The sequence below is a fragment of the Uloborus diversus genome, chromosome 4 (assembly GCF_026930045.1).
Source record: "Uloborus diversus isolate 005 chromosome 4, Udiv.v.3.1, whole genome shotgun sequence".
Taxonomy (NCBI): domain Eukaryota; kingdom Metazoa; phylum Arthropoda; class Arachnida; order Araneae; family Uloboridae; genus Uloborus; species Uloborus diversus.
Window position 1 is genome coordinate 65,856,557 of NC_072734.1, and position 144,179 is coordinate 66,000,735.

Sequence of the window (144,179 nt, forward strand, 5' to 3'; positions counted from 1 at the left end):
TTCTAGGGGGGAAGGGAAGAGATTTTTTATTTTGTTCCAAAATATTAATATATACAGTGAAGCACCGTTTCTACGTTTTTGAAGGGACCGTATAAAAAAGCGTATAAATGAAAAAATGTATAATAGGTGTACGTTAATGTGTATTAGACTCTGCAGGGACCAATTTAAAAAACGTGTAATTGATAAAAACGTATAAAAGAGAAACATATAAACGGTGCTTCACTGTATCTTAATCTGATTTTTCTTAACAGGCACTTTAAATCTTAGAACTGAAAAAAATTGCAAAGCAATTTTTCTGGGTTGGTGTCCTGCAGAAGCAGAGCCCCATAGTAACTAAAAATAAGATCAGTTGCAATTTTTACAAGTTTATTTTCTTTTTTGTTGCTTGTGATCTTTGAGGGCTTGTAGTTTTTTTACAATTTTAACTTAATTAGTTTCGAAAAGCCGAAGAATATCATACCTAAACTGGAAAAGTTTAAAATGCAGAAAGCAGTCGAGTAGGGGCATTCAGGGCTCAGTGGACCATTTGATACTTTTAATACTGTTATCAATAAATAGCAACTGTAGTCCTATTAAGTCTATAATGAAATGGCATTGTACAGATATATAGCACTTTCATAAGTATTCAACTTATTTTTTTAAAATGGTTTTCATGAATGTAGCAGTATTTGAATTTCTTTTCCTGAAGTAAGCTTTTTTTTAGTTCTTTAATTTTTTGAAGTCAAGAGAAAAAATATAGCATTTTTTCAGACCAAGAAACTGGGTACGTTAGTCCACTTTTAGAAAACCCACAAAAAAAAAAAAAAAAAACTTATTAGGTAACAACAATATTCTAGAGTTAGCAACAGTGAAGTTGAAAGTTGTATTGATTCTTGAGAAAATGCAGATGGTTCAGTTGGTTGATTTAATATTTGGTTTAATTTAATGCTACATTAATCTTTTAATTTGGTTTAATTGTAAGCACAAAACAATGTTAGTAACAATTTTGGATAATATTTTTCGTTAAAATTGTAATTTTTGTAATGAAGACCAACATACCCAGGGCTTGTTGGTTCGCTTTACAAAGTTGTATAAATGAATTGAACTTGTTACTGGAATGATGAGAAATATTTAATGAAATTCATGGTGGGAAGCCAAATTGCTCATTTAATTGTTTGATAATATGAAAAGTGAACAATTGTGTTTCAACTCCCCAAAACAACGTTGGAGGTATAATTTGTAATTTTACATAATACCCTCCGCCTCTTTCCATTTTGAGCCGGATATTCCCTTATGCAGAGTTGTCACCACCTGCGTGAAGAATGTAGTATTTAGTACTATATGAATGCCTCACTAAATCGACTTAAAATCCATTGAACAAAAAGAGAATAGTTATGAAGATGGTAGAAATGTATTGAACCAAAACTTTATTATAAATTCACATGTTAAGCATTGATAAAGCACTATTAAAGCAGAAATGTGGATTTTTTCAAAAAGTGGAATTAATCAGTTTGGCAATTGAGGCATTCATATATACTGCTCAAAGCAATTAAAGGATATTGAGGTTTTGGGTTGATCTTGCACCTGGAGAACTTTTTGGATGATTGATACGTTATCAACAGCAGTGTTGCCAGATTGGGGGAAATTTCCCCATTTTGGGGAAATCTGGTGCTCTCTGGGGAAATGGGTTTTGAGGGGAATTCTTTGGGGAAAATTTTTTTTCTTGGGGGGGGGGGGGGGGGGGGGGAGGGAAACCTGGGGTTTTTTTTTCGTATTTAAATTTGCGTCTTGACATCTAGTAGTTACATTGTTTGTATCAAACAGCGTTGGTTGAGCTTTGCTCAACTTTATGGAATTCGCATTTCGCATTATGTGGAATATTACGCTACGGAATTCTCATTAATAGTTCTGCGTGTGAAACTAATTGACACGTGAAACAGGCAAAAATAGGTGTGATAAAGAATGTTCTTGGATAAATATACATACAAAAATCATAGTTTAAATGTACATACAGAAGCAGAGTAGTAAATGCGAGCAGAAAAAAAAAATATTTGGTTATTTCTTATCTCTCGGTCAGGCACTTGTATTTATGACTAGTGGCACCCGCACGGCTTTGCCCGTAGTAGAAAATTAAGAGGTATTTTGGTTCACCTGCATATTTAAATAATGCATGATGAATTTCTCGCCAATTGGCTTGCCCACGTTACGGTTCCACATTATGATAACCTGGTAATTTAGTTGTCCATCTTATTAATTTTGCTCGGGAAAATGTTCTTAAAATTGGAATAGCAAAAGAACAAAATCGAATTTTCAAAAAATCGCTTAAAGGTGCACATCCCCATGTTACAAGCTAATTCTTTGCCAAATTTCATGAAAATCGGTCGAATGGTCTAGGTGCTATGCACGTCACAGAGATCCTGACAGATAGATTCTGACAGAGGAAGAGTCCTGGACAGAGACTTTCAGCTTTATTAATAGTAAAGGTAAAAAAAAAAAAGATGGGAAGAAAAAAAAGTGGGGAATTTTATAAGAAAATTTGGCTATTTGGGGAAAAAAACATTTTTTTTAAGAGACAAAAATATCGGAGGAAGTCTATTCATTTTATGAAAGTATTAGTGGGGAAATAATTTTTGAATTTGTTGAATTTTGATAGAAAACATCGTTTTTTGGGGAAAAGTTGGAAGGGAATTGGGGAAATCTGGATTTGACCATCTGGCAACAATGATCAACAGATGTAGTAAACTTGATACGTTATCAACAGATGTAGTAAACTATGTGAGACAAAAATTACATTTGTTTGGCAGAAAAAATTACAAAAAAAAAAACTTTTGGGAACAAAAGGAAAAAAAAAAAAACTTACTTTGTCATATGAGAAAAACAAATAAAAACTGGGGTTTCCTTAAATGAAAATCGCTTCTAGTAGGGGTTATGGTAACCCTGGACAGTCAGCAGTGTAAAACACCTCTGAGGCATGGAATCAATGAGGCTATTAATGAGAGGCTGGGGTATTCTGCTCCACTCCTCCTGAAGAGCTCTTTCCAGTTTTCCGAGAGTTTGTATAGGTGGTAGACGTCCAGTACTCGTCGCCTAGAATGTCCCAAACATGCTCTATTGGGTTCATATCTGGAGAACACGTTGGCCATTCCATTCATAGATTCCATCCTCCAAAAGAAAATCGCTCATCGTTAGAATGATATGGTCTGCAGTTGTTGTCCATTAACATGAAGTAGCTTCCAATTGCTGCAGGGTAAGGGAGTACAATAGGTCTGAGGATCTCACCTCTACTTTGATGACCGGGGGGGGGGGGGGGGGGTCATTCGGAGAATGACGAGCAGAGCGGTGCGCCTATCATTGGAGATGCCAGCATGTACCATCTCACCACCACCACCAAATCAGACACTTTCGTGCAAGAACGCTGGATTGTTTCTAGTGCCACGTTCCCTCTAGATGAAATACGCCACTATCAGGATGAAGAGAAGAACGGGAAATCGTCAGAAAAAAGAATATTGCTCCATTCATTTCTTCTCCAATTTACACGCTCTGTTACCCACTCCCTGCAGCGCTACAGTGCCTAGCAGGGGTGCCCATGGGTTGGGAACCGCTGTTCTAGATATTTTATATACAAGACAAATCTCAGATTTTCAAGAAAAGCAAGACATTATGAAATGAAGAATTTATTTAATATCTTTTTACATAAATGCTATATGGATTTAACTTTTTCAATAATTTCAATACTTTCTTGAGGGAAAGAGCTTTTTAAAGAGTCCATTTGTTGAGGAAATTCAGAGCATAAGTTTTTCAGTAAAGATGTTGCTGTATGAACTGTACCTACACAATAAAAATATGTTATACAAAATTATTTGAAATAAACTCATTTTTCCTTTTTTGAATTAAAAAATAATTTCTCATTTAAGTCAATGTACTTGACCAACAACATACAATTATAATCTTTAACCATATTGAACGATTAAAGCAATGTTTTCGAGTGCAATAGTTTTTTTTTTTTTTTGGTTTTAACAGCAACCTTGAAATTGTTAATTTTTTTTTTGACTTACTAAAATTGTTTTGAAGCTGAATTTAGTTTAAATGAAGAAAAAAGGTTTTTTGCAGTTAAAATTTAACATGGCTTCAAGTGACATTTCAGTTACTGAATTTAACAGATGCTTTTATATTTCATCTTTCAAGAAAAGTAATTATTTTTTTAGTGTTTTTAGGGTTATTTGACGAATACACCATAAAAGCTTTTTGCATCTGGAAACATATAGGACTTTATTTGCATTTTTATGATTTTGACATTGGTTCAACTCTTTTGCATTTCCATTGGCAAGTACAAACCAATTCTACTAAAAACTGTTAAAATGGAAACATGTACAATTTTTTTTGCTAGTTACTATTAACATCAATGAGTTAATTTATCCTCAAGCAGATCATGCACAATTTGTGAATATCGATATTAAAAAATAAATAAAACAAATTAATAAAACTAAAAAATAATAATATTTAACTTTTAATACATCTTTAACATGAAATAATATTGAGCTAGTAGACTTAATTCATCAGTTACTTCCTCTCCGTTTTGCTGTGGTTTGACTATCTTACACAAAGAAGGCATTTATGACAGCAGCATTTCATGTTGTTTGAAATTAAAATATAGCTGTTTAGTGTGGGACATACATCCCTCTTTTTCCAGAGAATGGCCCCTTTTCATTCCATCATATAGTCAAACGTTCAGCAATCAAATCTATTATGTAATGATATGAAAATATTTTTTCTTTTTCTTAGAGAAACAATTTATATCTTCAAGAATATAATACATAATGTTACAACTGAATGTCAATGCAATGATTAATTTTAAGCAGGTAAATTATTTCTTGCAGTCAAGTAAATCCTCGTTTTACGTGGGGGTTACGTTCCACGGAAAATTCTAGTCATGACTAAATTTATAATAAGTTTAATGTGTACTTATTTTGATATATCATCGTCTCAGAGCAACCCTAAGACATCTGCTTTCAAACAATAGAAAGATATCCTACTGTTGTTCTGAGGCGACAATATATGCACAACATGTATAAAGAAAACATAAATTAATTTAGTGTTAATAATCTGGGAGCTGGCTATGACAGTCTTTCCCATGATCCCTTGCATCATTTCCATTCCTTCCCTAACAAATCAGAAAGATCATTTGCTATTGTCAAGGAATGGCTCAAATTTTCAATGTGAACATTTTGGTAGTGTGTCATCAATGTTAGTATCCTTGTTGGTTTTTTTTTCCTTTGTCACTCCTAAAAGCTCTTCTTCCAGTGAGTTCTGATGTGTGTAAGTTTAATAACTTAACTTCTGAAAATACCATATGGGTACTGCATAAACTTGTAGCACCCATAGACTTGCATGTACATGGTTTGACTTTTAACTGGCCATGACTATTTGTCAAAGCATCTTCACGATTGTCGAGAGTCCCAATTGTCCTCTTTGTAAATCAAATCAAGAAATGGACATTCACCACCTGCACACAGCGTTCCAGACAGAGACTATTCGAACATCATCGGGAGGCAAGAGAGCGTATTGGCAACTGATATTTCACTGTATTGTTCCTTGTTCTGTGCATTGTGTTTGTTATTGCTATTTCGTTCTTTGTCGCTTTTTCTTGCTGCCAGCCATTGGGAAAAAAACTTCTGGAAAGAGCTCTGGAACCAATTACAATAAATATCTCCAGTATCCCCAGCTCGATTATTAGCATGCCAAAATGCAGTTTATTCCGAGTAATCTGCAATCTATGGAGTTTGGAATTTGAGAGAGGGGAAAATGTTTATCTATTTGCATTGCCGCATCAAGCAAAAACAAAACTCATCCGCGTAAAATAAAATAAGGGGTGTTAAATCTTAAACTGTGTACAATCAAAACAGCATAAAACGAGGGTCTACAAAAAATATGAATAAAAAAAATTGCACAGAAGAGAGGGAAAATAATGCAACTTTTTCTATGTATTTATATGTAAGATGTTTCCTTAATTTTCTAAAACTACCAATAATAATTCGACAGATTGCCTTGAAACACCCACAAATGCAAACATTTTCCTTCAATGGATACTTTTCAATTTCCAGCTGCAAATATTAGTTTTGAACAAATTAGTTTCAATTTAAATGGATGACAATTTTAGCTTAACATTTTTAGTTTCCAGTCAGCATGTTAAATACAGTAACTCTGATAACATTAACGAAGAAGATATAGAACATGGCTCTTTTTTTTTCGTGACAATAAAATAGATATAAACAAAAGCTAACAATTAAAATATAACCAAAATACCAATTTTCAACAAAAACTTACTTTCATTAAGTTTACTGCTACTTAAAGCTTCACATAAAACTTTCACAACATGAGGTAAATTTTGAAAGAACTAGAATAAAAATAAATTAAGAAATAAACGTACAGAATTTGTAACTTAGCAATTATCAAAAGAAATTAAAATATAAATAATTCTAATGCATTTGATCCAAAATATTCAAGTTTGAAATCTATAGAGCAGTTGAAGAAGAGGAATGAAATATGAATCTCAACTATTTGATAAAAACATACATTATAAATGAGTCTACCTGTTATGCTTCAGTAACAATCATTTCATTGATAATCATCAAAACCAAGCAACAGATAAATAACAAGCAACAATAAAATTAAAAAACCCCCGACTGAGTTGCAACTGTAGAATCAAGATGGAAAATTGAAAATCCGTTTAAAAGCCTTATATTATTAAAAATCAATATCAGGTATTTTATTTGCTATTAAATAGAAACTGGCAACAGATAAAAATTGTAAATCATTGCGTTTTATTTTCTTGTCGGCCAACAATTAATTTGGTTATCAATCGTGTGAATAAAGGCTTAGCCGTTATTGAAATCGGCTTTGAAAAAACGTTATACTTCGAATTCTATGAAACATGGAAGTTACAAACACATTCTATCTGACGCAGAAATTTTTTTATTAAATTTAAAAATTTTTAACTAGGTTTTCACTGCAAAAATCTGAAAAAACTTTTTAGAGGTTTTTAATTAATATATTCATTAATTAATGTCATCCAAAGATGCAACCTAGCCAGGGTTCATACACTTGTGGTTAAAAAAAATTCCCTGACTTTTCCAGGTTGTTTATTAAAATATTCCAGGTTACTCGCTCCATTCAAAATTAAGTTTAAATAGCAATATTTTCAAAATAATTAAAATTGTTAAAAGTAGCAATGCGGAAGAACTGAAATTTTTCTCCTTAGATTTAAAAAAAAAAAAAATCTTTTTTTTTCTTTCCCAAATTAATTTTTTTTAAACACTTTGTTCAAAATTGTTTTAATTTTCTTATTAGCATGTAACACAAAACATATTGAGCAAAATACAAAGCTATTTTCCAGTATAAATATGATTAACTTGTTGCATCGATCGCCATACCAGAAAATGCATAATAACAAAAATCAACATCCGCCGATTATAGGCCAAGGCCAATAATCTTTTTTTTCTCTTTTGCTAATTAAAGAATGCTTCCATTAAAATTTTTCTTTTCTAGAAAATAATTCATTTTTAAAAATTCATAATTTGCTGCACATTTTATGTTACTTTCAATAGTTTACCTAGAGATGAACATCCAATTCTGTTTTTGGAAGTTTATGTCTACTTCCATCATGCAAACGACCAAATATGGCGAGTAAGTGAAAAACTTAAGATAATGAGTAGATTTTTGAATTTGTAGCATAAAAGTAATTATAAATCCTTAAAAAACTACAGTTAAGTCAAAATAGTTAGTTTTTAGCCCATAAGGGTCTCAATTAGAATAAAAAAAATTGTTCTGAAGATAAATTTTCACATTTTTCAAGAAAATAATTATAAATTATCCGAAAAAGGGGCACATTTTGCGTTGTTTTCAATAGTTTGCATAGCAATAAACATCCAATGCCTTTTTCGGGAACTTCAGCACTTAAAAAGTCTTGTGTGCTTCCATCTTGGGAATGACCAAATATGGCGACTGCGCCCAAAAATAAGAAGTAATTTTTTGAATTTATAGCATGAAAACAAATTAAAAATAATAAATCTTCATGAAACTACAATTCAGTTGAAAGGTTTTTACCACAAATTGCATCCAATGAAATGAAGATAAAATTAAGTTTTAAAATTTTTTTTTAACAAAATTTTTCATTTCTCAAGAAAATTATATTTAAAATAATAATAAAAAAACAATTTTCAGCACATTTTGTGATACTTTCATTAATTTTCAGTTAAAGAAAACATCCAATTATGCTTTGCTTTTGGAAACTTTGGCACTTAAGGATCGTGCCTTACGTTTCATACGTAACTTAGAAGACCCCGATTTAAAAAAATGATTTTCCCAGATCATCCACCCCCATTTTCAGGCTTGTGCTTCCGAAGCAGTAAATTATCCACTTCCCTGTTGAGTTTGTGCATAATTCTTATTCACCCGAGGAATTATTTTCTTGAGGGTCAAAAATGGCAGCTGCGAAAGTTTATTTTGGGTCGCACTTTTTTAATTGCCAGTTTCATTTTACCTCAAAATTTTTACAATTTAGGAAAAATAGATAAAAAGGAAGTATAGATCTCATGAAACAAAATTCCCTGGGAAAAAATTGGAAAAAAAAAAAAAAAAAATTGGGGGGCAAATTTGGAAAATTCCCTGACATTTTTAACTTTCATTTTCCCTGACAATTCCAGGTTTTCCCGGAGCGTACGAACCCTGCTAGCTAAGAACACTCTCAACTCTACTTTTGAATAAATTTTATTTTTTCAAAATCGGTCCATCTGTTTAGGCGCTAGAGTGCCACAGACAGACACACAGATACACACACGTCAAACTTATCCCCTTTTCCTTTGGGTGTCGGGGGTTAAAAAAAAGCAATGAAATTGTTTTCTAGTAGAAAACGATGAAGTGTGTAACATCAATCAAAGAATGAAAATTTCAGCATTGGTTCAAGTGAATAAAATATTGGACAAGCTTTTTAACACATAACATGATTTCGATGAAATTCATTAAAATTTAATATGCAGTCGTGATATAAGACACTCACTGCTTTTAATGAACAAAATCAAGGAAAAACAGTATTTGTTTGAAAATCATTACAATCAGAAAAATCCAAAACATGTCTTTAAAATTTATTAATATAGCAACACTTTTCATCAATTCCTTTACATATCGATACTGACTGAATATATGTAAAATTAACTTTTCAAATTCCACAAAATTTTCTTATTTTAGGGATTTCTAAAGCATAGAATTTGGGCGAAGGGGGCCATAGAAGAGCTTTTAAGAATTATTTTAAAAATTAAATTAAAAAAAAAAATAATTTGAATTCTGAAATTTTTAATTTAAATTTTGTTTTTCGCAATCACAAACTGAGGCAGGACCCTACTCATTGGAGTTATTGTTTCTAGAAACGGCTCCTGTCCCCCCCCCCCCAAGCTTGCCTCTCCTCCTGGGCGGTTACGTGTGCATTAGTTGTGTGTGAGCGTAGACCTGCGTGTATGCACGTTGGCTTATGTGTGTGAAGTCGTGTGTGTGTGTATGTGTGTGAACGTGCGTGTGTGTAGGACATGGACGCCTCCGACCAGGAGAAGCGGATAGCTCAAAACCGGAGCAGCCGCGCCGCCCGCCAGCAGAGGACGGTGGGCGGTGGTGCTTCATAGGCTTCTGGTCCAAGTTGAAAAAGGCACGGACACCAAAAACGGTCAAATGAGAACAATAAGCAATCGTGATTGCTCAAAAAACTAGGCTCATTTTTTTATTGAAGATATTTGTTAGAATCCCTTCTTTGGATATATGAAAGGATGGTGATTATTTTGTACAATTATTTTAAGAGTTTCTTCTTCAGATAACCTTAGTAAGATGGTCTTTTTTTTTTTTGAATAAATTGATAAATAAAATAAAAAATAAATAAAGCATGAAAAAAGTTAATGATTTAAAATGCTAGAAAAAATACTAAGTTTTCAAATAAAGACAAACCGGGACAAATTCCAAAACTCATGAAAATAGTAACGAACTTTGAGGCCTATAATCAATCATTTAGTTGGCAGTAACCGAGCTACGAAAAAAAAAAAGAGTATGGTTGGGGCGGAAAGCTTAGAGCTTGTGGGAGAGTAAGGGAAGATGTAAATGCATGGTTAAGGAATGGGAGAATGATTAAAACATATTTTCGAACACCTCTTTTTCTTATTTCGTTCACTTCTCCAAAGCAAAAACTGATGGAAGATCATCAAATTTCCTTATAGTTCTGTTCTTAATCTCGGCAATTTTGTCAAGAGGGAAATCCGTCCTAAACAATATCAAGACCCCCCCCCCCTCCAAACAGCTTTCTTTGTTTTGTCACCATTTAAAAAATAATGCAATTGTATTAGCATCATAATTCCAAATCTTGACAAGTTTTTGGTTATTTTCATATAATCCTCATCATTGTATGGGCAATACTTTATCTTCCCCTCAAAGCAACAATAGGATACCTTACTGTTATTCCTGTGATTGAAATGTCTTACTATTGCTCTGAGGTGACAATATATATTGGTTAACCCTGTGTTATCCCAATTTATTTATTCTTCTTAAATTTGAGAAGAATGCTACTTTTTAAGGTAAATTAAACCTTCAGCTGTCATTTAAGCAGGAAAATGAGATACAAAATGTGATACACTAACTGCTTTTTGAAAAAATAGAAAACACTGCAAACTTTAATATTCTTCTTCAGAGCTTATGGGTTCCCAAAGGGATAAGCTGTCATTTTTAACACATGCAGTATTAAATCAAATTTTCAATGTAAAATTTTCTTAAGGTTGCTTAAAATAACAGCATCAAATCATTAAAAGAGTGCATTCAAAAGATTCACACAAAATTATAAACTTACTTCTTCTGCTCTTATGCTATGCAAAAATGACAAACATTCAAAAACTGTAGAATTTTCTTCTAAATCTTCCTGCAGGGGAAGAGAGTGGATCAACGCTGGAAACACCTATAGATTGCACAAAAAAGGGAAAATGAGAAATAAATCCATTTTGGCCTGTGAATGTTTCTTATGAACAGAAAAAAATGATTTTAAGAAATTCAAATATTGCTTTTATAATGCACTTAATTCTAAGACATTACACAGTTTATGCACAAGTAGCAATAAAAATTGAAAACATGCGAGTCAGGAACACATGGAAAACTTTTTCTCAATGCAACGATTTTGTAGGTGAAAAGATTTAACAGAAGCAATTTTTTCATCCATAAGTAGGGCCAAATTAAGAGGATTTTTTGAGTTTCTGCATGTAATCCCTCCGATTCGGATTGACGTCATAACTCTTCCATCAACCGTTGAAACGAAATTTTGCAAACTGGGGACACATGACTGCTAAGACATGGGCACATGAGGCAGGGACCCAGAGCACCAACATTTTGTCAGCACTACATCTCCTAAGTTAAAAATTAAGTAGTTTTATATTGTACCATAGCAAGATGTAAACATTAAATCTAGAAAAAATTTCACTTCAAAAATGTATTCTTTTACAGATTTCAAAGCCACTTTGGGCTTACCATATATTTGCAACTTATTAGGCCAGCTCCACATTCTCCCTCAAGAGCACGAGAGGTTTTTCTTACGGCCGAGAGATTGGAGAGGGGAGCACAGAATAAGAGAGGCGTACATACTCTCGGGCGAGTGTTTTGGGCGCAAAGGCGTCACGAGCATTCCTGCACTTTTCAACTGTCAATGCCAAATCCACTTTGTTTGTTTACAAAACGGACCACAAAGTAGCTGCAGCTTTTGCCCAATGTGTGTGCATATTTACCACACCAAGAAGGAAAGAAAGAAATGGAAGAAATTTTTTGGACTTTGGTAAATTTGTAAACGTAATAATGCAATTAAACAGAAAATGAAAATATGAGAGTAGAACAGTGGCACACTCAGGAGTTTTTCTTGGGAGGGGTTAAAACAAAGGGGCAAATCAGCATTTTTTCAATTTCTCCCAGATTCATGTAGATTTTTTTTAAAAGTTTCAAATTATTAAGGTTTTATAGTTTTTATTTGAATTTTAAACTGACTTAATAAATTTTCAGGGAAGATTAAATTTTCTTGCTTTTGTTCTCAATGCTATCTTTCTCTCTATCTATCGAAACACAAAATTAGTTAGAATTCTCAAATCATGAAAGATACACACCAATCTAATGGGGTTGTTTCCATCAGTCAAAAGTACAATATTTAGTCACTGAAGCAGGGCTCATAGCAAGTGGGAAAAAATAAATAGGAGTTTGAAAGGAAAAATATAGGAGTTTGATAGCAAAATATATGAGTTTAAAATGAAAAATATAGGAGTTTAAAAGGAAAAATATAGGAGTTTTGAAGAAAAATATATAGGAATTTCGAAAAAGTGTAGCATCAAATATGTTTGGAGCACTGTATAAAAACACAGAGCGCCAGTATCAATATTTTGCATGAGTCACAGATGTGAGAGCAAATGAATTTTTGTACGCACCGTCGCTAAAATGAATCATGTTTGTTTAAGACAATTTTAATTCAATTAAGCAAAATTGTGCATGTTTTTTTTTTTTTTTAAACATGGAATTCTACATACAATTTCAGAGAACTTACGAGGTGTCATCAGAAGTATACCTCACACCCAAAATATCCATTCTCTGATTATTTTAAGAATTTAATCACAAAACAGTATGAAAAAGCAAATACAAAGTTTAGATTTTAACTTATGTGCTTCGAAAAATGCATCTCTTTTTGGTTGCTAAAACTAGGTAATAATTAATTTAAACATTCTTTTTTCAATGTCATCAATCTACCCGTAGTCTTTGGTATTGGTACCTCATCGTTTCAATGCTAACACTAACGATGAAAAGTCCCGTCGACTCCATGTCTCGAGACAATCGTTACAAAAAGTGTGCAACACTCTGCCTCCCCTTTGTTTCACTATTTACAGAAAAACAAAAAAAAAAAAAATTATTTTACCAAACAAAGTCAAAGAAAAAAGACTGCTCTAATGCATCACTTTTCTCGGAGAGAAAGAGAAATGGTCAGTCTCATACGCTTGTTTCATTTAAGCGGTGTGTTTGATTCAAATATTCTGCAATTTTCAAAAGTTAAAACTGGATTTCATTTCTTTTTTGAGAAATTGATTCATTAAAGTGGTCGATGCAATTACCTGTCGCTCACTCTAATGACATTATCCATAACTTGCAGTTAATGTGTGTGTATATATATATGTATACACATGTATCAAGTTTGAATTTGACCTAATCTGCCAAAACGAAAGGGATGTTCGAAAAGCCAGAGTGGAGCATAGAACCATCCATTATCCTCTCCATTTTGTAACCGTAACCGAGTAGATAGAAAAAAATGAGCCGAAAAAAATTTTCTGAGATAAGGACGGTTTTTTGAAATTTTTGGAAAATCTACACACAAAATGGAAAAATATTGAAATGTTTTTCTATGGATATATATTTTAAAACAACAGACAAAATCCTATAAAATCACACTTATTTCATAAAGATAGTTGCATTTTATCAGCAAGCTACAAGCTTTGAAACATTTGAAGTACTCAAAGTTGAATTGGTACCAAAATCTGTACAGGGCATTTTCAAAAACAAACGTTTGAACTACAATCGGTCATTTGAACTACATGTAAGATTCTATGTGACAAAATGAAAAGCTTTAAAAATCTTTACAGCAGTACACTTAAAGCTAACATGTTATACTATTAAAATTTCAAAGTAAACTCATTAAAAGAAAAAGAATTTATTGAAAACAAGTTAAAAGTTACAAGTAAAGCCATCTATATTTTGTATGTTTCATAAAAATAATAAAACAGAAGGGTAAAACATGTGGCAACATGAAAGATGTAAGAGCGCAAAGTGCAGAGGAGAAATTAGAAAAAAAAAATGGATGAATGATTTTTGCATTTTTGGGTAGCATTTAGCATCTGACAAAAAAAAAAAAGGAGTTAGTGAGAAAATATAGGAAATATAGGAGAATATCCTACAAATTGTGAAAATATAGGAAGTATAGGAGGACTATGAGCCCTGCTCAAGTTGATAGAATGAGCAAAAAACAAAAACAATGGTTTACTTCAATTTTGAAATGTCTTAGTCATTTAATAATATTTTCACCCCTTCATCACCTTTATACCTTTGCCCTTGTGACTTCATTCGAATGGCGCGCCCGCCGCAGGCGGGCGTCATTAGGTGTGAGCATTAAGTGTAGTGAAATTTAGACTTACTACACCGCTAGTAGAAGTGAACTTGCAAAAAAAATGTCCACAGCCTGAAGTTGGAGAAAAAGAAAAACACGTGAAGCATTTTTCCTCATGGAAAATCTGTATTTATTATCCTCAAAGGATTTCTAAAGTTGAGGAACAACATCTTCATTGATATTTAAAAACATTTAGAAAAATAAACAAATATTAGCAGCTAATATACAACGAAACATTAAGTTTACGAACATGCTGATTCCAAGGAATATAAGGCATTACCGTAATACACAAAAATAGGCCTAAAGGCGTTTTATAACTTTAAAATTGACATCAAGTTGTATAACGCCCTGCCAGGAGTAAAGAGCACTGGCAGACATCACGAAATCACGTACAACACATTGCGGCTATGTGAGGTGAGAGAGAGAGCGAAAAAGATCGCTCGAAGTATTTAAAGTCTTCACATGGCTTTCAAATTAAGAATATGCAAAACACAAGATGTGTTGCCAATGCAAGAAAGTTAAAGATATGTTGCCAATCAAAAAGTAACTTAATCAAAAAAAAAAACTCTCACGGTTATAAGATACAATGAACTGGTGACTCGGTTCACCCAAAAGTTCATTCACTTGACTGAGTTATTGCAACCGATCGCACACATGACGTCACAACGTGATGCAATATTTACATCGAAAAAGGATTGATTCTGCATGATGCAAAAACGTATTTTTAATGATTTTTTTTTTCAAATTAAGTGATTCTTTCACTTTTTGTGAAAGTTTAAATTAAAAATCTAACATTAGGAGTAGAGGGGATACCTCTTTTACCTGGTCTCAGATAGGAACTTCAAGGATTTAATTTATAATATTAAACTGAGTAGTCCAATATTTAAGAATCATCAAAGCACGGGTTAGGCCCATGTTAAAGAAACAAACCGTCAAGAGAAGGCAAAAGCCAGGAGGAAAGTGCAGAGACATTCGACAAAGTGCCCAGCACATCAGTATCAATAATCATAATAAACAAATTAAGATCGTAAAAGGGGGAGAATGCTCATTGGAGCAATCAGCAGTGGGAAAATGCTCTCATTGGTCAAGGCGGGAGGAAGGAGAAAGCCGCTCCCGATCGTTGCGCCGCTGTGCGGTGATTGAAGTCAATGGTTGCATAGTTAAGTATCATTGTGTTACTTGGATTTGACCTTTGAATATTGTTGGAGATATAGTCAATTTGATTTGCAATTTCTGGATTTTGATGAGGGTATAATTTCGTAAAGAAATTAGTAGCAGATGTGACAATAAACGTGGAAATTGGTTCAATTGCAAGGTCTTTATGGAATGTGCTGTTTCTGATAAAATTGGGAGATCAGTCATTGCTCTTAGTACTCTATTTTGAAACAATTGAAGCTTAAGAATATGCGTCTTAGCGGCACATCCCCAAACTTCAATAGCGTAGAGAAGCTTGGGTCGGATTAGGGATAGGTAGATAAGTCGTTTATTGTTCAGTGACAAAGAAGGATTTTTGAGAAGTGGGTAATTCGTGATAAATGAGGTCTGCGAATCCTTCAAAATATTTGATGCGTGCGTATGAAAGCGCAGGGAGATGTCGAGGGTAATACCCAGGTACTTGACAGAGTCTGAGTAAAGAATGGTATCCCCATAAAGCTTAAGGGGGGGAGGAATTCCAGAAGTGCATTTTCCTTTGGCAAAGAAAATGGCTTTAGTCTTATTGGTGTTAACATCAAACCTCCAATATGTAAACCAACGCTCGAGTGAGTCAATGTGCTCGTTAATCCGGTTGTAAGCGTCAATGGAGTTAGAATTTGTGGCCAAAATAGCAGTATCGTCGGTGAACATAGAGATGAACGTGCATGGATGGGTGGGTACATCATACGTATAGATATTATACAGAGTCGGTGAAATGGAACTGCCTTGTGGGGCACCTGCAAGAACAGGTTTTTTCGAGGAGAGGGACTTCCCCACTCTAACTTGGAAGGTCCTTTTTGTAAGATAAGACTTAATTATCTTAATCATGTGTGCAGGGAAATTCAATTTGATTAGTTTAAAGTACAAGCCTTCGTGCCAAATTTTGTCGAAGGCTTTACTAATGTCGAGAAACAATCCGATCGTGCGCTCCCCATCACGAAAGCCTTTGGAAATATAATTGACAACTCTGAGTAATTGGTGTTGGGTTGAGTGTTTCGACCGAAAGCCGAACTGAAAATCTGGCATGAGATTATTATTTTCAAGGTGTGCAATGATCCTTTTGTTAAGGATCTTTTCAAAAAATTTTGAGAGTGAGCAGCGTAAGCTGATTGGTCGATAGTTCTGAGGAAAATTAGGGGCGGAGCCAGACTTGTGAATGGGAGCCACAATCGCATTTTCCATACATCTGGGAAGTAGCTAAATAAGATGCACAAGTTAAAAATTTGTACAATATACAGAATGAGATTCTCAGGGAAGTTTTTGATCACCAGGTTGGAAACGTTGTCCTCCCCTGGGGATTTTTTGTTCTTAAGATTTTTGATAACTTCCTTTACTTCTGAGGGAGTTATCCTGGGAGGAGGAATGGAAAAAGCATTATCAAAATGTGCAGAATTTTGCTCCTCCACAAAGTCAATGAAGTTGTCATTATAATTGTTTATGCTGTGCGTGAATTGGGTTTCAAGGGAGCAAGCAATTGCTTCCGCTTTTTCAGCATCAGTGTAGGTGAGTCCACTCTGACCGTGGAGGGGAGGGATGATAGACTTCTTTTTGTTGAAGTGCCTGGTGACCTTAAAAATAGAGTTGTCCTCCTGAGAGACCGAATGCAAATAACTGTTCCATTTCCTATCATTAAAGTTGGCTATGAGTTTCTTAACTTTATTATTCAAGTAATTCAAGGTAGTTTTGTAGGGGGGATAAAAAGTGGAGTTCCATAGTGCGTGATAGCACCTTTTGAGTTTGATGGTCTGAACAATATAGTCAGGCAAAATACGAGCTTTTTTATGAATACGCTTGACAAATGTAGCCTTTTCTTTAGCTTCGTTAATTTATCATTTATGAACGAGATAGCAGTGTTAATGTCGTGCACATTCCTCATGTGAGGTGGATTAATGGTAAGTTCTTCTAGCGAACACTGGAACTCAAGCCAGTTAATTGATTTAACCACTTTGGGCTGTAAGGAAAGGTCATGTTGTATATTAAATTCTAGCATCACTGGGTTGTGATCCGATCTAAGTTCACTAAGGGAGGTAACAACAAAGTCCCAACTGATCCCAGACCCAATTCAAAAGTCTATGGTTGAGCAGATTCTGTTAGCGTGAAATTTAGTAGCTCGATTTGGGACATAATGAGTGTAATTGTAGCTTGACTCAATAAGTTTCTTAATTAATCTGCCCAACCTGTTATTGCTACCTGCACTCCAAGTGCTATGCCTGGCATTGAAGTCCCCCATCATAATGCATTTATCAGAAAAGTCCAGAATTTTCTTGATCTCATCAATAACAAGCGCATTTGCAGGTGGAATATAAATTGAGGATATGAGAATTTTCAGTTCACGCAAACAAATGTTGACATTCGTAGCTTCGAAGGAACTGGTAGGAATCGACGAAACATTGAAATCAATACCCTTGTGGATGAGGATGGAGGTACCACCCCCATTATTGGTCAGTCTGTCATTCCTAACTATTTGATAATTTGGGATGAAAAGAAAATCTGAATTTTTTAATTTAGTTTCTTGTAAACATGGAATGTCAGGATTGTAAGTGCTTAAGAAAAAATTGAGTTCCGAAATTTTAGTTTTCTTTCTATCCATGATGCCATTGCAGTTCCATGAACAGATTTTGAAGTTAGACAGACTGCCCATAATGGGGCTGGTTTCTCATGTTAGCCAGTTCTCCAATTAAAGCTTGGAGAGTTAGAGTAAGAGTATCCAATGTTTTATTCTGCAAGTTATTTGAGTTAATAGTAGTGGGTTGATTATTACCAGTCCACTGGATATTGGTACCATCATTCCCTAGGCCCCTTCTCAGGTCCAAAGTTCTTCGTAAGTCACCCCATTGAGAGGGGGGAGGTTGATCTACATGGGAGACACGAGCTCCCTGATTTCTGGAGTTCCGTGGTACATTTGGATCTCTATTTCTGGGGATTTGGTCAGCAAACCCATTGTTCGTGTCATTTGCTTTGAATTTTGAATGGCCGTCTGGGGCACTTAGAATAATTCGCGGTATGATTTCCCCCACATAAGCAACAAGTGGGGAGGGGGGGGGGGGAGATTTTTATCCCTGGTACATAGGGCCACACGATGTGGGCCTGCACATTTCACGCATACAGTGCCCTTGTGACAAAGTTAAGTTGTCGATCAAAGTTATTTTAAGTTACTGTCACAGAGGAAGACTATGTAGTCTTGAACTAAAAAAGAAGGAGTTTTGAAGGAGTTCGATCCAAAATGAAGGAGTTTGAAGGGCCCTTCAAAAATTTTTCCCAAATGAAGGAGTATTGGAGGAGTTTTGAAGGAGCGTACCAACCCTGATTAAGTATCCTTAATATTTTTTGAGTTTTGCAACCTTGAGTATTTCATATAAATGTACTAAAATAAAACTTATAACACTAGCATTTCATAGTTAATTATAAAATTAAATAAAAAGCAGAAAATAATATGCAACTCGCCCATGCATTATTAAATATTACCAGCCATAACGAGCAGCGAAAAACGAAGCATTGAGCTATGCTTGCTAAAAATGAAAACAAAGCAAATTCCACGGGCGAACGGATGGCGGCACTATCATGGCGGGAGAGATTCCTTTGATTTGTGTTGAGTTTACCACCAGAAAACGGAGACGCCATGATGCGAGAACATGATGATGTTGTTGTCTTAGCCGATGCTATAGACATCTAAAATGCTTTAGTCAATATTTTGCAGTGTTCAGTGGTTGGAAGTTCATTGATGAACGAAACACTTTTTAAAACAATAACATTTCAAACTAGAACATTAAAAACAACTAAAAAACAAAAATATGTATAAAGACCACTGGATTATTTAAACATGGCTGCTCACCAGATAACTAACAAGACCGAGCTTAAATCTAATATGGCTAACTAGCACATGCTCAAGGTTTATTTAAAAAATGGCTAAGCAGCCCAACTGGTAGTGAGTAGCATCTTGCTACCTCGCGCGAGAAAAGTGAGTCAGAGAGTGAGTGCTCAGTAAGGAAACATCCGCTTATATCTCAAAACCAAATTAACATATCGATGCATGATGGGAGATGAAAGTTGTCAGATGCTTCCCATATGCATGCAAAACACAGCAACCAATCATGGCTAAGCACGTGTGCTAATCTGAATAATAGTCTAATACAGGTGTCGCCCTCTAACGAGCGAAAAGAGTGGGATTGCCGACAATGTCATGTGATGCAACAGTGCGGCGTTTTAACTGAATGTAAACGAAGTTAAATAAATGGTAAGTAAAGAGGAGTGACAGTAGCGCTAATTCTATCAGAGGTGAGGCAAGAAAGAGCTCCCTCCACATTCTTAATCTCGCACTGTCTCGTGCAAGAATGTGGATGAGGCGTTACAATCAGGGGTTTGCCCAGGGGGAGGGGGGGGGAGGAGACACCTGTTGGCCCAGCTTGAATTATATGTAGAGACATAGGGGTAAACAGTATGTAGGTGGCCCAAAAATTTCTGTGCACACCCCGGATACAATCGGACAAAATCCTAATTTATGTATGTTTATCACATATGTAGGGGAATGTGGGATAAAGTGGTGAAACATTTACTCTGCTTTGGGAATATTTTAACTATGTAGTAACACATGTAGTCTTATTCAGTCGAGAACAAGTTACTACTGGAGATCAAAGCATATGATAATACAAGCAGTTTTAAAAAATTGAAATATTTTGCTTTAAGTCAAAAATTATTTTCAGTGTTATGAAATAAAGTTCTTTTCATTTTAAATATTGATTATGACTTACTAATATTTGGTGCAGAGTTTATTAATTTAATATTAAGTTAATTTTTATTATAAAATAAATTTGTTGTATCATAAGTTAAGTGCATGCGGGGCAAAGTTTAATGGTTCATTTTTTTTACTTATTCAATCATTTATAAAGCTACTAATGTATTTATTTACTAATTATGTCATTTATATTCTTTCACTTAATAATTCATTTCTTTCATGCTTTCAAACAAAATATAAATAAATGTTCCCCTAAGCAATTACGCCCTTTAGATTTCACTTTAGAGTACTCTACAACATACAGCATGTGCAAGGCTTAGAAAACATAATAGCAAATACTTTCTCGAGAATTGAAGTTGAGTCTTAAAGTTGAATACCTAAAAATTGAAGTTGAGTGTAAATCTGCAAATTTAAATTTTAAAGAAATTGCACCGAAAAATGATCCAGAAACTCAAAAATAGAAAGTATAACAAAAATCTTACTTCTTTCAATGGTACACCAGAAGGATTGCTTTTTATCAATCTTGCAACAGCACCACAAATGTTGTCTTTTGTGCGGGCATCTTGCTCACTAGCAATAATGTTGGACAATGCTTGCAAATATAGTGAATATTGACTAGTAGTTAAAGATTATATGCAATGACTACTTCAAAGTGAAAAGAAATTGATTAACAAAAACCACATAAAACGCAACTGAAGACATTAATGGAAGAACATGGTACATGATGACTAAATGCATCTGAGAAAATTGGATTTGAAGTTTTTTACTTTCTCTCCCTATCTCCATCCCCACACACTATTTACATTTTTGTATGGAGCTGTTCTGGGAATATAAGATGGTTAAGTCAGAACAAACAACGTAAGTAGAAGCACAAATTTGTAAATTACAGCATAATTGTAATTTACAAATTTGTGCTTCTACTTACGTTGTGTGTTCTGACTTTACTATTCAGCACAAAGGTATTTATTTATCTTATAAGATGGTTGCTATGGCAAATTTTGAATTTTTCAGTAATTCATTTTTTTTCCCGATATTACGCGTTTCTTTTGATGTTTATTTAAAACTTTGACATCTTACCTCATCATTAAAAAATAGCTTTGTTCAAAAAAGGGAGAGGGAAAAACATACATGAAAAAGAGATTTCTAATGTTGATCAGGACTAAAATTTTCAGGACATTTATAATGAAACAAACTTTGAATTACTTAGATCAAGTTCAGCTTTCCAAATAAAACTCAATACATTATGTAGCGTGTATATGTAATATTGAGGGGGGGGGGGATTTGCACAAATGTTCTAACTGTCTAAACCTAGCTACAACTATATTATCTTGAGGTCCCATATCATTATAGACAGGTTTCACTGTATTAAAAGTAATGAGTAAGTAAAAGTTTGCTTGCAAGTTTTATAAAATGAGAAAGGATACTCGAAAACTAAAGATCCAGCATTTTGGATCAGCACACCAAGACCATAGACTGCATTACTTCTCACTTCTTCATTTTCATCTTTCATACCACTGAGAAAAACAGGTTGCAAGTGAACTAAGAAAGGTTGAACAGATCCAGGCTCCATAGAGCTGACGATGTCAGCAAGCGTGCCCACAGCAAAAGATTTTTCAGATGTTGTGCAGGCTTTTTTCTGATAGAAAAAGAGAAATAAAGGTGTATCAGCTTCAAAACTGTTCATTATCTTTGAAAAGCAAGCAATAAGGAGGTTTTTTTTTTTAAAAAAACCTAAATGCTATGTCAAGGATATTACAACTGTAGTTCAGAATAAATATATTCTCTACAGTAAAATACACATAAATATTCAGTTAGAGTTACTATGTAGCAAAAATGTCACTCATAATTTTTGATGGCACAAATTTATTTGTTATACTAATAGTCTAAAACTAATGCAATACTTTAATGCACAACTCCTTGTTTCAAGAAAAGAAATGCACAGTAAACTCCCAATTATCCATAGCTTATCAAACTTACAAATTTTTTTTTTTTTTTTGCCAATGATAAACTGAATGTAGATAAATGCACACATTTTGACTTAAGTGCAAAATCAATTTTTAGACATTCCTATTTTTTTCTTCCCTTTCCTTTCCTAGACCTTTCCAAGTCTCCTGAAACGTGACTAGTTCGTAAATAAGTGACCTGCTCAGTATTGAAAAATACATCTCCCCTCCCCTATGCATTTTTGTTGTAAACTAGTTTGATCTGTTGCAGTTAATCTGCTATCAGGGTTCATAATCCATTTCAGAAATAAAATGAAGGAGTACTAATGGGCTGTCCTTATATATAAATAAATAAATAAATATATATATATATATATATATATATATATATATATGTGTGTGTGTGTGTTTTAATGTAGTTGTGTTCAATTTGCTGTTATTTCGTTGTTTTGCACTTACTGTGTACACCTGGAGGTGGATTACAAGCATAACACCAAATATTTAAAATACATTTAATGCTCTAGCCGCAATTATGCCTGGTTGAATGTAGAATATATTATTTTTCACATTCCACCTATATATATATATATATATATATATATATATATATATATATATATATATATATATATATATAAAATGATTTTGCAATTTTTTTCAACACATCTGACCCCTTTCCCCTTTATCACAAAGTGTCACACTTCACCTTACTCCTCCTCTTGCCACATGTCATATTTTTCATAAACATATTGTCATTTACTGTGCTGTCGCTTTTCGTCCCCGTCTCTCTTTCCCTTGTCACAATTTCATGAGACTGTCTCCTTCTCAAGGCATGACATCATTTCTGGATGACCCTTCTTACAATATCATAACTGCAACTTACAAAACAATCATTTTTTTAACACAATCACTTATTATGGTATATCTATTTATGTATTTTTTAATATTTAAATAAAAACTAGACAAACTGATTTTTGCTGCTAAGAGTGTGGTGGAGGGAAAAGCAATAATAATAAAACTTGAAAAAACAGCAAAGCACCATTTGAACATGTTTCACTTCACTTATGTAATGTCTTAATCATCTAATAATATTTTCACCTTTAACTTTTATGACTTCTGAGATCGATTTGAAATCACATCTTAATGAAAAAATAAATATATGAAACTACTGCAATAAAAACACCCTTATACCTTCGCCCTTGTGACGAAGTTAAGTTGTCGATTGAAGGATTTTAAGTTACTGTCATAGCGGAAGATTATGTAGTTTTGAACCAAAAAAGAAGGAGTTTTGAAGGAAATAAAACCAAAATGAAAGAATTTGAAGGGCCCTTCAAAAAAAATCCTGAATGAAGGAGTATTAGAGGAGTTTTGAAGGAGCATACGAACCCTGTGCTTGCATGATTTGCTCAAATATGTGTGTAATCCATTTGCAATAATAAGCAATGATCCTTTTTAAAAAAATTTCTCAAACATTTTTATGTACTGTGCCCTGTTATAGTTTTAGCTATAGTTTACATGTCAACATAGTTTACTGATCTATTTAAGCTATTGGATACACTAGCATGACTTTTACTTGATTTTCGGATTTGTTTATCTGCGGTTAGCGTGCCACCCTATTCCGTGGATAATCAGGAGTCTGTATTAGGAGACATTGAAATTGTTTTTGGGACAAACACAAATTGAAACAAGAGCTAATTATGGAACAAATTTAAAAATTGAGAATACTGATAACAAGTGTCACTCAATATTCAAATTTTTAAACTAAAAATTTTTCCTTCTGTGAATGTATACTTTTAATTACACAGAATATTTAACAGTAAATAATCATGATTTCACACCAAAAGCATCAGTAAAATTTAACATACCGTTCTTGCCAAAAGGAGAGGCATCAAACCCGCCAAGTACGGAGCGAACTGTTGCCAGGGTACAACTTTAATAAGGGAAGCAATTAACTCCCCTGCATATTCCATAACCATGCTATCATACTCGGCTTCCTGATCATCTTCATCACCGTCTTCGTCTTGACAAGCCAACTGAAAAAATAAATAAATAAATAAAATTAGGATCTTTTAGAAACTTTTATTTGGAGCAGCAGAAATGTCTACAAATGAAAGTTTAGCATTTAATGCCAGCTATTCTTTTCTTTCTCAATTACTTTCTGTGAAACTATTATATACTTTAAATTTTTTAAGGAAAAAAACGACAAAAATTGATATAAATAAAAATAGAAAATACAATTGAGCTTGATTATTAGGATCTTATTTACACGTAGACAATTTTGTTACACTTAGAGATACATTTCAAAGTTATTAGGCAGAAAAAAAAAGAGCTTATGGCAAGCATTTTATATTTTATTTCAAATTGCATAACTGCCACTATGCAGAAACCCTTTGGACAATTTGTTTCAAGAAGATAGGAAACAGGTGTGAAAGATTTACCTTATTCTTAAACACGTCTTTGATTAATGAACTAATTGCATCTATATTTCCACCGTACAGAGTAATTTGCTTTACTTTATCAACAAGAAGTTGCAAGTTTTCAAGACAAGAAATGACAACTGTATGCTCAGTGTCTTCTCGGGCAAGTGTAAACATCTTTGGCATCAGAGTTGCAAGTTTTTCTTCTAGAGCTAAATACAATGTAAAGAACAAAGCCTTTGTAAGAACACACAATAATTACAAAGAACACACGTGCATAAAAAAATAATCCATTTTATTAATAGTAGACCTTGTTACATGAAAAAACAAATAAACTATCAATTTTTGTCCATTATGGCACGTTACCAACTTAGTAAATACATAAATCAAATCTTATAAATTCCACTAACAGCATATAACATACTCTCATGCTAAATTTTAGAAAACTCCCCCACACCCCGAAAGTTTTATTGCACTATTTGCTTATTTATTAATTCCATGACTATTTTTCCCAATTATTGATAAAACAATGGTTATAAAAGAATTTTGGACGTAACATTTTTAGAGCTACTACTATTAATTTAAAGTGACAATATTTCATAGTTACAATAGCTAATGTGATTGTTAACACTTTGAAAATAATCCTTGTATTTGGGTAATTCAAATTTTACAGAATTTTGCTTAGATTTTTCCCAAAAGAAAGTCCTTTGACTGCAGAAATGTATCGCAACCTAAACATGTATGAATAATAAGAAAAATTAATTTTATTAAAATCTTTATGAACTAAATGTTAGGTAAGTTTGGTAAGCATTAAATGTTGTGAATATGTTGGCTTAAATCAACTTGGATGCAACTGGATAGAAATTTTCGTATGGGTGTGACAAAAAGATGAGTGTGCTTGTTATCAGCTAATATACACATAGGAAGAGTTGAAAATAATTGCCAGCACAAACTAAATAATATCTAAGCAAAAGAATCGCATAGTCAACAAAAATGAGTCGGTGTTACCGAAGCGGACACAATAGGATTTCAAAATATGCAAAAATGCGGGACTGGCGAGTAAAAGTGTAAAAATGACCAAGATGTATAAATTTTACACCTATGCATAGAAGTTTACATTTGAGATTTCCAGCCCCAATGTATTTGATTTCACATAGATTGCCTAAATTCTTCAAGAACTAAGGGGCTCAACCGCCTGCTCGCCCACCCCTGTTCAGCTCCAGGGGTGGCTCAATCAAGGTTCCCACTCCAAAATGAAAATCGAAATAAAGCACTTTTAAGAACCCTATTTTTTCTCCAACTGAGGTGATTTTCTCGAGTTCTTAGTAAATCATAATATTTTAATACTTTATGTATTATTGGACTTAATACCTGGTTCCTAGAGATCCCAGTAACAAATTGACAACTACAAAAAAATAATAATTTTAATAAAATGAAATTTAAAAAATGGGACAACAGCAAAAATGAATACCCAGGTAGCATCAACTCATCGGATTTTGCTCGGTCGATCATCGACTCCTCCTAAACTCATCGCGTAATGCAAGCTGATATCGTTGCGATCAGAATCCGAGAACGGTTTTCGATGAGCTGTTTTTTATCGGAAAACTATATCCTTACGATCAAATTCTCCGATGAAAATTTGCCGAGCTACATTTCATCGTAAAAAGAGATCGTAACGATCAAATTTTCCGACGAAAATTTGCCGAGCTGCATTTCATCGGAAAAAAAGATCGTAACGATCAAATTTTCCGATGAAAATTTTCCGAGCGAAATTTCATCGAAAAACGAAATCGTAACGATCAAATTTTCCGATGAAAATTTGCCGAGCTGCATTTTATCGGAAAAAGAGATCGTAACGATCAAATTTTCCGATGAAAATTTGCTGAGCTACATTTCATCAGAAAAAAAGATCGTAACGATCAAATTTTCCGATGAAAATTGGCCGAGTTACATTTCATCTTAAAAAAGTAGGTTGATTAAATTTTCCGATAAAAATTTTCCCAATCTAAACTTTTTGGAAATCTCCCAACTGTTAAAATAGGATAAATTTTATTATTCGAATGTCCGACAATTGATAGTGTCATTGGTCAAACGTAAGGCTATACGGATCAACATTCAGGGTTGAAAATCGGAGAAAAAATGACTGAGACTTTGACTCCGAATCCGACTCCTGGATTTTGAAAGGGTTTACTCCGATTTGCTTCAAAATCAATTCAACTTTAACTCCACGATTCCAACCCCGATTACCTCACTGGAATTGCGAACAAAATGAGACTCCGACTCTTGAATGATTTCTCTCTATCTCCAAAACAATTCCACTCCGTTCAATTTGACTCCCAAAATTACCAACTTCGGCTCGGTTTGCGGGCAAAATGATCGACTCTGACTCTTCACTAGCTAGCGCCACAAGTATATTCACTGAATCAAGTTCTCACTTTTTCGTTCAGAAATCTGTCATGGCCTTGCCACCCGATAGATGGCGCCACAAATGATTTTCCATTTAATACATTATTTTCCGTCTAGGAAAGAGCATTACTTGTCTAGTGGTTAGCATATGATTCTCGTATTCCAGAGATCGAGGGTTCGATTCCCGGCTAAAGCGACCTTGTTTGAGCTCATGAATAACGTTCATCAAAAGTTGTTAAATTAGAAATTAAATAAACAAGTTATTAAAATATATATATATATAAGATAATTGTTCCAAATGACATCATCCAAAAATACCCCTCCTGAAAGTTTTCAAGATGGCGGAAGGGTCACGTTATCATCGAAGATGACGGAGCCCCCTTCCCACTGTTAATTTTTTTTCCTCCTGCTTCTCCCTATATCGCAGTTGTTACTACTTCTCATCGTATTTTCATCCTAAATTCATCACCTCGGAACAGCACTGCTCGTATATTGCTCCAAATCTCATCATATTTTCATCCAAAATTCATCGCCTCGGAACAGCACTGCTCGTATATTGCTCCAAATCGCATCGTATTTTCATCCAAAATTCATCGCCTCGGAACAGCACTGCTCGTATATTGCTCCAAATCTCATCGGTATAGGGAGCAAAATTCATCGAATTCCGATGATCGGATTCTACTATTGCCGATGAGACATATTGGAGCAATTTCCGATGAAAACTCATCGGAATCTGATCATCGACCGATCAAAGTTTGATCGGATTTCGATGATCGGCCGATGAGTTGATGCTACTCGGGTATGAAGAGCAAAAAGGAAAATTTTAAGCTTAATGATTTAAAAACAACCTAAAGTGGTTTTGTGATTTTGAAGAGCAGTTCAATATTGTGTTTAAAAATCATTTAAGAAAAAACATACTTAAGGTTTGTGTTTGTATTTTGATAATCATTTAAAAAAATAGCACAAAAATAATTATTAGAGTTTCAGTAATAAAACATTTATAGAACTAAATCTAACTCTAAGCATGAAGAACTTTGATTTTCCACAATGTGATGATAACATTAAAATAACAAAATATAATAAGAATAGAAAAGACAGAAAAAAAATATTAAAAGTTTTGAAGATAGAAAAAATGTTTCAAAACTTCAAATTATTATTTAAAAATGTAATGCAAGGGAAGGAATCAAAACGAGAAAAATACATGGGTCTGCATAAATCCAAACAGAAAAGACAGGTATTTCCGCAATTGCTTGAAAATGCTTGCTTATTAATGAATTTTGGCAAAAAATGATAAACAAACTTTGTTGCGGAGTTTAAGTTTTTGCAAAAGAAAACATAAGGAATGCGTAAATGGAGGTTTGGCTTTTTAAACATATTTGATATTTTTTTAGAAAGGAAAAAAAAAAATGCAAATATTAACAAAGTACTCTTAGTAATTCGCTGAAGTTCCAAACTTTAGTTAAGGAAATCAACAATAGGCTTTGAAATAAGAGAGTAAGAGATGATTGAGGAAAATGTTAATTTTTTAAAGACTTGCTTGATCAATCAAAAATAAAGTACCTTGCCAAAATATTTAAGAATTTTTGTTCAAATTTAAGTACTTTAAAGGGCTTTTGTAACAGGTCACTGCAATAAAGCACTTTAAAGGATTTTCAACGACCCGTGGGAACCCTGTCAAAGTCGCCGGAGATGGATGACAATTGAGGTTTTCTATGCTTATACCCTTGAATGTCCTGAGGAAATTCAACCCCTTAAGAATAAGAGGATTGAGACATGGCAATATGGCGTTCCCTGGATGTCCTGTATCTATTAGCAGCTTCCTGGGGGTCCCTTATATGGGCAAGTCACAACTGTGATAGGAACAGGGGACCCTAAGGTGTGATGTGATGTAACTATCAGCATCACCTATTGACCTGGTAGTCATTTACAGTCTGGAGGAGATAGCGTTTTAGACACACACAGGTTTTAACAGCATATATAAACATTTAATTGCATTTTACACATCTAAAATTTCTTTTGAGTCTTGATTGATTGAGTCTGAGATTGTTTGAATAACTATACATTATGAAAAAGGGAAAATAATCCTTACCAACTCTGCACTCGAGATTTCCAGTCTCAATATGTATTTGATTCAGAGAAATACAAAACTGAGTTAAGCAACTAATGGCTGCCCTCCTGATGTCATCGGATGGGCTTTCAGTCAGTTTTTTTACCTCATTGAAAGAATTGCCAATGTATGGCACAAAATGCAAGCTGAAATTAAAGAACAAAAATTTTTTCAAAAAACTTCAATACAATTAGAAAGTCTTAATTTCAAAATATTTCAAGCACAGAGAGTGCTCTTTTGTACAGCTCTGGATGGGAGATGATTTAAAAAAATAAATAAATCTCTTTCTTTTAAATGTTTTTTACACTACATTGACACACACAAAATAAGGTCAAATATAAAATGCTTATGAATTAGTTCTAATACAATAATAAGATTCAATACTTTCAAATGGCAACCCAATTCAAAAATGTTCACAACTAGCCACACCTTTAAACCACACTTTTAGCCAACACATACTATAATTCAACATACCCAACTTCTTCACACATTTCTTTGAGAGCTAAACAAGCTCCTTCTTTTTCTTCCATATAAGAATTCTCAACACTGTACCTGTAGAGGGAAATTAATTTAATGTAAGCAAAGTATTCAAAATTTATTAAAACAGACAGAGGAATATATATATATATATATATATATATATATATATATATATATATATATATATATATATATATATATATATATATATATATATATATATATATATATATATACACAGTAGCCCTTTGCTATATCATTGTTTGGGGGGGGGGGGAATGCAATACATCTGAAAATGCAATTTTTTATAGGTTATTATAAAAATAAAAACAGATTATCTTCAAGTCAATTATTTGTTCACCTACAAAATTTAGTTTTCTACTGTATTTACCCAGTAACATCATCATCATCATCATCTTCTTCTTCTTTCTCATCTAAATTTAGAATATTGCCATCATTCATCTGACCATTTTCTTCATCATCATCGTCATCATCTTCAAACAAGGTGAAAGCAGTATTGCTGTCTCCATAACTTGTCTAATAAGGAAAGCAAAATATATGCAAAGCTGATTTTATACTTTATATTACTTAAAAATGTAAAAATAAATAAAAACCATTCTAAATAATTAAGAGGGATTCATTTTTTTACTAATATGTATAAACAAATTGATTAATATAGTAATATAAGAAAACATTTTATTTCACAATAAAATTTTCAAATCAAAACCAGTTTCTGTTAGCTTAAATCAATATTGATAAATTACCAAGCCAATTACATGATTATAAGTTATTGAAAACAGTAGATGATGTTTTGGAATTTCAATCCTAATAAAATTTAAGAGCCATTGCTAGTAAAAATTACCTAAGCAATGCTAACATCAGATCAAAGAATTTCATAAAATTTAACCTTTAAGCATACTTGCTAACTTTTAAAAATTAATATCCCTAAATATTTTACATGAATATCACTTAAGATAGTACAAAAATATGAATAATGAATAAATACAAGTGCAAAGAGTTAATAAAGCTGAAATATTTAAAACTATGATATAATCAACAAGGTGAGTTAAAAAATGCTACCTAAATCCTACTGAACTCTGCGCCATTGCCTTGCTAACAATTAACACTCGTTTTCCTCCTGACAAATGACTTTATATCTATAATGATAGGTCCAATTGGATTTTTCCCAGTATATTTTGTGAATATTTTTCTTTTTATCAACATGTTGGATCTTTCACAACCCATTTCGATGGAGAACTAGAAGCCATTATTGTGGCCTTACAACAACTTGCTTCTCATCTGTATCCCTTCCAAAAAGCAGTAATACTTTCGTACTCGACCTCTGCTTTACAGGTTTTGTCTAATAATTACCATGAGAAATTAAGGGGTATCGTATTCAGAGTTAAAATAAACTCCTGAGGGGTATTGAGAAAACTGGCTTTTCAGAGGGTACCATCCCACTGTGGTCTGCCTGGAAATGAGAAAGCCAACTTCATGGCCAAGAAAGGATCTTGTATCTCCACACACAAAGGGCTTGTGGAGCCTTGCCACTCTACTTTGGATTGGAGATCAAGAGGGTGCGTTTCGTCGTGTTGCTTTCCCAGCTGCTGAAGGTAAACCCTGGAGAAAACTGTGCGATATGTCTCAGTGTATCCCAAATTCACTTCGAGCTGCTGCTGCGGTGGTTTTTAGACTTTTAACAGGACACGATTGCCTCAATGCCTATTTGTTACATTTTCACTTGATGGATTCTCCTACCTGCACCTCTCCTACCTTTATGTAAGGTTGGACAAATCGTGGACACTGCTCATCAGGAAGATTGCTTTCGCACTAACGAATTTAAATTGTGTTGTTGAGAAATATTGGAAAGCCCATGGTTTAATGACCTAATGGCCAATTGACCCAACATTTGTGAAATAAATAGATGAGTCCAAAAAAAAAAAAAAAGCAAAGAAAGGCCAAAAAACAAAGAATAATTTCCGGAATTTGAACAATGCGAAACAAGCCTTGATTTTTGCAGTTTTATCCTTCAAATTTCCTGTTTTTGATTTTCTCTAGCAGCTAAAATGATTTCTAAACGATATTTTTAGGTGAAACCTTTTTTATTCACTAAAACTTTCATAAACCTAAGAAAAACACCAGTAATATTTATCTTAGACAGATTTATTAACATTTTTATGATTACTATTGAACTAACTCGGATGTAATGGGATTGAAAGTTAAGGAATGGGGATGGCAAAATGACAAGTGTGCAAGTTCTTTACCACAGAATACAAAAGTTAACACATAAAAAATAGCAAATACTAAACAACAACCAGGAAGTTGAGCAGAGGCAGATGCAATTGAGTTTTGAAATGCCTGAAAATGGAGACAAAGCATAAAAGACAGCTGACATGAGTAATTGTTAAGTTTAATCCGTAAAAGTTGGTAAGTATGCTTTAATCAGGTTTGAAGGGAGTTCTGGGCAAGTGTTCTTAAATGTCTAATTTTCCAGGCAATTAGTGGTCAATGCACTACAAAGAGCAGTATTTGCTTTGTGTTTCAAAATATATTTCTACCAATTTAAAAAAAAAAGAAACCTATCATTTTAAGCTATTTTCTAGGAAGTCATGTGTTTGTTTTACATAAACGCAAACATTATCCCAGGAAAGTATCACCAAAATGAACCATGTTTTAAAAACAATAAAAAATCAGCAGTCACACATTAAGTAATTTAATGAAAAAAAAAAAGAGAGAGAGAGAAAATTAAAAAGCATGGGAGAGCTGAAAGAAAAAAGGCTTAAATGTTTTATTAGCTTTGAGTTTTTGCTTAGAACATACATTTTTACATTGTAAAGATCAGTACAAAAGAGTTTTAACAACTTATGATGAATATGCAAAAAGGAAGCATCAGCAAAATAAAAAGGACGGAAATACTTTTACAAGATTTTAACATACTCACATTTATACTAATTCCTTCAGCAGACTTAAGGGTTATGTGCATGAGATCTACAATGGTAGACAAATAAGGAGCCATATCAGCTTTCAGAACAACTGACACTGAAGCAAATAAACCATAACTAAAAGGATAAAAAAAAAGAGAAGATTAATAAAAAAAAAGAAGCAGCATAATAATTGCAAAAAAAAGATGCTAGGAATCGTTGTTTCTCAAATTATGTAAGTAAAGAAACGTTCTACTTTGAGAGTGGATCATTCGAGCAGAAAAATGGTTAAAATCAGGTTTTTTGGTTTAAATCAGATTTTTTTGTTTTAAACACTTTTTGTAAGAAGAACAATTCTATTTTTGGAAAGTAATGAAGATTTTATGAATTAATTTTTAAATGAGTGTTTAATATTCACATTCGTACTTAATTTCTTCGTGATTAATTAAATAATTAAGAATAAAATCTTGTAATTTCATTTCTTCATAAGTAGAGCTTTCTATAACGGAAATATTGTTTGAAAATTGATAACCACTAAAGGAATCCTATAAGCAAATGGACCTAGAAGTCAAAGAAATAATTTACTGTGAGAGTTAAAACAAGATACATAACCTAAAATAAAATCATGAAAATTCATTTCCTCATAATTATAGCTTTTTAGGACAAAAAATTAATAAATAAATAAAAGTAAAACCATGCATTCTTAAGCATAGAAAATAATTTGCAGTACCTACAAATGAATCTCAAGTCTGATGTACACTACCCAACTTTAAAAATCGAAAGATTAACACATTCATCCAATGTATCAATGAGAATACTTATACAAATAGGGTAAATTAGGTTTAAAGAAAATCATTGTTTTTCATTGGAGACATTACTTCTCCTGGTATAATGCAGTTAGGAATGCATTTTTTTTCATACTGTCGGCTCCGTTTAATCAGGTAATGGATAAACAAATATTTATTCAAATAAAACCGCTTAGAACCGAATATTTCCCCATAGACACAATGTTTAAGATCCCTGCTTAATTGACTATTTTTCTCGGATAATCGAATTATACTGATCAGCGTTTGCGATTTTTTTAGCTAAGAAAAAGTAGAATTTATTAGAAATAAATTAAGAACAATTACTGACGTAAAAATACAAAGTAATTTTTGCTGATAACAAGCGAGAACAACATTCTTATTCCATCAAAATATTTCCACTATTCTATCAAATTTCTTTTGTCTGCACAAAAATAAAAACAATACAATAGCACAGTCAACAACTAATCTAAGCAATCCCAAGAAATATACAGGCTTTAGACAGTAATAAATTAATGAATATTAAATGTAAAATACGGTAGACAAGGAGGGGGAAAAATGGATTCTCTCAGAAAATGTGCTCCCAAAAGACTGAGCAAGCAATCCTCTATTATGGAATTTTTCAGAAAAATAATGCACTGAAAAAAAAAAGGATAAAACAAAGGTTTCATTACTCAAATTGAAAGTTACTTTTTATGATTTTCATATGCTATATTTGAGCTATATTTTGATGTTTATTTAGCTCAATTAAAGAACTTTTTATCAATAACATTAATTGTTTTCCTAGTAGCAGTAGCTATTGATTAAATATTACTACGTTTTAAGACAAATTTTGTCAATTTAAAAAGGTAAAGAAAATTTCCCCACTTCATCGAATAATTATTCCTAGAACCGACAATATTTGATTAAGCGGGGCCGACAGTATTTAAAAAAAATCATTTTAATTAAAAGTCTTTAATAAAAAGACAAGTTCTTAAGACTTTTCCAAACCTAATGTATTCCTTATTTTTGACAGTACAAGAGCAAACAATGAAAATATTTTAACATACATCAATAATAAAGGCTTTGTCATAAAAATTAATGTTTACTGATTCTTCAACCATTAATACAGCGGGCTTGTAAATTAAGTCGTAAAATGAAGTTTTTGCTTAAATATGCTATTTTGAAATGTAAAAGAAAAATAAATAAATAAAAAAGGAAAGACAAGCTACTAAGATTTTTTTCTCCATATAATTTTAGAAAAACTTAGTTGGTCTGCCTTCTATATTTATTTACATAATAGGAAAAGTTGCATTGATTAACCCATTAATAAAACAATAAATTTTGATAATTATATTAGTACTTATTTATTTTATATCTAGTAAATGCATCATATACAAATTTAATTTTTCCCTTTGAATTTGCTATTTTTATTTTGATGGTAATTTTTCTATCAACCGGCGTTTGTATAGTCTGAGCACATTTTTCATGCAAATTTTACATTTATTGTTTAATTGCATTGATTATCGATTATAAATATCTATAATTGTCAAATATTACTTTCTCTTAAGAGTTTTCCTACTAAAATTTCATTTATTCAAAAAAAAAAAAAAAAGTGTTCAGTCTGTAAAATAAAATTTTATTGAATATGGACTTAGAAAAATCCATAACTAAAAACTAAAAAATGTAAATGCATTAAAAAAATAATTGAACTGAATATTTATGCATTAGAATTATATCAAGATGAATAGTGAATCATAGTTTCAGATTCTGGAACATTCGTCATTTTATTCCATCACTTTGCAGAAATTGCCCAAGAAAAAAAGTCACCACCACCAGTTTTTTTTTTTTTTTTTTTAACAACTTCCAATACTGTATTCATCCATGGATCAAAAAGGTCTACCCCACAGATGCACTTGCTATGTGTTTCAATAACTATGACATAGGAACAACTATTTTATTTTTCTCAGAAGCGCCTCATTTATGTACTGCCCGATTCACATCATGTCCTAAATATTATAACATGCTATTCTTGGCTGATTGTGTGTTTGTGTTTCTTCATTTTATTTCTTGAACTCAATGGAGCATCCAATTTTATACTCTCTTTCAATGCATAACTTGAAAGAATACCCCTTTTAGAAAGTTCTTTTAGCAACAAGTAAAATTTTGCCCATAACGGCATGAGTTTCATCTGGTACTTAGGTACTCAATTTATTTCCAAAAGTCCAAGTGAAACGGCAACCTAAACCAACTCGTCTAGGTGCCACAATTTGGTTCGGAAAAAAATAAAGTTTGTATGATGAGACTAACACCCAGCTAATATCCAAATCAAATCGGAATTCCTCTTATCAGCTTTTTGATTCTGTGATAAAGGACTATCGACTCATCTACATGGACGTATTCTGAGTTTTCTAAATTCTTGTAGCTCTGTTGAATGGTTCAAAAAGGAAGCGGTCTTCAAAGAAGCAGAAAAAGGTATCATTATCTTGAATTTTTTACTTAAAATATAATTAACAACACTATTAAAATACATAAAATCTTTAAAAAATATCACTTATTTGTACAAATTTTTGGTCAAACACTTCATTTGCCCAAAGCAAGACAGAGACTGGTTGGTACGATTTTCTACCATTGAAAGTAAAAGTGAATTTACAACACGAAACAAAGATAAAAGCAACTTGTTAAAAGTATATTTAAATCAAATACACTGTTACAATTATGATACAATTTTAAAACCTTTTTGAAATCATTAAAATACATGCAAAACTTGCATTTTACTTTTTGATGGAAGAGAAAGGAGAGATCTGTTGGAGTTATCACTTATTCAAGTTTTAAGCCTACTAATGCGTTCATTTTTAACCCCCTTGCGGTTGGACAGTCCCAGAATTACATGTTAAATGGATGAGATATCTCGTCAAGAACTGCAAGGTGGTTAACAAAGATGCAGTAATTATATTTTTTTCCGTTTCTGTGATTATTTACTATGTAAAATGCATAACTGTTTGGTAAATAGCACCATGTAATGGCGAATTATAAATTGTTTCCGGGTAGGTACATTTTTGTTCCAACCGGCATTAATGGGTTAAAAAAAAAAAAATAGAAAACTTGAACAATGTTAAAAAATATATAAATTTGCAAATTTATTTCTAAAGCTTTGCTGGTTAGTCAGCATTTAATGAATTTTACATTTCCTAAGCATAAAGAGAGTACAGAAAAAATAATTACCTTTACTAAACTAAAAATCATGAATAGTACTTTTGAAAAACAACTTTAAATGCAGAAATTTTTAAAACTTTGAAATAGCTTATTAACCTACTATTATACAATTAAATCTTATTACAGCTACCTTCAAGGGATAGTAAACTTGGTTTGTTTTAAAAGAAATTTTGGTAATGTATTAACGATTAAAATAGGACTAAACAATTATTTTGCTACAACAGATGTATTAGTATTTGCTGTAATGAGATTTTACTGTATTTAAAACAGCTTGTAATAAGATATTTTGATGCATTCCATTTTAATAGTTTTATTATCCATAAAAAATTTATTTACAAAACCTCAAAATTTGTATAACATACCAAGAACGACGAATATCAGGATCATCATTTTCTTGCATTAAGTGCAGACCACATTTAACACATTCATGTGCAATAGGTAAAAATACTTCAGTACCTACACTTCTGGCAATAATTGCTAGTGTATCTGAAATGTACACATTGAATTTTTAAAAACTTAAATAAATTTTTACTTTTTAAACAAAGCACAGAACAAAAAACAATAAATTGGTTCATTATTGAACTTTTTCAATACACTATAAAAACTTGGTACTCTCCTTTCTAAAAAATTCAATGCATTTTTAAATATTAGTAACCTCAAATACACAATATGAAAGAGAATTTCAATGTTTTCTTCAGATATGTAATTAAAATGAATGAATATATAAGTATACTGAGTAATAATTTTATGTGATACAAGATATCAGAATCAATTTACAGGTATAAAATATAATTTTAGAGATTAGGGAGAAAATATATCAAAACATATATACATACTATACAGTACAACCTTGATATCTCGAATCTCTCGGGAAGGAAAAAAATTTGAAATATAGAGGTTTTGAGTTATCAAGGTTTTGAAGAAAAAATAAGTATAAAAAAAAAGAAAAAGAAGATAAATGAAAGATAAATAAGAAGAAAAAATAAGTCATTGTAACTCTCACAATGACATGTAGACATATCACATTGTATTAACAACAAAAACTAATAATTCCTTTTAGAAATTCACTAATTTTTGTATTTTCTTTTCTTTTTTTTTTTAACAATTTCTTTGATAGTTTTCTTTGATAGCTTGACAGTTTTTTATTATTGTTGAAAGTGTACAGGTAGGGATTTTAAAACTAGCAGCAATTTCAATTTTCTTCATCATCATGTTTTCATCAATAAACTTCAAAATTTTAATTTTATCCAAAATTGATAACACACGCTTTTCACCAGTCATTTTGCAGCAGTTAAAAATCAGACTGAAGAAGAGCGTGTTTTCGCTGGATAACTGGTCAACTACAAAAACTCGACCCCCTGTTGCCAAAGTGAGCGCGTGTTCCAAAGCAGAAGAAAAGAGAAAGAATCTAATCTTTAGAGAAAATAGAGATGAAGGACTTCAGCACCCCCTCATACCAACTCTTCCCCTATTCTCTTACCCCTATCCTCTATTCTCATACTTACCAGGAAAAAAGGGTGAAGGGCTACATGCAGCCATAACTGGTTCTGCTACAAAATTTTCCAATGGAAAAGCATCAATTAAACCTTGCTTCTGAGACAAAAATTCCCACACAGCGAGGGTTCCGAAAAATAAATTTCGAGATAACAATAGAAAACACTTGAGAGTTTTATGCAAAATGCAGGGGAAACACTTTTTTCGAGATATCAAGGGTTTCGAGATAAGAAGTTCGTGATATCAAGATTTGACTGTATCACCAGGAAATGATTCTGAAATAAATGTTAATTAAACGCCAGACTTGCCAACCTTATGAAAAGAAAAAACGGTAGATCCAGTCAAAGCTTTAAGGGAGAAAAAGGGAGATTTTAAACGATGCTATAATAAGTAAAAAACACTGTTATAACAAGTATTTATTTAATTTTTTCATGAAAGAGAATTCACTCGTATAATCGCTCTTTTTGTTTGTAGATATTTCTTTTTTTCAGACATCGGTAAAGATGAATGTTAAACTACAACGCACGCTGTAGATCCAAGATGAAAACACGCGGCGCAGTTAGCATGCGTTTGAAAACTGAACGATACCGCGAAAACGGCAACGGCGCATGCGTGAGATAGAAGTGGAAGTGCGAACGTAGAGTTAAACCAAAATACCATCTCCGGAAGCATTTCGGTCGACACTCCGAACGCACCCATCGGATGTTTGCCGCTCACCTTGCGTTCGACGAACCTCACCGGTCGATAGGTAAGTAACCGGTTGCTAACCGCAGCGATCTATGATCAACCGGTTAACGCATCCCTTACCATTCTAAGCAGTTGATTGGTTGATTGGAGCACGTGATCATTAGCTGTCACGTTAACCGGTTGTGCTCGTCGAACGTGAGCTCACTGAGCAGTGCGGGTTTGCTCTGCTAGCCACGCCATCTATTAGGGCTGTGAGTAACTATTTTAAGGAAGAAAATTAAGTTAAATTTAAAAAAAAGAAAAAAACCCCGAAAAAATAAAAAAAACGGGAGAAATGGATACTCAAACGTACAACCGGGAGAATGGAGTAAAAAACGGGAGTCTCCCGTGAAAAACGGGAGAGTTGGCAGGTCTGAAACGCTCAAAGGTTAAAAGATAACTGAAAAAAGTACTTCAGCCATTTTTATAGATATTTGCGTGAAAGACCAAAATTGGAGAATGTTCACCTTCACCGGTGACTCAGTTGAAATATTCAGTCTTTTGCTCATGTCCTTGTCACATGAATGTGGACATTATGTATCAGCTGTGATATTATGTTTTAGTTTCAGGTTTTCACAGCAAGACATAAATACAAAGGCACGCATATCTACATGTTATAATGCATACATTTGTGTGGAAGTCACATTAAATAAATGAATCCCAATAAGAAAGAATTTGCATTTTTCAAAATAACCATTGTGTTTCTTAGTTCTTATTCTATCCTTTTAGCACAAAAACTTCTTTTTCGATTAAAAACAGCACAATGCAAGCAAAGGTAGCCAACAATTTTACTATACAACTTTAATAATCTGGCATTTTATCTGACTCAAATTTGTAGATTAAAAAAAGAAAATATTCACATTCATAAATTAAAATCATGAGAGAAAAAGAATGTTGCTACACAGTTAAAACTTATTTTTGATCTAACTTAATAAGCATTAATAATTTTTATTAGATTTCGATGCACTCAAGTTTGAATTTTTTAGGAAGCTTTCAAACTATGGAAAGCATATATTTGGATAAACTTCACAAACACAATTTTACAGGTTTTTTTTTTTTTTTTTTTACAAAATTCCCTAAATAAAAGATTTCCCAAAGGTTTATAAAATCCAGTAGATTTTTAATAAAAATCAAAAGACAGGGAAAATGTTCAGAATCCAGGAAACTACTGAAAAAAACAGTTGAGTTGGCAAGTATTTAAGTAAGGAATTGTAAGGAATTGAATGCAGATTATGTTATCTTGAAAGAAATGATTTAAAAACCAGTAAAAATTAACACACAGGCAACCAGGAAAATCAGAGAATACAGACAAAATGTTTAAATTATGTAGTAATTCATTTTTACCGATTGACTGTATCTGCAAGGGTCTTGTAACATCTGTCTGAGTTTCAGAAATGAATTTTTTCAGTACTTCCACCACAGCAGGAAAATAAGGAACAAAATGCTCTTTAGCAGCTGCAGCTGAAAGAAGAAAAAAAAATGGCATCAGTACTTTGAATATGGAAAAATGTGGTTCGATAAGGATGATAACATACATACCAACTGATCCTATTGCTTCAACGGCTAATTCTTTGACAGTTACAGAGTTTTCGTTTTCTATCCCAAGAAAGGTTGTCAAGCAACACATCAATGTAGGCAAATATGGTACTATATCCTCTAAACCATAGGAGGGAAAAATTTATTAGCAGCTTCAGATAATGAATATATGAAGTGTAACAAACCAATATCAGACAGTACAAAATAGTAAAAGTGCAATGCACGTAAGCAATAAATGCAGTTTAACCTTTTTTTACAACTTTTTACTGCTCAAGGGTAAATATAGAACATTAAATTTAGCATGTTTCTGAAACATTTTAGCAATCACCTTTCAAAAACAGACATTAGTTATTAATAAATATCATTCCTGCCAACCTGGGTAAAATTAAATGTGTAAAATCAGATTTTACCCACAGGCCGCACCTCATATTAAGATAAATCTTGCGGGTCAGAACAAATAAGGCAGAGAAGCAAAGGGATATAAAGGGCAAAATTAAAAATTTGGAGATAACCAGTACAAATAGTAGGGGAACCTCCCTCTGTCTTAGGGTAAAAGACAGTACTAGTGGCCCTGGTAGGTGCTGCTGTATAGCATGATTTAGAAAAAAAAATCAATAAAAGCCTACCTAGGATGTAATCTTTAAACGTGTTTTACTCAAAACTTGAAAATGTCCACTTACATCCCTTTGCCTTCTCACTGTCTCAAATATAAAATTTACTACATTATTTAAAATTTTCCTAGATAGCATAGGAAAACAAATGAAAGACAATTACTAACCAAAAATTGCTGTCATCATTACTACGTGCTTATTTTATTGATACTAACTTTGCATCTCCTTTTTAAAAAAAAATTTACAATTATTTGAGTAGAAACTTGCAACAATCATTTATAATACTGAATGATCAGTAGTTTTAGAAAGTTTCGGTATAAATTTTTGGTTTCGTAACATTGAACACAATGACGAACCACATGGATTCGCATTGCAGGCCATGCATAACTGACATAACAAAATGGGTAAAATAGCGTGCAAGTAACATAATATGCTTTTTTAAAAAATCAGTTAGTTTCTCTTAAATGAATCATAAAAAGCTTAACATGAATTAGGTTGAAGGTCTTTTTCAAGTCATTGAAAGCTTTCATTAATAAATGAGAGAGAAAATAAATTGAAAACATACCTAAATTTTCACAGAATCTTTCAACAGCATAAAATGTTTTCAGTAAGCTCGGAGAGTCTTTATTGCCTTCCTTTAAAGATACACATGCCCGATCCAAGTGTTCAAAAAGTACAGGAAGAAGCTCAGATGCATATTTACTTATATCTGGCTACAGAAAAAATAAATAAAAAAAGAACTATATAAATATTATTGTTCCTTGGACCACCTAGGCTGTGGAGCCATCTAGCAACATTTTATGAATTTTGAAGAAATTAGTACTTAGTTCCTTCACTAGAAAGCTTGTGCAATATACTGTGGGTTATTCTAATCAAAGAGGATTCTTAATACTTATCTATTTATATCATAAAACTGTAAATAGTTTTTTGATAATGTTTTGCTTAATAACATTTTTTGTGTTATGCCCATGTTGATAGAAATCATTTGACGCAGTAGCTATTACACTGTAAAAAATATGGTGGAGTTTGTAAAAATGATTAGTCTTAACCAGGGAGGGAGAAGCGGGAGATAAATCTTTCCTATTTAGAAGTGGCAATATTTGTAATTTTTTCACGAGGGCGCTGCCAATCAAACGGCTCGATACGATCGCAGCAGATCAATGTAAATGGTGCTAAGTTTCTCTTTTTTTAGAGGCAGATATTAAAGCAAAAAAAGAAAAAAAACTACTGGAATTTGGTTGTAATAAGGGGCTAATATAGTGGACGATGTATAGGCTCTCATCTACAGGAAGTTAGCAAAGATATTTGATGGAAAAATTTATTTCATTTTTCATTACCAACTTGCTGAATTCATCTGCTATCAATATTGCGCTATGCAATGTTTTATTTATTACAAGTAGGAATTTTTCTATTCCTCTAAGTAATTGACAGATTGAGAATGTAGTAGAATTTATTACAAAAATATTTTTTTTAAAAATTAATTGCGAATTCGTGACATATATCGAGAACTAATTAAAGCAAATTTTTTTGCTTTCACGACTTTTAACAGATAAAAATAAATATTAATGTTTTATTTACTTAACTTTAAGCTGATAATCAACTTCAAGCTGGTAAGTCTGCAACTGCCTGTGCATTTATAGAGATTAACTGCAGAGATAAATAAGTAAAGAGAAAAGAAAAGTAAACCAATTGTAATACACCAAAACTCAAACAAATATCTCTCAGTCAAAGACTGGTCAAAGTAGATCGTATAACAATGCTTTCTAGAATTGTTGCTCAATAAGACATTAGCAGTTTTCTGGAATCAAGAATCACAGTGATGGAAAGATATTCCTTCTGAAGTTCACAGCTGCATTATAGAGTTTGTTTCTGTACTTTGATCTCATTTATCACAGAACACATTACAGTCAGATCCCACTGCAACGCAATCTGACTAACACGATATGGCTATAACATAACGCGAGTTTTTCATGAGTAATGAATTTTTTTTATTGCTGACGCAAATTGCTCTCCTGCAACATGAATTTTTTTGGAAAGGAGCGGCGAAGGGTTAGAATGGGCTTTGTTGGCACTAAATATTGGTTTCGTAAATGGACTTATATCCCTTTAGCATCCAGGGTTCGTACTCAAATTCAGAAAGAAAATGAAAGAGTTTTAGAGGAGTTTTGAAGGAGTAAAATGAGATATTGGAGGAGTACTAAGGGGCTGTCATCAATTGATGTCACACTTTTTTCCAACAAATTTGACCCCTTCCCCTTTATCAAAGTTCAGCTAACTTTTCCTCTTGTCACATGTCAAATTTTTTACAAACATTGTTACAATAACTGTGTGAAGTCGGTTTTTGTCACCCTCTTTCTTCCCCTTGTCACAATTTCATGAGCCCGTCTCCTCCTCAAGGCATGACATCACTTGTGGATGACCCTTTTTATTTTACAATATCATAACTTTGATTTACTAAACAATAGTTTTTTTAACACAATAACTTGATATAGTACATCCACTTATATTTTTAAATATTTAAAAAATAATTAGACAACCTCACTTTTGCTGCTGAGAGTGTGGAGGAGGGAAAAACAGTAATCATAAAATTTGAAAAAAAAAAACAAAAAAGAAAAAAACCAATCACCAACATGTTTTATTTCGTTTATGAAACGTCTTAGTCTTCTAATAAAATTTTCACCTTCAAATTTTATGATTTAACTAAGATCAATTTGTAAACCACATCTTTCAGAAAAAAATAAATGCACGAAATTATTACATTAAAATCGCCCTTGCCATGACGTTAGTTGTGGATCAAAGTATTTTAAGTTACTGTCATAGAGGAAGATTATTTGGTCTTGTGTGAACTAAAAAAAAGGAGTTTTGAAGGAGTTAAAACCAAAATGAAGGAGATAAATAAATACCTTTGTGCTGAATAGTAAAGTCAGACCAAACAACGTAAGTAGAAGCACAAATTATTTATAAATTTGTGCTTCTACTTACGTTGTTTGGTCTGACTTTACAAAATGAAGGAGTTTGAAGGGTCCTTCAAAAAAAATTTCCTAAATGAAGGAGTATTGGATAGAGCTTTGAAGGAGTGTACGAATCATGAGCATCACTGAAAGCAGAAGTTCACACACTTAATTAGTCTAAACAGCGCTTTAGTTTATACAAATAATCGCTTCGATTCTTAACGTTTTTTTTTTCATTCTACATACAAACGTACATAAAATAGAATGGCTTCCAAACGAGCTCTTTCATCTAAAGTTAGCGAAATTGGAAAGAAAATGAGAAAGTTTATGACAATGCAAGAAAAGTTAAAGATTCTCGATATGCTTGAACAATTATAAAGTGCTTCGAAGGTAGCACAACAATTAGGTATGAGTTAATCTTAGATACAAACAATTAAACTTCCAAGAAAAGGAAATCCATAGAAGTTCAGAAGTTAGTTTCAATATTGAAGCTCGCAGAGTAGCGTCTCAGCAAAATACAGTTAAACCTTGATGTCTCGAACCTCCTTATCTCGAAACCCTTGATATCTCGAAACAAAAATTTTCCAGAGCATTTTCTATAAAAACCCCTAGGTATTTTCCATAGTTATCTCAAAATTTATTTTTAGAAACCTTTGATATGTCGAAATTTTTGCACAGAAGCAAGTTTTAATTGTCCTTTTGCTTCGGCAATTTTTGTAGTAAAACCAGTTCCAGAGACAATTCTTAACATTTTTCATCCCTTTTCTTGTAAATTTTGTGAATACAGGATTGGGGCAAGATAATAGGAAAGTGTTGGCATGAAGGGGGGTGCAGTGTTTTCCCCAGAGTTAAGAATCTTTGTGCATCTCTCTCAAACATGTTGTCCACTTTGAAGAAAGGGGTTTGATTTTTCGTCCGTCAGTTTTCAAGCGAAAACGGAAAATGCGTTCCTCATTTTCATCATTCAGCATTTTAACTCCTAAAAAATGGCTGCTGAGAACTTTTTTAATGTGAGGTTACTAGTTAAAGATAAAATTAGAATTTTTTGAATTTTTAGGTGAAAAAAACAAGTTGAAATTGCTGTTCATTTCAAAATCTCATCCTGTGCACTTTCGAGAATTAGAAAATTTCAAATCTAGTGAAATATTGAAGACTACTTCATTGATTGTAATTCGAAGTGGTCCCATAGAACATATATAAATGCATATAGTGTATGTGTGTGTGTTTTTTTAAAACCTTAATAACTCGAAAACTCGATATCTCGAAATTTTTCCCCGTCCTGAGAGATTTGAGATATCGGGGTTGTACTGTACAAACATCACGAAAATGGAAGCTGCTCTTTCATTGTGGCTTTAAACAGGCCAGAAATAGGGATGTTCCCACACTGCATAAACCATCGTTTTCATCATTTTAAAAAATTGTAATTAAGTTTACGATATCTACTGTTCAGTGCTATTATAATGCAGTAATGTACTTAATGTAAGTACAATTTCATGTATCTCATTGGTCATTGATTTTGAGCTTCATAACAGTAATTTATGTTTAATAGTAACTCTTTTTCTAAAATACAGTAGAAAAGGTCCGTTCTTTATAAAAGGTACGGTAATATATAGTTGAGAAACGGTCTGAAACATGAGGAGTTTTCACACATGTCTGAAATAATTGGGTATGCTTGTAAAAAAAATTCTAAAACATTACGTTGTTCTACAACACGAAATTTTTGACTTGCAAGAGGAGTCTTGGAAACGCATTTTTTGCGGAAGTCGAGATTTGACTGTACAATTATATTGAATTTTCGATATGAGGATATATCCCTTTATGTGCATCATAAGTGTATCAAGTATTGTTGTACTAGGTGTTACTTTACATATATGCATATTTATACCTGTTTATTAAAGGCACAAGTAAAAATTAGAACTCAATCAATTTCTGCAATAGCCAATTAGATAAAATGCAAAGAAATTTCAAAGTGGATACTTTTTTTTTTAGTTGACATTAATGAATATTAGATAACATTATATTACAACAAAAAAATTTCTGTTAACATTCTACACAGTGTTTTTAACATTAAATAAAAATTGTAATTTATGTTGAGACTGAGGTTTGTGGGAACAAAAATACTCAAGTGTTTTGAATATTGTACTATGGGAAACTATGCAATGCAAAAAATCCCAACTCAGTCATATTTAAATAAATTGGAAATATTTTACCTGTAAATATTCAGCATACTGTCCAACCGCATAGAGTGCTGCATTGCGAACAATAGCATCTTGATCTTTTATACCTCGACATATTATTTGAACAAAAATTTTGCAGATATCTGAAAGAATGAATTCACTCAATAAAAACCTTTTAAATTATTTTTTAATGGATACACATTTGAATTATTTAAGTATGCCTTTTTTTTAAATCCAGTATTTCTTACCCATTATAAATATATTCATTTTCAAGAATTTTAACTTTTAAAATTTCTGCACACACTGCTTATATATATGTAAGAAATATACGTTTTGAGGGTTTTTTAATGATGCAAACACATATTATTATGCCGCATTATGGTGACGACTCAAGAAAAAAAAGAACCACAGGGAAGGGAATACTTTGAAAATTAACACTTTTCTGCAAAAAGAAAAGAAAAAAAAAAGTGGGAGGCGGAGTATATTTTATCAACAAAATCAGGGTTCATACCTTTCAGGGAGGAAAAAAAATTCAAGCACTTTTCAAGGCAAAAAAAAAAAAAAAAAAATTCACAAGGTGGGCAACAGGAACTGGGGAAAAAAAGTTCCCTGACTTTCCCTGATTAAGTTCACCAAATGTCCCTGATTTACGATATCAATGATAATGGTTTCCTTTTTCTTTGCCCTAACCTGAAAAAGGCATTGCATATCAAATAAAAATGCAGTGTTTAGAATGGTTTAAGTTGTTAATTAAAAATATATTTTGAAAAGATACTCCCTTTTTTTTTTTTTTTTGTAAAAATAATGTAGTAAATTATCGACAGAGAAATATTGTAGGAAATCTAAAACAAATACTTTACTTCCGGGAACCAGTTAACATAAGAAATCTAAGAAATTATTAAAACCCACCCTTAAAGACATATCTTATCATGATAAACTAAAACATTTAAATGGAAATAATCTTGAGCTGAATTTTCAAGCAGTATAACTGTTGCTGCAAGAACAACAAGTGATAGTTAAAGTATAGAAGCAATGGTTTTACTTACGTTAATAATACTGTCGTGTGCAGGTAAAACGGCAATATCTGCAGAAATTAGTTTTGAGATATTTGAAGAAATGTGTGGTGGATTCAATACTAACAATATTAAAAATGTTGGAATTAGACGGTTTTTTTTTTGCGCCTCTTTTTCAGCGTAAAAAAATAAGCGAGTATGTACAATAAAGATAACAAACAATAGATGACAAGAATGCACATAAATAAATAAATAAATAAATGAATAAAATTGTGCAGTAACTGCCCCTTTACTTACACACGGCAGAATATACATACTTATGTAAAAACAAATTGCAAATCTTTCAACAACCAGTCATATTGAGCTATTCTCTAATCAAGAATTTTAGGGTTTTAATGAATGAATACAGCATTTTTAACTATTAAAAAATAATAAAAATATTTACTTACGTACACAACAATTTCAAGTGATTTCATTAGTTGTCAAAAAAAAAAAAAAGAAAAAAACCCCTTAGATTACTTTTTAGTAACTAACAACATTGAAATTCAAAAACAATTATTAATTTCAAAACTGTATATGGTTTTAAAATAAAAGAGTTTTTAAAGTCTGAAAAAAAAAAAAACCCTTTGTGTAATCTGAAGTGACAGCAAATAATACCATGGCAAAAAAAAAAAAAAAAAAAAAAAAATTGATTTTCAGTCAAAATTTAATTTAAGCAACTAAATTAAAAATGCCAAGTGATAACTTTTGAGATTTTTTCATCAATAATTTAAAAAACAAAGATTTTTTTCTTGAAATCATGATAACAGTATGCTAATTACTTTCAAGACAATGAGTAAAGGCAAGGGAGCAAAGTCATTAATGACAGCCTCCTCTTTGCCTGTAGGGATGTTTATTTTATAGCTTGGAATGCTTGGAAGGAAAATTCAAGCAAGGTAAAATAAACAACTTTACAGACACAGATGCAATCTTAGGAAGCTCATCCTAAGATTGAATACTTTGACCTTGAGGAAAAAAGATGCACATATATGCAGCACTGTATAATCGCTCCTCATTAATTTTACTTTTTTAAAACAAATTATTGGCGAAAAAATCGTAGGGAATCAAAGTACTTCATTTTGCAAGGAAAAAAAATTTTTTTTTCTTCATTTGATCAATTTTTCCTGAATTTTTGTTATTTTTTTCAAAATTCCCTGATACTTCCCTAATTTTTCTCTGAGTGATAAAGTTCCCTGACTTTTCCCTGATCTGTCGCCACCCTGTTTCAAGGCAATATTATAAATTAGTACAAAAAATTTTGTAAGCAGATTTCATTTAATGCAAACATTTCAATCATAGGCAATAGTATGAAAAGTAAAGGAAAACAAAATTGCCCTTTTTACATCAAGAGACTCTTTGATAAAAGATCTACTGTGTCAAAAGTTTCTTTGCAAATGTCTGAAAAGCTCAGTCATAAAGAGGAGCAGGTCCTTTGAGGTTTAATTTTGCAATCTCCACATTCAAAGAAGTATATTTTATAGAATCTGCAAGCTAATATTTAAAAAGAAAAAAAAATATAGTGGTTTATACACACATAAGGGCAGTTGGGTAGCACTATTAAGTTCAAAAATATTAGTGGTTTGCAAAGTATTTATACGTATTCAAAGTATAAATCAATTATTTGTTTGTATGAATTAATTGTTCAGGCAATAAGGCATGTCAACTGTCTTCAAGTAAATTTAAAAATTAGTAAAGAAAGAAAACATTTTATGAAAGTCCCCAGTCCAGTCTTGACACCTCAAAATGTGCAAAAGCTGCATAAGCGATAAATATTCTGAATGTAAACGTCAGTCTGCTTTTACTGAATAACTTGTAACAGCCAATAAATGTGCAATATCAGATTCATAGAGCCATATTTCCTAATTGAAAAGTTTCACAAGAAGTTGACTTACATTTTAGAATTTAAATTCAACGAAGCGATAATATTCAGGTGTGTTTGCAATTTCATAAAAAATCACCTGTAGGTTTCAAAGAGCTAATTGGGGGGAGGGGGGCGAGTAATTTTTTAAACTAAGAGCCCTATTACTTAAATATACATACGTATAGTGATGTAAAATACCCGAGTATTTATTTTTAGGGGTAAATACCCAGGGTATATACCCGGGTAAATACCCAAAATGGGTAAATACCCAGGTATTTATTTCAAAAATTTATATTCATCTAAAATACTTTTCTGTATGTATTCCATTATGTATATATACAACCAACCATATACAAAACAATAAATTTTTGCCCAAAAATTGTATTTTGATCACATATTTAAAGAATTATTATGTGAAACAGCTTAGCAATCTAATATGATATTCACATTAAATGTGTTGGATATGCCTAATCAATGTTGATAGCCAAATTTCAGATATAAAAAGCCATTCTACAAAAAGAAAAAAGCTTAACTGGTTACAAAAAAAAAGCAAACATCAATTTTTTAAGGTCCTAGTCTTATAACCCAGTAATATGTCCCTGCATGACATCAAAATGTAACGAAATGTCGCTCAATTTATTATTACAATTTATTTACCTACATCTTATGCAGAAATTTCCTCCAAACTTAGTTCAATTGTTCAGGTGTATTCTGTATCACACACACATATATATACACACACACATAATAAACATAAACATTTAAAATTTTTAATCTTTTATTTTAGGGTTTATGTTTAAAAAAGATAATAGTCACCTTTTAATACTACCTAAAAATTTTTTGCAAAAATGCGCAATTACTAGGGGATTTACCCTGCCTTCGGATAAATACCCAAAAAATATTTACCTTCCCACCCTACAGGGGAGCAAATGCAAATAAGCAAGGCAACAGAAAAGAAAATTTTGCTTTTTTTTTGTTTATTAATGTGAAAACTGTTTCTATATTTTCCATGATATCACTTAAATATCAATTAAATAAATAACACAATAACAAGTTTCTTAATAACTTCTCAGTTTATTCTTCCAAACATCCCTCATGCTTCCTTTTTTTTTCATTTTGGATATAACTAACCTAGATTGTGATTTTGAAATCCTGAAGTTCATAATGAATTGCTTATACTTCTCCAATTATGACATTGAAAAGAAAGGTTCTTTGGTTCACGATATGTTTCTTTCATGATTTCATCAAGTCTTCCAATAAAAAATATTATAAACTGTGTAATACATATGTATATATCAGTTTTACCAATTATTTCATATTTAGATTAAAAAAAAAATTATCATTCGCTTTTTTGCTTTTTTTTTATTAAATACCCAGTTTTTGGGTATTTACCCAGGCCTTGGGTAAATACCCCGGGTAAATACCCAAAAAATATTTACCTACCCGCTGGGTATTTACTCGATCCACATCACTACATATGTACAATAATAACTTTTGAAATACATACAATTCATTTCTTATGTTAAAATAATTTATTAAGTCAAAATATTGTGCATATAAATACCAGACCCAGTGCCTGTTGATAAGCAGCAACAGGCACTGGGCCTAGCTAGGCTGGTCCTAGTCAATTTATTCGACCCCAATGAAGATCAATGATGATCTTTAAGATATCTATTCCTTTGCTGATTACAGCTTCTTCTGGTAAGCTGTTCCAAGTGCTCACAACCAAAAAAAAAGTAGTAATTTTGAACATTTGAGGTAAAGAGGGAAAATTCCGAGGGAGGGAGGTAAAAGCATAACGAACACTATTGAATTTCCAGTAGTAACCAAAACAGAATCACCCCTCTAACATACCTTAATTATTTTAGCAGTCATAAAGAAAATGATGCACTTATAAATTCAACTTGATAAAATTACATAATTCAACTTTTAAAATACAAACTTTAAGTTAAAATGTTAAGCTCAATTGCTTCAATTTATTTTTATTTTTTTTCCAAAAATTATGTAATAACCAAAAATTAGCTAATGATAATTAAAATCAAAATTGCAAAATTAAATAAGAATAAATGTAATTAAAGAAAACAAAAATAATTTTTTAGTTATTAAAATACTATAAAACAAGCTAATCTGATGTTGCATGTGTCAAAATAATTTCTAATTGCCAAAAATATAAAAATATTTACAAGATGCAAAACGGTTGAAACCTCAAACACGGGAAGCAAATTTTCAAATTAAGTTCAATGTTGCCATGTTTCCCATAAAATAATTTTTTTTTAAACTAAAATTGAACATAAAATATGCTAGTCTAAGGCAGCATATATGAAATAACATCTGATTAGTCAAAATATTTAAATATTTGCAAAATGCAAAAATATTGAAATTTCAAACAGGAGAAGGAATTTTCTGCGAAGTCTGAGTAAGTTCAATCTTGGTATGTTTTACATAAAATGAATTTTAATTTTTTACTAAAATTAAGCATAAAATCTGCTAATCTGAGGTAGCATATGGGAAAATAATATTCAATTAGCCAAAATATTTAAACATTTGGAGAATGCAAAAGATTGAAATTTCAAAAACAAGAGCAATTTTCCGCGAAATTCGGGAAGTTCAATGTTGTCATGGTTTCCAAAATAATTCCTTTTTTAAATATGGAAATTAAAAAAAAAAAAAAAAAAAACTAATCTGAGGTACCATATCTTAAAATAGCTTCCAATTGTAAAAAACTTCAAAATATTTACAAGATGCAAAAGAATTGAAATCCCAAACACGGAAGCGATTTTTCAAGATGTTGCAAATAAAACACATGTTCAGAAAATTGCATTAGTTAAATACTTTTTCAAACGTTTTAAGACCAATCTGATGATTTTTGAAAGAATTTATCCACTAAGAAATTTTTTCAAGGTTTTCAAGCACTTGAAAATGAACTTTTTTTTCAAGCACTTTTCAAGGTTTTTCAAGGGCATACAAACCCTGAAAATGGAAGAGATTAAAAAAAAAAGTTTTTTAGCCCTTTTTCACCTAGGAGACAGGAACTGAAAAAAAAAAAAAAAAAAAAAAAAAAAAAAATCCAATTAAGTTCACAAAATTTTCCTGTATTACATTACCAATGATAGTGGTTTCCTCTCTTTGCCCTACTTGAAAACCATTGGATGTTTTTATAAAATACAGTATTTAAAATGATTAAAGCTGTAAAAATATATTAAAAAAGGATGCTTTAAAAAAAATTAAGTAGTAATTAAAAAAAACACCCTATGAAATAGTATAATAAATTACCTACATGGAAATATTATAGGAAATTTAAAACAAATACTCTTTAGTTTCAGTAACTTGCATTTACTTCTAAAAAACTATACATGTATCAAAGACTCTGACCAAAAAGAATCTTATCTTTCTGGAGGATGAGCTTTGAAACAACTCTTTTGGAGATTCAATATCCCTGCAAATATTTGATCTGAGGGGGGTAAGCATCTCCGTACTAACACCAAGTAGGGCAGACCGGCCTGCGAAAGAGCACCCCTTAAGGAATGAACCGACACATATTTGACACAGTAAGAAGCAAAAGGATGTAAGTGCCAACAGTAAAAATTTGGAGATACATAACCAGTACAATAGGTGCAGGGCCGTCAAAAAAGAGCTGACGTCATGCAGGGCGAAAGTTTCCCCGGCGCTCCCCCCCCCCTATACACACAGAAAACGCAAGTTAGTTATAACATCAGCGCATCATACACGTTAACGCGTACTTGCGTCTTCTACATATTCATGAACAGAACAATCAGAGGGATATGCATAATACAAATTAAAACACAAGCAATGAACGGGTTTCTAATGTTTGCGATTTAATACACCAAAAACTTCTCAAAAAATGGAAATGTTAAAAATCCAAATATTTATCTAGTAAAATGTTATCCCACAAGATAAAAAACAAACAATTAAAACTGAATTAGTTAGCACACGTCCATTTTCGACCAGCAAATCACTGGAAATTATTGCATTCCAGCCGTTTTTTTCACTTGTATTAATTTCTGAATTAAAATTTTAACAAAGAATTTCCTAATTTCTAATTAATTGCATAATTTAAATTGACTCAACTTAATAAAAACATCATAACTTCATCAAGGGATATAGTTTTGAAAACATTATATTTCAGAATGTTTTTTGATAAAAGTTTATGAACTGGTTATAAGGTCACTCCGCTTATAAGGTCACATTCTCAAAGTCCCGAGGGGTGACCTTACATCGAGATCTGACTGCATATGTGATTATTTTTACAGAGCACATGAATATGAAAGTCAATATTCAATATAATAGTCAGTATCAATATTTGTAATGTTATATTTTATTTCTAATGCCTTAAAGTATCACATTTCACTAATGATTATAAAATTCATGTATATTTAAATGCCATTCAAAGTATGTAAATTTTTACATAAAATGCATTTCATGAATATTAATAATAATTGAAACATTAATTTTAAAGTTGATGCATTATAATTATAATATAAGAAAATAAAAAACAGTAATTTGAGGAAGCAGTTACTCGAAGGGAACCCATATGGGGGGGGGGGCAAGTGGGGGCTTGAGCTCCCACTTGCCCCCCTTAGAAATTAGAACTTTCTTGCTTTTGGAACTTTTTCTTTGCAAAAATGTAAAAAACATTTCTTCTCCAGACATTAATGAATGAACTATTAAAAAGGTCAAATTTTAATGACTCTAATCTGTCTTGAAATTGGTTTCCGTAAGGAAAATATCCTGCTGAACCATGGGGAAAATATCTTGCTAAACCATAGGGAAAATATCTGAGCCCCTCCCTCCCCCTTACAATTTTGCATAAGCGCGCTCTTGAGTTACTATTTAAACATTTAAGTTTGCAGTGCACTGATTGAAAATATCGGATATATATATATATATATATATATATATATATATATATATATATATATATATATATATATATATATATATATATATATATATATATATATATATAAATGACAAATATACATCAAATTATCAGATATTTGGGATATTTTTGAAAATATAATATTTTAAAAATATAATATAATATCTGCATGTAAGCAACTTTTTGAGAGATGAATGGCTTATTTTGGCAGCTCCAGGTGTATTACTTTTCTTGCATGTTTTATCAACATTTTTATTTTCAATAATTATATCATTATCTTCTTTTTTAACAAATGGAAAGTAATAATAAGAACAAAAACACCAAAGATGATACAAAATTGACTTTAGGGGGAAAACCAGTTTAGACGGGTCAAAAGAATCCACCTTTTTTAAATGTCATAAAATGTTTGTAAAACTATTCAAAAGTATGCTGCCAGATTTTCAGTAAAAAATTCCGATTAGTTCCGATACTAATGAGTGTGACTGTGGAGATTTAAAAACATTCACAGCATTTTTTTTCAAAAAAAGTTTTTTTTTCAACTGGTGGACAGTCTAGCGCAAAGAGTTATTGACAAATCGTTCTGAAAATTTGAGTGAATATACTTTACGGAATTAACTCTATATAAACCTAACTCTAGAATGATAAATTTTTTTTTTTTTTTTTAATGGAAGAAATGTGGAAAAAAAAAGTAGAAAATCATGACATTGTAATCCCCCCCCCCCCCCAAAACACCTCAAAAACATGCAATTTTCAACCGTTTTGATCACAATTAGATTCATATTCTAAGGAAAAATGTTGTTACGAAAGAAAAATTTCAATGATAACAGATAAAAAAAAAATTGCTGCCTCAGTAAGCGGCAGCAATAAGCTCTGATAGCACAATCACCTATGCACAGCAGTTTTATACTTCTTTATTTCTGGTGGAAAACTTGAATAAAATACCAAGGTGTACTATAAAAGATGGATAAAATACCATCTAATTTTAAATAAAATCTGATTTTTTTCTTTCCTGTTAATAAAATTCACGAAAAACACTAAAAATTTGACCTCCTAAACTGGTTTCCAGTCTTAAATTAACTTGCGAAATTTCAGAGATAAATATAAATATACGAGAAAAAAACATCATTAATTATTAGGATAAAAAAGAAGTTTGCCTAAAATAATACATTAAAACAGCTTCAAAAGGTCAACAACATTAAAAGAATCAACAGATGCATGAACATTGAAATCTGAAAAACAGGAAACAAATTTGCGATACGAAGCAGGGTTCCCACTCTAAAATGGAAAACAAAATAAAGCCCCTTTTTTTTCTTCAACTATGGTGATTCCTTCATCTTCTTAGCAAATTATAAAATTTTCATAGTTTATGTATTATCAGACTTTATACCTGGTTCCTGGAGATTCCAGTAATAAATGATAAATACAAAAAATATTAATTTTAATAAAATGAAATGAAAACATTAGGACAGAGTCAAAAATGAAAATTTTAAGCTTTATGTAGGACTGAAGTCCTGAAACAAATGATGAGCAGTTCAATATTGGGTTTAAAAATCATATTTAGATTTGCATTTGTATTTTGATAATCATTTAAAAAATATCATAAAAATAATTATTAGAATTTAAGTAATAAAACATTTATAGAACTAAATAAAACTTTGAGCATAACGAACTTTGATTTCGTATATTCACACATGTCATCATAATGTTAAAATAACAAAATATGTTAGGAATAGAAAAGGACTGGAAAATACTGAAAGTTCTTTTAATAGATCTTGTAGTAGGTATATTAATTAAAATTTAAAAACTTCAAATTAGTATTTTAAAATATTAAACAAGGGAAGGGATCGGAAAGAGAGTAATACATGGGTCTGTTAAAATCCCATTAGAAAAGATTGGTGTTTATATGATTGCTTGAAAATGTTTGTTTGATGAATATTGGCAAGAAATGAGAAGCAAACAAACTTCTTTGCGGAGTTTCAGTTTTTGCAAAAGAAAACATAAGGAAGCAGAAACTGGCCGCTAGGTAAGGTCTTTAAACATACTTGATATTAATTTTTAAAAGAAAAAATCAATTAAAACATTAACAAATAATTATTAGTAATTTGTTGCAATTTCAAATTCCAGTAAAAGAAATCAACGGGTTTTGAAATAACAGATGAAGAAATGATTGAGAAAAAAGTTCATTTTTAAAGACTTTTCTAATAAATAAAATATAAACCACCTTGTAAAAATAATTAAGAATTTTTGTTCAAAATTAAGTACTTTAAAGGGCCCTTTGTAAAGGGTCACTGAAATAAAGCACTTTAAAGAATTTTCAAAGATCCAAGGGAACCCTGACAGAGCACATGCGCACATCAAGTACAGGAAAGTTTAGTGATGCTGTGTTTGAAAACCAAGTTTAGTAAACTTGAGGCGAGCAGCAGAGTTTAAACTGAAAAAACGAAGAAACTTTGCTCAAAGCAGAGCTTTTGGCACGTCAGCTAATAACAGGGTTTAGTCTCTATTAGTTTGAATTTCTGAAACTCTATTGAGTGTTAATATTCAATTTAGCAATTTATCTTTAAAAAAAGGAAAAAAGGGGGAGGGGGAGGAAAAAATTTGAAGGCACTTAAAGGAATGTGAAAAGAAAAAGTGAAACTTTTTAAAAGCAAAAAAAAAAAAAAAAAAAAAAAAATCCAGTACTTGTATCTGATGAATTCAGAACATCCTTCTGCAATGACTGATATTGCAAGGTAAGCTGCTTTCTTATGATGGGGGTTTTGATGCTGTAATGCAGGCTCTAGATGATGCATCTGGAAAACATGTCAACACATCAAAATATCAATTTGTAAAAATTTATTTGACATGATTATGTAACAATAAAATAACAGAAGACATTAATCCTAGCTATTTAAAAGAACATCAGTTTACCAATCTCTGCAGATAAATAAAAAAATATGCCACCTCAATTAATACTACTAAACCTAAATACATTTAGGTTTCTTAAAATTACACATATTTTGCTTTTTTTTTTTTTTTTTTTGTAGTTCTGACATCTTTTGTTGCTGTTGTTATCAATGCCACTTGGGATATACAAGCTTCATTCTGGTAGTAAGAATTTAAGGCAGAAGAGAATGGTTTCTTAGAAAGTGAAGCCCCCTAAATGGTGAGGGGCTTGACTTAAGCTTTATCAGATTGCAGCACCGTCACCACATTTACATTTGTGAAGCGAAGGAAAAGTTTCCAGTACCTCTGCACTCATAGTCACTACTAGCAACCGACTACAGGACTTTCAGATTTAACGAGCTCATACTTAATAGGTATTTGGGGACATCTGGTTTGAAATATAAAACCAAGTGATTCTGATCCCAATATCTTATCGACTAAGCTACCCACATCCCCTGAATCTTTTAAAATTGGGACATTAGAATTTTACAAAATTTCAATTTTGTGCAGAATTATATGAAGTGATATTAAGTTAGAATTCAGGTCACCATTACCCAAAACAATGTATTCCCGGATAACCAAAATCTATCAGAACTTTTTGTCAGAAACTATCTGAAATCTGGAAATTAAGGTTATGTCTTCACACTAATGCAGCGGTTCCCAACCGGTGGTTTGCAAACCCCTGAAGGTTCGTGAGAGGTTTTTCCGGGGGTTCGCTAAAAAAAAAAAATCTTGTGATGGCAGAGCTTTAATATGCCTGTTTCTGATGAAGTTTGATGTTCAAGTGGTTTGAAACAAATTCTGCTCCTTTTTTATTCATTTCATGGGTGCAAGTTTGGCGATGTGTTCAAGACGGAAAATATTTTTAGTCCCAGCCCCCTCCCCCCCCCCCATACGTGCTTAAGGAAAAAATTATGTGTATAAATGTTGTAGATTTTAACAATGTCAGTTTTGGAATCTATGTTTGATTCTAGTTTTAAGCCTTTAAATTGTAATATTTAAGCGTTTTGATATCGTAATTCCAAAAAAACGGCCAATAATGGGGGGTTTGGGGGCTCTTCCCCAGATATTTTTAAAAATTTAAGTCTAAAAAAACGCAATGATAGGCCATTTTGGTAAAGTTCAGGGAAAGGAGGGGTTCAGGGACTCTTACATCAATTATTTCAAACTAATAGTCCCAAAATCACAATATTGGGTGACCTTCAAAAATATTACAGAAGGGGCGATCTGGGCTCTCCTCGAAATTGAGGCTTTAAAAATGAAATTGTACTCCATCTTTCATAATGTTTATACGCTTTTTGAATGCATTATCGAAAGGATGGAGTTTAGGAACCCTTTTCAACAATGTTTCGTAATTGAAGTTCTAAAAACGCAATTTTAGACGATGTTGAATAATGTTAGGGGTAAAAACGTTCGCAGCTCCCCACCATTAGTTTTTTTCCGATCGTAAACAATTTTATTGCAGCAATAAAATCGCTTGGGACATAAGATTTTCACTTTTGCAACATAAATCAGTTCTGATCGGAAAGTCTACCCAAGGTAGCGCCAGCAAATCAGAAAAGAAGGAAAGGTGGGGGAAGGGTATGGGCGACTAATGATAATGAACTGGCACCATTCCTTCCGACAGTCTTCATTTGAAAAAGAATTATTTTTATAAGATAGCAGGTGGTGAAATTAGCTATAAAAAGCCCGCTTCAGTGAAGAAGAAATATATTTTTTAAACAAGGTACACTTTCCAATATTCATCAATTAAGAAAAAGAAATAGGGGAACTGAATCCTTACCCCAGGCAAGGCCCCTGAATCACATCCCTTTTAAAGCACTCAAATATAGCCTAAAGTGACGTTTTAAATATTTCAGCATCAAAAAAATTTCGGAAGAGAACTCCCGAACCCCTTCCTCTGAGTTCACCATAAATGTCCTAAATTTGAATTTTTAAGGCTTCAGTTTCTAAATTTTTTTTCTAGGAATAGTACCACCTTTACCTATAAACATGACTTATGACTACCTAAAAGTAATCCTTTGATTTTGGAAACTTTTTGAAAGAAGCTTCCTACACCCTTCCACCTTAAGTCATCCAAAGATAGTCCAAAACAGAGCTTTTAAAATTTCAGAAACGGAAATAATTCGGGCTGGGCGGCGGAATATCCCCTCCCCCTGTCACTGTGTTTACTAAAGGTAGTGTAAGTTTGTGTTTAAGATTAATTTTTCTAAAAGATCAACTCCCCTCCCCCACATCTCCAAAGACAACCAAAAGTTTTAAGACTTCAATTTCGAAAAATTTCGAGAAAGACCCCTGATTAACTACCTCTAAACTCACTCAAAAATAGCCAAAATAGCATTTCAATACTTCAGCATGGAGAAACTTTCTGGTTTCTGGACGCCCTTTTTTGCTGTGACGTAAACATATCATCTCATCAGCAATCGCTCTCAATCGGTGATTCAGATTCAACTCTAATACATTTTAAGAGCGCACATAATTTTCATTTACGCGTGTAAAATTTAAAAAATAAATAAATAAAAACCCTGCAAATAAAAAAAAATGAAAGGATGATCAAAAATAGCAGGAAAAAGGGCTAAATTTTCAATTAGAGACTATTATTTCGAAAATTCAGGGAGAATAGCGAGCAACTCTGCGGTCTGCAATACAGGGTGTTGGAAATAGCAGAGCTATACCTAGAAAAAGTGAAACGGCGCGAGTCTAAAAGCCACTCCTCCAAAAGCACGTTGCAAACAAAACAAGCCCATGGCGGAAAATCGAGAGAATGTCGATGCAAATTCGTGGTAATGGAATGGTACAGTAATATTAAAGCGTATTTTTCAAACACTCAATTTTTCTTATTTAAGTGAAAACTGAAAGAAATTCATCGAATTTCTTTCCGTCCTGTCCTTTGTCTCAGAGATTTTGTCCAAGACGGAAATCCGTCCTGAGACGGAAGGTCTTGCACCCATGAGTGTGAGTCACGCAAAACATAGAAATTTTACTTAATTAAATAATGCCAATAGTTTCAGCTCTAATATTTTTTATTTTCTTTCTATAACTTAATGTCAATACTTTTTTACAATTCATTTAATACAATTTTGAATATTGTTCGAAACATAAATATAAATATGCGTGTAGTGTAAGTCACGGTTTTGGTTTTCTTTTGCAAGTTTTTACACTTTGGTGACAAAATTCGTCATTAGGATTACAAAATTCATATAAACTAATAATTTAAATGTATTTGCGATAGATACTATGGCTAAAACTCCATCTCAGCGTAAAGCAGAGCAAAACAAAAAGGCTTAAGGAATCTGGAAAATATTTAGATTTTCGCAAAGCTGAGACAGAACGTCAATGAATAAATTGCAAGAAATGCAAGACAGGGGAAGTGCTGATTGAAAAGAGAAGAGCCATGCTAAAAAAAAAAAGAGGAAATAAAACACTATTGAGCAAAAAAGGTAAAGAAAACATTAGCAAACCAGCATAGTGACTTTACTACTCTGACTAAAGCTTTCTAATCAAAGAGTTCCTATGGAAAAGCAATGGCAAAAATTAGGAGGGGACTTTCTAACACTCTTACTAACGTAGATATAAATTTTTCTGATAGTACTACAAAAAACTTCCAGAGCCATTTAATCAGCACATGCATTACATATTTCAAAATTTTTGCTTTAATAATTGTGTCATGGATTAATTTAAAACTTGTAATTCTGCTTTAAAACATGCTCTTTGAGATTTATGTTGCATAAAATATGTCAATGTTGCAAAATAAATGTGTACGATTTGTTTTGTGTTTCGAACTTGGAAGCTGTAGTGTGACTCACAATCTATAAGTAGTGAGAGTCACATATGGGAAAGCCCCCTAATATTTTGAAATAGATTATATTAATAAATATTTCATATTTTTCTTAATTTTGAACCTTCTAGTTCCATAAATAGAGCAAGCTTTATTTTTAATTTTGCTAAAGAGGAAGATATCCAAGGATATAAATATCACCAAAATATCATTTCCTTTTGCATGTAGTGTGAGTAACATTTGTATTTTAACACTTCCAACTGTCATGTAAAGCTTTTAGTGAAAATTAGTAGGTTGAATAGTTTGTTTGTTTCAATGCTAATTAGTAAAGCTTTGAAAAAAAAAAAAAAAAAAAAAAGGAGAATACTTCAGTAAGTTTGATATAAAGAGATGTTTGTATCTGAAAATTCTCAATTTGTAGTGTGAGTTATGCATAGATATGCATAGAATTAACCACATGCAAATTTGCAAGGAGTTCCACTCAATCCAATTTTCTAAAATGTTTTTATTATGTAAGGCACTCATATTATTTATACACAGCTCTGCAGTTTAGGCTAGAAAACTGAAATCAAGTCAAAATTTTACTTGAATCAAAAACATGAAAAGACTATATTTTCACAAAACTTGAATGCATTTATTTAAAGATTGGTACTTACCAGTAGTGGAATAAACTTTGCAGGGGGTAAATGCAAAGCCATTACATCAAGAGCCTATATATAAAACAAACTATTAATAAAACTGAATATGAAACACAAGCTGACAATTTTGTGAGCAACAGAGAAATTGCCTTTTCAGGATGAAAAAAAAAGCAACACATTTTTTATTTTTATTTCACAGTAAAAAGTGAGTATCAAGTGAGCAACAAAATCTGCCTTTGAATATATCTTGTTCTTTGAAAGCACGTCTACAATAGAAATAGTGAAATGTAAAGCTGAAAATTAGCGGTCGCCACTCGCCACGTGGCGATTCAAGTTGCAAAAGTGGCAATTAAATAATGTGTCATCGATCGCCACTCTTGCACAGTCACTCTACTTGCATTCCCGATTGAACCACATTCCCCTCCCCCTGTTTCGAGCTACCCCAATGTATTTCTTTTCCCCACCGCTAGAGGAAGAAATTCAGCTGCAGCAGTGTACCGTCATTTGCACTTTGAACCCAGCACGTGCCACCTGCCTTGTGATAGAAGCTCAGTAGGACTGAGGGACATTAGAATTTTAATTCTACGATATATCGCTCTCCAAATATCGATATTTTCGATGTATCTATACATTCAGGGAAGAATTCAAAGTTTTCCCGGGGGGGGGGGGGGGGAGGGATAATTTATAGTTCAGTGCCCATTATATTGGAAAACAACAAAAAATATTACCAAATATAATAAATGCAATTGTTTCTCTAATTCAAAACTTTCCTGGAGGAGGTTGTGCATATTGTTCCCGCTAGGCTGTTTTTGAAGGGCGCAGAGCCCTGTTTTTTTCCATATCGGCAGAATGCGCCCTGCCCTTCTTTTAGATCGCAAAATGCGTTTTGCACTTTTCAAAAATGACAATATGCACCCTGTGTTTTTAAAAAGATGCCTCAAGCATCGTTTGGACCTGCAGCGATATCGGGGCAATTTTATTTGTCCAGGGATCGTATGTAAAAACGCTCATGTTTTGCCATTGTTTCCAGAATTTCATCCTGAAAACGGCCCCATGAATAAAAGGAGATGCAAGCACCTAAGCAAAGAGGGGATGAGATTCTCAGAATTCTAACAGACTTATCAGTTGGAAACAAAGGATAGATTTCTTTCTTCTACTACGGATGGGTTTGAAAGGGTGAGGGAAGGTGTTCGATCGTCCGCGATGGTGGTGGGGGGGAGATTATTGTTTAATTCCTCCCCATCCTTGAGTTTCTGAGAATCAACAATGAGAGAGAGGGAGGGTGGTAGGTAGTCTTCCTATATTAATTTCATCTATAGGACCAGGGGGCGCCAGTTCCAGGAAAAGTAGAAGGGGTACTACTTGTCAGACAAGAACAGATGCAGATGAACTGCTCCATTTCTTGTCCGAAGTCCGAGTGCAAATGCTAACGGTTCTTGATTTGAAAATACACAGTTCTTGACGACGATGCCGGCCAAAAAAATATGAAGTTTACTGAAATATTTCAAGCTGTTCTTTTTCTTTTTTTTTTTGCAAAACAGAACAGATGCAGGGTTCGTATGCTCTTGATAATCCTTGTAAAAGGCTTGGAAAAAAGAGTTTATTTTGAAGTGATTCATGAAGTTTTGAAAGCTAACATAGTGCTTGAATTCCTTCGAGTCTAAGGAATGCACAACCTTTGGCCCGCAGGCCAAACGTGGCCAGCGAAGCTTGTTGAATTAAACCACGAAAAATTCTAATAATAAAATATAATTTATGGAATTAATTAACATTAATAAATAAAAAAAATGGAAAAAAAAATTGAAAAGTTTGAGAAATTATCGTTTAAAAATTCATTTACTGTTCTAGTTAACAATTTCAAGGTTCAATACAGGTCGATTTTACCCCATTTATAACTATCACTTCCCCCAAATCGCACTTGCAAAATCGGAAGATTAATGGAAATAATGTAACAAATACGACACCTTCACGAAAATGAAAATTATTTTTGAAATAGAATGTTGAATTGAGCAATAAACAAAGTATGAATAGCCCATTTTCGTAGCATTTCAGCCCTTTGTGTCTGTTTTTCGTTTGCACGTGGAAATTAGGATTAGCTAATTTTGGCGCATTGCCAGTGATTGTGAAGCAATCTTTTTGCATCTGTTTTTGATTGGTGAACTTTCTAATTGTTTTTTAAGTAGTATGCAGTACAAAGTCCACTGAACCAAAATACAAGGGTATTTTTTTGTTATCTCGAAATTTTAGCCCCCCCCCCAAAAAAAAAGAATGTTTGAAATGGAAACGTATTGTTCTGTGTGAAATTTGCCAGGGAAATTTTCTGCTGTCAAATATTCATTCATTCATTCCTTTTTGCTGAGTATTTGTATTATCTTTGAATACTATTTGTATACTAACAGATTATTCAGTAAGTTACCGCCCTACAGCCAGGGCTAAGGCAGAAATACATGAAAAACAGCGCCAGCTCAGTCAATTCCAGCGGAGGACTGCAGTTTCGTGCTTATTAGCACTCATCAGCCCGGCATAGGATTGACCGAGCTGGAGGTGGAAAATCTCTTAAGGAAGAGTTGAAGGTTGACCTCTAGCTCGTGTCAATCCTATGCTGGGCTGATGAGTGCTAATAAGCACGAAACTGCAGTCCTCGGAATTGACTGAGCTGGCGTTGTTTTTCATACACTAACAGATTATTTAAAAAAACTTAGACATAATTAAAAATTTACTTTTAACATACTTGTGCTTTTTCCAACTAAAATGATCTTTCACTGTTTATATATATATATATATATATATATATATATATATATAAACTATAATATTGCTTTTAAAAAAATCACTAAAATAAAATGCTGATATAATAAATTTTCATAAAAATTGTCAGTTAAATTAAAATCTTGGGTTGGTCCCAGCTGCTTGGGTAGCGCGTAGCGCATACATCTGCAAACACATTTGTGTCATGAAGTTGTGTCAAATCCAACACTAGGCATTCAAATAAAGCCTTTTTTGTTTTATACCTTGCTATGACTGTATTTTTGAAGCACTTTACACAGTATTTTAATAACTATTCTATTTGAAGTACAATATTCTTTAAAAAGTTGAATTCACATTCATCATGATTTTGATGTCTCTAAAATACTTCATGACATAATGCAACCATTTGGGCAAGTATATGAATGAAAATACAGGTTAAACGAGCTATACATTAAGCTTCAACACTTTTAATAATTGATGATTATTTTAACAAATTAAAACCTAAAGCAAAGGGGAAAAAACTCCCCCCTTCCCCCATTCGTGCTGACAGAACGATCTACTCGTTATGATTTGTGTCCACATCTCAAGTACACTAAGTGTCCAAAAAATAAGTCACGGTCGAAGATGAGTATTACAGATATTTGCATAAATCTTTGTTCAATGCAAGCTTAAAATGCGGGCGTTGCACTAGAAGACCGTTTAGTTCGAAGTAAGCATGACTGGAATTGGTAGCTGTGTTCGAGGAAGTGATGTAACAGAGTTCAAAAAGGGACAAATTGTTGGCCTGTACCAAGGTGGGAAAAAATGCAAAGACATAGTTGAAATTAGTGGTATAGTATTGCGAACTGTTCAAAGCATTATTAAAAGGTGCAAAAAGGGCTGCTGTTCGCGACATCTTTGTGGTCGTAAATCCATTCTGGACGAACGTGACCAGCGTTCTCTGATGCGAATAGCGAAGAAAAATCGCAAGAAATCGACCATTCAACTCACAGCACTCTTCAACGAGGGAAGTAAAACAATTTCCAAGCGCACAATACCACGAGAACTTCAAAAATTGGGACTAAGAATCTGTGTTGCAATAAGGAAGACACTTGTGAGTGCCATTGATTGAAGATAGAGACTACAATTTGCAAAATATCATAAAAATTGGAGTTAATGATTGAGGAAAGGTCATGTTGTCCGATGATTCAAAATTTACGCTCTATCAAAATGACGAACACGTCAAGGTTCAAAGAGAGTCACACAAAGCAATGGACTCTATATATCTCGTTTCCGCTGTGCACTCTTTCGGAGGCAGTGTAATGATTTGGGGTTGTTTCTGTTCATTTGAACTAGGCTTGGCTGCATTGTGCACCAACCAAATAAAGTCTGCACAGTACCTTAACATCTTGGATGATCATGTTGTGCCAACTATGGACTTTTATTTTCCTGGCGGTAGTGGTGTATTCCATGACGATAACACCAGAGTACACCGGGCTACAATTGTTAAATCTTGGTTCGATGAGCACGATGCATCATTTCAACACATGATTTGGCCACCACAAAGTACAGACCTCACTCCAATCGAGAATCGGTGGGACATACTCGGAAAGGATTAAAGATCACACATCACACTTCCTTCATCTATCGAACGTTTAGGAGAGCTCTTGATGGAATTGTGGTCGAAAATAAAAACGGATACCCTACAAAAGCTCAGTAAATCAGTGCCACTGCGTATGAAAGCTGTAATACGCGCAAAAGGTAGTCCAACCAAATATTAAGGCATGCACCGTTTTTTTTGGACACATAGTGTATATTTGTGCATAATATTAGATTAATTGGTCTTTTGAGAAATTCTAAAAAACTTTCCTTCTCTCTCTCTCTCTATTAAAGAGAGAGAGAGAAAATAAATACTACCGCAAGCTGAATAAATTTCAGTTATCTGAGCGCTCTGATTAAATGAATCTTTTTACTTAGAGGGAGAGTACAATTTTACTTACTTTATAAATACTGTTTAAAAAGTAAGGTAAGTCATAATCATCTAAGTCTAAGTGAGTCAGTCCTTGTCATTATTAAAATCTAAATAATTGAGTCATCAAAATTTTTTCAAAAAATTACTGAAACTTTATAGAAGTCTATAAAAATCTAACAAAGATTGGTAAAATCGAAAAAATCCTTTAACCGTAAAAACTGACGAATTTTCGTAAAAATTGTAAAAAAAAAAAAAATCAAGCAAAAATTTGCAGGTAAGAGTGAATTACAAACAGGGTCGAATTTGTCAGTAAGATAAACAAGCTACTGCTTAGTGCCCTTGCTTTGAAGTGGGTCCCTAACTCCCAAAAAAAATTCATGATTCATTTCTTAAAAAATGGAAATTGCTTGAAAAAACTAATTTCATTTTTAAGTGCTTGAAAACCTTGAATGTTTGGAAACGTATGGCTAAAAATCTTAAATTTTAAAATTTCTAAAAAATGGTAGAGGGGGAGGAATGCCAAAATATGTCAAATTCAGCTCCTTGCCACATCCTGTATTAAAAATGTAAAAATCATGGTTCTCACGTTTGTAACATATTATTTGAAATAAATTTTTGTGACTCACATGTTTCATATTTTGTTATTTATTCAATCCCGAATGCAGTATTTTGGAAATTCTTTTGTATTGATTGCTTTTATCTTACTTCTTCTGCATATTGTCTATCTGTTTAACACGGAAAAAAGTATACACTACTTCTATTTCTTTTCGTTTTCTGCCCCACTTGCAACTGAAGAAAAGTTGTCATGAGAAATCTATGGTTTCTTTTTTCTTTTTAAATTTAAAATAGCTATTTCTCACAAAGTTAGAACAGGACTGTAAAAGTTTACAATCAAGTACTAAAATATCAGAGACTGGAAAGTACAAATGAAGTGCGTTAAATAATTATATTTATTCTAGAGTCCTTGAAAATAATTAGATAAGTCTTTGAAAATCCTAAGCAAAGTGGGCTCCAATTACTTCTACTGCATATTGTTTATCTGTTTACCAGAGAAAAATATGATACACTAGCTCTATTCCTTTTCGTTTTCTGCTCCACTTATAATTAAAAAAAGGTTATTATAATGAGAAATCTATAGTTTATTTTTTCTTTCAAACTTAAAATAGTTGTTTCTTACAAAGTTAGAACAATACTGTACAACTGTATAATCTAGTTATCAATTTCTATGTCTATCCAATTAACCTTTATAAGGCTTCAAAATGCAGAATTTTATGTCTATTTTACAAAATTTCCTCTGGGGGAGAAACCCCCAGCCCCCTAAAATTGGAGATATTCTATTTCCCACTTAAAAGGGAGCCCGGCGTCGATCTCTTGATACCAGCTCCCTCTCTTAAGGTCAATTCAAAAAGGACAGCATGAAAACACACATTAATTAAAACGACACACAAAAAAGTAAACGTGGACTTATGCATCACAGGAAACACACAAAAACACGGGAGTGGGGGCAGTAAAAATGTTGCTATAAAAAAAAATCCTGCCCCCCAGGAACTCAGTCCTAAATCCGCCTATGCGCCTGTGAGGGGGGGGGGGTGCTCATGGTAAAGAGGAATGGATAAATTTTTGCAAGGTGTTTTAAGATGTTATTTTTTTTCTTTTTTTTTGGGGGGGGGGGGGGGCTCAGTACTTTTTGAGCGGTGCGTCATTGGTCTAGGATGGGGGAAGACCACGTTGAAATATAGTGCCCTTTTTATAATAAATAGTGCCCCTTTCAAAGACCAGCACCCTGTCCGAACCTCAGAAAATGGTAGCCAAATCTCAAAAAAATAATAGCCAAACTTTATTTTAATTTAAATTATTTAATTAATTTTATTCCATTTATTCATTTAGTATGTGTGTATATGTCATTGGCGTAGCAAAGAACTTTTCTTATAAAATAATAATTAAAATAAATAAGTAAATAAAAAATATTAAAAAATAAATAAAATAAAAAGCGAGCTAAAAAATAAAAAAGGAAAAGAAGTTCAGGAAAAATGTTAGGGGGGGGGAATTGAACTTGGGGGGGGAACGGGCACCCTTGCCCAGATATTAATTACATCTTTTGCAAACTATAATCTGCATTAATTTATCTTTAAGCAACACACATCACAATAAAAAAATACACGAATAAAGAAGATTATTATTTTTCAGCTTTCAAAACTCCTAGAAACATTACAGCTTTCAACCAAAAGACGAGATAGTTCCTTGATAAAGAAAACAACAAAATACCAAAAACTTGAACAGAATGTAAAACCTAAACCATTTGCGATTCTACAAAAATATTTTTTTCTTTTTCAAATGCATGCAAAATTTTATAAAAATCGCAGCCTAAGTGTCAAAAAATGAGTAAAAAAAAGAAAGGCAAACAATATAAAAAAAAAAAAAAAAAAAAATGAAATAAAAGATCCAGCAGAAGAAAAAAAGGATTTCAGCAGTATTCTTTCCACCTTCTCTAGACGCAAGGGTGCCATTTTATTTTATTTACATGTTTTATAAATACATTTGTACTTCTTTTTATTTATTTTGGAACAGACATTTTCCTCTTCTAACTGGTGAAAATGAACAATCTACAACGCAGCCGGCGCCATTTTGAGAATTTACCTCCAAACTTAAAAATAACAATTTTTTAGGAGAAATAAAGTAAATAAACGGATAAGTGCTCTCCTCCAGTAAGTTTTATATTTTAAAAAGAAAAAAAAAGGAAAAACAAACAATATAATTCAAACAAAAAAACAAAAATCTTGCAAAAAAATTTTTTTTTAGTGATATCGTTTTTACCTTGTCTTGTACAAGATTAATTCTTTTCATTTATTTTGGAAAAGACGTTTTCGTCTTAACTGGTAAAAATAAACTATTTAACAACGCAATGCCATTTTGAAAACGCTTAGTTTAAAAATACTGCAAAAGGAAGAAATAGCCATTTGTTAAGGAGAAATAAAGTTGAAAAATGAATTTAAGATCAAAAAAGCATAATTTACTAAATTGGAGTATGAAATTTGTATATTTTTGCGATCGTGTGTAAAGAAAGCAGAGTTTTCGAAATAGTAAGTTTTGTAACGAATTTGCCGTCGTGATTGCGATTTTTGTTTCTATTCAGAACCAGAACACATATCACAATTAGCCACAATTGCATATAAATATAATAATATTTAAAATACATTAAATTACCAGCATTTGGTGGTAAAATAATTCTTAATGCTGGACCTAGAGACATCAGAAAGAAGTTTCCTCCGTTTGCCTCCCCCACGGGAATTCATTTTAGTCGAAAATCTTGTCAAGGCAAAAAGATTTGTTTCCTGAACAGATAACTTCAGCTTCAGAGCAGCAAATGTTGGGCAAAAAAATACTTTGGGTGTCGTTAACAATACCTCCCCTTCTTCCTCCTCCCCCATCCGATGGCTGAAAGTTTAGTGGACAAGAGGACAATACTCCCTCCCCACCTTTATCCCCAGCGATCCGGTAGCCAAACTTTTAGTGGACAAAAGAATTTGGGGAAAGGTCATATGTCAGGACTATAGGTCAGGGAAGGTTGCATTGGGGAATGGTAGCCACATTGGTGACTGAAGTGAAAATAATGGTCACCAAAATTTGAAAATTGGTCGCATTTGGCGACCACGAGTTTTGAGCTTTATTTCGCATTGATGTCTTAGTTTATTTTTAATCATTTAATAGCCTTAGCATTAAGACTTTTTACTTCTTAGTTGAGTAACATTAAAGTAAAATACTAGTAATAAATCTTTAAAGAATGCAGCTATAAATTTTGGAAACAATCACACCATACACCCACTAAGCACACAGAACTAAGAAATATACCTTTACTAATGTATATGTCACTACCTGCATTATACAGTGCTACATGGTCTACCTCGAAAATAAAAGTTTCGTCTAGTGAAGCATGTTTAACAATCAGATTTTTTAAAAAAGAAAAAAAAAATAGCATAAACATTTCCCGTCAATGTGTAGAAGGAGCAATTTCATGACTCAAAATTCAATTGGATTTTTCATAATCATTCCGTTTCACGGATTTTTCGGAGAAACCCTTAAAGGTGGTCCATCCCCACGCACTCCACTGGGGCACAAAAAACTTATGTGAATTCCGAGCATCAAAGGACGCAGTGCCAAACTTCCGACATAAACTGGATTTTCATAAGGAAAACCCTCCATGTGGTGCATTCGCACCTCCCCCCCTCCCTCACAGGTAGGCAAAAAACCCTATGATAATTCCTGACCATCAAAGAACCACTGTGCCGAACTTGGATTTGTTAAAAGGTAACCCCCGGTTGGAGGGGGGGGGGGTCTCGATTGCGAATGAAAACTACCCAATGTGAATTCCTGAGCATCAGAGGACCTGTGTGCCATGTTTGGAAAAAATCCGGCATAAACTGGATTTGTATAAGGAAAACCCCTTTGTGGTTTATTCGCACCCTCTCTCCTTCCTTCTTAAGTGGGCGAAAAACCCTATGACAATTCCTGTCCATCAAAGAATCGCTGTGCCAAATTCGGAAAGATCCGTCGAAAACTGTGGATTTGTAAAAGGAAACCCCAGTGGGAGGGGGCGTGGGGTGGTTCTGATTGCGAATGAAAACTACCCTATGTGAAATCTTGAGCATCGAAGGACTTCTCTGCCATATTTGGCAAAAATCTGACGCAAATTGTGAATTTGCATTAATAAAATTGTCATTTGGTTAAATATAATATGTAACACATATGAAACTATTGTTTTTCTAATTGTTTTCTAACAATACACATATTTTTTAATGTTGATTTAAAAATGTAATCAATTTTCCTTCAGCAGAGCCAATACAAAATGCATATGGTTAGCTAAATCAGTTTTCCCATCAGTGTCATTGTTTCACAAGCAAATTAACAGAAAAATGAACACGAAACTTGCTTCTTTTTAGTTCCGGTATTTGACGAAGACTATTATAAACTAAACTCAAAAAATACCAAGCTGCAATGAATCATTACGGCTTCAAATCGGTTAATGAGTAGAAATTATATAAAACTGTATTTTTGAGCATCCATCCAAAATACGCTTCATCTCACCAAAAATGAGTAGAACTTATGTAAAAATCCAACTCTCACGCATATCACCATAAATGCGGAGAACTTACTTAAAATCCACATTTTCACCCATATCGCCGTAAATGCGTAGAACCTACTTAAAATCCCTATTTTCGCGCATCGCTCGGAGCTGCAGGCAATAGTGAGAACTTATCATCGTTTCAAATGGTGCCATATGTCATGAATGGAATTTATGTTTTTCCTTTTAATTTCGTTCAGATGAGTTGCATTCCCTCTAGTGAGATAAATATGCCACAAAAGTAATCTCATTAGGATTTTTTCGTTTTTCATTTTTTTTAAATGAAAATATTTCTGTTCAGTATTTTTCTTAAACCTTTTATTTAGTGCAACATTAATGGTTCATGTGTAATTTGAACTATGAATCGTGTTGATACCTAAATTGATTATTTTTTAATTGTTGTATTAAGATGCTTTCTTAACCAACACATATTCATTTTTCAGAGCCCACGAATGGCTATGTAAGCTTTGTCAGAAATTATAGGCGGGGTCCTTGGAAGAGCCTCACTCTGAGTCGTAGTAGTATAAGTTTTGAAAACTTTATAGGGGGAGGGGATTTGGAGACCTAACTGACAAGGGGTCCACCTTGACCTTTGATGGCATTGTTAATTTTCCCTTTTACTATAATTAAATATTAAATAACTGTTTAAAGAATGCTGATAATTTCTTGAAATTTCAAACACTTACCCATCTCACCAAACTATGAAAGATTATGTTTTTTGAGTCTGTATTTTAATTTCTCCGTAATTGCGTCCAGTATTTCCTTTTCAAGCGATATATATCGTACGGATAAAAATTTCAATATCGTTATCACAGTAGTAGATACATACAGATATATGATGGTATATTGCCCAGCCCTACAGCTCAGCGATTACGTGGTAGAAAGGGTAAAATTGAAGAAGAGAAGAGTGCAAGATTTTTAATGTCTTTTACCAGTCATATTTAAAAACTAAAAGCGTTTTGCATACATCTTTTAGGACATGCTCATGAATAGTTGGCAGGTTACAGAAAACCATGTTTAATATATCGCTCATGCACAAAAAAAAGTAACTCAACTAAAAACACATATTTTGCGGTTCATTTTAAAATATATAACAGTTTGAGATGTTGCTTACAAAAGGAAAAACATCATAAAGGTTTCTACAATTTGCAAAATGATTTACTAATGCTCTAAAACCGAACTTTTTCCTCGTTTTGCACTGTGTGTGTACTAAAAGGTTTAATTTTTTTTTCTCTACTGTAAAACATTATGCTTTTTGGTTGTGTCATCTTTTTTGCGTGTGAGTGATATTCTGGTGATACTTTTTTTCATTATTAATAAAAATTTGAAACATAGTTGCAGTTTTAAAAAGTGGCTACAAACTTTAAAAAGTGGCTACTAATAAAACTGAGTCTACCGGCTCTTGGCTACTAACCAAATTTCCCAGTTTTCAGCTTTAGTGAAATGGATATTTGTTGAACACATCTTTCTCATTCAAGCCAAAGTTCTTAAAAACCAACTAAATGCATTCACTCACTATATCTACCAATTCAGTTTTGAACTAACAGCCTAGCTCACTTGGATATTTAGAAAAGGTTCATGTTCTGATTGAAACTGAAATGAGTGCTTCAGGCACTATGAATTTAGGTCTTACAAATATTTACAAGCAGATTGAATATTCTTATTATGAGGCCTGTTCAATCACTTATTTAAAGCATATTTTGAGAGTCATCATCAAATCATCAGTTTTCAAAATGTCCGACATTTACTACATGTACATTATGTTGATACTAGTTACTAACCTGTCCAGCAGCAGAAGGTAAAGACAGTTCTAACTCATCATCATTGTCTTCATCTGTATCACCAGGACATGGGACGCACATCAAGGGAAAGAAAACATCAAGGATTGGTTGAGCAAGTCTTTGTTTTATGATTGCCTGAACAATTTTAACAAATAAAAGTCAAACAAAATGTCCAGCTCAAATACTTATTGTCTAGCAACATTGCAAAATGAAATTTAGCAAGACTTCTAATAAATGAAATTTTACACAAACAAGTGTATTGAGTTAGAACTTCAGATGAAGGAATTGGCCTGTATTTGATTACAAAATGTTTTAAAATTAAATATATTTATTCTTAAGTAGAGAAATTTTTCACATTAGGAAAAGATATACAACAAAATGCACTGCATTCACAAAGGATTAACAAAAACAAATAAAGGATTGTGATTGAAATTTAGTTGGCTATAGCACCTAAAGGTTAAAAAAATACATACTTGCATTTCTTAGTATGAAAAGTTTTCAACAGAAACAAATTTACACAAAATAACTTATAATTTCCCTAACTCCCCAATCAATCTCACTAGGGTTTTTTTTTCGCTCTCTCTTTTCTGAAATTGTAATCATCATTTCTCAGAGAATTTTTTGACTTGAATGAAAAATTTGTCAGATCATTGATTTGTCAAAAGAAAAACCTCAAAACTCAGGATCATCATAGTCAGGCAATTTGGCATTTAAGCTATTAATATAAGTAATTAAATGGGGCTTTTAAACCAGGAAAACAAGCAATTGTATTACTAAGTTTAAAATAAAGTGAAACATTAGACATTGATTATCTTCAAAGAATGATAAGTACCTTTTTCTTTAAACGAATCAAATAAGCAACAATATTCACAGCTTTAATTCTAAGCTCACTGTCAAATTTTTCTGATGCAGCTATCTAAAAAGGAAAAGATAATCAATATGTGCATGCATTCAACATAGCAGTTAACATTTGCATATTTAGAATTCAAGTATCAGTCTCACTGTCTCTTCTAGTTTGGTGTTCAAATACAAAACTTGCTAAATAATGAAGCAAACTAATAAATAAAACTAAACAGCTTTTATATTTGTCAACTTATTTTTTTTTATTATTATAATTAATTCACTAGAAGCATTTTGGAATGAAATAAAGAAGGCAAGCAATACAAGGTGGAATCAAATTAATTAATACAATAGTGTTTCTCATTACTTTACATAATGTGGCATCCTAAATGAAATTACAAGAAACTCTTTCTCAAACAGTGATTCTAAATTTTTTTTGCACTCTATATATATATATATATATATATATATATATATATTTAAAAAAAAAAAAAAAAGGGGAAGTTCTTTCTTAAATTAATGACTGAAAATAGAGGACTTAAAAGCTTTTAAATTTAAAAAAAAGGAAAAAGATTGACAAGAGAATATATATATGTGCGTGTGTAAGCAATGATAAAGTTATTTTTTCAAAACAAGAAAATATCATTTTTCAGGAATAAAGTAAAAAAAATGGGAGTTACACGTCAACAAGTCTTGTATCCAATGCTAAAAGTTGTAACACCACGAGTAAAACCAAATCAGTTATTTTAGTTAGAGTTTTGAGAAGCACCTATTTAATAAATTTGTCACAAATTGTTTTGTATTCAGTTACAGTAAGTTTCCTATTAAGAACAGTTCCCACGATATAGGACATTATAAAATTTTAAAAAATTGTGGTTCAATTTATAGAATTGAACAATTAATTTACCTCCAAGCACAATTCAATGAGACTTTTCATATGCGGAGCAAGGACAGCAACTTCCGACTCTACCAGCTCATCAAAGATCTCCATAGATTCACATGCCTTTTCCTAAATTACAAGAAAAGTGATGTCAGTACAAAATTACAGCCGTTTAAATTTTATTGCAATCCTTGTATCCTGTCTGTTGCAAAGAAAACTTCTTGGATAATGAAATACTATATTTTAAATTATATTGTTTTAGAGTATTTTACAACTTTGCAATAAATATTATTACAGTTTCTTTATTTGACGGATTATTCAACATTTTCATGAAGGTTTCTTTAAATGTTTTACAGTTTGCGGGCTATTTTAATCTAGTTTTTCACTTTTTATTTAATGACTTTTTTCTTAAATCATGGATTATTTGACGTTTTATGGAATAATTTTAATTATTTGGTGATTTATCTTTTTCTTGATGGAAGACTTTGTCCTGTTTAACACCTAGTTTTGTTTAAAAATTCATTAAAAAGATGAAATAACGCATGATATCACCAAGCAAAAAAAAAAACCTAAGCCCTTATATATTTTAAATTTGAATGTGTTAGAAGATCTATACAACTGTACTCGACGTCAAATTGTGGATATCCCAAATTTGCCACAGTGCTGAGGAGAATTTCTAATCTAATAATATCTCCTTAATATTTCCTTTAATATTTGCAGAGTGAGTTCTGAAAGAAGACTAATATACTATTTCAAACTTGAATGACGTTTATTAAACAACAAGGTATATAGCTAAAACAGTCTGTAAATGATAAAATATACTGAAATGTAATAATTAATTCCATCTCACATTTAGCTACAAACAATGGCACACCAGGTGCTACGTGCTATAAATATACGAGATGACTAATACAGAAAAGATGAAATCTATACTGCATGACTATCAACTAAAGCTTTGATGTAAAACTTTAAACCCATTAGGCAATAAAGTTAATGCAAGCTCATAATTTTGAAGAGGGGCGAGTGGCACGAACAAGCAAGTTCGAATGCCGACAAAGTGAAACGCCTATGACGAAGAGAGGTAATCAAAGAGAAGGAACATAGACCGCGAGCAGTTTAAATATCCCCAGGGTCATTAGCATATCCGAGTCACATGAACGGACACTCGTCACTACTATCATTGAGCACACGTGCCATCAGATTCCTTCTAGAAGCTTCCATGTGACGTCATCCACTACGGAGTTCCGGAAAGGTGGACGAAAGTGAAACCAAACATTCGACTGATTCGACCAACGCAAAATGAGTGCTGATAAGCGTTGTTACCTCAGTCATGCATAATGATTGGTAATACATTATAAGTAACGAAAAACATACCCTTTTACTATTGTTTTTGTGAGGTGATGAGGTAGGATTCATTTACTGTTGTTGCTAACAAGAATTTATACCTAACAAGGTCCCCCTCTCATCCACTCACAATGAAAACATTCTCAAAAAATTCTAACTTTCTTTAGATATTTGACACAATTTCCATATAACTATATGAGAAAAACAATGAACAATTTTTAAAACACAAACCCTAAATCTATATTACGAACTTCCAATATAGACCTAGAATCTCAAATTTCATTTCCTAAGACAACTTTTGAATATCTGTTAGATCTGTTCTAACCTTGCAATTGCAGTCAGAGATTAACAAACCCTATGAGCTGAGAGTAAGTACATAAGAATTAGGGGAAATAAGTGATTTTCAAACTCCGGCCCATGATGTCCTTGGGGGTTGAATTTTTGTATAGGTACTCAATGGCCAATATGTATACAAAAAATCATTACCATAGCCCTCCAGGGGGCTGTGATAGAACACCAGGAACATATAATTTGAAGGGGTAAAAATCAGGGTGAGGGAGAGGGGGTCAAATGAAACATCAATATGGCACAATGAATGTGTGCGAAATTTCAGTTTGATTCCTTTTTTCGTCTGGACTGTAGCCTTGTCAAAGACAGCGAAAACTTTTTTAGCGATTTTCTAACTTAAACTTCTTTTCCCCCTGATGGTCCAGGGGATTGTATTTTGGTTTTCGTCGTCAGGGGCCACTAGAGATTGAGTATACCAAAAATCAACTCCAGGGATCTTCATGGGGCTGAGATAAAGAGGGATGAAAAACCCAGAAAACCCCCCAACTTGTTCTGTCGTGTAAACTGTTCTTAGTCGCGTTTATTTTCTTCTGTCCTTCTTGGTGGCGGATTTTCTTTTGTTGGCTGATGACATTTGGTTTCCTTGGTGGCCAGGACACTCCTGCATTCCGTGATTTTTATTAGATATCTTGTCTTAGCAATAATTGAATAATAAGATTATGTACCTGATCACCGGAGGCCAAAAGCTTTATCATCATTATAACACTGGGAACTAGGCCTTGGAATAAATTCTAGAATTGAGAGAACAAAAAAAAGATATTCAAAACAGTTTTGCAACAGCAAAAACAGGGTTCACACTCTTTTTAAAAGTAAAAATTAAGGACTTTTTAAGGACTCAAAACATTTGAAGGACTCTTTGAAAACAATAAATAAATTTAGGTACACCATTTCAAAGTTTTCTGGGGGGGGGGGGGGGCAAAGTACTTGATACATATTATATATACACAAAAGCATATTAACATTGTTTCCAAAATACAGAAAGAGTTGCAATTGAGTGGGATGTCCCATTATCAGTGAATTATATTTTAAAATTTCATACATCACAGGGATGAGATTGGTCAAGGGCAAAAAGGAATAAATCCAAAAAAAAAAGATTTCCTAAGATCATGCAGAAAAGGGATGAGATCAAATTATCCCCCGAGAGAGAGAATCCATGACATTCCAAAATTCAACAAAAAATGCTAATTAACCAGTTTCAAAGACACTAAATTTTTGCTTGAAATAATTGGGTAGTAATCAATACAATAAATGGCACATGTTGTTCTTAAAGTATAATATTCATTTCTCAAATTTCAATTATAAAAACAGATCAGGAAAATGGAGATAACTGTAGAAAATTAGTTTTATATTAAAGCATTATTTTTTAAGTTTTTTTATCATACATTATTGAAGTGATAGCTAAATTGAAGGAAAAGAACTCAAATCTCTTTTTCTCAAGATATTTAAACTATGGTTTTGCTATTATTACTTTTCATTTGTTATTGTTACTAGCATCCCATTTTGTTCCAATTTGCAGTATTGCACCATTTCTTGCAAGTTTGTTGATTTCCATAGAAGTTTAAATTTTGAAAAAGAGGCAGCAAATTCTAACTCCTTCTGAATTTCGAATAAAGAGTTGAGGGAGCCAGAGTTCAATATTTGCCGCATCACTCAATATCAATTTTTCATATTTTTCAGAGATAAGTATTTTTTTTAACTAAAACATTTGAATTTAAGGTATTGAAAATGAGAACATAAATTTTAAAATTAGGTTTGTTTGTAAAAAAATTATTTACGACAGATTAAAAAAAGTTTTCTTTATATGGTAACACATACTTTTCACAGCAAGAATTGAAAATAAATAAATATATAATTGGTTATCCATTTCCTTTGCACTGGAACTCATAATTTGGTTTAATAAACTTCATAATAATATTTCAGGATAAAAAAAAAAAAACAACACAAAAGTTGCTTCATTTAATCATGAAATTCCAAAGAATTTTACAGGCTGTAAAACCTAAACCATTAGAGATTCATCATAAATATTTTGAACGCTTTCTAAAATACATAAAAAAAAGGAACCATGCCAAGTTTCAATAAAATCCGAGACTGTGGGAGTAGGACCACGTTTTTGATTTAATTTTGCATTTTTAAAAAAATAAATTTAAGAAACAAAAATATAATTGAAATAATGAATAAAATAAGCAGATATAAAGTAGCATTTGGTAAAAAACCTTCCAACATTAAAAATGATTGAGATATTTGCAGGACGCAAAAAGATTGAAATTTTAAACAAGGCATGCAATTTTCGGCGAAACACATGTTTGACGTTGCTGGCATGTTTCCTAAAAATACGCTTTCAGCAGATATTGCGGAGAATGAAGATTTGAAAGGAGAAAATAGGAAAGATGGGACTGAACTTCATTTAGTTTTTAAAAAATTAAGGTAATTTTTAGAAAATTAAGGACTTTTAAAGGTTTTTTTAGGGACCTTAATTTTGCTTGATGAAATTAAGGGTTTCTTAAGGGTTCTTTAAGGAAGTACGAACCCTAAAAAATGTTTATCGACTCAATGAACAAAAGACTTGAATGAATTACAAGATCAATGAAATTAGAGTTTCTTTCAAGAACATAAAGTTTATGAAAATTTTTCCTACTGTTTTCAGCTTCTTTTTAAATAAAAAATGAATATTACTGCAGCTACATTGAGATAAATTTTCCAGACCTTACGAATGTAAAAGAACATGAATTTGTTTGAAAGAAAATGAAACTTAGTATACTTACCATTTCTTCAGTTCCTATACTGCAAACCATATTAGTAAGTGCTCTAAAAAACGAATGAAATGGGAAAATAAATAGCAATTTCTGATGGAGAAAACATTTAATTTGAATTTTACAATGGTTATTGAACAGCTGTTTTCAAGTTTACTGCTCTATTGAAGATGAAATTAAAATAAATAATGATTATAAGCTATATTTACTAGATGAGACACACCAACTCTTATGTAAAAAAAAAAAACTACATGGTAGTTTCTTTCCTTCTTCTAAACCAGCTTTATTGATGGCCTTTATTGATGGCACATGAAGTTTTTTTCAAAAATTAAAAAAAAAAAAAATCAAGGAACTATATTGTATTTAAGAACTTAAAACATACTCAAAAAACTCTACTCATATTTAAAATAAATGTAATCACAAATATAAGGATGTCAAAATATGGTCAGCACGAATTACCTGAACTAGAATATTCCAAGTACAATGGATGTCGTTTTATTGAATGGTGATTGATTAAATCAATCCTTTTAATAAATCAAATCATCAAAAACAGAACAAAATCCAGCATTATTGAATCAGCTGCTTTATTCGATCAAAACTATTTAGAACAAAGGTGATTCATATAAGTGGTGGACACTACTTATCTTTCAATGAAAACTGTGACAATTAACAGCTAAGCATACTTGTTTGTTAAATTTCAAATGAATCTGAACTTGTTAACCTATTTCATTCTGGTACGAGATTCCTTCCTACTGTAGGAAATTTCCAAAAATTTTGGGAGAACATCCATTATCATTTCACCCACTAGTAGAAATACCTTTAAATTACTAAATTTGCTGATAGTTTTGCAACGTTTTGTTTAAAAATATAAGAGAAAATATTTCATACACAAAGTTTGCAGAAAGAACAATAACTTACTTTATGGTATAGAATGGTATTTCTATACTTGATCTGTCTGTTAAAGTATTTTGAAATAAACTCAGAAGACCTTTGAAATGGGGCTTGAGTTTTGGGCCCAAAGCTTTAGTAATGACACTCAAGGAGTAAAGTCCGACCTAATAAAACAAACAGATTCAAAATTTAAAACTTAAACATATAATAAATAACAAAACTATGAGTTGCACAACATATTTATACTGTTGGTTATTAAGTAATACCAATCAAGATCTATCAAGTTTGGTAGGATTTCTTCACTATACGCAGCATCATCTGATTTTGTGATTAGATGCTGAGCATTGCCACAGTTGAAGCTATTAACCAAAGATGTTCTTTTTGCCTCAGCTATGTATTAATAGTCCAGATGTGTTGATGATCCAGTGATGCTGTGAACTCTACAACAATATATTTCATGCTATAGCAGGCGAGGTATTCTACATTATTTTAAATCTGGAGTGCTTAAATATCAGTAATTTTTATACAAACATAGCTATATTTTGATCTCTCCCCCCCCCCCCAAATTCAATCACTATAAAATAGCGAAATAAAACCTGACCTACATACGAGGCAGCGAAAAGCTAAGGGATGTAAGTGCCAAAATTAAAATTTGGATATAATCAGTACAGATGGTAGGAGAACTTCTCCTCCGTTTTAGGGTAAAAGATGATAATAGTAGCTCTGGTGGGTGCTGCTGTACTGCATGATTTAGAAAAATAATTTCAATGAAAACCTACCTAGGATCTGAACTTTGAACACATTCAAACTCGAAATTTTAAATATTGCAATTATATCCCTTTGCTTCTCAGTGCCTCATGTATAAGATTTATCTTGCTGTGATCCCTCTTTCTCAATAACTTTTAAATTATAATGATCACATATTTTGAGTTAATTTTTATTTTGAACAGAAAATGGCTAATCACATAAATTAGTAGGGGAGAGATGGCTAGAAGTTCCGTTTTTTAAACAAGCTCAAAATTTATTATAAAAATGTAGTTCTAGAATTATTATACTGAGATTAAAATAGAGTATAATATTCCCCTTTGATGTAGCAACTGTTTTTTCTGTAGTATTTTGTACGACTTTTTTACCATTAATTTTATACTACCAAAAGTCAAGAAGGAACAGCTTGCTCTTCTAAGGGGTAGTTGTTCCACAGGTGGGGCAAGTTGTTCCGATATCAACACTACGATGTTAAACGATGATTTCGAGATGAACATTGTTTCGAGACAAGTAATTTGTCAAAGGTCTAATTTGTGATTAAAAAAATTGTTGATTAAAAACAAGTGTTTATTAAAAGATTAGTAATCAATATTGTCCAAATAATCAAATGTTTTTCTTAAACTTTAAAAAAACTTAACTTATTTTACATTTTAGCATTGATAATTTGTACTTAAAGGTTCAATTATTACCCTTTAAGTACAAATACATAAATTAAGGCACAGTTAATAAGTATAGTAATAGTATAATACACTCTGTCCCAAAAAAATATATGCACCCAGAAGAAACTGAGCTACACTCACGAAACTTGGCAGGCATGTAGTGTATAAGAAGATAAAAAGATAATTAAAATTCAGAATAAAAGATCATTTTATTAAGCAGTTACAGCATGCAAAAGGTTACAAATCAGTAAGTAGTAAAGCCACCTCTGGCAGCTATACAAGTCGAAACATGACATGACGTTGAATCAATTAGGTCACTTATGACCCCCTGCGGAAGATCATGCCATAATCTTTGCAACTGCGTCATTAATTTCCCTGTATCCCGAGATGGCTGCCCCAGTTGTCTTTCCAGAACGCTCCAGACATGCTCTACTGGCGAAAGGTCTGGTGACCTGGCAGGCCATGGGAGTACGTCATATCTCTTAAGACAATGTTGAGAGAGTCGGGCAGTATGTGGACGAGCATTGTCCTGCTGATAAATAGCACCTGGGCGACTTGATAGCACGGGCAGAACAATCTGCGTTAAAATGCTGTCCACATATCTGCGAGCTGTCAAAGTGCCTTGGAGAACAACTAGAGGTGATCGTGTGTCCCAAGAAATCACCCCCCATACTGTCACACATTGTGAAATGGCCGTATGCCGCTCGACAACAAATGCCAGATCGGAACGCTGGCCGGTGCGCCTCCACACACGTGTACGGTGATCATCAGCACTGAGACTGAATCGGGATTCATCGCTGAAAATCCCATGCCTCCAATCGGTTACACTCCAAGCTGCCCGAGGTCGGCAAAAATCCAGTCGACACTGCCTGTGATGTGGGGTCAGTGGCAAACGTCTTAATGGATGTCAGTTAGTCCTGGCCCCACAATGTAGACCCGTAAAAATTTTTAGGTCCAGAGATTTTCTCTTTAGAATCTTGATCTGTAGGTGTTCTATTGTGAGAATATCTTGGGTAGACATGTTGAATCCTGCACAAAATAATTTTACAGGCCATCAAAGATAGCGGCCATTTCGCTTGCTCATTACGTTTTTCGCAACGGGCGTAGCTTCAAATTTACTTTTAGTTTTTAACAACAATTTTTGGAGTCTAGGAAGTCATTTAATGTATTAATTATGTCATAAAGCCGCTCTTGCTATTTCCACAATTTTACGTGGTGATATCTCTGATATTTGTTGTTGAATATTCTAGTTACTAAAAAGTGCACAAAAATTAATAAATAATCCAGAATGCTCATTTTAAACTCTTATACTTGCACTTATCACATGCATGTTTCTTTATTCACACAATAAACGAAAACTACAAGATAAGTTACTTTTAAAAAAGGTTACGATCTGTTTTTGCATTGCCTGTTATTGCACTACGACGTCTGTATCATTTGATGCCACAACCACTCTTTTTGAACTATTTTTATCAGCTCAGTCTAAGTGTGGAACAACTCGTAGATCCGCTTCTTCTAATGCGTTATTCTAATTAAGTTCTTGAATGATCTGTCTCATATCTCCTTTCAAAAGTTTTGCAGATTGCTTCTTAACTGTTAAACCGCCAGCAATCGCTGAAAATGTAGCATTTTTAAAGATTCCTTCTATTTCCTTGCGTGCTAGGTACTGTAAATTTTCCTTATTTGATACTAAAGACCAGAATTTTTTGACCTGCACAGGTATCAGTGATTTTCTGTCAATTACAGCAAGGTTTCTTGCCCCCTTGGGTGATTCTCTTCTCCCCCTTTTAGATTATTTCACCGAATGCTGCAAATAACTATCGAACACAACATGAAGTTCATGAAAAGAGCATACAGAAATGGATCTGTGCAGAACATTGCTGATTACTTCTCCAAAAGTTTTCAATTAGCGGACTTGTGACATGAAATAGATTATGAGGGCAGTTTTTATCTGGGATTCTTAGCTAAATAGAAAATTATTTGGCAACAGATGATTCTGCAACTGTGCAACGATAATATCTAGCTTGGTAGGTGAATCATCATCACGTAATGTGCTCGTTGGAAACAAGTCATGAGCTAAAATATTTTTAATGAATTTTCCTCTTTCATTTACTATTTCCATGCCTCAGTACCCTTGTTAAAGTTGATTCTTTCCCATTAGCTTGTAAGTGATATTTTGTGAAGAACTGTGTGCATCAAACCGTATGTTGACTTTCGAAAGTAAATCAGACAATTTTTGAAACAAATGTCTCTTGTTTAAACTGGCGGTACTGTTCTGATCAATGATTCATTATACTGAGAAGGCGAATCTTGACACTACCATTCACAAGATGTTTAGTGAGAAAGCTGTCAAGTTGCACTGTTTCAGAAATCTCATAGGGATTTATATGTTTATATGTTGATACATAAAGTCAGCAAGTCTTTTGACATTTTTATCATAATACTGGCTACGATTACCTATAAAGATAATGATGCGGGACACTCACACGGTGATCCATTAAAGGAGAATTAGTAAGACCACGAAACACATTGCATATCATTAAAATTTCAATATACACTAAATGCCACTCGGCAACATACTTTTTCTCGTCTGCTCTGCAATTCCTCTGGCAGTTTTCTGTGACCGTTGAATTGTTTGCTCCAACTTCATCTCAGGCTTCACAGCATTGAATTTAGCATTCTTTTTTTTAACAACAAATTTACCTTGAAGGAATTTTTCCTACAGGTAGGGACACTCATTTTTTAGCACTTTTAGCCTCTCTATGTATCATGTTGCATAGATAATTGATGCAGTCAAATTCATGAAAGACTGGCATAGCTGCCAACCTCAAGATAAAAAAAATAGGAGCACTTAAGGGAAAAAATAGGAGCAATGAGGGTTAAAATAGGAGCACCAAATCGTGGCCTGTGCTAAACCTTCCTTCTGTACCGTAAGCTTCTATAAGTTCTAAGCACCATTACAATGCGTTTCTGAATTTTCATGTTAGATTTTCAACAAAACTACAACCAAGTATAAGATAAAAATATTTTACATTAAAAAAGCATCATTACGTAGGTACATATAGAAAATTAAAAAAAAAAAAAAACATGATTACTGTTTGATTTAATAAAACTGCAACCCTTTTTAAAAATATTCCTTTATACATATCCTACATGTATTGAAAATGCATTGCATAAGAACATATTGAAGATTTAAAAAAAAAAAAAAAAAACACGATTACTTCTTATACTTGGAAGCAAAGCAACTTCGTAGTAAAGGTCAAGACTTGGAAATCTTCTAAGTGGCCAGTGGCCACTAGACTCCAAAAACTTAGTGGCTACCACTGTCACCAAGTTTTGAAACACAAACTGGAGGGGAGATGGGGCAGTTTTTACAACTTTCATGAAAAAAATAGATGAATAGGACTTCATACATTTTAAAATAAAGTCATTCAATACTTTTTTTGTACATGGAAAATTCAAGTTAAATAGATTTCTGATTTATGAAAAAAAATAAATAAATGAGAAGTCAGCAGGAACTTTCATTTTAGATGAAATGGTTTCAGCTTATAACAAAGCCTCCGAGGCAATAAGGATCAAATACAGATAAAATTTCTCTTTCAAAAAAATAATTAAAAAAAAATAACTTTTTGCCTTTTGTTATTTTTAATAGTTTGCATTGAGAAAAACAACCAATTCTGTTTTCGGAAACTTAGGCTATTAATAGTCTTGTCTACTTCCATGTTGCAAATGACCAAACATGGCAACAATGCAAAAAATTTAAGATGATAGATTTTTGAATTTGTTGCATTAAAAGTAATTATAAATTAATAGTCCTTTAAAAACTAAAATTTAGATGCAATAGACAGTTTTTAGCACATTAGCATCCAAACCAATCAGGATAACATAATATTCTGAAGAAAAAAATTTTTCATTTTCCGGGGAGAAAAAAAAAAAAAAAAAAAAGAAGAAGCCCATTTCGCATTATTTTCAATAGTTTGCATTGCAACAAACATCTAATTCCAATTTTGAAAACTTGGCCACTTGAAGAGTTTTGTGTACTTAAATCTTGCAAATGACCAAATATGGCGACTAAGTCAAAAATTCAGATATAAAATTTTGAATTTGTTGCATGAAAATAATTTGAAAATAAAAAATCCCCATGAAACTACAATTTAATTGAGAATCTTTAGCACATTCATGTCCAAAGCAATAGGGATAAAATGAAATTTTAAATAGTATACTTGTTTTCATTTCTCAATAAAATTATTTAAAATAACAAAAAAAAAAAAAAAAAAAAAAGCCATTTTGCAGCACATTTTGCTGATTTTCATTAGTTTGCGGTGAAAAGAAACCCCCAATTCTGCTTTGTCGAAAGTACTTAAGCATCGTCTACTTCCATCTTCTGAATGACCAAACATGGCAGCTACGTTTTGCACGTAGCTGAAATGCTCAATGAAAAAACGATGTTCTCCGATCGATTAGAGCTCCCACTCAGTGTTTATCTTGACACTAATGCTTCCAGGGCATAAAATTGCCTCCTCTTTTGTTGAGTTTGTGCACACTTCCTACCTTCCAGGATAGGGAAATTTCTTCTTTTTCCTCAGAAATCGAAAAGTGTACAAGCAAAGTCAAAAAACGGAGTTTTTCGGAATAAATCGGATTTTTGGAGTACGCAATAAAAATCGGAGAAACTCCGGGAAAAACAGAGCACTTGGCAGCTATGGACTGGGAACAGTAACTCAACAGTTTGCACGCACAATTTGTAATTTTCTTCGCGATCAGCAATAATCAAGTGTTTTACAAGTGATACCAGTGAACGAAAAACTTCCCAATACCTGCACATTTCCGATTTGTCACTACATCCCTTAACAAAATCTTCAAACTCTGTTTTCAAGCTTTCAATATTTGTGCGTAGCGATTGAATAATTATTTGACTTTTTTCCTCATCCTTGAGCCAAGATCATCCTGAACCATCTTTACCTTCATCTTTAGAACCTTCTCTTGTAGTCTAAAATTAACATCTTATAATGATTTTCTCTAGATGCATTCTGCAGTCTTGAAATCCCACGATCTACCCCCATTCAACGAACATTACAGCTTCTTGTCAACGAATAGCAGCAGCAAGTACTTTTGAAGATAAATGACTAGAAAAAACCAACAAAGGTTCATTCTATCTTTAGAAAGCACAGAAAATAATCCTTTCATTATACGTTGTTACGAGAAATGGTTTTATTTCATTAATATAAACCAATGCATTTTCATCTACATTGAGCATTGAGCATCAATTCTTTTATTTCCGAAAGAATAAATCCATGCCCAGCATTTAAAAAGAGGCTTTAATATTTCATTTGCCTTTTTAAACAGTTCAAATTTTGAGGATAGATGTTGCGCAGACTGTGTATTGGTTTCTCCCTCATGCTTTCGAATATAAGAACTCATACAGTTTAGATGTGCATATAAATTCGCAGCAGAAACATTCATATCGCTGTTAAGATCTGCTACCCTGTCAAAAACTTCGTCTTGATTTGGACCTCCTTCAGTACTCTCTGATTTTCTAAAACTTTTCACTTTCATAATAATTTGTCTGTGCATTTTTTTTCTACCATTTTTTTAGAGTTTTTTCTCGCGTGAATTTCTTGTAGCACTGGTTGATGCAATGACACACTATATTTTCCTGCAGCGTTTTTCAATATTACGTCTTTTAGTATTTCAGCAACTTCACGCACTCGTTTTTGTCCAGAAAACATATTTTTTCTTTTGATTCCCTTTTGATATATAATACATTTCCGTTTGTCAAAACTGTCTTCAGATGTCTTCAATTGCACACCAAAACTTTTTAAACTATTTTTAGAAATATCACCCATTGCTTAAATAGTTAGTCACAGAAAAACATGAAACAAAAAGTTTTTGTAACTGTGGAATTCAAATACAGTAGCTTATGTATATGAAAGCGCTGTTTTGATCAAAAAAACCCTCCATAAAGTATTTTTGATCAAAAACCCCTTTAGAAGGTATTTTTGATCAAAACACCCCCTCCAGAAGGTATTGCTGGCTGCGCTAGTGACCTTGAAAAATATTGATTTACACAAAAGATTTTGCACTGTAAAATCGTTTGGTTTCATTAAGAGTTATTAATTTTTGTTCACTTTTCTAGTAACCAGAATGTTAAACAAAAAACGTCAGAGATATCTCACGAAAAAAATGTGGAAATAGCCAGAGTGACTTTAATGACGTTACTATTACATTAATTGACTTTCTACGCCCCAAAAATCTCAGTCCAAAACTAAAATTAAATTTATAGGCATGCATGCTGCGAAAAACGTAATGAGCAAGTGAACCAAAATGGCCGCTATCTTTGATAGCCTGTAAAATTATTTTGCGCAGGATTCAACATGTCTACCCAAGATATTCTCACATTAGAACACCTACAAATCAAGATTATAAAGAGAAAATTTCTGGACCTAAAAATTTTTACGGACATACATTGTGGGGCCTGGAATAAGTTCCTTACGCCAACTTCGGCCAGTCATCTCCTAATGGTTTCCCTTGATACCACCGGATGCCTGGAAGGAGGTAAGTGTCGTTAAATCGATGCAAGCGACGTTGTCGGTGCCAACGTGGCTGCTCTTCTGATTGCGCGATCCTGACGTTAATTAGTGTTCCTGGGATGCCCTGACCCTCCGCGACGGTAGACTTTTGTTCCTGTGATCCACTATTGCCAACACTGAGCAACTCCTGACCGAGGTGGCGGTTGATACTCCTGTTTGACCAACCTGCTTCTCTGAGGCCTATTATACGGCCCCTATCAAACTCCGTCAGCTGTTCGCGCTGCTGCCGGTTACATCTTAGAGGCATCTTAAGGCACAATACAGTCTAACGAAGTCAACAGATTTGATTGAATAGCCCTATGGCACAAGTACTCATGCTTTTAAACTCTCCCACCTGTGCAACTCACATGCTCATACCGCGCTTAGCCTTGTTTCATTGGCGCTGAAATTTTAATCATTTGCATATCGGCTACCAAACTGCATTTGTGCCGAGTTTCATGATTGTGGCTTTAATTCTTCTAGGTGCATATATTTTTTTGCGACAGAGTGTATATTAACATAGTAAAATATAGTAGGAACAGAATAATATAGCAAAATGAAATAAAATATTTAACAGCTAGAATAGCTAATAAGCTGCGATAACTAGTTCAGTCTGCAACCATAACAGAAACCAATCTTTGATCATAACTAATAACATAACTGATTATCCATAAACGAGGTTAGTGCAAACGATAAAAATGAACTCTCAATTACTCACGGGCGGATATTGTTTTTGCAGATTTGTTTATTTATTTACTTATTTATTTTTGCGTTTCAAAATTACTTAATATGTCTAGAAAATACTCATTTTAGCTTAACATGTGCAAGATCTATTTTTAGACATTCCAATTTTTTTCTTTCCCTTTTTACAAATGACATCAAACTCTCCTTGGTCACCGAAATCTGACTAGTTGAAACCCAATTTTTACATCCAAACTACATTTGCCTGTAAACATGTGGCCGGGCCAGTTTTGCTAGAAAAAATTCTCCTGCATTACACATTTTGGCGTAACCTTAGTTGATTTCATTTGGTTGATCTGTTTGCAAGATTTTCTATGTACGTTTGCAATAATGAGCAATTCTTTTTTTTTTTTTTGCATTTACGTACATTTTCTACATAGTACAATTGTCACTTTTAGTGTTACTAGTTTAATGGTTTGCCTCTAGCATCATTTAGCAAGTTTGAATGTATGTCAGTGTTCTTGATTTTCATTTGTTCTTGTATGTACTAGTGTTGCTTTTCTTACCTATTGTGCAACAAACAAATATCCGCGAAATTCCCTTACCTGCGGTTACTGTGGCGCCCTATTCCGCAGTTAACCAGGAGTTTATTGTACACGCATGACATTTTAACTACCATTTTCAGCGACTGTTGCACCTACCTTTCTCTGTATTATGAAAAGGAAGGTTACTTGCATTTCAAATTTACACCTCCGATAATGAAAGTCCATCACAAGTTTGACCAGGAGGCTGAACTCGCAAAGGAGAAGCTACAGTCTCTGGCTAATAACGGTTAAATAGGTAAAGCCTAGACAGATCCATGTGAGTAGGATATGATCTGTTTAATGGGACAACTGTCTTGTCTGAGCAACATTGAACTGCTTTACCTTTTTTGGCTACTTTCTCAAAACACCACAAGGTGGCGTAATCAAGCTCTAGAACAACAAATTTTGCAAATTTCATATTTTCATATGAAAGTACGAAAGATATTTTGATTTGCATTTTGATCTTCAAAAACTTCATATTTTTCTATCTGTCTATAAGTAAACAACCAAATATCTTCGATGAATCACCAGTGAGAGTCGACATTCTCAAACTTCTGTATTTTACAGTAACGAATATATACATATATACATTTATTTATGTATGTTTTTATTTACTGCACTGTTGCTATAGATAAATAGGGGCAATGAGTTCCTTGGGGCTAGTTGTTCCTTGGAACAACTTGCCCCACAAGCACAAGTCCTTGAAAAATAAAATTTTAGGTTAGGTAACAAAGCGGTAAATCGTTTCAGCACAATATTTTATAATGCACAATAGATATTTGCATAAAAACACCAAAGAACTAAACTCTATCATTTAAATTTCGTGAAAAAGACCAAAAAGTTCAAAAACCGAAATATTTTCAAAAGTACATCAGTGATGCACGTGCTCAGCTTTTAATATACCAGATGCTAGACCTCAAGATTCAGAAAATTTTCAAGTGGCCAATGGCCACTAGACTCAAAAAACTTGGTGGCCTCCAGTTTTACCAGGTTTCGAAAACAGCACTCTAGTACGAGAATGGGGGGGCGGGGAAAGATTTCAATTTGTATTTTTTTGAAACAAATATTATGAAAGTGATGCTAAAGGAATGCTAACAAGAAATATAAATTATATTAATCATGGAAATATAAGAGGCATTGGGTGAAGGTTGGGAGGCTCCTGAATCAAATGGTTCATTCCACGCATATTAAAGTTTTATAAGAAAAAAAAACATTTAAACCAAAAATAAAGTAGTGTACACAGTACCATGGTCCCACAGTGAAAAAAAAAAAAAAGTATTTCCCCATAAAAACAACAACAAATTCTTTTAAAAGCTTTTTGTAAATCATTGCAAACGCCTTGACAGTAAAAATCAACATGTACTTTTCAGGTAACTAGCTTAACGAAAAGAATTATCTGTAAGAAAATTAGGACGAAGGGAATAGAAAAAATATTAGATAAACATATGATTTGAATTTTTTTCAATAATTAAGATTATTGTTTTTTTTTTTTTTTTTTTTTTTTTTTGGCATAAAAATAATTAACTACAAACCTCCTCCAGTAATATACAATTTGGCATTTACCAAGAACATAATTCCAAAAAAAAAACATTCTTTTTGCATTATTTGAACTAAGAGTATGACCAAACATGACGACTACGTTCCATACGCAGCGTCTCCATGTTAGGATGACTATGAAGGGAAAACGATCAAAGGACTGGCTATTTGGCTTATATTTTAATCTTATGCGATTGAAGATTAAAAAAATTACAAAAAGCTATTCGAATAAATAGCAACCTAGCCCCCGTTGTTTAAATGATTTTCAATGGAACGTATTCCTAATTGATCGAAAGTATTAGCGTCCACATCACAGCAGGAATATAAGATATAGTTTATAGAAATTTAGTTTTCTTTTCTTTATATTTTTAATGATATATAGGATTTTTAATGAAACACAGGATTTATGGGACGACATGGAACATTGATTATGGCAAAGGAATGATAAAGTGATGCGCGGGGGGGGGGGGCTTTGTGCGGTCAAAAACAAGTTGCGTTTTCAAGTTTTAAATTTAATAATTTCTCTTCCTATTTTGACGATTTTCAGAATAAGGCTGTTTGAGTTAATTGGGAATCAAATAGGATCGGAACGACCTTCAAGGGTTTATGTAAAAAATCATACAATTTTTATTTTTTTTTTCACTTTTAAAGAGCCAAAATTTGCATAATATTTTCATGCTTTCAGAACAAGATTTAAAGCAAAACATAAAACTGTTTTAGAAAAAGAATTTGAAAAAGTAATACAGGGTTCATACACTTTTGGTTAAAAAAAATTCCCTGACTTTTCCATGTTATTTTTTAGAAAATTCCAGGTTACTCGCTTCATTCAAAATTAAGTTTAAGTAACAATATTTTCAAAATAGTGAAAATTGTTCAAAGTAGCAATGCGTAAGAACTGAAACTTTTCCACTTGAAAAAAAAAACCTTGGATTTTTTAAAAAAAATTTCTGACACAATTTAAGGTTTTTTTTTTTAAATATAAAGGACGCTTGCATTCAAATTGAAAATGTTCTTTTTTGCACATTCGTTTTCAATAGACATTGAGATAAATATCTAATTATGTTTTTGCAAATTTTCGTCTACTTCCATCTCGCGAACCACCAAATATGGCGACTAAGTAAACTAGTATGTTGTGGCCATCACGAAACTTTCTTCTATATTTTTCTTTTTTTTTTTTTCTGATCCCTCCCCATGCTTGACGAGGAAGCAATATTCCCAACAAAAACAAAATGACACATGCAAAAACTTGACGACCATCCCAATGTCTGAATTATTGCAAAAGCAAAGCAAAGAGCGAAAATTGAAAGTTATTTTAAAAGCCTTGCTTGAATTAATTACAAATATTTTATTTGTTATCAAACATAAGATGGCAACAGTTAAAAATTTTAAATCATTGAGATAATATTTCCGATCATTTCCATACAATTAAAATCACGAGAAATATGCAGACGACAATCTATTACGATTTATCTTTCTTATTGTTGCATTAATAAAAATATTTTTATTCGCAAAAAAAAAAAAATCAACGCCTCTTGGAGCGATCGGCGTCAAAATTGAACCGAAGCCTGTTTACATATGGATTCACATATATTCCAAATTTCAACCAGAACGTAGCATTACTTCTTGAGATAGGGCACTCAAAACGGAAAAAAGAACGGGTGATTGCGCTACCCCCTTTTTAGCTGTTGACACAAAAATAAAATCAGTTCTTATACCCACTAAGGGCTACTTGCCGATAAATTTTTCTTTCATTCCGTTCATTATTTCTTGAGATACAGCAGTCACAATTGACGACAAAAAACGTTCTATAGCTCAACCCCCGTTTGAGTTATTGACACCACAATTGAATAAGCACCTGTTCCTGTTAATACCAACATATGGACCAAATTTTGTTTGATTCCGCCAGTTACTTCCTGAGGAATAGCAAGCACACGTAACTCGAAAAACGTCCCATTGCTCCACCCCCCTTGGAGGAATTCGCGCCAAAAACTAATGGGCACAAGTTCACATAGGGGCACATATGTGAACTAAATTTCGTTCGATTTCATGTGGTAGTTTTTGTTGTAGAGCGGCCACAAAAAACTGGTCACACACAGACGTGACACACATACACACACACACACACAGACAGACAGACATTTTCCAAAAATGGTCGAAATGGACTCAGCACACCTCAAAACTTTCGAATCCGTCAAAATTCGAAATTCGAAAATTTGCATGAATCCAATACTTTCTTCTATATATTAGATATAGAAGAAAGTAAAAATTAAGATAATGAGTAGATTTTTGAATTTGTAGCATAAAAATAGTTATAAATAATAATTAATCCTTAAAAAACTACAATTAAGACAAAATAGTCAGTTTTTAGCACATAAGCATCTAAATCAATTAGAATTTTAAAAAATGCTCTAGAGATAAAATTTCGCATTTTTCCAGAAAATAACTACGAATTACTCGGAAAAAAGGGCAAATTTTGCGTTGTTATCAATAGTTTGCATTGAAATAAACATCCAATGCCATTTTCGGAAACTTAGGCACTTAAAAAGGCTTGTGTACTGAAATCTTGGAAATGACCAAATATGGCGGCTACGACAAAAATTAAGAAATAATTTTTTGAATTTGTAGCATGAAAACAATTTTAAAATAATAAATCTTTGTGAAACTACAATTCAGTTGAAAAGTTTTTAGCACATTTGAGTCCAAGGCAATGAGAATAAGACAGGGTTCATACTCTATTTGGATGAAAAAATTCCATGACTTTTCCAGGACTTTTTCATGACTTCATGAAAATTTTCATGACCTTGTTACATGAAGAGAATAGCACTATTTAATATCAAACTTGCCCTTTTTTTTGGAAATGAGCATTAGCAAAACTTTTATGTGAATGCTACTACCTGATTGAAAATATATCAGTGTACACGTAAAAAACTGAATAATTCTTACCTGTTTTCATCATATAAGTTTAAGTTAAGTAAAACTACAGTGAATGATGCTTAAATGTCGACAATTTTTTTTATAAACAGGCAGAATGATAATGATTGGAGAAAAGGTTGAATGAACTAATCATTACTAAGTTTCAATAAATTTGCTTCAAAAGTTGCATTTTAGTGTCAACTTGACAATTTTTTGGTTCTTTAAAATAAAGCCACATTCTTTAGTAAATTCATGTTTCTAAACCACATATTTATTTTAAAAAAATAAAAATAAAAACATTTCATAGTAAATAAATCTTTTGATTTAAACGTACTTGTTTACTTATTTGTACATTTTCAAATGCATATAAATTAGTAAGTTTAGAAATTCCAGAACATGCCGGAATAATGACATTGAACGTACCAGTGGGTCGCATGGATTAGTTTTGCGGGCCGTATATTGGGCACTACTGTTTTTGAGCATTAGAATTCCCCTATTTCTGCATTCTATTGCATGACTAAAGATTGTCCAAAACCTTCAACAAATTGAGATAAACTCTGATAAATTTAAAAATAAAGATTTAGGAGTGATGGAAACGAACTTGGATGCAATGTTTCTTGAGATTGTTCAATTTTCCAGTTTAAATAGCTTTCATGGTGCAATATTAAATCATTCAAGATTTCTAATACTCTTTTTAGCTACTGTCACTTTTCCCCAGAACATTTTTCCACGACTGAAAATAAATTTCCATGACTTAGACTGAAAATTTCAATTTTCCATGACTTTTCCAGGTCTGAAATTTGCTTATTTTTTTTCCATGACTTTCCAGGATTTCCATGACCCGTACGAACCCTGATAAGATTATGTTTTAAGAACAAAATTTTTCATTTCTCAAGAAAATTACATATTTAAAATAAAATTTAAAAAAAAAGTTGCAGTACATTTAGCGTTGTTTTCATTAGTTTGCAGTTAAAGAAAACATCTAATTCTGCTTTGTTTTTGCAAGTTTTTGCAAACTTAGGCATTTAAGCATAGTGTCTACTTCCATCTTATGAATGACCAAAAATGGCGTCTACGTTTCATTCGTAGCTGAAAAGACTTTTCGCTTACAAAATGATTTGACCCTACCATCCGCAGGCTTGTGCTTTAGATGCAGGAAAATGTTCTTCTCCCGTTAAATTTGTGCATAATTCCTGTTCACCCTAGGTTTTTTTTTTTTTGGAACTATTGAAGGGCAAAAATGGCGTCCGCGGAAGTTTTTTTTTTTTTGGGGGGGGGGGGGGCTTGTTTTATATTTTATTGCCAGCGTCATTTTGCCTCACAACTTTTACATTTTTTTTCCCATTAAACATGTATAAAAATGAAGATTAGAAATCAATGTACAAAATTCCCTGGGAAAAAGTTGGAAAAAAATGGGGGCAAAATTTGAAATTTCCCTTACAATTCCAGATTTTTCCGGAGCATATGAACCCTGTTTCATAACAGTTATTTTCCTACGTATTATCCGCGGGCGGCCTATGATCTGCAGGTTCTAAAATGGCCTGAAGAAAAAAAAAGCTTCGCATAATCGGAGGCAGTGAATAATAAGACGTAAAAGAAATAAAGTTTAAATTAATTTAATCCCATTTGAGCAACTAAATTAAAAACGTGAAAAGGTAATTACTTTGAAGGCATAATCAAAATTAATCTGAAATATAATCTAAAATATAATGATTTCTTCTTGAAATCATGATTATACTACACTAATTACTTGAAAAACAAAGAGTCAAGACAAAGGAGCAAACGCTCTAATCTTGTGCAAATGGCTTCCTAATTCACTGTATTATGCTTATTTTACATGGCCTAAATCGCGTAAGAGGACCATCCAAGCAACGTAAAATAACCAACATACAGGCAGGCAGTGAGAAAGAACATGCATGCTTTGTAAAATAAACCACATTCAGTTGGAGTACGGTCTCGGTGAATCCTTATTGTACTGATACATCTGTGGAGTGGTGTGGAATTCTTTTCTTGGGATCTAAAATAAAAATAACCCCCAAAAAAAGTTGACGACTGTAGAAATGTTTTGGGGTCGCCAATTGTGAAATTTGAGTCGCCACGTGGCGACCGTAAATCTTGACCTTTAACAGATGCCACTGGCCTGGCTAATATTACTGCCATTGGTGCGCTGCAACAACCCATTTTAAAATACATTTATCTTTTTTCTTCATTTAGCTATTTCAAAGGGAACAACTTACCCACGGAACTTTTAGCCTCGCCCTCCCCTACATGATGCGGGCACTGTACTTGGATGCATATATGATTACTTAAAGCAATTGTTATGACACAATATGACATGTTTTTCGATTGTTTAACAAGCAAAATAAATGCTGTTTAGATTACAATATTTTTTAAAAAAGGAAATTTAGGTTGACATTTAAATCAACATTTTTTATGATAACAATACTTTCTTTACTATGTTAAAGAAAATAAATTAATTTGATCTCTATTCGTGATAACAATACTTCCTTTACTATGTAAAAGAAAATAAATTAATTTGATATCTAAAATGGGCATTCAATAATGAAACAGATGTAAAAATGTTCAGAGAGAATTTTAATGAAGAGGGTATGAAATGTTAAAACTGATAGTTCATGAAAAAATATCCAAGACTGCATGAGAGTTACCAATGCACATTAATACCTGGTGATTTTTTCAAATAATCATTTAACAAAATGAAACAAAAATCATAAGAATTCTTGTGACTGGCCAACAATGTGTTAGGACAATGTTGTAGTACTTACTATAAAGCAAAGTAGAGTAAATTAAATAAATACCTCTCTATCAATGACATTGTTGCTTCGAATACACTGATTTAAAAGTTCCATCAGTTCCGGCCATTTTCCATCTGAAAGTTCATGTTTTGCAACTGCTCCAATTAATTCAGCAATGGCATTACGAACAGTTTTCCTAATAAAAATAAACAAAATTATATAACTGAATTCAAACCATCAGAAAGAAACTACTTTGAAAAAAATATATATTTATATTTACTCAGTATCCTTGATGTAGGCTTCAAGTATTGTCTGTTTCAACCTGTGAAAAATAAAAATGATAAAAAGTTACCATTCTGTGCAAGAGAAACTTTTCTGAATTTTACAACAAAGTACCTAAAAGAGTACATTTGACCAACTCAAAAAATAAATAAATAAATAAAAAATAAACATGGCATAAAAAACATAGCATGTACATCTAGAACATCATACACAAACATAAAAAGACAGCAGGTATTTATAAAAATTAATAAATAGCAAATTTAATGATCGGTCTGTAGGTAACAGAGTTTGGACGTCATCATAATGAAAGTTTCAGTTTTTGAACTTTTCCAATGAAAATTTTATCTATTTTTAAATTCTGCAATGAAAAATAGAAAATTTATGAAGTACATGAATGACTTGAAATACTGGTCTTTAAAAAAAAAAAATTTGTTATGGTTTCGTAGAATCCGAAAAAAAAAAAAACAAAAAACAAAAAAAAAAAAAAAAAACATCCATTTTGCCAGCGCAGGTGATAGTCGCCAAAACCGACGCTGTTGGCAAAAACCGGAATTCCTCTCTGGAAACCCTTTGCTTATCATACGCAGTAGGTTGTCGCCAATCGGGGTTTGCTTGGCGATTTTTGCTGCCTTTGTTTACTATTTGTTACGATTGAAACTTGTGTTTCTACTGTTATTTATGTAATGTTCAATGCATAACGTATTAATTGTGCAAAATACCAATGGATTAAAGAAATTAACATTATAATAGCTTTTTTTATTAAGGTTAAAAGACAGAAGATCATTTATAATATTGAATAAATGGACAGAATTATCGGTGTCTAGATGGTAACGCAATTTGGACATCTCACATATATGTTTAATAAAAATGATTTTGCTTCAAAGATACTGCATAAAAACATATGAAAACATTTTAAAATGATTAACGATTGATTTTGAGGATTGAAAAATACCCTTTAAAACATATAAATCATATATTTAGTACTCAAATAATAGCATTGTACAGATCGTAACTTTTGGACATACATGAAGCTTCCAACTTCCTCCTTTTGCTAAAATTGTTTACCAGGGGTCGATCCAGGTTTTATTCTTTGGGTCCCCATTTTGTGAAAAAGCAAAATATTGTTGTGAATTTTTTTTATTTTTGTGAAAAAGCAAAATATTTTTGTGAATTTTCTTTATTTTTGTAAAAGAGAATTTCTTGTGATTTTTTTCTTGGAAAAGTTTATATGAAAGCATTTTTAGCTGTCGTATCGTTATAGAAAAGCCCTAGACAGGTTTCAGGGGTGATTGCAAGTTCTTGAAGAATACCTGAAAGCTGTCTAGAGAAAATGCGCTGGGGGAAGTAAGACCCTTAACATTTTATTCGTAATTTGACACATACATTACATGTATTGTTTCTTACAAATATACATATTGAAGGCACACTTTCTTAAGGTGAAAGTCTCACAACAGATTTACTGTTTGCCCTTCTCAAATACTTTTAGATCAATGAAAATTGCACCTGCTGAACGTAATGATAACTCCAAATAAATACAATATGAACAGACTCAAAGATATCACATATTTCTTAACACAGAAGAATGTATGTGTTTGAGAAACTTAAAAGTAATTAAAACCCAAAATAATACTGCACCAGCATTCAGCGTTTAATTTTTTGACATTTGACGTTCTTACAGAGTAGGTATTTCGTTTAAAACTTTGCAATTTAATGATATTAATAAATATATAACGAAATTTTATTTGTTTGCCACTTAACAAGGTACGGTCAACATCAAAAATGCGAAAAATTCGTTTACCATGGCGCATGTAAGGAAATCAGGATCTTCGAAAGAAATAAAAATATAAAAACAGCATATAAAAGAATTTTATTTTTAGTAAAGTTATTTTAGAATTGGATTTTGAAACTCAACACAAATTAAGACTAAATATATATTGCGTAATCAAAGTAAAATTTAGGATTTTCCTGAAAACGGAATTTTGGTATTTTCAAAGATAAATGTTTTGAACTGAAATGTGGGATAAATACGTGGCATTCTTACCACAAGTTAGCAAATGTTTTTTCATTTCATTGTCATCTAAATTTACTCCCAAAAATCTAACTAGAGATTCAAAATTCTCAAAAATGGCCCATTGCTTCTTGATTATAAAGTACAAAATTTAAATAAACTTACCATTCAGTTTTCTGTTAATTTATTTATTTATTTATTTATTTATTTTTTTTTTTTTTTTTGCTTCATTTTCAATCTCTTCATTTTCAGATTTTTTTGAGAATTCCTTCTTTTGCACTAGATTTTTGTATATTGACAGCCTCTCTGTGATTTTTGCTGCACTCATGTTTTTTTAAAACTCTATAGGGTGACGGCTTTTCTTGATACCAACTCCAATATTTACTCAAGGTTTGTTCAAATCACTAACATTCATGAAAGATGAACATATTTTGCACAAAAACCCTTAGCTGAATAACTATAGTAAAGCCAGCTATACACCTTTTCATAATTTGCAATGTACTTTTCATTTGTTGCATGCTTCTTATTTCCATTTGTAGGCTCAAATACAATGCTTGAATCATTATTTGATGGCTCAATATCAATATCATCATCAGTTGAAGTTGCTCCAGATTCACTTCCAGTATTTTCTGCTCAAAAATCGTTATACTTTCGTGAACTGTCTCACTGTCATTTGATGTACTTTCTTTTACTGCATTTTCCGAGTCCTCCGAAACGAGAACATTTGCGTTACTGTTACTGCATGATGAAGTGGTGGGAGCGATTTTATCGGGGTTGTTAATTGCCGACTTGAAGAAATTCACAATATTTTGGAACCCAACGTTCAAAGAGCGAAATTTTTTAACATAATACGCAGAATTTCGGGAGGTACCTCCCGTTGCAGAACGTCCTCGTTTCATATTTTAATTTCTTGAAGAATAATTTTCAACGAACAAGCAATCTCTCCAAACTGAGATTATTGCGGCTGCTATCTCCTATAGGGTTGCCATCCAAATTTTGCTTCAAAATAGTTGCTTTAGTATCCTAAATTGTAAAAGAAAGTCGCCTAAATAGTCTCCTCAGCACAATGATTAAGTTGCTTTTTTCACCCATTTAGTTGCTTTTTTCAATATCTTTTAACTATTCACTAACTCAAAAAATACTTAGTGTAACAAAATCACACAACAGAAAATCTTAAAACATAGCTATTTATAGTAAATGCAAAAAAAGAAAATAATCAAAACTTAATTTCTCAGATCCAACATGTGTTTTAACATCATTTAACATTTTTTTCTGGAACTACTTCTTCAAAAAAGCAACACTCAGAATAGTAATGAAGTTGATTTTTCCAATATTTTTTAAATACTAACAAATTCAAAAAATACATTGTGTCACACAATCAAAAGATGACTACCTATAGTAACTACAAGAAAATAAAAACTTATTTTCTCAAACATATTTTTTTTCAAGATTAACTTGGTTCATTTAGCATTTTTTAATGGTACTAATAATAATTGAAAATTTAATGAAGATCTTTTTTTTTAAAGTCAAGACAAAGGAATTATAAATTGAGTTTGAGTGTGATTAAAACAGAGATTTAAACGCCGTATCATTAAAAATCTTTCATTTCACACTTTGATGACAAAATAGAAAATTTAGTTATTTTTTGATTTTTTATCGACATAAATATCAATCAAACTTGATTTTCTTTTGTTAACAATATGGTTTAGCTTTTTTTCTTTCCGTTCTACAGTTCTTTCTTTTTCTCGTAACTTCTCTGCACCTTCTATCATCCCCTGTGCTACCCGAAACTTCTAACAAATCATTTTTCTTAATAGCTGATTTTAGTCATTGATTTGCTAATTTTAATAGCGAATCTGAAGATTCTTGATTGGATTTCTTTTCTTGAGCAGCTATTTTTGCTTTGTCTTCCAGTTGTTTAATTGATTGTGCTTTGCTCTTTATTTCTTCTTCTCTGTTTCTCTTTTTCAATAATCTCTTTACGTTTTTTGTTTTCTTTCAACGTCTGCTCCTTTAACTTTCTTTGTTCTTCCAGATAATTTTCATATGACCTGTGTGCCCCATATGCCAATTTTAAAAGTTCCTTTGTTATTTTTACCTCGCCTACATGTTGGTATTTCGTCAAAGCGTCTCTTATAATAAGTCTTTCACTAATCATCCGCTCAGACATTTTTGACTTATCTTCAGCTAGGATTCTTTTTGAAATAGAGAATCCTCTCTCCACGTCTCCATTTCCATGAGACAAGCATAAGCTAACTTTGACAAGTTTATTAAGTAAGGATATTTTAGTTGACCAAGAGGAGTTTTCTTGTTTAGAGCATCTCTCCAAAAATGATCAACTCTTTCATGCTGATCATTAATAGATGGGGAAGGAAATTCTGATTGTAATACTTTCCACTCGTCTTTCACAGATGCAGTATTGACATTTTCCCATGCATTTTAAATTTAAAATTGTCAATACATTTAAATGTTGATTTTTTTTTTTTTTTTTTTTCAATGCTGATCGTGGATTTGTGTACTTCAACATCTAGTCTTTTTTAAAAATTAAGAACTGTGAACTAAAATGAGACAGTTTTTTCATACTACTATTTAAATGTAATAAATAAGCAATAGCTATACAGGGAAAGTAATTAATGTAATAGGTAAAATGGCTTTTGAAATAAGCAAAGTGAACAACAACAAACTAGTATAGGGGAGGGGGGGAGGGACACATGTGAACATAGCACCATGACAACGTCAAGCAAACATCTTAAAACATTCTTAAATAATGGCAGGCCAGTTCTATTTCTTAGCCTAACTTTTAGGGCAAGGACCCAGTTTATGTTCCTGTAGTGACAGGTTTTTTGTTTTGGCAGATGCTGATGTAATGTTATCAGACTTCTACATGTGAAAACGTATTTTAAATTACCTAATAAGCTAAACTTAATTATTGCAAACCAATACATGAACATTCAAGTAAATTTATGACTGTTGTTAGTTGTTAAATCAATTTTCATTTCATTTTTTTTTTTTACATTTTATATCTTAGTGCTATTAGTGATCACTTGAAGCAGTTTCCAGCTAAAAGGAGTCAAATTTTCATTTTTATATGAATTTCTCCTAGAGTTCAATTTTTAGTTACGTTCATTTCTATGTGAACTTTAAAAAACAAGAAAATTAAATTAGAGTAGCTTTGAAAATATTTATTTTGGGAATAAATTTGAAGATAAACAAGTTTGCTAGTTTGAAATTTCGTTTTTGTACGAAAATACGTAACTAATAACAACTTAAGAACAAAGTTTTAAAAAAATAAGAAATTATTGAAATAAAAATCAAAATAAATTGCTTTAAGATAGCATAAGTTAAAATATCTAAGACCATTTAAAAATATTAAAACACTGACTGGATGCTAAAAGATTAAAATTTCGAGCACGGCAAGACATTTTCGGCGAAGCACGTGTTCGACGCTTGAGTGTTTGTTCTCTATATTTTCATTTCTATGTAAACTTCAAAAAACAGGAAAATTAAGTTCAAGTAGCTTTGAAAATATTTATTTTGTACATAAATTTAAAAGTAAGGAAGTTTGCTAGTTTTAATTTTCGTATTTTTTCGAAAATACGTAACTAATAACAACTAAAGAGCAAAGTTTTAAAAAAAATTAAGAAATTATTGAAATAAAAACCAAAATCAATTGCCCTAAGATTGCATAATTTGAAATATCTAAGACCTTTTAAAATAGTTCAAACACTAACCGGATGCTAAAAGATTTCAATTTCGAACACGGCATGCAATTTTCGGCGAAGCACGTGTTCGACGTCAGAATGTTAACAAACAAGAACGACTTAAGTTTTTTACCGTACTAATTAGGATAACTTAAGTCAAAGCACTGGAGATCATTATTAATAATGCAATTTTATTACAGAAAACGAAAATTGAGCTTTAGGGGGGGGGGGAAAATCACAATGTGCATTATGTTTTTAGTTTCGGTTTCGCAAAACTTACGATTTTTTTTTCGGGTAGGATGGTGGGTGGCATATTAAAGTAATTTTATCCTTAAAAAAGAAAAAAAATGATATTTTAACTTAGAAATTCGATTGATTTGAAAATTTTAAAATTTCCGAGAAAAATCGGGAAAAAAGTCTTTAAAAACCAAGACAAAAAGCGGCGATCTATCCCTGTTATAATGTAAAGTAAATAATATTTTTTAACATTTACTTGAATATATTTATTTCACATCGGCTGTTATCAAAATCCTGGAACTACAATCCTTGATCTTTGGTAAACACACAAATAAGAAACAACTGCAATCCTTGGACTAACAGAAAACAATCTAAAAATAGTTTAACTGGAACAAAATAGCAGTGAATAAAGGGAAAGTTCAAAAGAAGATTCTTTTAGCTCAGATCATCTTTCTACCCCCCCCCCCCTTTTTTTGCATTTGAATTCGATCTTAGTAGATCGGCGCGTTGAAACGCTATTGGCTGAAAACTATATGATGCAATCTCCATAGTGTGTTGGAATGCAACTGATTGGCTCAAAATCGTTCTTCCTATTTCTTTTTCAATGAATTTCATAAAATATGAAAAAATAGTCGCTTTTTATTGCAAAAAGTCGCCGTTTTTTTAAAAATAGTCGTTTTTGGCCTGTTTTTTGCCAAAAAAGTCGCCATAGTCGCCTAAGGTAAGAAATAGTTGCAAAAGTCGCCTTTTTAGTCGCCAATGGCAACCCTATCTCCAGCACTCCATCATCCGCTAAAATTATCCATTATCCGCTCCCACACAAATTATAATCGAATAGAATATCAATATATTCTTTGATGCCCCTAAAAAATGTCCTCTTGAACAAGCGAAGGCGCGAACAAGCTAACTACGAAAAATATCGTCTGCGCTCCTGGATCGCAAACGATCTGTTACCAGGGGCGGACTGGCCGTGTGGAAGATGTGGAAAATTCCACATGGGCCGCATCTAACTCGGGCCGTTTTCTTTTCTCAAAGTCAGTTTTATTTTGGGAAAAAAAAAAAAAAAATTAGCTAGGCCGGCCGTTCTCGTGTTTTTAGAGTCACAGTCAGTTGTCTTAGACCATTTAAAGAACTGCAGAGGATGATGATTTTCCTCTTTCAGTGGTCACTCTTTTCTTGTCGAACTATTGCCGTGTCTTGTTACAAAGTGAGAACACAATGACTTCGTGGGGTAGTCCTTCGCCCAAAGTGAAGCCTTAAGGGCAGGTGGTTTCTCTTGCTATCTCTGTTGGGAATTGATGTTTCCTGGAATTTTGTTATAAGGAGCGGTATATTGGGGGTGGGGATGTTTTTTATGGCCATCTAAAGCTGTCTGGGAAAGATTACATTGATCCCTTTCCTTCATTAGAAAAAGACTCCATCCGAAGAATAGGATGTATACCGATTCTGGTAACATGCAAACGCCTGCTAAGAAAGCTTTTTTTTTTTTCTCTCTCTCTCTTTTCCCTTCGTGTTTACTCTTAATTTTCCCGCCACTTTCTATATAATAGACGGAGCATGATTTTTTCACTCAATTAGATAATATCTCTCTTCGAAATTTCGTATCAGAGAAAAGTAACCAGTCATTTGTTATACAGCGTGGAATTACATCTTACATCTGTTTTGAACCAACACACACAATGAAAACAACTGTTTATATATTTACAGAACAGTTTAATATCTTTAATCATCATGTGTTTGCTAAAATTTTGCTGTTAATACGAACTACAATACTTTAAATAAAAGAATATGAATTTAAAATAACGATTACTTTAAATTAATTTGTTTTCGTTTATTAAAGTTCTAATCCAGAGTCCTTGAAAATAACTAGATTAGTCTTTGAAACTCCTAAGCAAAGTGTGCTTCATTTTATTTCTTACTAGCAGTACCCTCACAGCGATGCCTGTGCTAAAAATTTAAAGAAAATCCGTTGAATTAAAGAAAAACAAATTACATCAAAATTACATTTGCAGTAGCTTTCTAATGTAAAAAACTCCATAATTCATCGCCAAATTCACCAAGCGACTCTAATTAAATAGAAAATCAATTAACATACGCACAATGAATTTAAAATTAAGTAAAAATAGTAAAATATTCATAAGCAACAAAGGCAACTTCCTCCAAAATGTTTAAAAAGAAAATAATTGAAAAAAATTTCGTGAAAATGGACCTAATATTATAGTTGAAAATTGTCTGGAAAGTGGATCTAGTGTTATAGCAATTTCTCGAAAGAGAAGCCTTGAAAATTGGCTCAATTAGAATCGCTTATACCTCATGTTCTAATTATTTAAGAAAAATGGAACAAACATCATCTTGTTTGGGAAGGAAAACCCTTTCCAACGATATATAATGTTTGGGTTATTTTTTACCCCCTAATTAGCCGAAATTTAGCTTAATTAGTTTATTAGAAAAATATTTAGAAATTTTGAATTTCGGCTTCGAGGTGCAGACTCCCGGGGTACGTTCGAATTTTGTGCCAAGTTTCAGAGCCGTAGGTGCTATGGAGGCTTCTTGCCATTGGGTACAAACAAGGAAACAAAGAAACACCGTCACCTTTGTTTCACACTCCTGTTTGTGAAAATTGCAACACCACGAAGGACTTACGCGAGTGAGCTGAAAATTGCAGGAAATGTAAAGTAGGACATGATATGCAAATGATTAGAATTGCAGACCGGTAGCGCATGCGTATGCTGAGTAGCGCCCTCTGAACGGCGGATCGAACAGAATATAAATACACGGCTGTAGCAAGGCGTGTATGATTATCGGTGGTTATATGCTAGAGTACATGTTAACTGAATCTTTACTATGCATCTTCGGCGAAAGAAGGCGAAATTTGAGCAAATTTCGGAATTTGAACGGGGCAGAATCGTCGGCCTTGTGAAACTGGATTGTCTTATCGTGTAGTAGCCGCTCGCGTGCAGCGTAACAGCAGCACAATCATGCGTGTTTGGAAGCAGTGGACGGACGAGGGTCGGACAGCTCGGAAATCCGGGAGTGGACCCCGAAATGTGACGTCAGCTCGCGATGACAGACACCTGGTGCGTATGGCGCTGACGGACGGCACAGCTTTTTCTAGACAATTGGCAGCACACTGGTCAACAGCCGCAGGTGTTTCACTGTGTGCTTCATCAATTCAGAGACGTCTGCTGCAGTGTGGGCTGCGCGCAAGGATTCCTTTGTACAAGATTCCTCTCACGCAAATTCATCGCCGCCTGCGGGTACAATGTGCCAATGTGCATAGGAGCTAGCGTGTTGATTGGCAGTAGGTCGTCTTTTCTGACGAATCCCGCTTCAATTTGTGGCAACATGATGGCCGAATTCGTGTCAGGCGCTATGCCGGTGAACAGCACATTATGAAGTGCATTATCGAACGCCACAGTCGACGAACACCCGGAGTTATGGTCTGGGGTGCCATAGCATATCATGAACGATCACAATTGCTATGAATTGTTTGCAGTTTGAACAGTAACTGATACATAAACGAAGTTTTACAGCCCCAAGCTATTCCTTTCCTGTAAAGATTCCCAGGGGCTGTATTCTAGCAGGATAATGATCGTACACATGTCGCCAGGACTGTCAAATCCTACCTTGATTAGCAACAGGTACAGCTTATTCCTTGGCCTGCATATTCCCCGGATATGTCACCGATTGAATATGTGGGGCGTCTCGCTCGTGATCCTCGTCCTGTTGCTTCGGTAGACAAACTTTGGTTGCGCATACAAACAATATGGAGTACTCTTCCGCAGGCAGATATTCAAACTTCGTTTCACTCCATGCCGAGTCGTGTAGCAGCTCTAATTGCGGTGCGTGGTGGCCACACAAAATGCTAATTTCTATCTCTTTTTATTGTTTCTTTGGTTTGAAAATTTAATCGTTTATTTGTACTATTACCACTCAACTTTGTATTAAATTTCATTCAACTATGATGCTTCCTTCATGGTGTTGCCATTTTCACAAACAGTATATTGATCAAACAGTAAAATTAGGTAATATGTTACTCTTACGTTTCCCATTTTCGAAATCTGTACACCATTTCTTTTAAAGCTTTTTTTATTATTGATCATTTTATATTTAATACAGTGTTGTATTTGTTGTGAATTGGAGGGTTAATCAAAAATTAATCGTACCGAAAGCCAATGTGACCAAGTACCAATGCATTATATTTTCTCCTTCCTTAGTCTTTTTGTCTGTCAACTGCTGTCATTGATTTATCGATACAAAAAAGTTTAATTATCTTAATTTGAAAAAGAAACTCAAAATAAAAGTCTTGTTCGCCTATTTTTTTCCTGATTTCTTTTGTTCCAATCACTCCTTATAGGCTTCTAAATGCAGAATTTTATACCTGTTTTTCAAAATTTTCTCCGGGGGAGAAACCCCCGGACCCCCGAAAATTGAGGATATTCCATACCCTACTTACAGGGAGATTCTTATATTCTTTCTTGATATCATTCTCCGTTTTAAGCTCAATGCGAAAACGGACAGCAGCCAACACATTCAAGACATGTAGTCTTCGAAAAAAAAAATTGTTCTATTCTTTTTATTTATTTATTTATTTTTTTAATGAAAGAATCACTAGAAAAACTTTGGGGGTTGGGAAAAATACAGCAAAATTTTTTGGGTAGGGCCGGTAAGAATATTTTTCCACATAAAATTTCTAGGGCCAGTCCGCCCCTGTCTGTTACCAAGAAAAATTAATACCAAGAAAGAAAACGAACTGGAATAATATACAATTACCATTTTTTAAATTTATCGTCTGCAGATTACGTCATTCCCGCCACTTTTTGATAAAATTCCACTCAATAAAACTTCCTTTGCGCGCTGTTCCCGTAGCTCACCATTAGCGGACATGCGTTAAAAAATTGCAAAATTGCTCATCTCGAAGTTTCACATTTATTTTAAGAAGACAGCACGATTAAATAGAATGACCGACAATATTTTTCAGCTGGCATTGTATTTTATCAATAAAAGAAGGAATCGAGACTACAAAAAAATAATACCGTTATTCTTTTGGTTTACTGTATGCTGTACGCTCAAACTAGCGTGACTTTGGAAGTTATCTTTTGCTCTTACATGTACAGTCTACAAGAAAAATAGCAGGAAAGAAAAAATGAATAATGCATTTTAAACCAGCAATTCTACACAGGCACCGGTCCGCGAGAAAATTTGACCGATCTTCGAAGAATTATACCAGTTTCCAACAAAATAAAATTTCCTTATTTTATTTTTATTCCTAATTTTATACGATATTTTATGCATTAATATATCCATTACTTCGCATACGTTTTGGGGTTTTCTTTTCAAGATTTATTCGCTTATGAAAATTTACACAAATTAGCTACGCTTATTTTTACATTCAAAGTGAGTAAGTTATTTTAAAAAATCTTACAATTAACTTTTGTAAGTTTATTTTAAGTAGAAGGTTTTTCTTTCTGGCATTTGTTTAAAAAAAAGGACAAAACAGATTAGTTCATTTTAGTAAAGAAAAAATAAAAATTTCTACCGGTCCGTGAAATTTTTTGACGAAGTTCTACCGGTCCGAGATTCAAAAAAAGATCAAGAAACGCTGCTTTAAACTAAAGAATACGAGAAAAAGTGGGTACCCCTAGCCTAATCACACCTTTTTTTTTCATTAAATGCAATAGTGTCAAGTGAGCTTTCGAGAACAGACAGTATCAACTACAAACTACAGGGAATTTCGCCAATCGGTTGTTCGGCGTTTCACGCGTAGTCACTCATAATCTAACAGGATTTAATTAATTGCCATACAATACGATTTGCATCAGCATGCGCCAGTATTCAACGCAAATTTCTATGTAATTGATTAAAAAAGGAAAATATAAGATTTTCGAGTGTTCTTTTTAACCTTCGTTCGGGAATAATTTTCAGAAATTTTGCTCGTCCGTTCCGTAAGATAACCCCCCAACTATGAACCTTAAACTTTTTCAAAATAAACTGAAGGAAATAGGAACAAATTGAAAAAGCAGGAGAATATTTAAAAAAAAAATAAAAAAAAAAAGAAAGAGGAAAAAAAAACTAGAAGATCTGCAACTGGCAAGGTTTCAATTTGCAACTAATTTTGAGAATTAAACGTGCATAATTTGGCAAAATAATATGGATAAAGGAAGGATGCGTGCAACTAAGACACAATTGAAAGTTATAATGATTCAAAGGAATATTTAATTTAGAAGTATTTGGTCATTGAAGCAAATCAAACCAACAGAATATAGGCAATCAATTTGCCGTGGCGTGAAATGAGGCAGTCTTCATTTCGCACCCGTGGATCAGCAGAAAATCATTGAATCAATTCTTTATCACGTGCTCATTATTTTTCTTGGATTTTCGCTAGCCACCAATCACAAGCGTCCCACCCCCCTCCTCTGACACTCTCAAGCAAAAACACCTCACGCAGCAGGCAAAAAAGATAAGATGGGGGAAGGTGGAAGAGGGGTAGGCTTCCGCGTAGATGCGTACACATTTGCGGTTAAAAAAATATTGTAAAAAGGCTGCCTTATTATAAATTTTTGTGAAGGGGCTACTTTTACGACGCGGAATTTTGTGAATGGGGCCGCTTTTGCGATGGGGAATTTTGTGAATGGGGCCGCTTTTGCGACGCGCAATTTTGTGAAAGGGGCCGCTTTTGCCATGCGGAATTTTGTGAAGGGGCCGCAGAGCGTCCCCAATTTTGAGCTAGATCGACCCCTGTTTACAAAATAAATAATCTGTCTTTACTTTTTTAATTTGTGGAAAATATTATCAAAAAATTATCCAGTTTGAGATTCATACCCTTAATTTTTTTTTAGAATGTTTGGAAATAATTTAAAAAAAAATTTTTTTTGATGTTACATTTGCTCAGTTAATCTTTTGAAAATCCAAAATTTGTTCTTTTAGCAAAGAAAATATTTTTTTAAGGGTATTTGAAGAGCATTTTTTCCATAATTTATGTCAATTCTTGTCTCTATACAGTATTATTATTTAACTCAAAAATTTTTGAGTCAATTAAAATGAAAGTTTTTTGGTGCTGAAGCTTAAAAGTTGAGGTCTGTGTTTGCTCCCACCTTTTGAGAACCCGCTCAAAGGCTGTTTTTTTCTAATTAACCTATCTAACTAACCTTTATGTGTATTTCTGTCAAGCAGAAAAAGATGATGTCAGGATTGCATATGTTTTTTAAGGCTTAACACTGTATATGTTCCAGGAAAGACAAAGCTATAAAGAAACCCTATCTTTATTCATTAAAAAAAAATCAGTTTTTCTATTTTTCCCAAATTTTCCAGAAAAAACATGGTTTTTTCCATCACTTCAAGATTTCCGGAAATTTTACGTCTCCACTATAATAATTCATTAGTCATATATTCATCATCTTCTGCAGCAGCAGCATTAAGGTTTTGTTTAACAAAAACATCTGCTTTTTCTACAAAAGCCATTCATTAATTACGTAAGGATGATTTTGGCAATTTTCGACGCCCTCCTCCTACGTATGGGTACATAAGATTTTTCAAATCCCTCCTCTTTGTTCTTATGTAAGATTCCATTTTTTTCTTCAAAATAATAAAATAACAAATCTTACATCAGTGGAATAGTTGTTAAATTCACTATATTATTGAATTTAACCTTTTTGTGTGAAAAAGGATTTACCAAAATTTTGGATTCTAGACTAAATGTATTTTCGAAATTTTTTTATATATGATGCGATACTAATTAAAAATAAAACATGCCATACATAGTCCGATTTTTATAATATTTTACACTATTCATTCTTTGTAAAACAAATAAAAAACCACTCATCCTATTACGTTTTTTACCTTCCAGACTAAGCAAATGAAATAAGATCCCTGCCAAACCACTTGACAGCGCAACTTCTAATGTAAAATATTGACTTGGAAATTATTACGTAAGAATGGATTTGCATCCCCCCTCTCCCTTGGGATCCTTACGTAATTAAAGAATAGCCCCTTAGGTGTTTTTAGAAAATCATCTTCCTCTTCTAGATATCATAACCAGCTCTTTTTTATAAAGACTAAATTAATTCATGTTTCTCAATACACGTTGTGCATATGTATCGGCATAAATAATAATTCAACTCTTTATACATACTTATCTATCACTAGATTGAACTTTTTTTGCATCTATGGAACCCTAACCCCTATTTTAACACTACTTAAGTTTTACGCAGTATTTCCATCGAAGGTAACCCCCGCGAAAATGAAGGTGTACTGTATGGTAATGTATAGTCACACTAGTAGTTCTAAGTGTTTCAATGTATAAATTTTCCGAATCCACAATATTTTCAATAAAAAATGCTGAAAAAAAGAAAAAAAAAGTTGACTTAAGGTATAATTAAAAAATACCAGTCACGCCAAACTTTTTTTTTTTTAATGGAGCCCCTAACATTGGTAATTGAAAATTTCATTATGAAAAAAATAAAAGTACTCGAATTGTTTTAGAAATGAAAAATTGGGGGAGGCTTTTACACAATATTTTTATCAATACTTTAATTGACTAAAAGAAGATTTTTGGAATATTTTTGGATAATTGATTTTCTTTTGTGTATCATTGCTAGGAAAGTGACATACGTTGATTTGCCATCACAAACTACAAATGCATAAAAGACTCCTTATTCTAAAAAAAAAAAACTTCGGAGGCGGTGGGGCGGGGGGGGAGGGGAGGGAATGCAATGCACTATGAACATGAGAAATTCTCGACTTAAACATGGAATTTAAATTCTTCAAGAATGTAAAAATATGAAGAAGTCAGAAAAGCACAGGATGGAGCATAAATCAATTTAAACTCCGCGAATTTTACGTCGCCAAATATTGCACCCTACCAGTTCAATCAGTGGAGTTGTCCTGTCCTACAAAAACTGCGGGGGAATACGGGGCGGAGATGTGTCATGGGGGGAATGGTAGAGATAAACTTTGTGGCAGAGATGTCCCGTGCCCCTACTGATAAGCCACTGCCGAATTCACAGAATCATTTCCTTACTCCTTGCTTCAGGATTTGCATAGCCTCTTATTCAATAGTGGGGGGCTGTTTACACTATTGAATAAGAGGGCAAAGAATACTGTCTCATCCCTCCTCCTTATCGCTTCATGAAAAAGGAAGTTTTTCGTTGTCCAATTGACGTGTGTTTTAAGATAATTCTAACTCTTCTCTTCCAGCCAGATAAACATTAAGTTAGCCCTGCATTTTATAATCTTTTATTCAAATTTAAGTTTTTAATAGTGCTTTTATATTTTAATTAGAATTAGGCAGCTGCAGTGAAGCCTCACACACAGGGGCGGCTCGTCACTATGGGCCGGGTGGGCTTGGCCCCCCCAGAAAAATTGTGCACCGAAAAATAAATTATTCATAAATAACGTTTTGTATCTCAGTTAAAAAAACAACAGAAAACAAAGAATTGGGGGCGTGAAACAGATTTTAAATCTTTAAAACATTTTTCATATCGCTAATAAAATATTAGAAGTTTTCCATCTGTTAGCGTTCGTGCTTGCAAGCTTGGGGCTTCGACTGGTTTGCCCCAGCCACACCTCCGCTCCTAACCAATCACGACGACTCTACCAGACAAACCAAAACCGCAAGACGCACCACCCCAATTAATCCTCCGTGGGCAAGAATTCTCTAGCCCATGGACGGGCAGCAGAAGGTGGGGGAAGGATTTTAAGTACGTCACTTGTACGAAAAAACAGCTCAGAGGGCAGAAAAAAGGAAGCCCACGTGAATGAAAAAAAGGTTTCTTTTCCTCCGTCCCTCTTTTGTCTTGAATCCGGAAAGGGATTTACAATTTTATGGATTTATCGCATCTAATGCAGATTTTTATTAATTTATTTTCCTGCTTGGAACTAATATGAGCTGAATTTCTGAATGGGCAGTTTATTTTCGAGTAGCACAGATCGGTTTTAAGTGAGGTACTAATTAAAAGCTCTGAATTTGTCCGAAAGTTTTACAAAAATCCTTCAATTCGGTGAGATCTATTCAATTTTCTGATTTGTTCTGATAATTGGCTAAAGTTAATAAGTACTAATCGTAAAATAGCCTCTATTAATTTATTTTCTATGTTAAAGTAGTCTATCGCGGAACAAACTTGACTTTTTTCTGTTAGACCCGGTACATCGCTTTCAGTCCTTAAAAGACATAGCGGCTACATTACCTCAAAAATGACTGAACTATTGAGTTTTGTTTATTTGAAAACTTCATATTGTTTCAGAAATCATGGGAATTTCAACGCACTAGCTTAATTATTTTTTAAAAATATTGGTTTTAAGTCACTCACGCTAGGTGTGCGTTTTCTCGATGAACTTCTTTTTGAGCAATCACAAATTGCTTATTGTTTTCACTTGACCGTTGGATTACATCCGTCGTTTGATTTTATTTTTCTATGCTTATAGGGTAGGTGTCCATGTGCTTCGGAATCAAATTATTTATAAACGACCCTTCTCGAAATCACACAATCCTTTTTACATGAAAAAAGTAGCCAGCATACAACATCCAGCCCCTGACATTCATTTGAATTTTGACGTCTTGAACTCAAATTACGGTTGCGATAAAAGCTATTAGTAGAAACAAGAAACCGAACGAGCATTAGGGTCTTATCGCAATTTGCGATTGCGAAAAGCATAATTTAAATTCAAGCTCTCAAAGTTCAAACTTTTTTTTTGTGCGTTTCCATGTTATTGAAATAGTTAAGGTTTTTTTTATATTGAAGATACAGCTTCAAAGTAATACGTTTTGCTGTCAGTACAATATACTATTTAACAAAATTGTGCATTGGATAAGCACTTTATAAATTACTAAAATGTTGAGAGTTTTTTTTATCCTTGTAAACAAAATTTACTATGGAAGTTTTATGATTTTTTACATAATTAACGACAGAATATTTTTAATAGGATAAGCTACGAATGCACAGCTTTTAAGAAATGATTATTATGATCATTTAGCAAAAACGATTTCTGAAATATCTGCAAAAACAAAAAACAAAAAAAAAAAGCCTTATAATTTTTTATAAAATTGAAATATTCTTAAGTGTTTTGAATTTTTTAATGGCATTAAAAAAAATTATTGATTAATCAGTAAGCGCGTGCAAAGATTTCAAAAAATTACACATTTTATTTAAATGCAAAAAAAAAAAAAAGAATTGAACTATGAATGTGATGTGGCCCCTAGGTATTGTAATGTGGTTTCACACAATAAAAATTCAAGGATTTTTATAATCAAGAAGAATAAATTGTCAATTAAGGAAACTGTTTCTAGATAAAATATTGTTGCCGATTTCGTAATTTGGTTTAAGGGAGCATAGCTAAATCGAAATTAATACTACTGTGCGATCAACTTGATTGTTATTGGTATAAAGACAGTAATAGTAATTTGATTAATGCTGTGTGTTGTTTATTACTAGTTACATGGGTTGGTTGTCTTTAAATTTAGGTTGTTTACCTTGAAATTGAAAAAAAAAAAAATATTAATCAAGTGAATTATTTAGTAAAACACCAATTTCAAACTTTGACGCTTCAAGAGAAGCTCGAAATGAAGAAACTGCACAAGGATCATATTTTGTTGCTCAGCATTACTTCATTGTTACTCAACATTAGCTCTCTTCATTTTATCTGTATAAATATTATTGTGAAAGCTTTACAGAGCAGGCCCACCCGCCAAATTAAGGCACGAGCCGCCACTGCTCACACATCCACTGACCTAAAATCCGCCAATGTCCGAAATCCACATAATTTTTTCTTCGATTTTTTTTTTTGTGCTGCGAATTTATATTTTATATTTTAATTTTATTTCAGTCTATAATAATCTAAATCACCATTATTACCTGAAACAGTTGTTTTTGAGCATAATTTGTGGATAATACGTTCTGCTTTATACGTGAGCTGAGTATTTTTTGTTCAGACAAATACATTTGTATTTTCGCTCAATATACTTCATATCGTGTAGTAATGAAAAAAAAATAAGAAATATCGAAAACTGAAAGCAGATGCTAAAAGATTGCTTCAGATTTACAGCAAAATGCTAATGTTTCATGCGACATCAAAGAAATGAAAAAATATGAGAATACAAAGAATTCAGCATGCAAAAGCCAAATGTGGATGATTTTGGACATTTCAATTGAAAACAAATGACTCAACTATTGAAAATAAATACCAAATGCATTCAAACTGGTGCTGTTTATTGTTTTTTTTTTCCTCTTTGTGGTGGTTAGTCCAAGAGCAATTATTACTTTTGGATTTAAAAGTTTTTTGAGTTACAGCTAGTAACAACTGTAAGAATTAGTTATCATACTTTTTTTAATGATTATAAACTATTCAATTATACTAGGATGTAATTCATGATTGTTTCCAAGTTTATATTGTTGCAATGCAGGGGTGCCCCCCCCTAACTATCGTTAAGTGTCCCCCAAAAAAGTGAAAATTATCCCTCAAAACATCACCCCCCTAAAAATTTCAATGGCGCAGCCTGCGCCATGACCTTTCCTAGGTAGGCACCTTGGGTGATAGTAAGACATTTGAACCCAGGAATAACAGTAATAAATACTACCCTACCACTATACCTACTAATGGTTTGAAGCAATAACATGCCTTTTAGTTTCGAAAAAAATGCCCTTTTTAATCCTAGGGGAAGCTCTGAGAGCAGGGACAAATAGGTGCTTCTACAAATACAGGCACATTTAGAGCATGAAAATTTATACCATTAAAAAAATTAAAACCATTGGCTCCCATTTATTAATAAAAATATTCATCTAAAATTATTAAGTACACTGCATCAACATCTAGTTTTGTCATTCGCATTTCCAAAACATTCAGTTATTTTTTTATGCAACTGATTTTACTTGTAAAATACAGGTTCAATCCTATTTTTGGTAGTCAACAGGTGTAAAAGGTTAAGGAACACCAATATAGACAATTTAGAGTTGAACAGGATGAAAATATTTTCAAAATATGAGACATTATTACCCTTGTTTTACATCTGGAGGAACTTTTCTCCATTGTTTAGCTTTCAGCAATCGCCTTCTTAAAAGGAGTGCAGCATACCTTCTCACTTGTGGATCCTGAGACTGAGCGATACATTTACATAATGAAACATTTACCATTGGGTCCTTGAATAATGCTTTGATTTCTTGAAAACCCTAGAATAAAAAAAGTGTAAAAATTAGAATTGTTCAGCAGAGGTGTAAGAAATTTAATGCAAGTAAGGGGTTTTTCTCTCTCTCACTTCTAATAAAATTGGTAAAGTAAAACCTTATTAATTCGAACTTTGCTTAGTTCGAAAAGCTATTATTATTTAGCTACTATTTGAACCACGCATTAAAACGAAACACTCGGCTCGTTAAGTTTAGCTTGCTATCTAATTACATGAAAAATTTTACGCATAATACGTACATTAAATTGAAAGGATCAGCAAAGACAAACGAAAATTTCTGACCTCTTCAGTAAATATTCACGGCTACTGTAATTTCAGTTTTTAGAAATTATTCATCATTTTGTTAGGTAGTAGAAGCCCCATTGTGTACTGAAAAGAAAATATTAAATATTTTTCATAGAAAATAAAGCCCACCGTACATTTCTTTACCTGTGGACATTTCAATTTACTCAGAGATAAAACTGTTCATCTACCATTGTGGATTACAACCTGTTCCACGATTGTCGATTATTATCTTCCTTTTCTAGCATTATCCAAAAACATTCATTTATAAGAAATGTGATTTTTTCCTGAATGTACTAATAGTTCAATTAAAATGTGCGTATATATTTTAAACATAGGTAAGCATTCCCTGTTTTTTCACAGTATCACTCATTAACGGGTATTAGGAATAACAGCTAATAAGAACAAATTCATTGATTTTTGCCATTACGTGTTAACCAAGTTTAACTGTACTCGATAAATAAAATGTGATTTAGTGCATTATTGTATTCTTCAGGCTGTACTATGTATTTTTGTAATTTTCTCTAGTAATACAGCTTTATATTTTATATTCTTGAATTAAAAATACAATTTTTACTGTGCACAGTAGTTTGATTACGTACTTTTGACTTAATTAATTGGATGTTTTGTTTACACTGTTATTTTACTAATTTGGACGACCTGTATCCTCTATTAGTCTGGATTAATGAGGTTCTACTGCACTTCAAAACTAAATTTGCAGCAAAGCAGGCAATTTATTTGTATGATACAGTATCAGGGCCGGACTGGGCAATCGGGCGGTTGCCCGAAGGGCTGGTGGCTCATGAGGACGGTTGCACCATTTGTAGTCAAACTACTTTTTTTTTATTCGCAACACTCTCTTAATGAATACAAGTTTGAAAGACGTCGAATTTGGTGGTACCTGCGAGTAAGGCCTATGTTTAATAAAGGCTTTTTCGAGGCAATCCAGCATTGAATAGGTTTAACATCAAAAGCGCCCATGAGACATTTTTAGAGAGTACTCAGGGCCGCCGAGAGCCAAGGCGGAGCCCGTCTCTTGGTTTTCCGGCCCCCTATCCTCAGTAAAACTTATACGAATCCGATTCCGAGACGGGCTCCTAGTTTCCGATTAGGCTGACATGGCCTCTTGTCATGTCTGAGTGTACTTCAGGTCCGTCTTGGAAGGGATATAAATGGTACTACTCTTCGCCCTTTTTTTCAGAATTCCATTCCAATTGTGTTTCAGCGATGCACAAAAAAAAAAAGGCCTTCGCACTCTTACGAAATTAGAATAATAATAATAAATGTCAAATTGAATAAAAGTAACAAAAATAATTTATTCTGAAATTTTTTAAAAGATAGTGTAGTTTTAAAGTAGAATCATACAAGATTCTGTACTATTAAGCGTATATCTAATTAAAGAAACCAAATGTACGTTTAAAACTTCTTTCAACGGAAAACAAAAATAGTATTTACAGTATAAACTTGTAAAATTCAATTAAAAAAAATGAACTGCTAAATAAAATTGGTAGTTTCATAAGGGCCACCAACATATCTACTTCTTTAATTGTTGTGTGCACGCGTGTTTGCATAAAATATCATCACGAAACTCACAGCTAAATGGAGAAAAACACAGCAGTCACCGAAATATGTTTTGAATAGAGAAAAAGAAAAATGTTTAAATACAGTGGGAGATTTTTAAAATATATCAATAAATATGCACGCCAGTTGTTCTAAGTGTTTGGATGTAAAAAAAAAAAACTTAACCAAGAGATTCAGGAAGCATAATATTTAGAATTCAAAAAAAAAAAAAAAAATTAGAAAAAAGACCTAAGTATTACTGCAAAATACCACTACATTAGTTCAAAATGTTAAAAGTTCTTTTTATTGGGAATGCAGACAATTTTGCCTTCTAAATAGATAAAAATACTAGGCTGTACAAACTAATCAAAGCAGTCCAATGGTTTTGGAGAAGAATAGCTGAGGGTGGGTTTTTCACAACAGTGTTAACAGTAATTAGAAAACATAAGATAGGATAGCAAAGAAGGGGTTCCTCGAACCTTATTCCTTCATTTTACAAGGCCAAAGATAGCCTAGAAAAGTGTGTTTTTGAAACTGATTTTGGAAGCATTCCATGTTGAGTTTCCAAGCTGCACAGTTGCAACTGACAAATATGAAAAAAATCAATTTCGGTAAAGAAGACTATAAACTCCCATCCTCCATCATTATTTGAAACTTTGACTTAAAAAAAAAATTCTGGGGGAGAGTTCCCGAACTCTAAATTGCATACTTAGGGGACTTCAAAACTCCCAGGAGAGTACATCCCCGTAAAGCTTAGAAATGCCCCTTCCCCATCATTGAAGATCGTCTAAACTTCCATTTACAGGCATCACTTCTAAACAATTTCTGGGGTAGAGCTTTTAAACTCCTTCTTCTCATAACATCATTGGAGATCATCTACAAATGCGTTTCTGGAATTTCAGGTTCGAAAAATTGTCGGGACCCCCAAACCTCTCCTCTCACGAACAGTACCAAAGTTAAGCAAAAAAAAAAAAAACCTTTAAGCCGAGAAATAAAAGGATGTATCCAACATTGTTTAGCACAAATAAACAGAGTCTGTTCATTTGTGCTAAACAACGTTGGATATTTCCTGTTGGTACCAAAGATAGTCTAAAACTGTTTTTAAAACTACAATTTTCGCGAAGAGGCGCTCAGAAAACTTCTCCATTCAATTTTGAGATCCTTCAAGATTTCAAATCCAAAACATTTTCGGAGGGCCTCCGAATCTCCTCCCCCCAAACTTACTAAAGATCATCTGAAACTCTGTTTTTAAAACTACAATTTTGAAATTTTTCAGATAGAGATACCTAACTCCTCCCCTCTGCCATAATCAAAATGTACAAGCGTGTTTTTAAAACGTAGACTTCAAAAAATTACCAGGTGAGGGGAACCTCAAACTCCCCCCCCCCCTCCTTCTCTAACACTACTAAAGATTGGCTGAAAAGGCATGTATAAAACTACAATTTCAGAAACTAGAACTGGGGGAGAAATCCCCGAATTCCCTATACCTGAGAGAATACTACACTTACAATTAGGTTTATATTGCTAAAACTTCAATCTTGTAATGACACCCTCCTAAACTACGAGCTAAAATCTTTCTTGCTCTCTGTTTTATGCATTAAAACTTGGCCGCCAAACTAATACACTGCCCAAGTTTTTGACCCTTGCGACACAGCCCTGCATTCATTTTTATTACTCTTTTCTCCTTCTATTTTTAAAAAACCTTTAAACTATCAAGATTGTGTACAGGTGTGTAAGTGGGGGGGGGGGGGGCTAGATTTACTCCTGATCTAAGGGCCGGTTTTGTACAGTAAAAACCCTCTAATGCAGACACGAACGGGACTTTTTTTTTTGTCCACATAAGAGGGGTGTCCGTTAGGAGGAGTTTTCCTGTACAATTGCCTGGGCCATTTTTGTGGCCCAGTCCGGCCCTGTACATTATGTACTTTGCTGAAATACCTTCCATTTAAATCAATGCGTGTTTTTTAAATCCAAAATCAGAGGGGGGGGGGGTATCAACCTTATTTTTAATATTACACATATGCTAGATGCAAGGGATTCTTCATTGCTATTTGCGTTAGTCCATTAAATAATGTTAAACATATTTCTCCAAAAGAAAAAACTGGTTAACATGTGACAAAATGTAAACTAACTTGCTTAACTTAGTTTTTCTACGCATATAATCACTACACACTTAAACAGTATTATTGGAAAACCTGCTGGGTAACAATGAGCGACTACATCTACATGAACTAAAGGGCTAAAATTCGAGTTTTTGATCTCGGTACCAGGCAGAACACAATCTCAACTTTGGGTTCATAAATTCCTAGAAACAAACAGCAGTTTTTCGAAAATTTTCATTTTCATTAGGTTATATTTGAGATCGAAGTGTTAAAGTATGAAATAACTTAATCTGCAACTATCTGTACAAAATGCCAGACTTCACCTATGAATAAATACTTAAATCTTTACTTCTGACACACCTTAATAATAAAACCACCGATAATAAACAGAAACACTTCGATCATCAAATTCAAATATGCATCGCAAATAAAGTAGTGGACTTCAGACAAGAAATTGGAAATCTAGTTATTATCTTATAAAAGTTATCCTAACCAAAAAATTTTACCAGAATTCCTTCCGATTTCTCGTCTAGAAAACTAATACTACCATCAACAACACAGAACTAAAAGTGCAAAGAGAGAAAAGGAAATTTAAATAATCTTTAGTAAATCACAATAGAACTTATGACGAGCAAAAAAAAAACAATGTTTATAAACACGTGGAAACAACGCATCAGTCAAACGCAAGCAGATTTTCGTTCAATAGGTCTATTACTTCGGTATTAGGTTGATGATATTAATTTACAGCTCACTAACCTGTACTTGGCCTTCATTAGTCGTATTTTGTAACAAATTTAAAAGAATATTTTCTATTGAATCGGCCATGTTTATCTTTATTGACTTGTGATGGTTTCTTTCAAATGAAGGAACACAGAACAGAGAGATCAGATGTGTTAAAAAGTTACGGACACAGTCAGGCTACATTCGGAAACAAGCACCGGTCGCACCGGTACCACTGCAAGCGGTCGAAGCGGTTGAATTCCTAATTGGAAATGTATTGGGACTCGACTGTTTCCGAACGCTTGCGGTTGCACCGGTGTGACCGGTGCCTGTTTCCGAATGTAGCCTTTAAGTTCACAACAGCGGGAAAAAAAATCAAATTTTTGTTTATAAGCAGTTTAAACATTTCTTTCATAAGAAAAAATATCAGATAGTAAATATAAGAGCTTCCTAGAGAAATTCCAGATACGTCATAACAACACCGAATTAACCACGCGGTGTAACCGGTGAATTATTTCCGAACGCAGTAACAAACAGGCAAGGATCTGGCGTCTGACGGTACATGGCCCCACTGAATACTGAAGCGCCAGCGCATTCAGTGGGGCCATGGACGGTAACGAGCTGAAGTAGAAGGCCGGCCGTTGAAGAAAAACAACATAAACAAAAGTCCAACACACAAAATCTTCAGTAATTTTCCTATTGATATTAGAATCTATTCGGTATGTTAGTCGAAATTTTTTTAATTACATTAAATTTTAAAAACTTATTTATGGTGAAAATAATTCATATTCAAGGCATATAAGCGGAGAGGGAGATAAGAGTAAATAATTAGCGGACAGTCTCACAGTCTCGGCTTGACAGAGGTTTTTATGTCAACTTGACAACCCACTGCGAAATGTGACACGAAAAACTGCTGACAAATTTTAACCAAAATCTCCATTTTGACCCTTGAATCGGCTTTAACAAAGTTCTTCGTCACCTCGGTAAAAGGTGTGAACCGTTAAAGTATTAATTTTGACCCTCCTCGATTCCACATTTTGATGTGTTTGGTCCTAACTTTTGCACATATATACGTGGGCTTGTATATACTGTATATCTTACGTATCTCAAACGGTTTGCAGTAGTTGGGTGATCCCAGCTTGTCGAAGACCCACCATCTTCATTAATGGTGACTTGTGGACATTAAATGTGCTCGTGATCACAAAGTCCTCCAAATGAAAGAATACCTCTGTGGTTGCTGAGCCAGGGATTGCTCGGTTTCTGGTCTATATCAAAAAATCAGAGCTGTCTTCATGGTCCCATTCAACTGGTTAAACCACAAATAGTAGTAGGTCTGGGGGACCCTGGAGTGAAAAGTTGAAGGATGGATGTTACTGGAGGGTCCCGGATTCAGTGCCTGTTGAAGATCATTCATATTCATTAATGGCTACTGGAGCAGGTGAAATACAGTACCTATAACCCTGATTTAACAATTGTCAAGAGACTGGAAAAAATTATCGTTCAATCAAGGATATCAGTAAATCCAGGAGCATTTACATTGAATGCGGTTAAATTCCAAACCAGTGAAATGTATCATTAAATTGAGGAAATCGGGTGTTGTTAAATCAAAGTTATATTGTATGTTCATTGTCACATAGTTGTGTAAGTTTTCCTAGTAATGCAATACCTCTTGCGGCTGCATGGCTCCTGGTCTAGATCTGCATTAAAAAAAACAGGCCTGTCTTCAGGACCCCATCCAAATGGCTAAACCAAGTATAAAAAAGTGAAATTTTGTATTTTGGACCGTTTCATGATTCAATTGTTTAAAGTGCTGTCATCCAAACCTCTGTACTCCCTTCTGTTTATTTTTTTTCAATCTCCCATGACACAAAAATAGTTTGCCCAGATCCATATTTTTGTCCCATTCCCCCATTTAATAACCATGCAAACACTAATATTCTAAATTATACTACTATAGTATAATACCTGCACACAGTAGTATAGGTGTATTTTGCTTTTTATTTTCTTTGAACCCTATGACATTCATTTTTTGAATATGAGTGCTAACTTTCACATGAATAGAAATATTGCAAATGTCATTTTATTTCTTTTTATCCAGTTAGTCTTTTACTGTTCTTTTTAATTTACCGTCAGACAAAGGTAAATAATATAGAGAATCTAGGTATTTGTTTCTTAAATGTCCCTTTTTAAGGGTTGCACTGGAAATGTTGCACTAGGGCATCTGGAAAATATGTTTGTTTAAAGTCTCTCTCTATTTCAAGGTTGTTTCCAGAAAAATTTTCTTGTCCGTTGATCAGGGTTCACCAATTTATATCGGTCGAAATATAGCCGATATTTATTTTGAAAATATCGTGATATTTTTTATATTTAATTTTCAAAGTATGATATTTGCAATATAAAAATAGATGTATTATTATTAATAATCAAAAGTAATGTAATATATTTATGTAACATATTGATGTATCATTAATGTAATGTAAATAATATATTATTCCTTCTTTATTTTCTATTCATAAAATTATTAGTAAGGTAACAACTTTAATTAGTCAGAAAAGAAAAAAAATGTCTTATGGATGTGTATACTGACTATGTTTTATGTTAAATATATGATTCGTAAAAGTAGTTAACCAAAGAAAAATGAGTAAAGCATCTAATGCTTAAATAATTCAATTAAAATCAATAGAAATGTATCAGTTAAGCTATATTATATTTCCAGTAGATTAAATTATCACATTTTACAAGTGATTGTTAATATCATTTATACTTAAATGTCATTCAAAGTATGTAAGTTTTTATGTAAAATGTATACTAATGATTATTAATAACGAGGGGAGGGTATCTATACTGCCTTTTTTTAATATCAAACACAATTAGGTTTTTTAAATTATACGCACAAAAAAATGAAATGGAATAGCTCCTGAATATAAATCATTGCTTAAGTTTTCAGGAACAAAATTTTGAAAAATTTTCCTGGGGTGCTGGTCTTCTCTGAATGGCTCAAACCGATTTTTATTCCCAGTCCGACCCTGGATGTTATTGTTTATTGATAATAATTATCTATATATTTTTTTTATATTATTTTAGCCAACATGTTGAATAAAGCTGTTTGGTACTAAATTGCTAGGTGAAACTTTTTTTGAGTCTTATGCTCCCATCTGATTTTAATGAATTAAAAAATAAACTGGACCAAATTTGATTATGATGGAATGATATTAAGAGGCAGCTCAATGCAGATGAAGCTAGCAACATTGCAGAGTCCAGTGTGTTGACAACAAAACAAACTTATCATTAATAACAATTTCTATTTTTAATAAGAGAAAGTAATAATAGATGACATCTGCATCCAGCTCAGTTATTCACTAATCCAGACTGATGAGTTCTAGCAAGTATGGAACTGCAATCTTTGGGTGTGATAACTAGGCTGTCTGGTATATTGCATGCAATAATGGTGTCTTGAAGTGGGAATTTTTTTATGATGATACTTTGAAAGTATCTTTTGATATTATTAATGGTAGTTATCTATTCACTGTTTTATATTTTTTTAGCTGACCTGTTGAATGAAGCTGTTGCTGTTTGGTACTAAATTAAGAGGTGAATTTTCATGCATGAGTAAAGAATGATTTTCTCTAAGTAAACTTCAAAGTACAATTCAGGATGTATACTGAAGAAAACCCAAAACATTGTGATTGCTGTGAAATGACTTTTACAGACATGGTCGAGTACAAAAAGCACATGAAATCGCACAGGAGACAGAAAGTGCTTACATGTGAATTTTGTAAAAAGATATACGCAAACGTTTCAAGTATGAAAACGCATCTTAGAATACACACTCAAGAACGGCCGTATTCTTGTGATCATTGTGAAATGAAATTCTCGTATGCGGTGAGCTTGAGAAATCATTTGCGATTGCATGCTAAAGAGGACATTCTTACTGAAAAGATAGCAGCTATCCCTGCCGACCAGAGGGGAGTGTTTCCTGCAACTAAACAACACCCTTGCTCTCATTGTAAAAAGACGTTTGCTCGGAGCTCAGATTTGCAGAAACACGTGAGAATCCACACTAAAGAAAAACCCCATTGTTGTAATTACTGCAATAAATCCTTTGCTCAGGTTTCAACATTGAATGTGCATTTGAGGACACATTCTGGCGTAAAAGCATTTTCTTGCGAGTATTGTAAGAAGACATTCGCTCACAAGTCCAATTTGACAAGACACGAGAGGATGCACACTCAGGAAAAACCATTTATCTGCGATTATTGTCAAAAGCCGTTTGCTGATAGTTCTCACTTGAAGATACATTTGAGGACTCATACGAAAGAGAAGCCCTATGCCTGTAAATATTGTCAAAAGACATTCACTCAGAGCTCTGTTTTGACAATACATTTGAGGACACATACTAAGGACAAGCCCTTTTCTTGTGATTATTGTCAAAGAGCGTTCACTCAAAGTCATGTCTTAAAGAGGCATTTGCGAATACACTCTGAAAAAAAAGTGTCTGTGTGATGATAGTAGGAGACAGCTTACTTATACTTAGTTCTGCGATAAAATAATTTTCTTTTGATAACTCGATTATTGTGATTTACTGATTTGATGAAAAAATAAGTTTTTGAGCCGTTTACTTGTGAAATCATTGAGTTGATTTACAAAACCCTACAGATTTCATGATTTGAAATCAGTGTTGAGCAATTTGAATCAAGCTGATTTAAATTGTGATTTAAATCATGATTTAAAAATCGGTGTTTTTTTTTTTTTTTGAGAAATCATTGATTTAAATCATGATTTTTAAAGATTAAAATTTTTAAACTTCAGAAAAGTAAATTTGATGAGCATGAAGTTCAGAGTATTTTTGTTAGAAAAACCACAAGCAAACAAATATTAATTATAAACAATCTTACCAAAGGAAAAAAGAATGATTCATATTGTTGTTAAAAGAAAAAAATTGAAACTAAAGAAAAAAAATCATTATAGCAATAAATTGAAAAAAAAATGCAAAGGATATATGAAACAAGATGTCTCTGTTTAGTGAAATTATGCATAATGAATTAGATTGGATACTTATCTGTTAGGAGTTAAGCTATTTAATTATTCATTTAAAAATGCATTTATCATACAATCCTTTCAAACTTCCATTAAATCAAAATAGTAAACCAAAATATGTGTATCAATAAAAGAAGAATTTAAAACAAAAAAATTATAAAAGTTTTGTTTTAAGTCCTTGATACATTTCATTAAAGAGTTAAGAATAAAGTAGCAGATGGATTTTTTTTTTTTTTTTTTTTCAATCCTGCATTTTATTTTAGGGTTTTTCAAGTAGAGAAAAAAAAAATATTATTTGAGAGAAATAATTTAATGCTCTATGTTATTTTTCACAGTTAATATAATTCTATATTATTTTAAAATTTATTTTTCTTTTTAGAAAAAGGGAAGATGTTGCCTTTTTTGATTGTTAAAATATGTCTGGGAAATAGACACAACAGGAAATGGGACTTTATATTCTTTCAAGTTTTTGCCAAACTCGAATATGCACCTGCAGTTTATAGTAGTGGTTAAAATTTTAAAACTACCAACTTTAGTCATATGTTTTTTTTATTTTTGCATAAAAAGAATTACTGATTTAGACATCTAACTTGAACAGTTTAAATTTTTAGTATCAAACATTATTTAAATTTTAACAATTTTATATTTAAAAACAAAAAGTTCTATTTTAATCAAAAAATTCAATTTCAATCAAAATATTCAATTTTAATCAGAAAAATCTATTTAAATCAAAAAATTCTGATTTAAATCAAAAGGTCCTTTTTTTAATTAAAAAAAAATCCTGATTTTTATCAACCCTGATTGAAATTAAAGATTCTTAGCCGAAAATCATGGAGGAAACTAAAATCCATTCCCTGTTCTGAGATTTAGGAAGATAATATTTTTTTTTTAAACAATTTTTGTCTGCACCTCAAAGATAACTCAAAATTATTTTTACACTTTCCTTTCTTGCAAGTTAACAAGTGATTTCAAAAAGACTTAGGAAAATAATAATTTTTTTAAAAACAATTTTTATCTGCAGCTCAAAGATAACTCGAAATTAATTTCAGTTTCCCTTCTTAAAGATTTGTTCAATTTAAAGTAAATACAATAAGCCGCTTAAGATTTTCTTTAAAAAGTATTTTGAAATATTAAGTAAATTTCATCTTTTCTTTTGCAGCAACATGTGTTTCATCCCTAGAATGTCATAAAAATTTTAAGTACCATGACATTTTCCTTTACAGTAAATACAGAAAATCGACTGTATGCTTGATTTTTTTATTTTTTTTTCAGTTATTTCATTATGTATATATTTTTAGTAGGTTATGTTAAAGGAATTATTAGGTAAATCACATATTCTACATTGTTACAATTTTTTTTAAAAGATCAACTTTTTGTGAATAATTTTGTATATTCCTTAATGTATTTGTATTCAGTTTGTCTTTGATTTGTATGTATTTACTTGTCTCTTTATTGAAAACTTTGTATACATGTTTAGTTCGACCTTAGTTCAAAACTCAATGAGTTTTATTGCTTTTTTTCCCTAGTTTTTTCCATTTAATTTTTTTCTATTCCCCCCCGCTCCTTAAGTAGTTACTCTTGGCTCATAGGGTTTGTGAACATCTCCCTGAAATTGCGAAGCTAAAACAGATTTAACAGTCATTCAAAAGAATCGATGAATCAAAAATACATCGAAGATAAAACAGATCCAACAGTTTCATAGACCTTCTGACGCATCTAAATTTTATATATTTAATGGCTTGCATCTATCCAAGTGTCACATGCTGATTGGAATGAAACATTGCATATCGATACAATACTTTAGAATTTTGAACTCTTGTTGTTTTTTTTTCTTTAAATCAGCAATACACATTTTCAATTGGGCAAAATTTGTCCCTAAATATTGGATAGTTGAGAGAGATATTAGAGAGCACAATATATTTATTTATTTTAAATTTTAATTGCAAAAATTCAAGTAATGATTGAAAATTCGAAAAAAACTAAGCAAACTAAACTTGAACTGTTTCCCATTTTTTCTGAAATTACTATTAATAGAGGTAAACCATCCTTCACAATCTTACCTTGTCATAGGGCTAGTTGCCTATGAACAATTAAGAGCCATTGTCTGTAAGAATCAGGCAGTTTAAAGCATTTGTGATTGTTGACATTTTTAATTTTTTTTATTTTCACATATGTTGTTCCTTATCATAAATGTAATGTAAATTTGAGCTTTGTCTGACTCACCATTTTTGAGAAAACAATTTTTTTTGTTTAGGGGGCGTGGCAAATTTTTGCCGGTTTTTCAAATTTGCTGATTTTAATGTGCTTGTTGCTTGAAGCGCCCTTATAATGACATGGATTTTTTAATTCCATACTACTATATGGTCTTGTTAGATACTGTTACAGCTGTCAAATCGGTGACACTACAAGGGCGACGCCCACAAACTCCGTTTAAAAATGACCGAAAATGAATTTTTTTCTATATTCAAGGCCAATTTTCTCAAAGCGCCTTCATGATGACACCAACATTTTTAGATCATTTTCTAGCCGCACTTACATACATCAAAAATATGTATCAAAATCGGTCTCACTATAAGGGCGCCAGCAGATATTGGAACTTTTATTCGATAAATTTCACAAAAACACAAATATTTAGAATCTAATTACAACTGTCGCCCTCATAGCAGATATCTGATACTACATTAGGTTGATAACCAACATGTTTGTCTAATATTTGCACAAAAAAAAATCGGTGTCACTCCTATTATTTTTGGAAATATAATCGTTCCAAGTTAGTACGTTATGGCGTTTTTTTTTATATTTATTTATTTAATATTTTCATACCCAGATTTTTTTTTGTACATATTTATTTTTAATTTAATACAAAGAAGTGTACCTTATAACATAAACAGCTTTGGGCAGCAAGACAGTCTTTTTCTTGAATAGAAAATGCCCCTTTTGATATAGGTACCAGGTGAATCTATTGTGCATAACATGTCTAGACTATTATACCAATACTCGTCTTGTTTTTTCCGGCCAAACAAATTTATTTACTTCAATTGTTCTTGACATGCATTTGACAAAAACTTGCAAATGGTCAACTTCTACTCATTTTCTGAGATACCATGTTTTCCCATGCTTTAGTGCTACAAAATTAGCAGTTTTCAATAAGAGATGACCGTCTTTCTGAAATTGGTTTGACTTGATTCTTAATGTTTTCTTCGTTTTGGTCTACGTTATCCTCAAATTCAGTTTCAGATTCTGAATGTTCGCTTTCTTCAATATTCTCATTTGATGCATTGAGAATGCATTCGTTTTTTTGTTTCTTCCATCGAAAAAAAAGGATAGGATTTGTTTCATAGTACAATACTCTGAAGCAACGAACAGTTTTTTCCCCGTTACGAACTGCATTTCTCATCTACTGTGCAACTTGACAGGGATGTTGTTTTTTCCCAGTATTTTCACCAATCGTAAATTGTTCTTATAAATACTCCTTCTGCTTTGAAGTGAACTTGAACTGAGCTCGTAAAGATAGGGACCATCTAATTTCATTAAATTGAATTTTTGGCAATGCAGGGGTATTTATTAGTTGAAAATTTGAAGCATTTATATAAGATGTTTGTAAGAGCTTCTCTCTACACATTTTTCGTTTAAAATCCATTTGCAAGTTGAGGTCAAATGTATGTCAAGAACAATTGGAATAAATAGATTTGTTTGGCCGAAAAAACAAGATGAGTATTGGTATGATAATCTAGACATATTATGCACAATACATCTGCCTGTACCCAGAGTCGTGTCCAAGGGGAGGATTTTAGGGGTTAAACCCCTCCCATTGAAAAAAAAAGTATGTCAAATGAAGAAAACGATCGACTTAAATTAACTTTAATGTGAAAGCCTGCGTTTAACGCCCCCCCCCCCTTTCTCTTTGAAGTTTTTCTGTAACTTTAACACAGTAATTCTGTATTTTTTCCCCTTTAATTCAACTCAGTTGAACCTAAACGCTTGCATTTCTTTCTCTTAAAACTTAAAAAATTTTGCATAACATTCAAATGCTATGTAATTTACAACTGTTAAAACTTTGTCAACTGAAATAATATTTTGGAAAAACTGCGGTGGTAGAACCGTTGAATTATCTACCAATAGAAAGCATTAATATTGCTTATTGAAGGAGGTACTGATGAATTTGGCTTATGTTGCAGCTATGAAGAGGTATTAGTGATTGTGTTTAGTAATGTAATTTGCATCTACAATACGCTTGTTCTAAGAATTATTTCAGAATATAAAATCTGATATGCATTCTCTTACATAAAAAGAATTCGTGGAGAGTTTTTAATACTTGTTGCAATAAACCGTATAGTTAACAGATTTAATTAAAAAGAAACAAGCAAGTTTTGATAAAAGTGAACCTGTAAAATGAAGGAATAGTTAGGTCACTTGATCAGCCAGAATTATTCTTCTAGGGGAAGGGGGGGGTACAGCAGTACTTACAGGTGCATAAACGCAATACTGGGATCGACAATTTGTAGTAAAACTAAAGGTTGTGAGGGATTGAACCCCCCCCCCCACCCCTGGTAATATTAAAACCCCTCCCTTTATGAAAATCTGGACACGGGCCTGATACCTATATCAAAACGGGCATTTTCTATTCAAGAAAAAGACGCTCTTACTGCCCAAAGCTGTTTATGTTAAAAGATATACATTTTTGTATTAAATTAAAAATAAATATGTTCAAAAAAACTATCTGGGGGTGAAAAGATTTAATAAATAGATATAAAAAAACGCCATAACGTACTAACTTGGAACGATTATATTTCCAAAAATAATAGGAGTGACACCGATTTTTTTTATGCAAATGTTAGACAAACATGTTGGTTATCAACCTAATGTAGTATCACATCTCTGCTATGAGGGCGACAGTTGTAGTTAGATTTTAAATATTTGTGTTTTTGTGAAATTTATCGAATGAGAGTTCCAATATCTTCTGGCGCCCTTATAGTGACACCGATTTTGATACATATTTTTGATGTATGTAAGTGTGGCTAGAAAATGATCTAAAAGTGCTGGTGTCATCATGAAGGCGCTTTGAGAAAATTGGCCTTGAATATAGAAAAAAAAATTCATTTTCGGTCATTTTTAAACGGAGTTCGTGGCCGTCGCCCTCGTAGTGGCACTGATTTGACAGCTGTAATAGTATCTAAGAAGACCATATAATAGTATAGAATTTAAAAATCCATGTCATTATAGGGGCACTTAAAGCAACAAGAACTTTAAAATCTGCAAATTTGAAAAACACGCAAAAATGTGTCACGCCCGTAAATTAAAAAATTTAATTTCCCAAAAACGGTAAGGCAGACAAAGCTCATATTTTGCACAAACATTACATTCATGATAAGGAACAACATTTGCAAAAGTAAAGAAATTCAAAAATGTCAGCAATCACAACCTGCCTGATCCTTACAGACAATGGCTCTTAATTCCATAAAAGATCAATCACCTTCTTAACTTCTTCATTTCAGATTTCATTAAAATTTGGCATGAAGAGCACACATATGACAAGATAAGTAATCCTGCCGAAATTTAGATATCTATTCTGAAAATTGTTCAAAATATTGGTCTTTAAAAAAAACTCAAACTGTACAAAAAAAATGAAAGGGGTGTTCTTACAAATGACTGTAACTTCTCTCCTGATTGTTGTGGAATGAAAATTCAAAACCCATTATAAAGCTAAAAAATAGAGCTTTCTATTGATATATTACACTAGCATTCCCGTACCCGGCATTGCTCGGGTAATGGAATTAGCAGGGGTTAACAGTGCTTGGTGCACCTAGTTTCGAAAATCCCCTAGAGGGCAGTTCTCAAAAGGTGGGAACAAACACAGACCTCAACTTTGAAGCTTCAACACCAAATAACTTTCATTTTAATTAATTCAAAAAATTTTGAGTTAAATTATAATACTGTATAAAGACAAGAATTGCCATAAATTTTTGAAAAAATGCTCTTCAAATGCCCTTAAAAAAATATTTTCTTTGCTAAAAGGCACAATTTTGGACATACCAAAACGTTAACTGAGCAAATGTACCATTAAAAATTTTTTTTTTTTAATTATATCCATACGTTTCAAAAAAAAAAAAAAAATTAAAGGCATGAATCTTACACTGAATAATTTTTTGTTAATATTTTACACAAATAACAAAAGTAAAGACAGATTATTTACTTTGTAAACGATTTTAGAAAAAAGTAAGTTTGAAGTTTGATGCATGTCCAAAAGTTACGATCTTTACAATGCTATTTTTTGAGATCTAAGTATATGATGTTTTCGTTTTAAAGGTATTTATCGATCCTCAGAATTAATTTTTAATTGTTTAAAAGTGTTTTCATAAGCTTTTATGCAGTATCTTAGAAGAAAAGTAATTTTTCTTAAACATACATGCGAGATGTCCAAATGGTGTTACGATCTTGACGCCGATAATTTTGTTCGTTTGTTCATAATTTTTAGATGATCCACTGTCTTCTAACCTCAATAAAAAAGGTTATTATAATGTTATCTTCTTTAATCCATCGGTATTTTGCATAATTAATACGTTACACATTGAACGATACATAAATTACAGTGGAAACATGGCTGGTTATGATCGCAACGAAAGCTATTTTGCGCTAAAATCGCCAAGCAAACCTCCGTTGGCGACAACACAGTACACGATAAGCTAAAGGTTACCAGAGGGGAATTCCAGTTTGACAAATGTAGTTTATCGTCAGCTGCACCAGTTTTGGCGACGTTATCACCTGCGCTAGCATTTTTTTTCCCCCGTTTTTATTATTTTAGATTTTTTTTTTCTCTTCTTTCTTTTGGAAACATAATTTAACGATCTCCAAATAGAAATACGAATTTCTTTTTTCAATAATTTTTTTTAGACATCGTTTTAATTCTTATGACATTAGAAAAAATATTTATTATTAAAACTGATGATTTCACTTTTTATATTTGTATTATTTTTAATTTGAAGCATTTTTTTACCTTTCATCAACTTTTTCAAAATCATTCCAAAACTTTATTATATGTAAAGAGCAGTATGTATAGCCATTCAAGTAATTCATTAATATCCTCTTTATTATTAAATTGCAAAATTCAAAAAGTAGTAAATAAAATTTTCGTTGGAAATGTTAAAAATCAGATTAACAATTGTCAAAAATGGTGAAACTTACATTATGATGAAGTCCAAAATCCGTTACCTACTGGACAACAATGTCCAAAATCTGTTACCTACAGACTGCTGATTTAATTTGCTAATTAACAATTTTTATAAATACCTGCTGTCTTTTTATGTTCATATATTGTGTTCTAGGTATGCATACTATAGAATAAATGCAAAATTGATGTCAAATTTGAAAATTTTTGAAATTGCTCAAAGTTAACTTTTTTGTTCCCACCTTTTGAGAACTGCCCTATAATAATTACTTATTACCTATAACTTTTTCTAATTTGGGGAGGATCCCGGGGCTCCTGGACTCCTTACATAGCCTTTGTCCTTAACCGATCTTTAACTGTTATTAACGATCCTTTTAAAGTATTGATTATCTTTGCAAATACAGGCCATCCACATTTTATTGATATACCTATGTTTAAGCAAGAACTTCTTTGTATACAACATTTTTAGTTTTTTTTTTCTGGTGCTAAAATTATTAAGCTGCTTGATGAACTGACTTTGGAGCAAGCTACATAATATTGGCCGTGTGGAAAAAAGTCTTCTCTTAAATCGGTCCCTACTACTTTTAATGTCTGTCCTTGTGACTTATTAATGGTTATTGCAAAGCAAACTTTAACAGGAAACTGCACTCTTCTAAATTCAAAAGGATAGTCCGCCTGTGATGATGTTCTTAAAAACTTCGTTTCTAGTTTTGAAAAAATGAAAGCAATAGACAGAAACATTATGATTTGACTTGAGAAAAGCCTCAAAGAACCACGTGAGAAACAAAAACAATATCAAATTTATAGTTCGCTATCGACCAAAAGTTGAGATGAAGTACTGAATAATGATTTGAATGGAGGAAAGCCTTCGAAAATAAGGGATTTGAATTCAATGACAGGTTTTAATTTCGCAGAAAATAAGAGGTTTTAATTAATTTCTCCCTAACTAATTGAGATTTCGAAAAATCCTTTCTTAGTGGTTACTTTCGTAACTATGCGGACATGCCTGCCAAATTTCAAGTCTGAAGCTTCAGCGGTTTCGGCTGTGCGTTGATATATATATGTATATATATATATATATATATATATATATATATATATATATATATATATATATATATATATATATATATATATATATATATATATATATATATATACATATGTTATCTCAGGACATTGATTTTTATATATTAACACTAGCTGCATGCCCGGCATTGCACGGGCTACCTAAAAAATGTAAGAGCAGTCCAGTTGATGCTTTTATAGTACACTGACACTAGTTTCTAACGCGTTAAGGAATAAATAAATGCGCGTAAAGCAAGGTTTAACTAAGGTTAGGTAACTAAAAATAAACTGCATGTAAATCACTCATTTACTTTACGACGTGCACGGTCCTCCTCGAAAATGAAAGTTATGTCATGTGACACGTATTTAACAATCAGGCTTGAACAAAAAAAAAAAAAAAAAACAGCAAAATTTTGCTGCAGATTACGGCAAAATAATCGAAAAGTAAACAACTTAAACACCCTGATTACAGGAAAAGCCTTAAAACAAAAGCCTAATTTTATTTCTTTATATTCGAGAAAAAAAATTGCAACAGATGTTTCTTTTCAATGATTTTCTTCACGCTGTAAATTTTAATAAAAGCGTTCATCCGGAAAGTTGAGTTGAAGCACTGAATAATAATTTGAATGGAGGAAAGCCTTCGAAAAATATGGATTTTATTTTGAAATCTAAGAGTCATAATTAATAATTTTTAATTGATATCTCCGCTAATTATTATCGGAGGATTATGTTAAATAGCCAAACATGAAGACGGGAAGATGACGAATCCATCGATACCTGGTTCGATGGTCAGTTCACTGTCGTTCGGGAGAAGAAGCTTGGACATAGATAGATAGATACTCAGATTTTATATGTATAAGATTATGATGATAGATTTAAATTTCAAGGTCATTCACCGTGACCAATCGTATAACTTAAAAAAGATACATTTAGAATTTGGATTTTTTAGGTTTTTTTTTTTTTAAGTAATTTGTTTTATCTTTTCTCAAACCACAACAATGGTTTGATGCGGTAAGAATGTAGAATAGTGGTACAATGCTACTTGGCAATTTTTTTATTTTATACATTGACGAAAACATTTGCGTATCAGCCATTTTTGCTTTTAATGCTTTTCATTTTAATGAAACTTTCAATGCTTTTGGATGACTTGGTATATTTATTTGGTGGATTTTTTAATATTTTAATGGAATTTTAAATGCTACTTGCTTTATACATTTGGTAAATATTTTATGATTTCATGTTCAAATTTATTTCTTTGTCAGATAATTTTATCTAATCTTGTTTAATGGGTTGCTTTGTTCAAAAGTTCATTAAAAAGACTAAATAATACATGGTATCACCAAATAGGTAGTTTCTGTGTATTTTTGACCAAATGCAGTAATAAATACTAGAGGCCATGCATTTGAAACCCCCCAAAAAATGAATTTGAAGAATCTTGCCAACTAATGAAAATCAATTGTTTGAAATAGCTTTTTTTACACACTAACAAGTTACAGTCTGACCACCTATAATATGGAAAAAAAAAAACAACTGGTTTACAGGCAGAAATGGGCACATCTATTAGTTTACAGGGGGTGGTAGTTTGTTCGTTACAGATGTATGCTTTTGCCTCTTTAGACTTTTTTATTTAGACGTGGTTGTGTAGAAATTGCAACTTGTTCACGGAAATAATTTTTTTAATCTAAACTATATGCAATATGTATTTTCACCACAAATACTAATTGATTTATTTTTTTTACTACATGATTTTGATCTTTCGCTTTTGCTTTTACATTTTTGAACAAAATGAAAACATTTCATCATTTATTTATTTATTTATTTTCATTATTATTTTTTTTTTCTTTTCTTTTTTTTTTTTTTTGTTTGTTTCCAGAGAAATTCTCCCTCCCTCTCCTCATTTTCAACTTAGAGGATGTAATAAATTAATGGTGACATTATAAAACCCATTCATAAAAAATAACACTGCTATTTTCTCTTTTCCCTTACTGGATTCCTTCATATGAAATTGTTTTAACTTGGCTGATTGCCAATTCCCATATTTTTGGTGGTCAGACTGCAAGACTTATGCACCAATAAGCATAATGCTACTGATAAGTAATTAATGAAATAGATTGGTTAATCTGTCAACTGATTTAAATTAATCATTTTATTGTTAATATTAGTTTCTATCAAAGTCTATGTGAGATATTGGTTTGTTCCGAGACCTTACATTATTGTATGTATAAAATAATTTTATCATAAATAAATTTAGTTTCCTGAAATGCTGATCTTTGATTTAGTTTTGCTTATTTACATGCATTATTTTATCTATTTTCAAAGTTTGTTCTTTTTATTCTAAATCTCCTTGATTAAAATATTAAGTAGAAAGAATGTACATCAGAGGTATAACATTTGACCTTTTGCTGAAACATTTATGTAGCAAATAAATGTAGATGTTGCAAAAATTGCATTAAGTATCTACTTGTGTTACACTAACAACATCTTACAGATGAGTGTTTAGCAGCTACAAGGAACCCCTTTGTCAATACTTAAAGTTGTGAATGGAGAAGTAACACAGTGTCAAGGCTTACATGCACCTGGATGATGTTTGAAACGTTTTAGTTTGATTGGATTATATTGGTATGGTGTTAATGGTTTTATCTGAAACAACATACTAGCTTAAAGTCAACTAACGTGCCAAAAGGAGGAAAGGTATCATTTATGTTGCCTCCATGTGTAAAATTTAACATTTTAATCAAACATGTTATGTGTTTAAATGTCTTGATATATTTATTTGGCTGGTTGTTTTACATTTGAAAACTTCTATGGCTTAAATTAATTATTTTACAGATTGAAGTACATTCTGACGTTGTTTACTCATCTGGTTTTAATTACTTAGCTTATTATTTTACTTTAGTGGGATTATTTAACTGTGGATTATTTAATATTGCAATAGCACTTTTTTATGCTTTTGATCTTGTATAAATGTTTTCTTTAAAAATCTATTAAAGTGACAAAATAATGTATGGTATTGCCAAATAAATAATTTGCTGAGACCGATAAGCAGAAAGCAGAATACTTGACAATGTTCTGCAACTTAAAATCATTTGACCAAAATTGTTCTGCAAGTACTTCAAGCTTCAATCATTGTATAAACAAGCAATCAACGTGACCCTTCCACAAATCGGGAGCCCTTATATCCAAATTGTTTCCATAAAGAAAGTTTTTTTTTAACAAAACTTAATTGTTGTTATGCATTTCTGTGGAACCTAAATCGATTGAGATTCTCCAAAAATATTCTATATGCCTTCTAAAAATCTAGAATTCGTAGAAAGAGCAAAGATACAAAATTTTATAAAAATCCGAACCCAAATGTCAAACTTTTTTTTTTGGTTAATTGTTACATGGCATGAAGGAGAAAAATATTGTTAATAAATAAATTAATTAATAAAAGGAGTCGAGTTAGGGTAGCGTATAATGAAACACTTCAAAACTTTCCAAATAGTTGAAATATTTTCAGGATGCGAAAGGATTGAAATCTTAAACAAGACACACAATTTTTCGCGATGGACGTGTTTCAATGTTGGCATGTTTCCAAAGCGACTGGGAAAATTAAGGAAAAGGGGAACCAAAAACGCTAGAAAAATCACAATCTTTTCAGAGTTAGAGTATGAAATTTCTGCGGAAAATGCCGATTTTCTACAAATATCTTTCAACTCAAAATAGAATTTTGCACAAATTCTGTAGTTTTCTTTAAGTTCAAAGTAAATCTAAAGTTGATGACTTATCGGATTTAACTTTTTTCGCTGGCTTTCCGCCAAATTATTGTAATTTCCGAGAATTTTAGATTTTTTTCAAATTTTGAGAAATTTGCAGAATTTGTACAGAATTCTATCGTGAGTTGGAAGATATTTGTAGAAAATCGGCAGATTTCCTGCAAAAATTTCACAGAAAATTCATTTTTAAGATTTCCCTCTCACATTTAAATATAATTGTTCTGTAACTCAGGCATTTGTTCTGCGACGCAGTAACATCATCTTCGACGATTTCCTTTTGGTCAAAACAGGTTTGTGTTTGCTTTTTATTAACCCTTTGGTTTGAAATTTACAATGAATTCTGTCTTGTGAATTTCTATTTTTTTTTTTTTTTTTTTCGTTTTCTTTTTTTTACCGTATTTCTTAACAATTATGTAGATATCTGAAAATATGTTCTAACTGATTATGCCTTTTTTATTTGCTGCAAATGTTTTAGGCTCTATAAATACTATCTCGCTTAGTGTAAAACTGAATAGCGAGACAGAACAGATCGCTAATAGAGCTGAAAATAAATTATTGTTTGTCTACACTAGCATGAAAAGTTTTTCTCAAAATTCAGTACAGTTGACACAAATATATATATTTTTAATACCATAAAGAATAGCTGCAATTGATGGTTGAAATAAACTTCTCATAGCGCAACACATAAATTCCAATACATTTATACATTTAAAACTAATTTTTACATGAGTCTAAAAAATGGAGATTAAAAAAAGAGTGGGTTCACATAAACTCACGAAAGTACGATTCATCACACCATCTAGTGATGAAATATCACTATGTAATTTTTCTGCTACTTTTATTCATGTTCTATGAATTTGTGTTTTTGAAGTTATTTTTGCTTCAAATAGATTGATTTTGGTACTGTGCCTCACCGAAAAGAAATTGATATTTAAAATAACAGTAGATAACACAATTAGTTAAACTGAAAACTCTTTAATTACAAACTACTTATTATTTTTAGCAAATATTGAAAATACCGGTATTCTACCCCAGCAAATATTGGTATTATGAAATTGCAAAATAGCTCCAAATACCGGTATTCAGCATTCCGGTATGCCGGTTTTGCAATCACTAGTTTCAATGATATAGTTATTCAGTAGTACTTAATGACATTCTCAAATACTGGGCTTATTTTTTTGTTTTTTTTATCGCAGTCGAGGGTTTTTTTTTTCTTTTTTTGTCTTCTACATTTTTTTATGAATAATAGATAAATTATAACTAAAATTAAAAATTCTTTAATTGTTATGATATCGGTTTATTATTACTGATTCTGGTCTAAAATATTATCATTTCTTCTCAGATAAAAAGCATTTTTAATTTGAGCTTATTAATACAGAAGAAATATTTACTTTTATTTTTGTTTAGAGTTAGCACAGTTAGTTGTTAGAGTTAAGGTTTGGTGTTTAATTTACAGTTAATTGAATGTAATTATACAAATCGTTACATTTACTTATAACCGAACTACTCTAACAATTTTTAATTTAATAAAGAAAAACTTCTTTGATATCCACAAATCTTTTAAGATATTAATTTTTAGTCCGATGAAAGTGAAATTTCAACTTACATTGCTTAAAAAATCACTATTGGGTACTGCTAGTTAGAAAAAAAAAAAAAAAAACTCGTAAACCTCACTGACCTCAGACACATCATTTTGACGCCATACGTTTTTTGTTTCACGCCCATTAGTTTGTTTGGCATCGCTATTTTCATATTCGCAATGAATAGAGCGTAGCTTACAAAGAAAAGAATAAGCGATAACTGCCAATTTAGTTGCACCTTTGTGTTGTCTGGTAGCGGAGAATGTCCCCCTGGATGAATGTTTTTACATTTCAATGGGATTATTGCGCCAGTATTCGCCAAATATTAAAGCTACTATAATGTTACAGAAGCGTATGATATTGAATTGCGCTGACCGACTAACAACAAGTATTTCAGTGTTGTAGAAAAGTATGAAAACGGAAATTTTTCCGTTTCATGCAAGTTTTGTATGGCAAAAAGCTTTTGGTATCAATGTCATCCGCACATAATTTAAAATTGCATATTGAAGTAAATTAAGCATTCTTAGATAAGTTCTATGTCTCGGATAGGTTAATTATTAACAATGAATCATACTACTACATTTCAAATATTTTTCATATTCCTTTATTTTTGCTTTTTTGTGTTTGAGTGTTGTTGATACATTAACATAAAAAAGTCAGCTAAAATTTTAGATTATTTGGTAGGATTGGTTAAAACTTTTTTTTTTTATCAGTGGCGTAAGAAAGGAAATGCTGTCCAGGTTCAGACCCCCGTGCTTGAAGCTCGAATTTAATTAATTAGAACCTGAAGAATATATATAAGTTCCTATAAAATTAATTCCTATAATGAAAAATTAAAGTTTTTCTCTTCTGTTCAAAAGACGTTTTTCATCATCTAATCAATTTTGTGTATATCTATGTAAAATTAAACATGTACGTCTATATAAAATTTGAATAACCTTATGACTGCTTCTACTAATTTACATTTTCAAGTAGCCGAGTTGCACTTCTTGAATTAAATATTCGCTGGCAAAAAAGGATAAAAAATTGAAAGTGAATTCTTTCAATTTTTTTTAATCCTTTTTTGCAGCGAATATGCGTAAAAATCGTAAAATATGGTTTTGGAATGACAATATTGGCTCAAAAAAAGAAAGTATTGATAATTCTTCGTAATATTCCATGTTCAAATGAGCCAATTTATTAATCTAAACCATTTTTCGATTGTTTTCGTTCTATTTGCAAACGTTGAGTATGTGTATGCTTTTTATTTCTTTATTTTTTAAAGAGTAGCAAAGTATTAGCAGGAAATTTCAAAATTGGTTTGTAGTTCAAAATAAAAAAAATTAAAAAAAAAGTTTTCTGACCACTAGTCCTGTGTATAGGTGTTTTCCCTGCATTGACACAATACTAGCAAAGAAACAACTTCTACAGAATTAGTATGCCTGGAGCTTGATGACGAAACAGTTGGCAACAGATCCTTTTTCGCAGGGCTGTGGAGTCGGAGTCGAGTGGTCGGAGTCGGACTTATTTTGGGGTAAAGGAGTCGGAGTCAGAGTCGATAGAAAATATGTCAAATCCGACTCCGGGCTTCTTTTTCTTTTCTTTTTTTTTGAGCAATCACGATTGCTTATTGTCCTCACTTGACCGTCTTTGGCGTCCGGTTCCTTTTTCAGCTTGAACCAGGGGCCTCTGCAGCACCACCGCCTGCCGTTCTGCAGGCGCGGCTCCTCCAGTCTCGAGCGTCCATGTCCTACACACACGCACGCTCACACACACACACAAGACTTCACACACATACACTTACACATGCCTACGTGCATACACCCTGGTCTAGGCATACACACAAACCTACACACACAACTATGCACACGTAACCGCCCAGGAGGAGGGACAAGCTTGGGGAGACAGGAGCCGTTTCTCGAAACAATAATTCCAATGAGTACGGTTCTGTCGCAGTTCGAGATTGCGAAAAACTTAATTTGAATTCAAAATTTCAGAATTCAAACTAATTTTCTTTTATTTTCACTGACTCTCCTTGCATTTTTTAAAAAATGACTACCAATTGGTTCGATTACATGAATAAAAAGCTGCTGGGCGATTCTCGAAAAAATGTCCCGTTCGTAACACTAAGTATTTTAATTTTCCCAGCTAACCAAAGCCTTAAAGAATAATGCTTTTGGGGAATAATACATGCCTTAATATGCTATCAAAGCATAACAGTTAATCCGATATTTAATTAATAGTTCCTTGAATAAAAAATTAGCGTTACTCACGGGACATTTTTTCGAAAATCGCCCTGCTAAAGAGAAAATAACTGCCACTATGGCAATCAGCTAGCTTGACTGCATACCGAACTTTCTGTAGCCTTCCCCTAGTTTGCTTGCTTTTTAACTTAACTAATAGCAACTGTCAGCAAACGGTTTTGTTGCCTAACATTTTCAAGAAATGACTTTCAAATAAAAATAGAAATGTAGTGTTTTGTTCGATCTCAGTTATAAAATAGTAAACGGAATGTAATAATTCAGTTAGTCGAGGCTTGTAGCTCGGGTGGAAACTTTTGAGAGTGATCGGCAAATTCAAATAAGTTCTGGCGCGAAAGCACGAATCTAAATGATCCGATGAAATAATCTAATGTTTTTTTTTTCTTTATTAAGACTATTTCTATAAGCTAAGCTTGGTTCTCACTAAAAAGTATGGAACAAAATAAGTGTAAATGATTTCTTGGTTACAACACTCAATAATTGCAGTTAATCTTAAAATCTTTATATTAAGGTTATTTCTAAAGCAGCCAATAAAATTTAAATTAAAAATTTAGCGAAGAAGGAAAAAAGGTATAGTAAAAGCTATCCGTACAAATTTGTATACCGCCGCATTTTGTGTAAAATTTGCTCCTTACGTATATGTGGCCTATTTTCGTTGAAGTTTTATTGATGAAATATAACTTAAAATATATTCGGGAAAATTTTCAGAATTAAAGTATTTATATTTTTTATGAGCTCTGAAATTAACTTTGGGTGTCACCTACCAGATGGGTGTCACCCGGGGCAAACCACCCCTCTCAAGAACTTAGAGTTAGAAAAAAACCTTTTTTTCTCTCAAGTTACAGCTTTCAAAAATTCAAAGTGCACGATTTGATCAATATCTATTTGTTAAACATTAAAGAGGGGCAAATTACAAGTAATCCTTTTCAATTTTTTTTTTAAAGGGGGGGGGATTTTTAAGTCACCCCACTTTTAAAACTCTTTACTACTGGAAAATTTGATTTTTAAATTGAATTTCTAACGTTGTATGTGTCTTGGGTTTACAATAAAACACAAGATTTTCATAAAAAGGAATTATTTCAACCTCTGTTTAGAGTTTAGAGGTTTTCCCCCTTCCCCTGAAGGGGGAGAGGGAATTGAAAAAAATATTTAAATTAAAAAAAAAATTCTGAAGTTGGAGTCGGAGTCGGGCATTTTCCTTCCGACTCCGGGCAACCCTGCTTTTTCGATTACCTTGTGTTTAGCAGTGAAACTCGCAACATTCATTTACTTTGCAGTTGACTGTTTTCTTAAAGCTATTATGAATGTACTACATCGTTTGTGTTGAGCACTTTAATTGGAAAGTGTCTCCATTGTTTTTTTGAAAGAAATTAATAGTGGCAATCGCTGGAAAGTTTATTTTATTTTACTTTTTTTTTGTCAAAAATATTTGAAAATATATCTTCCTCCAGAATGAGGTTGTTTCCTTCAGTCAAAAGTAGTACTTTTAGTCACTGAAATTGATAGAATAAGCAAAAAAAAAACATGGACGCAGAAAATTTTTTCATTTTCCCAACAGTTATGTTTTAATTAATTTTTTAAAATGTAAGATTTTTCAAACAAGGCGTAGTCTAGATGACGTCACAAATGATGCTTTTTGGCGCATCTTTGTACCGCGTTTCCACGTTATGATAATCAAGAAGCGAATTAAAATTGTGCTCTACGCTTCATATCAACCATATCGTTGCCAATACACTTGAGTAAAGATGCGAATTAAATATTTTGCTCTGAGAATGGCAACACAGAATGGTATTTCATCATTTGTAATGTTATCGGCAAGAAATGTAAACAATGAACGATCACCGATTTAAGTAATTTTTTAAAAATATTAAACTTAAACAAATTATTTAAAAATTTGTTAGATCCTATGTTTTTAAGCATGTTCCTTTCATAAAATTTCATTCATAAAAACAGCTTTTCCTAATTTGTATGCTCAAGCAACTCGCCTGAAAACAGAACATAGGTATTTAAAAATCTTTGCTAATATTATAAAGAGAGAGGGCGGATTTTTGTGTGTTTATATGTTCGAGGTAATCTCCGGAACCCCTGCACCTATTTGAAAAATTCTTTCACTATACGAAAGGTGCTTTCTTACTGAGTAACATAGGCTATAGTTCGAAAAAACCCGATAAATAGTTCTTTTTTTATTCCAATTTAGGCCCAAATTTAACGTAAATTGCCTATTATTGGCTAATAAAGGGGTGAAAAATTACTTGCACATATTAATATTTTATATCGTTGAAAAGGTTAGAATTTTCTGCGTTCTAAACAATTTATTTCAATGCTCTAACTTCATTACGACGGGAGTAATTTGCGTTTTTAGCTCGAACTTTTTAGGCTTAGCTGAAATTTTGGCAATACTTTCTTCATTAAATCTATCAATAAAAAGTGAAGGAATTGTCCCACAGTTTTCTTTTTGACACCGTTGGAAAACGCGACATTTTTTACTCCAGAAATATCTCGACTTATGGTCGAAAAATAACCTTCTATCTCCAAAGGAAAAAAAGTTACAAGCCGTTAAAAATAAATTTCGAATAAGTCTAATCTCCATTAAAATTGCTGACGTTTTGTTTTGCGTTGCCATGGTTACGTCTTTTAGCTTCGCTTCATTTTAATTTCTTAAAGGTCCATGAACTTGGTGCCACGGAATTATTAAGCAGTGTGGAAATGTTTTTGCCAATTCTGCATATTTTACGATCTACGTTATGATAATTCCCCCGGGCAATGTAGAAATTGTGGGAAGAGTTTGAAAATTAGGAGACTTAACAATTTTCCCAATTATCGCCAAATTTGTGGACGCCAAAGACCAAGAGCTAATGTATTTCGGCCATGGCCTTGCTGATAGTGACAGAAGCGAACGATTATAGCCCATAATTGACGATAGCGCCAAACCCTCAGTTATCGAAATATTTTCGAAATTACTAATGAAAAGAAACCAGTGAATCGAAAAAGCAGGAGGGGATGGAAGTTGTATTTGTACGCGCTTTTACATTTAATTGTAAAGAAGAACATTACTATGATTTTGCTTTCAAAACTTAATGATATCCAAACAAAATATCAATGTGAAAAGTAGCCAAGTTCGATCGAA

The 144,179-nt window shown here is 32.5% G+C and overlaps 1 protein-coding gene across 1 annotated transcript; it reads right to left on the reverse strand.

The window, feature by feature from the left end:
• Nucleotides 1-3,637: 3,637 nt before the first annotated feature.
• On the reverse strand, nt 3,638-120,364 carry LOC129219629 (importin-4-like). The gene is given in 29 exon segments (XM_054853887.1): nt 3,638-3,807; nt 6,304-6,373; nt 10,856-10,960; nt 20,591-20,723; nt 21,533-21,744; nt 23,917-24,084; nt 24,490-24,680; nt 28,964-29,127; nt 29,456-29,533; nt 29,853-29,998; nt 32,403-32,520; nt 36,743-36,866; nt 39,945-40,061; nt 40,140-40,256; nt 41,313-41,460; nt 45,909-46,004; nt 46,006-46,018; nt 56,371-56,480; nt 61,048-61,101; nt 72,629-72,763; nt 73,461-73,544; nt 74,376-74,477; nt 76,706-76,771; nt 78,803-78,845; nt 79,709-79,845; nt 96,205-96,337; nt 96,422-96,463; nt 115,357-115,529; nt 120,244-120,364. Coding segments are annotated over 29 exon segments (3,276 nt in total). The 5' UTR covers nt 120,313-120,364; the 3' UTR covers nt 3,638-3,679.
• Between the last annotated feature and the right edge of the window lie 23,815 nt (nt 120,365-144,179).